This window comes from Podarcis raffonei, chromosome 11 (assembly GCF_027172205.1).
Source record: "Podarcis raffonei isolate rPodRaf1 chromosome 11, rPodRaf1.pri, whole genome shotgun sequence".
In the NCBI taxonomy this organism is placed as follows: Eukaryota; Metazoa; Chordata; class Lepidosauria; order Squamata; family Lacertidae; genus Podarcis; species Podarcis raffonei.
Window position 1 is genome coordinate 27,568,143 of NC_070612.1, and position 124,952 is coordinate 27,693,094.

General features: G+C 42.0%; 6 protein-coding genes across 9 annotated transcripts; all 6 read left to right on the forward strand.

Moving 5' to 3' along the window:
- Nucleotides 1-13,420: 13,420 nt before the first annotated feature.
- On the forward strand, nt 13,421-31,091 carry SLC30A5 (solute carrier family 30 member 5). Of its 2 annotated transcripts, none has more exons than XM_053407989.1 (16): nt 13,421-13,685; nt 15,823-15,945; nt 16,436-16,502; nt 18,739-18,824; nt 19,380-19,467; nt 19,869-19,956; nt 20,374-20,450; nt 21,461-21,631; nt 21,750-22,038; nt 22,888-23,096; nt 24,597-24,754; nt 26,241-26,370; nt 27,053-27,278; nt 27,553-27,779; nt 28,555-28,683; nt 30,203-31,091. In XM_053407989.1, exons 1-16 carry the CDS (start codon nt 13,609-13,611, stop codon nt 30,371-30,373), a joined length of 2,316 nt encoding a protein of 771 aa, XP_053263964.1. In that variant the 5' UTR covers nt 13,421-13,608; the 3' UTR covers nt 30,374-31,091. The 2 variants fall into 2 exon arrangements, with proteins under 2 accessions (XP_053263964.1, XP_053263965.1); XM_053407990.1 differs by lacking the exon at nt 13,421-13,685 and adding an exon at nt 14,254-14,487.
- A 2,800-nt stretch (nt 31,092-33,891) lies between these two features.
- Nucleotides 33,892-39,011, forward strand: CCNB1 (cyclin B1). 2 transcript variants are annotated; one of them, XM_053407829.1, is made up of 9 exons: nt 33,893-34,035; nt 34,560-34,712; nt 34,823-34,936; nt 36,207-36,389; nt 36,718-36,876; nt 37,280-37,516; nt 38,023-38,163; nt 38,501-38,611; nt 38,797-39,011. In XM_053407829.1, exons 1-9 carry the CDS (start codon nt 34,015-34,017, stop codon nt 38,899-38,901), a joined length of 1,224 nt encoding a protein of 407 aa, XP_053263804.1. In that variant the 5' UTR covers nt 33,893-34,014; the 3' UTR covers nt 38,902-39,011. The 2 variants fall into 2 exon arrangements, with proteins under 2 accessions (XP_053263806.1, XP_053263804.1); XM_053407831.1 differs by lacking the exon at nt 38,023-38,163 and having other exon boundaries at nt 33,892-34,035.
- Nucleotides 39,012-41,460: 2,449 nt separating this feature from the next.
- On the forward strand, nt 41,461-51,640 carry CENPH (centromere protein H). The gene is made up of 9 exons (XM_053407833.1): nt 41,461-41,609; nt 43,545-43,600; nt 43,871-43,919; nt 44,977-45,051; nt 45,764-45,820; nt 47,686-47,749; nt 48,699-48,750; nt 50,618-50,781; nt 51,136-51,640. Exons 1-9 carry the CDS (start codon nt 41,482-41,484, stop codon nt 51,226-51,228), a joined length of 738 nt encoding a protein of 245 aa, XP_053263808.1. The 5' UTR covers nt 41,461-41,481; the 3' UTR covers nt 51,229-51,640.
- Nucleotides 51,641-54,417: 2,777 nt separating this feature from the next.
- Nucleotides 54,418-60,622, forward strand: MRPS36 (mitochondrial ribosomal protein S36). The gene is made up of 4 exons (XM_053407834.1): nt 54,418-54,572; nt 56,602-56,665; nt 57,064-57,266; nt 60,090-60,622. Exons 1-4 carry the CDS (start codon nt 54,534-54,536, stop codon nt 60,105-60,107), a joined length of 324 nt encoding a protein of 107 aa, XP_053263809.1. The 5' UTR covers nt 54,418-54,533; the 3' UTR covers nt 60,108-60,622.
- Nucleotides 60,623-63,063: 2,441 nt separating this feature from the next.
- On the forward strand, nt 63,064-75,851 carry CDK7 (cyclin dependent kinase 7). Its single transcript, XM_053407832.1, has 12 exons — nt 63,064-63,241; nt 65,266-65,325; nt 65,955-65,988; nt 68,082-68,149; nt 68,875-68,943; nt 69,689-69,799; nt 70,305-70,423; nt 71,186-71,285; nt 71,538-71,624; nt 71,833-71,982; nt 74,261-74,408; nt 75,624-75,851. The coding sequence occupies exons 1-12, from the start codon at nt 63,065-63,067 to the stop codon at nt 75,647-75,649; spliced, it is 1,149 nt and encodes a 382-aa protein (XP_053263807.1). The 5' UTR covers nt 63,064; the 3' UTR covers nt 75,650-75,851.
- Nucleotides 75,852-77,123: 1,272 nt separating this feature from the next.
- On the forward strand, nt 77,124-114,328 carry SERINC5 (serine incorporator 5). Of its 2 annotated transcripts, none has more exons than XM_053407828.1 (12): nt 77,124-77,659; nt 90,844-91,011; nt 95,032-95,210; nt 97,059-97,141; nt 100,849-100,942; nt 101,901-102,112; nt 103,395-103,490; nt 104,744-104,870; nt 106,363-106,429; nt 109,208-109,247; nt 111,973-112,117; nt 112,921-114,328. In XM_053407828.1, exons 1-12 carry the CDS (start codon nt 77,633-77,635, stop codon nt 113,066-113,068), a joined length of 1,386 nt encoding a protein of 461 aa, XP_053263803.1. In that variant the 5' UTR covers nt 77,124-77,632; the 3' UTR covers nt 113,069-114,328. The 2 variants fall into 2 exon arrangements, with proteins under 2 accessions (XP_053263803.1, XP_053263802.1); XM_053407827.1 differs by having other exon boundaries at nt 77,125-77,659; nt 111,970-112,117; nt 112,921-114,327.
- Nucleotides 114,329-124,952: the final 10,624 nt, after the last annotated feature.

A 124,952-nucleotide genomic window follows, 5' to 3' on the forward strand; every position in this document is an offset into this window, starting at 1 on the left:
ACATTCTGAACTAAGAGTGCTAGAAGCTGTCGCCTAAATGTTCTCTTCTTTTTTAAAAGGGGAAAAAAACGTCCCTGTACTCCTGACTATGCAAACAAGACAGAAACAGTATTGTTAAGTTGTGGGTGAACATATCAGACGACACAGCGATTCTTCAAACAGCTCTTGTTTATTCACAGGCCAGAACAGAACTGAACTGAAGGGTTCAGCCAACCTGCTTATATAGAGCTCAACTACAAGGCAACAGTAACAACTTTCTGTAACTATCCAATCACTGAACGTCACTTTCAATTCCTTATTTGCATATGTGGACCTGAGTGAAAACTATCTACAGTATTCCCCTGCAGGCCCAGGGTGAGAACTTCAGTACATAACAAGTATGATCCCATGCCTGTTTCGCTGTGCCAGAATGCGGACAAAGCAAAACAAACACCAAGATGACATATGCCATAAATATTTTTAAAGGGGGGATCTTCATACGTTGTGGGACTCCAGCCCCTATCATCCCCAGCCAGTAGGGCTAGTCATCAAGGATGATAGGAACTGTGGTCCCAGAAGCATGCCTGCCATAGTGAATGAGTCAGATTCAAACTTTGTCATGGGTCTACTCTTAGCGTAGCTGTCTGGATCTAACCAAATATTTCATAACCTAAGCACCCAAAGGTTTATACAGTATAGCTAGATGCAGTCTAATCTTAGTTTTGCTAACCTTTGTGATCTGAAGCTCCTAAACATAACCGTTCACACCCTGTACTCTCTCCATATGGCCTCCTGTCATTGTAACCCTAATTAAGAATTCCTATTTATACAAATTTCTCATTATCCAAACGTTTCAAAAGTCCCTTAAGCACTTCAATAAATGAGATTGTAAAGTGTATAAATGTGCATTGGAAATCTACCTTATCTCTATAACACAGCCACTTACACTCTGAGCCATATCTCTCTGATCATTATGCCTATTTTCTTTCAAGCCTACAGTGTGACAAAATCCACATAATAAGACTAAGGTTATTTTGATGTCACATCGGGCTGTATTATTACAGACTTTTAAGTGATGTGGGCATGATTCACACATCTGTTTTTGAGATAGCGAAGTCTCCACGCAGCAATTTCTAACGCCTCATTTTCATGTGGGGAGCTAAAGCAAAATGCCTTTTCTTCTGAGGTGATATCTTTTGAAAAGTTCAGATGGGCCCTGTTTCACATGATCCACAGCTTCTTCACGCAGAGGGAAATCACAGTATTTTTCGCTCCATAAGACGCACCTGACCATAAGATGCACCTAGTTTTTAGAGGAGGAAAACAAGAAAAAAAATATTCTGAATGAAACACTGGATGTATGATTTTTGTGGTTCATGCTGTGGCCACAGACATGATATGTGATTTGATTGTGAGTTTGGGGTAGCCCAGTGCAAAAATCCTAATAATTCATGTGTATCTGTCCTTTGTAACCAGGTTTTTGCGCCATTGCGGTGCCATGAAACTATGGATGCATGATTTTTTTTGGTGCAGGCTGTAGCCATGGACATGCTGTGTGATCTGATGGAGAATTTGGGGTGACCCAATGCAAAAATCCTGAGGGTCCATGTGCTTTTACCTCCTCACTCCCAGGCAGCCTCCTTTATCTCTAGAGTCCCTTATCTCCCTCCCGATACCTTGCCGATCAGCTGCTCAGTGGCTTTATTTCAACACCCCTCTTTCTAAAAAAAAAAAAAAAAAAGCATGATCTGCTTTTTGCCCCTGGACAATTCGGCTCCAGGGACCACACATTCATTCCATAAGACTCACAGACATTTCCCCATACTTTTTAGGAGGAGAAAAGTGTGTCTTATGCAGCGAAAAATTGGGCAGGCCACCGGGTGGATCTTTGCACCCTGGCGCCGCATATGCTTAAGACAACCCTGTGAATGAGGTCAGTGGAAGGCAGTTCTCTCCTCCTGTTCTGCTTAGAGTGTCTCCTTCTTTCCTCTTTACAGACTGTAGTTTCAAGGATGGGACGGGGGCAATGACAAGGAGATCATCACCTCCACTTGAGTTGACTGTGTGCTATAAGATTGGTCTCCTCATACTGCAGGGTCTTCCATTTTACAGAGTGTACATTCAAGAAGGGAAGGGGAGGGAAAGTGCCCTGGTGCAGGAATTCCTTTCCTCTTCTTAGATGGCATTTTTGAGGGACGGGCAAAGACAGTGCATTCCTGTTTCATCACCCGATACGAAATGGGAAGGTTCCACCCCAACTCACCACCGCTCAAGCCTCCCTTTTTACATATATAATCATTTTTATTTGATTTTACAAATACAGAATTATAACAATCTAAATTACATATCCCTATTTAGAGATTTCTCCAGATCTCTGGACTTCCCACCTTCCCATCCATGGATCCTGTTGTCCACCTTCTCAACTGCATATTATTTCATAGTCCATATTTTATATCTTTCCACATTATCCATAATATTCACTACATTACAAGTGTTATTCAAATCCTGCTAAGGTTTTCATCTGCTTACAGTGGTCTCCTAGATAAATTAAAAAATTTTCCCATTCTTCATTGAAGTTTGGTTCTTCTTGGTTCCTGAGCCTTCCGGTCAGTTTTGTCATTTTGGCATAGTCCATCAGCTTGGTTTGCCATTCCTCTCTGGTAGGGACTTTGTCTTCTTTCCATCTCTTGGCTAATAGCATCCGCATTGTTGTTGTCACATACATGAAAAGTCTTTTCTGTTCCTTTGGAATGCCGGTACCTACAATTCCTAATAAAAGGCTTCTGTGTTTGTTTGTTTTTACAAAAGTTATTTTAAACATTTTTTTTTTTCAATTCACTATATGGTAAGTAGCAAAGGAGGAGTTTGCCTCTTCAAGAAAACTTTGTAGATTTCTTCCCAACACTGCTAATACTGAAATATATATCTTGTCATATACTAGCATGGCTTGCATGTTACTTTCAGCCATAGTTTAAAAAAAACTATGGATCAAAGTGAGAGTGAAAATGCAGGCACTTTGCTTCCTTCCCTATTCCTGCCACCCCACTTAGTATTATGTCCAAACCGGGGTTCGGACTTTATCCAGGGTTTGTTCTTGGTTTACTGTTCATGGTTTGTTTGGGGGAAAGACGCCACAAGCCCACTTCAGATGGGTTTAGTTTGTGGGGAGGAGCAGGGAGGGAGCAAAGTGCCCGTGATTTCAGCAACATACACCACCACATTCTTTGCTCATCTTTAAACCATAATTTAGTTTAACTATGGGTTAAAGCAGAGGTGGAAATCTTTTTGGCTCCACAAGCCATACCCTTATAAGGCTCACCCTCGTGGGTCAAATTTGACCCTGTCAGTAACATGACTTTACATGATGCCTTCTGGGAACAGGTGTGCACAAGTAACACAGGATTTAACCCACCCTCCTGCTCATCAGGTCATGTCAAAAGTGAAGTCAGCTGATAGGTAGGTAGCCATGGTTTCAGGAAAATGGTGTCTCTGGCCAACATGGACTGGCTAAGATTGGCCTGCAGGCCAGAGATTTCCCACTCCTGGGTTAAAATGATGTATGAATGAGGCCCCTGACCATCATGTCAAAACAGGCCTGTGTCCCCCAGCTAAGATTTCAATCTGAAACGTATTTATAAGTGAATAAGTTCTACTGAAACTAGCAGACAGACAGTCCCACGCCTTCAACTTCTCAGTCTCAGCAGAGAAATCAATGGAGGCCTATACTTTTGCAGCAAGGTTGTATGTATGGCCTTGGTTGTTTTCAGTGCAGCCACAACAAAGGAGAGAAGGGCATTTGTGTTTTCCTACCTTGGGAGGGAGAGAGAGAGAGAGAGAGAGAGAGAGAGAGAGAGAGAGAGTAAAGCAGAACATAACAGAATATAATAACAAATGCCCAGAGTAAAAGTAAAAGGGATATCCAGTTTCACCTTGGGAGTATTTTTGTAGCACTTTTTAACCATAGCGGCTACTAGAAGTTTAAAAAAACAAAACCAAAAAAGCCAGGAAAAAGTATTCCTTCTTAAAGACTGCCTGACAAAATAAAATCAAAACATCAAAGTCTGTGTAAAACAATGGCACCATATGGACACATGGAAAAAGCCTTTGGCTTAACAGCTGATTGGAAAATAGAAAATGCCATTAATTTTATACAACAGAGAGAGGACTTGCTTTGCATTGTGAATGCAGATACTGTACCAAGAATGGCAAAACTTGCAAGTAAACACCTCCCCCCTTGAGGAGGCAGTAGACTCTTGCATGAAGTAGTACAGGCCTTGCAATGACCCTGGTAGCATTTTTAAAAATATAAATAAATAAAAATAATCAAAAGTAGCATCCAATGAAAATATATTGTTAGCTCTAAATTGATTTGATTTATTATACAACAATGATGTTTTTCATTCAAATGAATCCCAAAGCGGCTAACAAACAATAAAAATACTTCAAAAGCAGCAAGCCTTCATTCAAGATGATGTTTGGTAACTGGTGAATCAGCGTTATTGGGCTGTTTAAATAAATTTACGGGTATGTTATTTTAATCCTCTAGCTCGAAGAAACAAAATACCCCACCTGAAAGTGAGTTGTTCCATGTAGGTAGACACAATGTCATAGACAGATAATCTGGTGTAGCCATGATAAACGTCCTAAGCGTTAGCATTAAAAAAAAAAGGCTAACCACTGTTTCAAAGGAGTACTGTATAAGATTAAGCACATTTAAGCAATTATCTGGGGAACTGTCTTGCTGGTCATGTTCTGTCTTGTTTTTTACTAGGTAGCACACACAAACGCTTCTGACATTTATGTGCTGTGGAACAGTGGTATTTCTGAGAATTATTTTTATTTTAAAAAAAAGACGCAGGAAGGCTTTCTTCCGGTAACTATTTTTGGTCAGGTAAAAAAACAACCACTAAAGTGATATGTATAGCCAAAGACTACTGCAATGGGTCTGGTTCCCGCCTTGCAGAAGAATTCTACCATTGAGGCTGTTTAACAGAAGGAGGGGCTGTTAATCTGATGATGCAAGTGAATTCAAGTCTGTTGCAACAATACAGAGCTTTAAAAAAACACCCCAGCTATATATCTGTACTATATTGTATATATGTATGCGTACCTATTTATATGTATACACATACAGGTATATACCTATTCTCTCTCCCACACACACATCTCTCTCTCTCTCTCACACACACACAGAGAGAGGGTCAAAGTAAAATAGACAAGGTAACGTAAAAGGAAGAAGTTTGCATGCCCCTGTTCAATGCACAAGTTTCAATGCACACACAAAGCATTCTTCACAGGGACAAATTAGGAGGAATGGGCACAATTCTGCCCTTTGTACAGAGCTGAGCCCTCAGTATATGCCACTGGACAGCAACATATAGATTAGATCACAGGATCCCCAAGATCCAGCACAACATGGATCTTGCTGTAAAGCTTCCCTCTCCACGTCACTCTTGCTTATTCTCCCCCCAGCTCACTCCAAAAAACCCCACCCGGGAGCCTCTCTGTAAACACAGTTCAAGCTACTGGACTGCCTGCATCTAAGCTGTAAGTGGAGAACTGCATGGGGGGGCACATGTGGCCCTCCATGCCTCACTCTCTGGCCCTTCGAATGTTCTGTAGGTGTCATGGGTTGGCTGGATGCAAAGGAGGGGTGGGAGGCACCAGCTGGGGAACCCCCAAGGGAAGAAGGCCCAGAGCCTGAGGATTAGTAGTGGGATAACAATGAGTAGCCAGAGGGAGAAGAGGGAGCAGACTGGGAGAAGGAAGAGGGAACAGGGTTTAGTGAGCAGGGAGAGTCTGTGGCAGACAGTAGTCCAGAAGCAGAGGCTGGAGAGGAGGGAGGCCAAGAGGCAGAGTAGAAACAGGCTGCTAAAGAAGCCGGGGGGGGTCTCTGCCTTCTGCTGAGACCAGCTCCCCTCCCTGCTGGTCTCCCAGAACCAGAAGCGGTAGAAGAGGGCAGAGCAAGGACAAGCATGGCGAGGAAGTCTCAGATTGCTTGGGAAGGAACCAGGGGAGGAAGAGACTTGGGCAACTATGAGGAGGTGAGGACCTTCAGGCCCTACAACCGCCTCATAGGGGCAAGATCTACTGGGATGATCTGGGCTCACTACGTCTGGCCTCCTGAGTCAACAGTGCTTCCTTGAAAATGTTAACTTCGCTGATGCCGTGTGATTTATTGCAGACCTGCTCCTGACTCCCACCCCTGTCAATAGGCCCATCCCCAGGGCACACCCTTCACCTGCCCTGCTCTGCATCCCCCTCAAGTGCTTTTGCCTGACTGAAGTGTGTCCTTGAGCTGTGACGGTGACTCATGTTTGCTTGGAGAGGGGTGTGTGTAAGAGAGAGAGAATATGTGTTTAGAAAAGTGCTTATTTATGTATTGTTTTGCTCACCTGGAATGTCGCCACCTGTCCAGACGTAAGAGACTGCTGTTGATCTGCCTCAGACCCTGTCCCACACAGGGGCATGTGGCCCTTGGAAGACCATCTATGAAGGAATGTGCAGCCCCAGGCTGAAAGGATTCCACACTCCTGTCCAGGCCCAAACCATCTGTGGTGAGGCTGGGAAGCACTTAATAATTAAATTAAAAAGCCAATTCCTTTTGTAGATATATGTCAGTTAATTCCAAGTCTCCATTAATCTGCTGACTAATGCACAAGGTGGTGGCATTTTATTTTTTTGTTTTAACATGCTATTCTCCCTTTCTCTCTCCACCCTTCCACCCCCAACAACATTTGCCAGCTCCGGAATTCCCTGCTTCTTGCCGGAGATCCTGTTACTCAATGGGGGTATTAAAGAGCTGAGCCCAGGCCCGTGGAATGCAGCCGTCTGCATGCTTCCCTGCCATAGTTTGCTCCACACTGTCATATTTTTGTATTTTGGAAACTGCACATGCAAATAGTGGCAGGAGGCAGCAGGACGAGGGGACCAAAAATACAAAGCAAAGCCTTAGCATATGTTAGGGCCTCTCGGGCTAAAACGTGCAAGCTTGGGGGGGCGGGGGGAGGCGGGAGAGGCAGACAGAGATCCACCCACCTTCCACATGCTCAGTAATTGTGTTACTCAGCTGTCTTTTCCTTGACTGCCCTTCCGGTTGCTATTGCTCAATAAACACAAGGCCATAAAGATAACGATATATGCTCCACCACAGATAAACAAAATCCTAAATGAATAAATTTGCTAGGCAGTTGACGATTTCATCAAACGCCCATCTATTAAAGCCGTCAAGAAATATAGTGAATAAAATTCAGAGCTGTTCCTTTAAGTGCTGCTTTATTCAGTTTGCTTTATGAAAGTTTGCTTTATGATATATTATCTTTGTTTATGTCTTTTTTTCTTTTCTTTTTTGCAAGGATCACCACTTCCTACTTTTGAAGTACTTCCTACTTTTTAGGGGGTTGGACTTGCTGTATGTGCAGGATTGCAGCCTCACTGAACTCAATGGGGCTACTTCTGAGTAGATGTGTATATACCAGTAATTGCAGCCAGGGCCACTTAGGTTCACATCACCACTTATTGTAAATCCAGTGTGCTCCCCCTGCTAGTTTTTGAGGCTGTATTCGGTGGGAGGGGGCAGAGAAATCAAACAAGTCAAACACCTTGGACATCCTAGCTCCCTCTGAGATGTGAAGAATACAGCTCAAATGTGGCTTGAAATGCAGCGGGGAGGGGGGGGGAATGACCTTGCTGCATTTTAAGGTGCTAATGTGGACATATTCTTAATACACTAGCCAAGCAACAAAACAGTGGTCTATTTCAGAAACAGACTTCCATGCACAAATTTAATTGATGCACATAACCTGGTGCAAAATATGTGCATCCACTGCCTGGATCTCCAAATCAAATACTGTATAATTTTTTTCATGGTGAATTGAGAGCCACATGCCTTGTTTCCAATGTATCTCAAGGAACTTATATCTCAAGGAACATCAGCCTGCAATGTGCAGACAGGGATGCTCCTCCCCATCTGTCATGTGAAGCATATGGAACTAAATGTGCGTACCTGTCTGCTATCTGAGGCCACCGCACATAGCTTTGAGCAGTGCATTATCAACCAAGCTGCACTTTACAGAAAATTCACTTTATGGATCAGGGCCATAAACCTCAGCTGTCCTGAGATAGCCACACTGTTGGTACATTATATTCTTGAGGAGGCTTTTAAGAGTTGTTACCTACCCCTCAAAGGTAAAACCCTTTAAGTACTATGCAAACAATGACTCTTGCGCTGCATACTTCAAGAGAGTGTGTTCCTGAGGTCAAGTTTTCAGAACTCTGTAACATGCACTCTGCTGTTTGGCAACATCTCCCCCTTCTGGATAGAAAAGGTGCACTGTCTGAATCCATCAGTGGATGGATAACACAATTGGGGAGGGGGAAAGCAGAAGATCTACAATCTCAAGAAGCAAAGGAGGTTCCCAGTGGTATCGTTCCCACAAAATGAGACTCCAAAGCTGAGCTTCGTGAGCTACCCGATCCTACAGTTCTCTGAGCCATTCATGTCTCAGAAGTGAGGGTTCCGTTTCCATGAATGGAAGGCCTCTGAACTCACAGGACGACAATGTGACCCTTTTGAAAGTGCATCTGGCATTTGCATGGGTGCATTTAAAAACGGACACGGTCAGCAAATGCAGACAGCAACGACACTCTCCCCACCACCACCCTCCCAACCTTTCCTTTGAAACCCAGAGTGATATATTATCAATTGTACAGCTCAAAGGATTTTTAATCCATGCTGTATGAGTCACTGGAAAAGCAACGTCCTAGCAACACAGTTTCTCCTCCTTTGATATCAATTATTACGGCACAAGCTCCTCCTTCTTCCCTGACCAGAGGGGTTTGTGTGGGCTAAGGAGGCACTGTGCCAAATTGTTCTTTTCCCAGTCGGGGCAACGTGGGCGAGTGTAAATTTAGGCTCTGTACTGATTATACAGCGCTGGAGGCCGCTGTAAACTTGCTTTTGCAGAAGTTTTTCTAATTCTTAAACTCTAGCTTTCTTAAGCATGTGAACCCAGTTCTGTGCCTTGGAACCCAACATGCCATTTGAAAGTTACTGCCTCAACCAATTTTGTCAATTAACAACATTATCCGATTCATGATTACTCAGAGGTTAGTCCCACTGATTTCAACAGGATTTACTCTGTAAATGTGCATAGGATTAGCCTTTAGTAGTGGGGGAAAGCACCCTTTTTTTTACTTAGAGTACAATCTTATGCATGTCTACTCAGTTGTAAATTTCACTGAGTTAATGAGACATTTTCCTCCCAGATAAACCTTGGGGAACTGCACTATAACATTGAACATTACAAAGCTCCATATTAGAAATTCTGAATATTAAGCAGTATAGAAATACCTCAAATAAATTAGTAAATAAATATTACAAAGCATTGACAGCATTCCGATAACAACCTAGCATTCATATAAGTGCTTTAGAGAGGACTCATAGTGTTTTGGGTATCTTCTCTCAATAAAGTACCATTTGGTAATTTATTCAAGCTGCAATCCTTTGTACACTTTTACTCAGGAAGTAACATCACTGAAATATTAGGATTTACTTCCATGTAAAATTGGGTAAGAGCAGGCTGAATATCGTCAGTTCCTGATTTTTTGAAGTGGAAATACCTACCTGAACATATTTCTGTTTTCTATACAGTGGTATCTCGGGTTACAGACGCTTCAGGTTACAGACACTTTAGGTTACAGACTCCGCTAACCCAGAAATAGTACCTCGGGTTAAGAACTTTGCTTCAGGATGAGAACAGAAATTGCGCAGTGGCATCATGACAGCAGCAGGAGGTCCCATTAGCTAAAGTGGTGCTTCAGGTTAAGAACAGTTTCAGGTTAAGAACGGACCTCCAGAATGAATTAAGTTCTTAACCCGAGGTACCACTGTACATGGATATGATTTTATGCCTATACCATGGATTACGGTATATCTGTTATGTACCGAAGTTCTCACCCTGGGCCAGCAGGGGGATACTGTACAGTAGATAGTTTTCACTCAGGTCCACATATGCAAATAGGAATTGAAAGTGACGTTCAGTGATCGGATAGTTACAGAAAGTTGTTACTGCTGCGGTGTAGTGGAGCTCTATATAAGCAGGTTGGCTGAACCCTTCAGTTCAGTTCTGTTCTGGCCTGTGAATAAACAAGAGCTGTCTGAAGAATCGCTGTGTTGTCTGATATGTTCACCTACAACTTAACAATATCATTATAAGACTGTCATGCAATTGAATAAAGTTTATTCAGTTAATCAAATCAACAGCACAATCCTATGCATGTCTACTCAGAAGTTCCTTTGTGCTCAGTAGGACCTATTCTCAGATAAATGTGCATAGCGAATAGCAGTTTAAATCTGCATAATTTAGCAAATGACTAAGACAATAATTTAGTAGCGAATTATTCCTTCTCTCTCTCTCTCTCTAAGATGTCACAATTGGTACTTTAATCACTTTGGGAGGACGCATCATACTCTCATATAATGCCTTTCAGGTGCTCTGTAGGTTTCAAGTTGCACCCTAGCCTAAGAACACACATAGGGCCCAACTTGTTATGTACTGAAGTTCTCACCCTGGGCCAGCAGGGGGATACTGTAGATAGTTATGCAAATAAAGGATCGAAAGTGACATTCAGTGATTGGATAGTTTTAGAAAATTGTTACAGTTACGTTGTACTGGAGCTCTATATAAGCAGGCTGACTGAACCCTTCAGTTCAGTTCTGTTCTGGCCTGTGAATAAACAAGAGCTGTTTGAAGAGTCACTGTGTCATCTGATATGTTCACCCACAACTTAACACAACTGAAACAGAATCCAGGGGACTGTAGTTTCTTAAAGGTACTAAAAGTTGCTAGGATACCCCTATTCCCCTCACAGAGCTATAATTCTCAGAGTGGTTTATCAATCAAGCCCTCCTCCTAGGGAATGCTGGGAATTGTTGCTTTATGAAGAGAATAGGAGTCTCCAAACTCTGAGCGCCCTTCTCAATCAACGTAATACAAATACATTAAGGGTTAATTAACCTGAATTAAATTATTTTGGGACAGTATGTCCTGATACTCAACTCTTGCCCCTGCCTTGACAGCCTTGACACCAGGTGTCAAATGGCCACCCTCTGCCCCAGAGGACGGGTGGCATGTCTACACGGCTGGGGTCACATGTGGCCAGCTCCAGTCTCGCCTTTCACAGTTGTTGGATTTCCTCAAGAAATTGTCTCTTGCTGGCACAGCCAACTCAAGCCGGACCTTCCAGTAACTTGGTGCACGAGGCAGGCAGGCAAAGATGAGCACCGTCCACGATGATCAGGCTCAACTAAGATCAGATCGGGGCAAGAGGGTGAAATCGAATGTAATTTCACACACAGAGCCTCCCAAGCCTGGATCGCAAGGTGTCAGATTATTCTCATTCCTTTAGTCTGGCAAGCCAAGGAAGACGAGGCTGGAGAGTAGGACTGCAGCGGGCTCCATGAGAAAATAAATCCTGTTGAATGCTGCATAAGTTCCAGGAAATCCTAGGTCACCTCCAGGCATTCAGGGCAGGATTCAGTTGCGCACCAGTAATATAGCTTTGTACAATTAAAGTAGATTAAAGTTGTTGCAAGAAATCCACTTTTTAAAGGGATTTTTTGCGTTTAGAAAAAGACTATTCCATATTACATTTTTTAAAAAATGTATCTAAACTATGAAATAAAGAGTAACAATAACAAAACAAATACAGGTCTGTTGCCATCTGTTCCACATGCAAATACAGTGGTACCTTGAGTTACATATGCTTCAGGTTACATACGCTTCAGGTATCCGCTAACCCAGAAATAGTGCTTCAGGTTAAGAACTTTGCTTCAGGATGAGAACAGAAATCGGGCTCTGGTGGCGCAACAGCAGCAGGAGGCCCCATTAGCTAAAGTGGTGCTTCAGGTTAAGAACAGTTTCAGGTTAAGTACGGACCTCCGGAACAAATTAAGTACTTAACCCGAGGTACCACTGTACATTCACCGGGAAGACAGAAACAAGGAATGGAAATAAAGATGGAATCACTCTGCAGAAATCTGCATGTAATATGGCTGGTGGTTTAGGACATAAATATGAGGAACTGGTAAACGTGAGAAATGGGAAACCCTACAAGGCTTGCTGATTTCCTATAGGCATCTGGTTGGCCATGGTGAGAACAGGATGCTGGACTAGATCGACCATTGGCCTGATCCAGCAGGCTCTTCTTGTGCTCTTATTTGTAAACAGGTTTAGCCTGCTGTTGGTTATTGTTGTTATTTTTAAGTTGATTTATTGCCCTAGGACAGGGATGAGGAACCTGCAGCCCTTCAGATGTTGCTGGACTGCAGCTCCCTTCCTCCCATCATGCTGGCTGGGGCTGATGGGAGTTTGGAGTCCAATCCCTCCCCAATCCCTGCACAAAAGGGAGCAAAGCTATTTAGTTCACTTGAAAGATACAAACCTAAAGATATGGTGTGTGCTTTAAACCCTCACAGAAAACAATGACAGTCTGGAGGCACCTAAAGTGATGAGGAAATGCACTAAAAAGTGGGGGGGGGGATAATAGGTTAATAAGAGGGTGTGTAACCACCGCACAAGGCAAACTAGGGTGAAATCGGGATAAATGTTCGTTGTCGAATCACCTCTCTGCTGACAAGTCTGAATGAATGCTGAGTATAGCCTGGGAATCACCTAAGGTTGCTTTGTGCAAGCGAATCAGGGTGCTCAGTAAATCAGGATGAATGCTCAATAAATGCAGTCTGGAGAAGCCTCAGGAGGCGGGTGCTCCATTGAACTCGTTGCTCTATTGAACTCATCAGGACTTACTTCTGAGTAAATGTGTGTCGTGTGCCCACATTTATTTGAGAATGAAGCCCGACTGAACATTGGGGAAGGGCAACAGCTCATGGAGAGGCGTTGCATGAAAAAGATCCCAGCAGGTGGATCAGATACCCCGGCGGCAAAGGGAAAGGCCGTTTCCTGACGCAGATCCTAGAAAGCCACAGCTGCCAGCCAGAGAAGATAAAATACTGGGCTAGACCGACAAAGAGCCTGGCCAGCATAACGCGGCTTCCGGGACTTCTATAAACTCGGTGGCAGTGGCGCGCTTACTTCCGAGTACAGGTATAGGGGAACCTCAAAGCCGCCAGGTGCTTTGCTGAACTACCAATCCCATCATGCCTGGCCGTGCTTGCTGGGGCTGATGGGAATTGTAGTTCAGCAACTACATCCGGCGGCCAAAGCTTCGACATACCTGTGCTAGAAAACCGGGCCGTTTGGAGAAACACCGCCGACTTTCGGCCGATAGGCGGCGCTGCACCGCACTCTTTAGAGACTCTATGAGCCCTGGTTGGGCGAATCCATTTGGGAGGGGAGGGGGAGAGTTGTCGTTAAAGGCATCGCGCGTTTCCTCATCCATTCCCCCCCCCCCAAGGACCCGGCGCTCTCCCGATCGGCAGTTCCGGCGTCAAGTGAGGACGTGGCTCTGCCGTTTACCAGCCTCTTCCTGTTCCGCTGCGGGCCCAGGCCTGCCCGCGGGCCTTGCCTGTTGGCGGAGCCGGCCCTCAGCCCGCGGAGGATGAGGCAGCCCCGCGCGGGGAGCGAAGGCGGCGGCGGCGGCTGAGGCGGTCTGGCCCGAGAGCCGGCGATGGAGGAGAAATGCGGCGGCGGCGAGGTCCTGCCCGGAGGCGGGCGGCTGGGGCCCGTGGATGTTCCCAGCGCCCGGTAACGGCCTGCGCCGGGGATGGAGCGGGCGGAGGGGCTCCCGCCTGAGGCAGGGCCTGGGGGGCTCGCGGGGGGGGCGCTTCTTGCCGCAGATCTGCGCCCCCAAACACACCCCGACGGGCGCGCCTAGGGGGCGCGGAGGGAGACGGCCAAGGGGCGGAGCATCCCGGCTTGAATCCCCGGCGCCTCCAGGTAGGGTCGAGAGGGCCCTCATCCTGGGCAGCCGCTGCCAGTCAGGGCAGACCATGCTGAGCTAAGATGGACCTCTCGGGAGCCGGGCATTGTCTTGAGCTATGCCTGGCCATCCAGATTAGGGATCATAGCTGTCAAGGTTTCCCTTTTTTTAAGGGAAATTCCCTTATTCCGAATAGGATTCCTCGCAAGAAAAGGGCAAAGTTGATCTCTATGTTAGGGATGCCAGGTTGAAGTAGCACAGGACTTCCTATAACGGGTCAGCAAGTTTTTTCAGCCGGGGGGCCAGACTATATTTTGAAGAGGGGAAAAATGAACGAATTCCTGTGCCCCACAAATAACCCAGAGATGCATTTTAAATAAAAGCACACATTCTACTCATGTAAAAACATGCTGAATCCTGGACTGTCCGTGGGCCGGTTTGAGAAGGTGATTGGGCTGCATCCGGCCCCTGCGCCTTAGGTTGCCTACCCCTGTCCTATACTGTTGAATAAGTGCTCAAGGGCTCCTATTGTTATCAGAAGGAGAACAGTCACTTTGACCCACTCAAACAATGAAGAATCTTGTGCTCTCTTTGAAGGCTTGCCAGCTTCTTAGGGCATAGGCTTTGGTGGGTTAGAGTCCACGCCATCCGATGTAGTGCCTAATGGTAAATTGGGTTCTGCAAGTTTGTGCCCAAAGAAACCTGTTGTGTCACGAGACTTGGTGTTTTTGCTGAAGGAAATGAACAAAGCTGCCCTTCTTTGGGATTTAAAACTTAGATAGTTACATGGAATTGGGGAAACTCGGGAGATATGGTTAGATTTTTCCTCCTGTGTCCAATATTTTGACATGTCAAGCTGCATCTCCCAGATTGCCTCTGTGGTAAAGATATAGGAGCCACACACGTCTCTTTTTTTGCATCTGGCTGGCTTAGTGACAGGTCCAAACCCAGAATGTGATCCTTTATCTAAACCTTGTGTTTAATAGGAAAAATCCCACATTGGACAGCTTCTGAGATTTTCCATTCTGTGTAGCTAGTTCTCCATTCTGTGCAACTCCCAGGAGCCATTTAACACATTGTCCAACTCCTACAAAGAAGTAACATGATTTCTGCAGGTAGATTGCAATATATAATTTTCCTGCTGGTATGTATATCGCACACAGCAGTATGTGCACAGCAAAGTGCATGTAGGTAGGATAGTCATCTGTGATGACTTGCAAGTGGGGATCATGTACAAGTTTGGTAGCTTGTGAAGCAGCATGAAAGCTTCACAATCTCTGGATCTAGCTTCCCTATATAGGTTTCATCTGTTTAGTTCAGTTGCACAGGTGGCTGTTGGATAACTAGGCTCACTTGTTTGCTAAGGTTATCTTTTAGTAGACCAACCATGTTAAGTAAGCAGTATTTTGAGTTGCATAGAAGCATGCTTCTGCTTGTTCCATTCACACATTCCCAGACCCAGAGTTCAAGTTCTATGGCGCATGCAATGACTGGCAGGCTGGTTGCAGTGCCTCCTATCACAGAAGTCATCTTGTTCTTTTAAATATTGGAGCACAGAAATCCATAGTGATACATGTATAGCGTTTTGTGCTTCAAGCATATAACTGCATACATTTTGACACATCAACACTACAGCATTTGATAAACAATGTTGAGCTGAAATTTGCCCCAGGTGGACATAATCTATCTATTTCATAGTATTCCAGTATAAGGATGCTTTGAAGAGTAAACAGACACATCCAGGCACCATAGTTTTGTTTTTGTTCAACCTTTTGTTTAGGCACAATTAGACAGTTATCTGCCAGGGGCAAGTGAACATTATGATCAAGAGTAAGTTGTGTTTATTGACATGATGCTCTAAATGTTTGCTTTTTAGAATAATATAAATTGATTATATTTAAATTTTCATATCTAAATGCTTGCCAATATCTCATAGAACTTTTCCCCTTTTTTTCTCCCCAGCCTGACTAAATATATTGTGTTACTGTGCTTAACTAAGTTTTTGAAGGCTTTAGGATTGTTTGAATCTTATGACCTCCTGAAAGTAGTTCACCTTGTACAGTTTATCTTCATAATGAAGCTTGGGTAAGTTGACTTTTGATTACAGCAACTTCTATTGAGATTAATTTTATATCTTTATTAATTTTATAACCTACTTTTTTACTAACCATAGATTTACAGTTGATAATTTATTATTATTTATTGAATTTATATACCGCCCTATATCCGGAGGTATGTAGGTTCAGATGGGATGCCTTGTAGTCACCAAAGCAAATCCCTCTTGTCCTCATTTATTTTCACAGCTAACTAGTTGGTGTTTATCTGCATCAATGTTTTCGCTGAACATAATCGGTATCAAACCACTGTTTAGAACCATGGTCAGAAGCATGTTTATAAGCTGATTTGGACCAAACTAGTGGCTAAGAGCTCATTTTCTGTTTTGTAGGATTAAGATTCCAAATGTACTGATACTTAAAATAAGTATTTTAAAACACATAGCCAGTGTTGGTTTGAACACCTGCCTTCTATAAACTGTAATTTCACTTGATTTAATGGAAATCTCAATTTTTCATAGGTCGGCATTTTTTATGATTTTATTTCAAAAACCATTTTCATCTGGAAAACCTGTCACCAGACATCAGGTGAGTATTATAGATGTGGTTTATATATGTAGCTTGTTCTTCGAAAATGTAAACTTTAAGAACTAAAACTACTTTTCTCCTCATGGGAAACTTCTTGCTGCCCTGGGGCCACGGCCACATGGAAATGAATTAAAGTTGTGCAAGTGCATTAGTGTTCATTTCAGTGGAGCTTGCGTAGTAGTTCCTCAATGGATTTGTTCCCTATTGAACTTTTGAAAGCTGCATCCTATGGGGGAACTTTGTACTTTTATCAGCTTAGGTTTAATCATATTGGCCATTATCATTTCTTGGTATGCACATGGGATAGTGGAGTAGTTCTGCTTATTAAGGTACATTTTGCCAATTTGAAGAAATTTCAGCAGTTCTACAGTGAGCTCATGTCCTTTGTCACTACAGTGGAACCTCTGTTGTCGAAAGTAATTCGTTCTGGAAGACCAACTTCCGAAATGTTCGACAACCAGGTGCAATTGCTGGTCAGCAAATTCATTTTAAAAATTGGAGAAACGCGCCTCAGAAGCCATTAGACTTCCAAGGCTCGTTAAAACGGAAGCATTCACTTCCGGGTTGTTGGCGTTCGGGTTCCAAATTGTTCATTGTTTGGCTTCCAAAGCGTTCAACAACCGAGGTTCCACTGTATCGGATTTAAAAGGCTCCCTATAGCTGTCTGCCCACCTGTCAAATTTGGCTTGTGACTATCCTAATAAAATGTAGCCCACAGAGCAAAAAAGGTTCCCTACCCTTGATATAGTACACAGAATTGTATTATTTGATACTTTATTTTGTGGGGAGTGGAAATACTTGTGCTATGTCAAAAAACTGCTGCTTCCCTGTGGCTGTATTAAATCAATCAAACTGTTCAGGAGATTTGCCATTATGGCTTTTATCTCGACAATGCTCTTGGGAAGCTAAGAAAATATAGTATTGGGGGGGGGGTCTGAACAGTATTTTAAAACTAAAGAATTACCAAGATTGTCAGTTTAAATTTAATTTGGAGACTAGTTCCCTGCATTTCGAATACTTAAAGTGCCTGTGGTTTGAATAATTACATGGACATTAGGTTATATGTGGAAATTTGAAGATCTAGATACCATAGAAGAAAGGGAATCAATTTGTCAAATCTTATTGCAGTAGCTAATGGTACCCATCTGCCATGTTACAGGCTGAAGTTGATATTGTCGTCATGAGTGCTGGGTTGCATAAAGCCCTACTTTTTTGTTTAGTTAAAGACTCCAAATAATAGCTCTCCAAGCAAGTGGCTTTTAGGACAAATTAACACACATCTTTGGGTTAAACAGTGTGAGGATTTTCCCATAGAAGCCTTAGTTGAGATTGCTAAAAAACTATGGATCTGCTCTACTCTGTGTTGAAAGCATCCCACTCAACTGCTTGTCATAGATTGACTAGGAATTTCTGAATGAACTAGATGGAAGACAATGCTTGATTCCTCCCATGTCAGCTCACTGCATTGCTATGCTGGATGTGAAGAGCAACACTTTACCTCCTTAACCACATGCATAGAAGCTAAGCAGCCTGCTTGGGAAGGAATGAAGCATTCAGTGCTCCTCTGACATCCCAGAGTCCATGTCTGCTAGTTGCACAGGAGATGAGTTTCCTCTTACATGCCCAGCATCAAGGAGATTGGTGGCAGCTGAGTGGACAGCCTGCTTTCTTTCTTTCTTTCTTTGCTAGGCATGCAGCAGGTAAATAAGCTCATCCAGCATAGAAATATGGTGTGGTGGCTGAGGGAAAGAGCCCCCAGTCTGCTGAGTTTCTGTGCTGGACATTCATGGGATGAAGCCCTTTCTTGTGCACCCAGCAAAGAAATCAAGTGGGTTGGCAGAGCAGGTGAGAAGTAGTCATTTCTAGCCTGCAGAATAGAGTTATAGTGGTACCTCAGGTTAAGTACTTAATTCATTCCGGAGGTCCGTTCTTAACCTGAAACTGTTCTTAACCTGAAGCACCACTTTAGCTAATGGAGCCTCCTGCTGCTGCCGCGCCACCGGAGCACGATTTCTGTTCTCATCCTGAAGCAAAGTTCTTAACCCGAGGTACTATTTCTAGGTTAGTCGCGTCTGTAACCTGAAGCGTATGTAACCTGAGGTACCACTGTATGGTAATGATGCTTAGGTTGTTAATTTGACCTCATTTGAATTGTATATCCCAAGTAAAATCAGCAATTGAAATGTTAACTGGTAATGGTTATTTTTAATGATTGGGATTATGTTTTCTCTTACAGTGGATCAAAATAGTTAAACATGCCATCGTTGGCTGTGTAATTTCCCTCTTGTGGTTTTTTGGCCTCACCCTATGTGGACCTTTAAGGTAAATATATTCTTGTCATGGCACTTACTGTAGATATCTAAAATGACAACTTGTTTATTCACATAAAGAAGGGGTACAGAACTGGATCAGGCTAGCAGTCCAGATCCTTACCTTTTCCACCCCCTGCAGACCACCCCACCTGTCACCTGACATTTTGATATCAGTAACCCATTTTCACCTCTGTGGATTGAAATTAACTTCTGCGGGCACAAGTCCTGACAATTGGGCCTCAACAATCAGCTGGCTGTCGTAGCTTCAAAGCACCTCTTCCCAAATGTAGAAATCATAGAAATTTCAGAATAATTAGGTTTCCATGGAGACCACAATGATGTTCTTGAGACTGGCCTTGTATGATGGTGGTTTGTATGATGCTTGGCAAGCCTATATTCAGATATTGTTGTAACCGTTTGGTTAGTAGGAATCCAGGAAGTCATTCAGATGATTATAGCAATAAGAAACCACACAAAGCTCACATAGCTTCATAGTGACTATGAAGTTAAAATTATTTCTATTTACTGTTTGTCATAAATGAGATTTGTATCTCTTGTTTTGCAGAACTCTGTTGCTTTTTGAGCACAGCGATATTGTTGTCATTTCACTGCTCAGCGTACTGTTCACAAGTTCAGGAGGAGGACCAGCAAAGGTTAGCCATTTATTTTGTGAAAATATCCCACATGTTTTGGAATATAAAAGAAGTGACCATAGCATTTGTCTAAAATTCATAAGAATATTTACCTAACTGTAATTTTAAAATACTCCTTCATGGAGTGTTTACAGTCTTGGTGGAAAAACCTTTTAAGACTATAATTAAGATTTATTATACCAGGAAGTATTCTAATGAAGGTCAAAGAAATTCAAAGCACAGTATATTGTATTCAGCTTATCAAGATAACCTACATCAAGGCAGATTTAATTCCCCCTGTTCCCTGCCTCCCCCCCAATCCAGAGGTATATTGAATTAAATTTTATTGAAAGTTCTTGGCATATTTCTGCTTTCCTGCTTTCCTGATCAGCTTTCCTATTGCTATTTTTTTTGTTTTTCAGACAAGAGGTGTGGCCTTTTTCATTATTGCTGTGATCTGTCTTTTGCTTTTTGATAATGATGACCTCATGGCTAAAATTGCAGAACATCGTATCCTTTCTGACCGTGTGTAAGGGATAAAATTATGGTCCCAACTACCCAATTTAATTTAGACACTGATTGCTGCTAATGAAAAAATACTTTCTGGCATAATTTTGTGACTGTACTGCAAAATACCAGTTTTCTCTTTAGTGCAGTTTAAATTCCTGTGTATTGTTTCTAACTCTTAAGGGAGTATTTTCAAGAGAAGTATCTTCTGTGAAATGTGTACCATTCAATTTAGGTCACATGAATTCTTAACCTCCTATGCTTCCCTTCCTATAGTTATTAAGCTTTGTTTAATTTATTCAAGGAAGCAATTCACAAAGATGGGAGTGCTTTTCATACTTGTCTGCTCATATCTGTCTATGACTGAAAGATAGGGGTAGGACTCCATTGCGGAATTTTCCTGACCTTTACTTTCTTTAGCGGAAGGACACCATGACAGTGCTCTGACACACTTACTTTACACAATCATCGCTTTCTTAGGAGTTGCCGATCATAAGGTAAATGCTGCTCATATGATGAACTGTTGAAAAAGTGCAAAAAGTACAGAATGTTAGGAGCCTGAATGGCTTGCTCATGGCAATAGTGCAGTTCTTAAATGTCTTCCAGTTCTGTTGCATTGCTTTGTTGATTCGCTGCAGCAGCAGTTTTCAGATACGTGCAACAGGTGTGCGTGTTTTATTTGTCGTTTAAAATGTCATTTTAGTAACGGCATTCTGATCTTACTTGAGAACAATAACCATTTAAAAATAAGTAAATAATTAAAATACACCATCAAGTTTGCAGTACGATAACATAACATACTGGTGTGATTGTAGCTGCTGCTAATGCTCAGCACTTCATAAGCTGCCTGTTCTTCATCCTCAGTCTTTCTCCATGCACAGTTTATTTCAATCAAAATTCTGTCCATTGATAAAAGGTTGTGGAGTTCCTAGAACCTTAGCATGCAGATATAAAGGCATCTTGCAATTCCCATTCCACTATTGAAATACTTACTGGGATCTAACCTTGGAGTCCATCTTGCACATTAAAATTGGTGCCCTAGAGTCAGAAAAAATAAATAGGAATGAGTTGCTGAATTTTGTTACTTTTAAACTTTTGCAGAACAATCTTGCTAATGTAGAGAAAATGAAACACAAGGTAGCAATCAAATAGGTCCTGTTATAGACAATCACACACATTTTTAATTTAGCTGTCTCCAGTTTGCAGTAATTAACTATGTTTGTTTATCATAATAGACTAGAATTTTTATTTAGGAAATATAAGCATGGATGCCATTGCAACAGTATAAGGATTAATTTTATTAACTATGTTCCAGTATTGGAAGCTGCCAGTAATGTATGTGCCTGTTGAGAGACTAAGAATCCCCCATGCATAGAATTTCTGTGAACCAAATAAGGTGGCAGGGGGGGGGAGTAATGTTTTCTGGGCCTGTCACAAATAGTATTTAAAATAGATTTACAATATTCGATTCTTAAGTATACTGATATTACTCTCCCTTCCTTTGCAGGGTGGAGTAATTTTGCTAGTGTTAGCATTATGCTGTAAAGTTGGTTTTCACACAGCTTCCCGAAAGCTCTCAGTAGATATTGGTGGAGCCAAACGCCTTCAAGCGCTGTCTCATCTTGTTTCAGTCCTCCTTTTGAGTCCCTGGGTGATTGTGTTATCTCTGACAACAGAGGTAAGTGGCCTAACCGCTGACAAATGGCTTTTTGGCAACTAAATTTATAACCACAACTACTGTGAATGCAAACTTGTTTTTGCTGCTGGTATTGAATGTTTGCATCTTTTTATTGCAGAGTAAAGTAGAATCCTGGTCTTCTCTCATCATGCCCTTCATCACAGTTATCTTTTTTGTCGTGGTTTTGGACTTCTATGTAGAATCTGTGTGTTCCATCAAGATAGAAGTCTCAAAGTGTGCTCGCTACGGATCCTTTCTCATTTTCATTAGCGCTCTACTTCTTGGCAACTTTTGGACACATCCAATAACAGACCAGCTTCGAGCTATCAACAGACCAACACATCAGGAAACCACAGAGCATGTTATTTCTGGAGGAGTGGTAGTCAGTACCATTTTCTTCATTTTGTGTACGTATTAGTAACTTCAGAAGAATGGTGGCATGTGCTTAGGACTGTTTCATACTTGGATAGAAAGAAATTCAACACGCCTTGTTAGCACAGAATGTGTGGTCTTAGCTTTCATTTGCATTATGATCTTAAGGGACAACTTATTTGATCCCTCACAATTGTAGTGATACATTGGGAAATTGTTCCTCTGTTTCTTCTATATAGTTTGTATGTAGACAGTTCTAAATTGATCATTGGCTTTTGCACTTGTACAAGTGTTTTAAAATTGAACTAGGTCTGTGGGTTGTCACTTCTCTCTTACTTAACTGCTTGTGGAAACATTGATCAGCTTCTAAAAGGTACAGCCTTTCCATGAAAGTTTAAGGTAATAACCCCTGGCTTTACTTCTAGAGTTAGCTTTTTGTCTGTATTCCCTGAGCCACCCCCTTTGGAAATTTCAGCTTTGGTTAATATGACCATAGGACTGAGGCTGCATCAAATCCAAATTAGGGGTCAGTTCATTTGGTCTTCACACCTGAGACTTTTCTCCCCCAACAAACAGGATGAATAAGCAATAGTTTTGCAAAAATTTCTGCATTAAACACGCAAAGTATCATGGACCTTGAATTCTCTTGCCACGTTCTGAGTGATTAGCGGGTACATAAAATGTTCCCGTTCTTGTTTGTAGTTAAAATGCTTATGGGTTGTATACAATGAAGTTATACTTGGGAGTAAGTCCCATTGAAATCAATGAACCAAAGTTAGTCATATTCATTCCAATGGGTCTTCCTTGAGTAGGACTAACATTGGGTACAACCCTGCGTTACAGGACTGTTACAAAACGTAAACAAACATATGCTTTCTCTTCAGCTGCCAATATTCTCTCCTCCCCAACACGAAGAGGACAGAAAGGCACTCTTATAGGTTATTCTCCTGAGGGAATACCTTTGTACAATTTTATGGGGGATGCCTTGCAACACAGCTCTCAGTCCTTACCTCGATTTATTAAAGAATCGCTGAAACAAATTCTTGAGGAGTCTGACTCAAGGCAGATCTTCTATTTTCTGTGCCTAAATCTGGTAAGTTGGTTGTTTTTTTAATCCCTTTGAGGAAATTATTTCTGGTTTTGGTGAAGTGGGGGCAAACTTAGGTTTTAAGACCAGATATGCAATGTCTAATGTAGAACGAAATGGAATGGACTCCCTTGGAAGGAGGTGGGCTCTCCTTCATTGGAAGTTTTTAAGCAGAGATTGTGTGGCCAACTGGCATGGATGCTTTAGTTCAGAGGTCGTCAAACTAAGGCTCATGGGCCAGATACGGCCGACCGGGCTCGTTAATCTGGCCTGCGAACCTTGCAGACCCTGCCGCCCACTCAGTCAGTCATCGCTCTAAACAGGCGCGGCGCAGAGGCCTTGCCATGCGGAGACTGACTTCTGTGGCACAGCTTCTGATTGGCTGCGGGAAGCTCCTGCAGCCAATCAGAAGCCACGGACACCTCTGGGCACCACCCCTTCCTTCCCGCTGAGGCGGCCAAGCGGGAGGAAGCAGCGGCAGCGCAGAGGCTGCCCAAGCCAACGGCATCTGGGTACTGCCCCTTCCTTCCTTTAAGGTGGCCAAGCGGGAAGAAGCGGCCAAGCAGGAAGGAAGCGGCAGTGGTGTGAAGGCTTCCGCCACCCAGGCCAGCGGCATGGGCTCTGTGCCCCACCAAGACAGCGGACACTGACGCTGCCGAAGACGAGGCAGCGTCGGCGGCTGTGGCATGAGTGACATGGGGGGGGCCTTTTGGGAGGGGGGTGCTTTTGGGAGGCGGTGGGTCCGGCCCCCCACAAGGTTTGAGGGACAGTGGACCGGCCCCCTCCTGAAAAAGTTTGCTGACTCCTGCTTTGGTTGATATTCCTTCATTTCAAGGGGAAGTGTGGAAGTGTCTGATTTCTGCATGCTTCCTTCTGCAAATGGCTGGCATCTTGACCCTGCCCTGGCTGTTCTCCAAGCCACTACTTTATCACTAGCCCTATTAAGGCATCTTTGTTCCCTTCGTAAACTTTTAATTTGTTGCATACACTATTACTTTCAGTAACGAAAGAAACTTCAATAGATCATTAACTGGAACAATAGCTCCATCGTGCTGATAACACCAAGGTCGTAGGTTTGAAACCCCACCCCCACATCGCCAAGGTGGGAAACTGCATATTCCTGCATTGCAGGGGGCTGGACTAGAACTAGATGATCCTCAGGGTCTCTTCCAGCACTACAGTTCTGCGATTCTACTATTTTCAAAATTCATTTCTAAGTTATTCCAAAATGTTGATAACATTCTTTCATACAAGGTAAAGGAAAATAAAGCATTTTCCCATATCCTTGTTTTAACAGAAGCAGACATTTTAAGACTGCAATTTTCTACCTCATATTGTTACACTGAGTAGTGTGTGATTTGATTTCCTCATTATATGTGAGCCCCTCTCCTCAGACTGGAGTTGCAAAAAGGGGAGTTTCAAAATATGTCAGGCACATGCTTTTTCAATGAGTAGTTTTATGTATCATTTTCATAATGAAATCTCTGTTATTCACTTTTGTTCTAGGCTTTTACTTTTGTGGAATTATTTTATGGTGTGTGGACCAACAGCCTAGGTTTAATCTCAGATGGATTTCACATGCTTTTTGACTGTTCAGCTTTAGTTATGGGTCTGTTTGCAGCACTGATGACTAGATGGAAAGCAACTCGCATATTCTCCTATGGGTATGTATGTTGAACTACTGTATTTTTTGCTCTATAGGACACACCAGACCATAAGAGGAGGAGAACGGGGGGGGGATTCTCCCCCTCTCTGCTCAGCGCCCCTTCAGCGAAGCGGCAGGAGAAACGGAGCCCCTTCCATTTCTCCTCCCGCTTCGCTGAAGGGGCGCTGCGCAGAGAGGGAAAACTGTGCAGCGCCTCTCCAGCAAAGCGAAGCCTGGAGAGCAAGAGGGATCGGTGTGCACCAACCCCTCTCGCTCTCCAGGCTTCAGACGGCTATCCACAAGCCTTCGGAGCACAGCGGGAACTCCTGCTGCACTCTGAAGGCTTGTGGCTAGCCGCCTGAAGCTCCAAGAGTGCAGCCTTTGAAACCTCCACAGAGCAACACTCCGTCTCGCCGTTCTTGCGTCGGGGACAGCCTTCGAAGCCTCCGCAGGGCAGCGGAGTGCCTTCACCCCACTGCCCTGCGGAGGCTTTGCGCAGCTAACCCCAAGCTAGAACAGTGAGACAGAGCGCTTCACAGTGCTCCGTCTCCCTGTTCTGGCTTTGGGCTTAGCCGCGCAGTCTTCATTCGCACACACATTTCCCCTTAATAGGACGCACCTATTTCCCCTTCATAGGACGCACACACATTTCCCCTTAATTTTTGGAGGGGAAAGAGTGCGTCCTATAGAGCGAAAAATACAGTAATCATAAAGACCTATTAATACTAGCTGAAATAGCACGAGATGTAGAAAGACTGTAGCTCCGTGACAGAGCAAGTGCTTTTTATGTAAAAGGTCCCAGGTTCAGTCGGTGACTTGCCCAGGTAGGGTTGGGAAAGGTGGTTGTCTGAAACCCTAGAAAAATGTTGCAGGTTAGTGTAGACAATTCTGAGCTACGTGGCTCAATGGACAGGCTTGGTATAAGATAGCTTCCAATATTAATGAAGGTTTGTGGGGGAATATGTTGGGGAAATGAGCTTTCCAGGTTAAACTACCCCAGTCACATATTAGAGTCTAATCAAACACTTCTCACAACAAGGCAATTATTTGGCTACTGTGGAATTGATTTTATATACTTTGTATTTATTTATTTTCCATTCCAAAGTTTTGAGGGGGAAATGTCAAATGGAGTAAACATAAAAATATTCCCGTTTAACCATCCCTTTTATCCCAGAAAATCAGAACTGCTTAGTATTACTTCCTGAAGAGTCTTGTCTCTCTTTCTCATACATATCTTTCTGAGAAACATAGCAGCCTGACAAAAAAATGTCACTTTCATGTTACACATTAGCAATTTGTGTAATAGAGTAAGCCTGGAAGTCAAGCAAAGTCATATACATCAGACTAATTGACTTCATTGGTTGAATAATCACGGGTTTTCTGGCAAAATAGTTCAGGGTTTAGCATAATTCAATTATTAGACTACTTTGGAATTGTTTTTATATGTCTTTTATTCTTTTTTTCCATTCCAAATGATTTTTTATTCCTCACTTTCTTAATTCCAGGTTTGGCCGTGTAGAAATTCTCTCTGGGTTTATTAATGGCCTTTTTCTCATGGTAATAGCTTTCTTTGTCTTCATCGAGTCTGTGGCCAGGCTAGTTGATCCTCCAGACATTGATACCAATATGCTGACTGTGAGTTTATAACCTTATTTTCTGTTAATACTTGATTTATTGCTGTTAAAAATTCTGATCTGTATGGTAGAAACAAAAAAAGTTTTAATCCCTCAAACATTGCTCTGGTGCACCGGCTCTGTTCATTTCACAGTTGTTTCCATAAGATTGCAATGCATACGAGAGGCAATAAATTATACTTGGCTAGAAATTCTTACCCTTAACAGTCATAACGCTTTTCCTCCAGGGCAAAGGCTATAGCCACTGTTTAGGAAGATGCTCTCATCTTCACTTTTCCTGCTAAAGTACAAATAGGTCCTTGTTTTCTGAAAAAGGTCTTAATATTGTACATGCTTGCAACTGTTCAGTTACATGGAGTCAGCACAGATGTAATGCTTCTGAACTGGGCCACATAATTCCACCCTCTTATTCCTATTTATTTATCTCTCTTCTCCCCCCCCCCCCCGGCTTCCCATCTCTCCCCCTAAGCCAGGGTAGAGAACCTGTGGTCCTCCAGATGTTGTTGTATTGTAACTCCCATCACCCCTGACCATTGGCAATGCTGGCTGGAGCTGATGGGAATTTGAATCCAGCATCTGGAAGGCCACCCCTGCTTTATACTGTATGTGTTTGTCGTCGTCCCCGCTTGGCACAGTTAAAAGGAGTAAACAGTTTAAAGATTCTCTGTCTCTCCCTCATGCAGCCTGTCTCTGTTGGAGGATTGATAGTAAACCTTGTTGGTATCTGTGCCTTTAGCCACGCCCACTCCCATGGGCCTTCTCGGGGAGGATGCCATGCACACGACCACAGCCATTCCCACCATGGACACGGCCATAGCCACAGCCATTCCCATAGTGACCATGGGCACAGTCATAATCACGGACACTCGCATGGGGCACTGGGAGGTGGCATGAATGCCAACATGAGAGGTAAGTGGGGGGCAGTAAGGTGGTTGGGTTTTGTTTTGTTTTGCAAATTTATGGGGGGAGGGGGACAGTACTAAAAGGGAAGTTGTAATAAGGTGGTTTGGTTTTTTAAGATTTCATAATAGAATGGTCAATTTAAAGGATCCAATACGATGATAGGAGTACTTTGGCATATCAAGCCATGTTGTGCTTTTCCAATGCGTGCTCACTGTTAATGTCTGTTTAACTGCCGAATTATGTATTAATGATCTGGGAAATTTTTGTTTGTTTGTTTCAGGAGTATTTCTGCATGTCTTGGCAGACACCCTTGGCAGTGTTGGTGTGATCATATCAACAATACTCATTCAGCAGTTTGGCTGGTTGATAGCCGATCCCCTTTGCTCCCTCTTTATTGCTACGTTGATTTTTCTCAGTGTGATCCCACTCATAAAAGATGCCTGTCAGGTACTCTTGTTGAGGCTGCCACTAGAGCATGAGAAAGATCTGCACATGGCTTTGGAAAAGGTTAGAATTTACTGCCCCTTGGGGGTTTTTTCTTCACATTCGCTCATGTGTCATGAAATTTAGAATTTCTGCAATGAGTACTTCTCATTGTCAACCACATAACATCCTTTTGGAAAGGGCCTTGTTTTTAGGTTTGTTCACTTTGAATTGGCAACCTTTGCAAAACTACAGAGTTCAGGTTACTTTCTCCCCCCCCCCCCAAAAAAGTACAGTTTATTCTACCATTTCTGTCCGAAGCTGCTACTCGGACTAAGAATCTTTGTGAAAAAATTATATTGCATTAAAGGGAAAAAAATAAACATTTAAAACAACTATATAAACAATCAATTTTAAATCCACATTCTGGGATTACTTGAATCCCCCGACTTCCCTCCACTCCTTCCCCTGGTTCCTTTGTATTATTTTCATTTATGCATGTCTATAAAATCTTTATCTCTAATTACCTCCAAGTTTTCACATTGTATATAACATTACAAGTGTTTTTTAAAATCCTGCTAATGTATTAACTTGCAGGCTAAGACTCTTCTAGGGCTTTCAGATGCACTGAGAATAGTGTGCAATTTAAAGAGTATATAATTTAAAGCATTACACTATCTTTGAAATAAGGCTTGCATTCACAAATATGCGCTGATACTTTAATACAATGATTCTTTATTATATAACTCTGTGATTTAGTGAAAACCAGGTACCGAGATAGCAGTAACATCAAACAGTCAAAAAAATACTATTACAAGTTCTGCATATGTATAGAAATGTTTTTTGGGTTTTTTTACAGATCCAGAAAATTGATGGTGTCATATCCTATAGGGATCCTCATTTTTGGTGTCATTCTGCTAATGTTGTGGCAGGCACTATACATGTGCAAGTAATGTCAGAAGTGATGGAGCAGAGAATTATACAGCAGGTAACTTCGTGTGTTCGCACTTCGCCTACCAAGGCCCACAGAACTAGTTCATTCTATCAGATTTCTCCACACAGTTGTGTATGTGGGCACTTGGCAGTGTAAACTAGATGGTATATTATAAGCTGACAGCCACCTCTGTAATAGTGACTGCTGGATACTACTCATGGTGCTTTGTAGATTTTTCTGCTCTTACACTTTCTGTGAGATTCCATATTCAGCTGGGCAGGTGTTTTGGCAAACTGGGGCCTCATTTCTTCACCATCTCTGCAGCATGTTCCAGCAGCAAAGGTGTGAAGTGGTGCTTTTCCACCCGCTTCTGGTTGTTTATTAATTTAAACAGTTTGTACACCTCTTAAAGCAACAGTTTCTGCATTGTTTGCAGTAAGGTTACAGAAATAAAATCAGATGTCAAAGAGATAAACAACTACCTGACATTTAGAAGACATCTGAAGGCAGCCCTGTTCAGGGAAGTTTTTAATGTGTGACATTTTAATGTATTTTTAATCTTTGTTGGAAGCCGCCCAGAGTGGCTGGGGAAACCCAGCCAGATGGGCGGGGTACAAATAAAAATTATTATCATTATTATTATTATGCTTGCTGAATTTTGGGTTTTGTTGTTGTTGTTTTTTTAAAAAAGCATATTCACCAAGTGCCTGAACATCCAACAGGGTGGAGGCACCTCAGCTGGGAGTTCTGCACAATACTGAATGCATAGCTCCTGGTGGATGCACTCCATGTGTCTAAGCAATGGGGGACCGTTAACAGTGACTGCCCTGAGGACCTCAGTGCTTGGGCTGGTGTGCCAACTACAGCCATTTTTGGACATGGGTCACTTGGCCATGGAGATTCTTGCATTCATGACTCCAAGACATAGCGCGATATGCACTGTGTGTCTGGAAGCCCCAGCTACCGCAAAATGCAGCAACTAACTATTGGTGGGAAAATCTTACTGCATCCTTGTCTTTGCCAGGCTGTATTAGTCTCTGGGGCGGACACTTTTTTAGAAGCATCGCAACACATGCATATTTTGAATGGCCTGGGATTTCAATAAATGGTGGGGAAATTTAAAACAAACTTCAGTTTTTGTTCTGTATACTTCAGAAGAAGTTGCAGTAAGAGCACACCAAGCCTCCAAGACAGACAAACTATAAATAGACCCATGTCTGGGGTGGAATAGTGTGTTCTAGTCCTCATCCCTGCGTCTTCTATGCTTATCATTGCATAACTGCAAAAGATACTTTCCATCATAGTTTGTAGACCTGGTCCTGCACCATGCTCTCTCCAGTATCCATTTTTTCTCTTTTGTTGTGCTTGGAAAGAATAGATTCTAGGTAGTCATTTGATCTCAATAGGACTCGCATGCAATCTTATTGGTTCATGCAACTCTTTGTGGAGGATAGGATGTAAATCTCAAATGCAAAGTGATACCACTTCTCCTTTGTGCAGCAAGATTGTCTTGCTTAGAGCTCCAAAGAAACATTTGCTGAAGGTGTGATGCTCGTATTTTTATTCTGTTCAGGTTTCAGCAATTCTTAAGGATGCTGGAGTTAATAATTTAACTGTCCAAGTGGAAAAAGAAGCCTATTTTCAGCATATGTCTGGCCTCAGTACAGGATTTCAAGATGTCCTTGCGATGACAAAACAAATGGAATCCATGAAATACTACAAAGATGGCACTTACATCATGTAACCGGAAGCTGAATCTGTAGGGTTCACTGTCTGTATTTCATCAGGTGAATTTGCACATAAATGTACAGAAACAAATGCCGTATATATTTGGATTTTTAGAAAATGTTACATACCTTTAAAAATAAGATCAAGGGATTTAAGAAGAGGTGGGATAAGTAGAACATATGCTGTATATGTGGAAATACTGGCAATGTAAAAATACTGTTATTTGGTGTCTATTAAAGAAATTTTGCTATGTGATTGTGGATGAGCACAACTATATTGCACATTTCCCCACAAAAGGAATATCAAGCATTTCTCTACCATCTCAAGGCTAAAGAAAATATTTTTAGGTTGCAACAGAAATAGCCAGACTCCAAAAAATGGCATCTTCAGAATTATTTTGCTGCTGTATGTGTATGTGTATCTACACATTTTAAAATGAGTTTTTCAAAGTTCATTAGATACAAATGAATATGTACAATTTTATATTCCAGTTCTGTATATAATCCTATTTTCTAAGCACAGCTTTGTTAAATAAGGAAAAATAGATTCTACCAATTAAAAATTGTCACTGAGCTGAGCTAATTTTTTAAAGAAGAAAAGTTATTTTAACAATTAGTCAGGGGTATAAAATACATTCTTTGTTCTTGCACTCCTATGTTTCTGTTCAGTGGGAAAGTTGAATAACTAATTGGAAATTTGAACCACTATGTAAAATAAACATTTTATAATTTTTATATATTTCTAGTGACATATTATTGATTACACCTCAAAACTTGATTTATAGGATAGAAAGATGTCCCAGTGATGGGACAATTTAGTTCTGTACTACACTGCTGTGAGTTTCTTCTTAACTGGCCTAGTCTGTAGTTAATTATTTATTGTAAACATGGAGATTGTTCCTGCTTTGTGTCTCCTCTCTAACCAGCAGGAGTAACAAACCACAATCTCTGGCATAGCAATTTAAAAAGCACATGTCCCAATACCAACCATTGGTAGACCATGCTTCTCGTATCCCAGCAGTGTAAGAACTGTCAATTTATTCCTACTCTCTACTCCTGTTCATTAACAATTACTGATAGTTACAGAAAAAATGGGGTTGACTTTTACAGGGATTCAGTGTTCCCTAAAACCGTTATCAGTCAGAGAGGTAGAATCCAGTGAAAGCAAGGAAACCCTTTATTTTCTGTTGCAACAGAGTCCCTCCCCCCCCCCCCCCCGCAAGGAGATGAGGACCAAAGTCTGTAAGCCCCTTTAAAGACTTTCGAAATTGCCCTACCTAGGCAGTCTGGCCATTCTTTTGAGACGCTTTAGTTTTTTGATCCAGGTCCCAGGCATACCCTATTCATATACAAAATATGCCCTCAAGACAGAATATGTAGGATTTGTAAGTGAAAAGAACTTCTCCAAGATAATTCCTTCTGCAGACAAAATCTTTGGGGTCATTAAGAGTCAAGGTGACTTCAGGATTGTTCTCCTGTACTATTTCAGACATGTGGCTTGAATGTGTGTTTACCATGTGCATTTATGAACATTTATTCTATATTTGAGACACTAGAATTTTTATAACAATTCCATAAGAGTATCTCTCTTTACATTCCGAGACTGCTAAACATACACAGGAGACTCTAAATTCATGAGATTGATTGTCACCCCTTATAGTCTGCTGTGTTTCTTTTGCCAAAATTTGTGCTTTTTTATTTCCATTTGGACAAGACTTCCATTTTCTGAAGGAAGCCGCCTTCTAGTAGCTTCCTAGACTTGGCTTGTTTACCACACTGGCATCCTCTTGGCCTTGATCTATGTTGTATATTCTGACTAAATTTATATTATTGTGGTTTTGAAACCCCCAAGTATTCAGGAGAAATTTGGCACTATTGACTTTTATCAGTCTTTTGGGCAAGCTTCCTCTTTGGAAGTGAAATGTGGAACCGTTGGACTTTTTGGGTAATTGCCCACTTCTGTACATGTAGAATTCGATAGTACTGTGCTTGCTGTTCTCAGTTCTTTCAACATCACACCAAATACCAGGAACACCACTTAAAATTACATTCAGTGTTGCTGACCCTCCCCTCACTTCCATGAGCAAACTATTCTAGGGCCTGGTCATTTTGGATATCTACAAAGTTTACCTCTTTGTGATAGGATCACACTTATTTGGTACATGTGAGGGTAACCATTTTCCATCATCACCAGCACACAAGAGTACTCACCCCTCCTGTGCTTTCCACCAGTTAGTATCCAGAAACATACTGACCATGAAGGCAGTAACAATTTTTAAAAATCGGTAGGGGAGAAACCCTAAAACGGGACAGGGACTGAGCATGCTCAGTGGCTATGACATGCTGACTGAGTTCCTTGGAGGAAGTTACATAAATGTAACCAGGACTCTATAATACAGCTGTCGCCCCAAATACTTTATACAGTGGTACCTCGGGTTAAGAACTTAATTCGTTCTGGAGGTCTGTTCTTAACCTGAAACTGTTCTTAACCTGAAGCACCACTTTAGCTAATGGGGCCTCCTGCTGCCGCTGCGCCGCCAGAGCACGATTTCTGTTCTCATCCTGAAGCAAAGTTCTTAACCCAAGGTACTATTTCTGGGTTAGTGGAGTCTGTAACCTGAAGCGTCTGTAACCTGAAGCATCTGTAACCCGAGGTACCACTGTAATAACTTGAGACTGTTCAGTTTTGGGGAGGAAGTAAAATTGTTAACAGCATTTATATACCACTTTTAAGTGTTTGATGCACTACAGATGCAGTAGATTGATGTAATTCTTACAATAATTCTGCAATGTAGGTTACTGTCCCCATATTGCAGTGTTAGGGTAGGGGCTGAGGCAAAGATGCTAATGCTTGTTTAGGGCTACCCACTGAATTCATGGCACAGGTGAGCCAGAGACCTCAGCCTATCCTCGTTTTTCCTCTACACTTGCCTAGTCCTAAGGGATTTATTCCTTATCCTTTTCAACGCTTGTATGACAAAGATTCAATCAGCGTGCATTTCCCAGCATAGGGTAGGAAAAACCTGCGGCTGTTGCATTCCTTCCTATGCGACGCTATTAAAATTACAAGTGGGTCTGGAAAGCCGTTGTTAGTCCAAAACATTCTTGTGCAATGCGCTCGGCTTTACCCAACTTATTTTTGTAAAAATATATATATGGACCAATGGGAGTTCAAAATCCGGCGCACGTAAGCAAGCGGAAGAGGTCGCACAACTCAGAAACACAGTCCCATAAGGAGAACGATAATAGTTTGGATTGATTTCTTGATAGCCGGGAGGTGCTTTTCTAGATGAGGAGCAAACGGCTCCGCCTATTTATTCCCCCTCGTCTACCAGCTGAGCTCCCAAACTGAAAGCGAGCCATCCTTTCCACGTGACCTTCCGCACCTTCTCGCCCTCTTTTCGAACGCCCGGAGAAGTCAGCCTACTTGTAGCCGTGGAAACGCATTCAGGGTGTAACGCCGCACGGCCAATGGGAAGCGGCGGACGCCGAGAGAGGCAGCCAATGAGCGCAGCCTGGTGCGAGTTTTAAACTTGCGGCGGTAGGTGGGGCGGCCGTCGGACTCGTGCGCAGCAGCAATCGGCCGCTGGGAGTTTGCTGGGAGCAGAGGCGACTGGTTCGGATTAACATCTCGTGTTGCGCGGACCGAGTCTGGATCATGGCTTTGCGGGTCACCCGGGTAGGAAAGGGGCTTTTGAAGGGGGAATTTTTTTTTTCAGCCTTCTGCTGCGCCCTCTTTTTTTGCAGGAGGTGGCAAACTTAAGCTGCTGCAGTCCTATGCAGGCGTATAAATGGGGCTTACTCCCGAGGAAACGTGCACATGCTTCTGTTTCACAGGAAGTAAGGGGCGGTGGTGCTAGTAACTGCTAATTGCCATTTGAAAAAGGGAATTATACTGCTGTGTCGAGTTTTTTCTGCTTACCAGAATTAGTGAATCGGTTCCCAGACCCATTTTTGGGGGGTGGGGGTTGGGCGTTGCCCTGGCTTGTTGAGTTTTACCAGTTGTGAATTGGCTAAGGCTTCTGCTTAATTAGTACTGTGTCTCATCAAAATTGATAGGAGGAGGGCTTTAAGGTAGGGAAGCTTGTAAGGTTCAGACCTCTTATTCCTTCCCATCCTAGCTTTATCATAAAGCTGTGCAAATGCTTCCTTGTGTTTGTGAAACAGAGAGGTACTTAAACGGGGTCTTCCTCCTTCCTGCAGAACACAAAGATCAATGCAGAGAACAAAATCAAGGCTGTAATGGCAACCAAGCGGGGAGGCGATGGTGCCAGACCTGGCTTGAGGCCTAGGACTGCCTTGGGGGACATTGGCAACAAGGCATGTGAAGTAAAAGCCAAGGCTGTAATGAAAAAGGTAAGTGTCTCCTTCCCTCCCCCCCACCTTCCAAGTAGAGCTTAACATTGGGAACTATCAGGGCTACTGCAATGATTCCTCCCTCTACCCACTTCTATTCCCTCGCCCAGGAAATACTGAAACCTGCCGTTTTGGAGAAAGTTACAACTCAAAAAGTCACAAGACCTACCGAACAGCCAAATGAATCTGTGAAGGAAGAAAAACCCATCCTTGAACCCGTTAAGGTATCAAATGACTTGCAAATGATAGCCCTAGCTTTATGGTTGGGTGGGGCATGGGGGTGAAGGATTATGAATAACATTTTTGCTATATATGTTGTACATATATGCTATATAAGTATGTGTTGTCTCTTGATATTGAAACAGCTATTTTTGAGCATTCATTAGCTACCCTTAGCAATAATTGGCAGTCTGCATAGTGAGGCTTGGGTTTTAGCCCCTGGGTGGGCTACATTGTCAAACTTAAGTTGTCTGAACAATGTACCTTAATGGCAAACAACTTTCTTCCAGGGCTTGCAAAGTGTTCAGTGGTCTCCAAACACCACTGGGTATTTCCTGCTGCCAGATTAATACTGATTTTCTCTTTAAGAAATCAACTCTGTGAATACAGTATTGTGGGTCCCCCCCCCCCAGATGCAGAAACTTGAGACAAACCATGTCCATTACAATGGGCTTTTGAATCTTTAACTGCAATCCCTTTGGTTGCAAGTCCAATACTCAATCCAGTATCTGACTTAAGGTGGATATTTGAATCCTTAGCACTTGCTTCTGATCTCTCGCACTACTACTACTGTTCTTTCCCACCCCTTTTGGGCTATAGCTTAGTTCTTCCTGCAGCCTGGGTATGGACCACTGGATCCCTTTATGCTTCTATGCCCATTGGCATCATGATTACACCTGGGTCAGTAACACACAAGTAGCTCTGCATCCCATGCAATGCTCTTATACAAAATATTGATCAGGAGTCTGAATATTCATCAGGAGTCTAGCATTTCCCTTCTGGTCAGCATTCGTGGGCCATATGGGCAGAGCAACAAATGAGAAATTTACCTTTGCACCATAGCGTGGCTTACACACACACCCATCCCCAGAAAACAGGCAAAATAGTTCTAGGACACATTCCAGCCAGACAAAAACACTTGAGCAAATCAGGGCCTTTAAGACATGTGATCTGGGGAAATTCTAAAGACCAATAGGCCACATTTGGCCTCTAGGCCTGAGATTCCCCTAACCCTGACATGGATGCAGCAGAGACCTGCAGTTGACTTGTAACTGGGCTATTATACAGAGACCACATATACCTTTTGCCTACCAATCTATAGAGAGTGGTCAGAAGACTCATGATGCAGCCATCTTGCTGAAGCTAAACAGCTCTGAGTCCTGTCAGTGCCTGAATTAGGAGCCCAGTTGCAGTCCCATGTATGTTGCCATGAGTTCCACAATCCAAGGAGATATGTAGCTCAGATATTAATAAGTGAAAACTTCTCTTCAACAGTTGGAGTCTCCATCCCCCAGCCCAATGGAGACTTCTGGTTGTGCACCAGCAGAGGAAATACTGTGCCAGGCCTTTTCAGATGTTCTGCTTGAAGTGAAAGACATTGATACAGATGATGCTTCAGATCCAAACCTTTGCAGCGAATATGTGAAGGATATCTACAACTACCTGAGAGATCTTGAGGTTGGTTCAAGTAGCTAAGGCAAGCCTGATGCATGCCTCTGGAAACTGAGGTTTCTTCCAAATCTAAGTTAACTAGGAAATGTCACTACTTAAGTTTGTGCACAGCAGGTGCCCCCCCTAAATGAAAGCAGCAGCTAGGAGTCTTGCTCTTTGCGTGCCCTTGCTGTGCTCGCAAAATATCAATGGAATCCAAACTCAGTTTATAAAATTGGGGGCAAGGAACTTGCTAGTTCAAAAGCAATGAATGGTGGCGACACGTCAGCTTCAGCTGCAACTCTTTTCGTTTGTGCGGGTAAACATGATTTGACATCTGTTGTTTTCTTCACAGGCTCAGCAGTCAGTGAGACCAAACTACTTGGCAGGCCAGGAAATTACTGGGAACATGCGGGCAGTCCTAATTGACTGGCTTGTGCAGGTCCAGATGAAATTCAAACTCCTGCAAGAGACTATGTACATGACTGTTGCCATTATTGATCGCTTTATGCAGGTAAGAGCAGCATGGCAACACTTTTCTTTTTTGGCCTGTTTGCAGCTGTCTTTCCTTAAGAATCTGCAGGGACACAGAAGGCAGAGGGGCTTAGCTGCATTGTATGGAGGCAATACATGGTATCGCAATGTTTCCCACGCCCATGTATGAATTTGATCATACATGGAACAATGCACTTTCCTTTTAAATTGAAAGCTTCATGCTTGGTAAACACACATACTACACAGCTCTCCCAGGGTAGCTAGACTGGAGGTGGCTTATCGGCCCAGGAAGTTGACCATTGAACTTGCAGTGGAACAAGTGCATAAATATTCCTTGCTGAAGAGTGTGTCCGCTTTGGGAGTAAGTGGTCTTCCCCAATATTGTTATTAGCCAGTTTGGCTAACAGTTGTTTCTATTGCAGAACAACAAAGTTCATAAGAGGATGCTTCAACTGGTTGGTGTAACAGCCATGTTCGTTGCCAGCAAATATGAAGAAATGTACCCTCCAGAAATCGGCGACTTTGCCTTTGTGACAGATAACACCTACACCAACGTGCAGATTAGGCAAATGGAGATGAAGATCCTGAGATCACTGGACTTCAATCTTGGTCGTCCTCTTCCACTGCATTTCCTACGGAGGGCATCAAAAATTGGAGAGGTAATGCTGTTTAAGGGTCACAGTATTACACTCCTGAGTCAAATGTGTGTGTAGGAAGATCAAACTTCGAATCCTAAAATGTCTCCTTTTGGCGTGAGGAGTTGTATTCAGTATCCTACCAGTAGGCCAGTCTTTTCCAACCTGGTTCCTTCCAAGTGGGTGAGTCCCATTGGCTGCAGCCAGCATGACTGTTGGGAGTTGGGCCAAAACAACTGAAAGACACAAACTTGGGGAAAGCAGAAATGGCTATCACTACTTTTATGAGCATTTGTGGTTCAAAATGGAGCCTGGCAAATTTGAAATTGGCCATGGAGTTGGATTGTTTTGTCCTGGAAAAGCTGTAAAAAGCTCAACATCTTGCTTTGTCTTAACTGTGTGTAGCTGCAAAGGCACAACCTTTTGATTAAGTTCTTCAGATAGGCAGAAATGTCATGCAAGGCAGAGTCTTCCTTGTTGATATTCAGGGTTCATTGGTGATAAACACTATCTTACCCTAACTATTCCAGGCCGATGTACAGCAACACACACTTGCAAAATACCTGATGGAGCTCTCACTGGTGGATTATGACATGGCACACTACCCTCCCTCTCAAATTGCTGCTGCGGCCTTTTGCCTATCTACTAAAATACTTGAAGAGGGAGAATGGGTAAGTAACTGAGCCCAGACATAGCCTGAAATTTGTAAGGTAAAAGACTACGCTTTTCACCTCCACTAAATACCAAAAATGACTTGGGGTATTTGTTTCACACATTCCCATGTGTGAGCTAGAATTGCTAGAGCAGAGTGGCTTGAAGAATAAGCTGTGACCCTGGGAGATCTGCCTCAAAATTTGCCTCTGCTACAAAGCCTCTAGGTAGCCTTAAGCACACCATTATGTGTGCCACTAGATCAAGTGCAAAGGAGGTTCATGCATTCTGAGCTCTTCCATGACCTTCAAGTGTTACTCAGAAGGATTTCTAACGCTTAACTTCTTGCTCTCTTAGACAACAGCTCTACAACACTACATGCAATATACCGAGACTGATCTTATTCCTGTTATGCAGCATATGGCAAAGAATGTGATGTTGGTAAACAGAGGCAATGCAAAGCATCTGGTAAGCAAAAACTATACCACTGTGCGTCTGGTTACATGTAAATCCTAACTTGCTACTAAACGAGGTTTATAGCTAAGTCAGTGTGATTAAGCACAGGTGTGCTTTGGTTATGTTAATATGTAGTGATATGGTTGGCTCTACAATGGTGTAAAAATTATGTTAACTATTGATCAATCTCTCCGCAGACTGTCAAGAACAAATATGCCACCAGCAAGCATGCCAAGATCAGCACCCTTCCAGCACTGAACTCTGCAGTCATAAAGGATCTGGCTAAACCATTCTCGAAATAAACCTAATTTAACTGTTGGACAAAGTTGACACCGTGTGTTGCTACTTAAGTGTGTGTATATTATAAATATAGTGGTTATAAAAGTTTTAATAAACTTCTTTTTTACTTTAACCTCCTTGTCATGGTCTAATTGAAATTCCTGAATTGCAGATTAGCTAGTGAGCTGTTGATTCACAAAGGCAGCCTATAATTTTAAATAAGCTATAAATCTTTGGCTTCTCAGTATGAAGATGGTTGTATGTTCTTTAGCACAATGCAGCATACATGAGCAAACTACTAAAAAACCAGCTGATTGGCAAACCATTATAAAAGTATGCTTTAGGGAAACCAATTTGGCTAGACTTTTAGGTTACCTCTTTGTCTGCTTTGTCTAAGAGCAACTTCTAATAGCCAATAACTCTTCCTGTTCTTTTAAAGTCTATTTTATTGCTGTCCTTTAACCACTCTTGTTAGGATGGCCAAGCTGCTGTTTGACACAAGTGGAAATCAAATGTAATCACAGGTACATGGAACATAAAATGAGCCATGACTACTTGAGGTATAGATCAGTCTCAGATACCTGGAATGTAAGGCCTTCCTTCCCTCCTATTAGTGTAGTTTTTAAACTTCAGTATTTGTTGCAGCAGCAATTCTGAAGGAATAACAGAACACACTTTTAAATTAACATTGTTTTAGCTAATGCAAAAAAAAGGGAAATTATAGCTGTCAGCTCAGGCCTTACAAATTGGGTTTTCTGGAGAGGACAGGTGAGATATACCCTAGTTTTTATTATTTGAATTTATAATAAATTGCTTGGGGTGTTTCATACTGTAGCTTCCAGAGTCTGGTGAAAGTTTAATAAAAACAACTCAATTGGGGAAGGTTAGCCTGAAGCTAGTCAACTTTAGTAGGTTTCTGTCACTTTAAAAGTAGCAAGCCATGCTGAAAAGGATGAGAAATGGCTGCCTATCTGAATTGGTGCAATCATTTTGAGTGACTTCAATTTATCTGAGCCAGGTGCAACATGTGTGCTATTCCTGTAGCTGGGTGTGGTGGGAGGAAAAATATTCTGATGTTCACAGCAACTCAACCATGCTAGTAAGGATTCATGGTCACAAATTTGCAAAGTCTTGGGAAGAGCACTACTGCAATTACACTGCTTGATTGGAAATATTTCCAGTTCAATCAGGCAAAAGGGAGGGTATGGCACACAGGAATTTGTTTAAAAGCAAGATAGCTGCAGCTGTTGTTAAAGCCAACCAATGTAATGACTGCAATGAACATGGTCACCTATGATATAGGTCAGTCTTGGCAGATGCTATTGTATAGTGAGCTCTAGTAAGCCCATTATGCTTATGTTTAAATCCTACTAAGTAACTGGCTGTTTCTCATGAGGTGGCTAAAGTATTGGAGCCTCAGCTTCAGGATCTGTCCTTCCACTCAGGGCTGATTTCCTTCAGAATGGATAGGTTTGATCTTCTTGCAGTCCATGGGACTCTCAAGAGTCTCCTCCAGCACCCTAATTCAAAAGCATCAATTCTCCAGCAATCACCCTACCCTTATGTATAGGTCAACGCTTGGCAAATCCATACCATGATCAACTCCTGTCCGGAAACCAACGTCCCCACTGTGGAAGGACGTGTGGATCCAGAATTGGCCTCCACAGTCACTTAAGGACTCATTGTTAAAACCGTGTATATGGAAGACAATCTTACTCAGCTAGGAGTGATCGCCAAAGAATATAGAGGTCTGGTGACTTCTGCTTCACTGTATCTGAAGTGTGCATGCACACGAAAGCTTATACAGTGGTACCTCGGGTTAAGTACTTAATTCATTCCGGAGGTTCGTTCTTAACCTGAAACTGTTCTTAACCTGAAGCACCACTTTAGCTAATGGGGCCTCCTGCTGCCGCCGCTGCACGATTTCAGTTCTCATCCTGAAGCAAAGTTCTTAACCTGAGGTACTATTTATGGGTTACAGGAGTCTGTAACCTGAAGCGTATAACCCGAGGTACCACTGTACCCAGAACAAACTTAGTTGGTCCATAAGGTGCTACTGGACAATTTTTTATTTTTTCATCCTAACACTGCAAGCCTAAATTCACCGGTTCCGCCAAATCAAAGGTGTAAATGTGTTCAGGATTGCAGCCTAAAGCCCCGCCCCTTGTTTTAGTTGGTTTATAACCGACCGCCCTCCTTTACCCATTTTTCTTTGTTTTATTATGTGTGTCTGCGCGAGAGAGGACCTAACGTTGTAGTAGTAATAGTAGTAATAGTAATTAATAAAATGATGGCCCCCGAAAAAAACTTCCCCCTCCTGCGGGGTCCAAAGGCGGCTCCGCGTACTTGACGCCCCGCCCCCTTGAAGAGGCGCTTTCTTCGGCACGCCCATCGCAGCTGGGAGGCGTGGCCCACCAGGCCGGAAGGTAGAGCGTCTTCGGATTTCGTTCGGAGCTGGGAGTGGGGCTTATCTCAGGCTGGAGCAATCGATCGCCGCGCTCCCTCGGGACCGTGACGTAAGGCTGAGGCGGCGGGCCTTTTGAAACAGAGGGGAGGGAGTTGCGCGAGGGAAGCGGGCCTGGCTGGGCGCTGCTGCTGCCGGGATGGAAACCAGGGAGGGCGCGGCGGCGGCGGCTCCTCTCGACGTCTTCGTTGAAGAGACAGCAGAAGAAGCCCGACGGCTCGTGGGCGAGGAGGGGCAGGAGAAGCTGGACCTGGTGTCGCTTTTAAGGTCAGGCCCTCTCTGGGTATTGGTGTCGGGCGGAGTCTCAACAGAGAAACACTCACACTCCCCCTCATAGGAGCCCACGCCCTTCGCTCCCCCATAAAATATTTGAAGGGGTCGCCCCCCCAAAAAGTTGATGGGCATTGCCATTCAAATAGTGAACGTGCGCCACGTCGTGTGAATGATTATGCCTCCCCTCAAAAAAATATTGTATTCATGCTTACCTCTGCAAACACCCACGCACAAACACGCCCCCCCTCCAAACTGTCGCATTTGCTGTTTCCAGTCACGGTAGATTTGAATTTCTATGCCACCTCTATATTATTATTTAGAAAGACCAAGGAAATGCATTGGGAGCATGTAATTGTGCATATTTACTTATTTATTGGGACACTGGTGGCGCTGTGGGTTAAACCACAGAGCCTAGGACTTGCCCATCAGAAGGTTGGTGGTTCGAATTCCTGCGACGGGGCGAGCTCCAGTTACTCGGTCCCTGCTCCTGCCAACCTAGCAGTTCGAAAGCACGTCAAAGTGCAAGTAGATAAATAGGTACCGCTCCGGCGGGAAGGTAAACGGCATTTCCGTGCGCTGCTCTGGTTCGCCAGAAGCAGCTTAGTCATGCTGGCCACATGACCCGGAAGCTGTACGCCGGCTCCCTCGGCCAATAAAGCAAGATGAGCACCGCAACCCCAGAGTCGGTCACAACTGGACCTAATGGTCAGGGGTCCCTTTACCTTTACCTAGTTATTTATTAAAGTGCCCAGGTCTGTGCAATGGGTCTGTGCATCTAGCTGTTAACCAGAAGGTTAGTGGTTTGAGCCCACCCGGGGATGGCTGTGGGCAGGATTCCTGCATTGCAGGGGGTTGGACTAGATGACCCTCGGGATCCAGCCCAACTTTATGATTCTGTGGCTTTTGTTTGTTGCTTCCCAAAGAAAAAAAGCCCTGAAGCGATTTAATGGTGAAAACATGCATAAAAAACAACTTCGGGTCCAATACAAAACAAAAATCTACCCTTAAGAGGCTCGTGGGGAAAGGAAAGTCTTCAAATGACTATAGAGGCAGCATCTGATACACAGTGGGAGGGAGTTCCAAAGAGTAGGTGCTGCCACTCTAAAGCCCCAACTTCTACATTGCATGGAGCAGGTCTCCTGAGGATATGTTATCTGTAAGAAACCCTCTCCTTCAGAGTGCAGTCATAGGCTGGGCATAAAGGGATAAGATTATATTTTAGGGATTATGGTTCTGGGCTGTACTGGGCTTTGTCCAGCTGTATTGACATTACAGCTAGTTGAGCCATAGTGTTTTGCATTAGCTGCAGCTTCCAGACCAACCTCAATGGCACCCACACACCCTTGCATTATAAGTTATGAGTTTCAAGTGGTAGACTATGCTTGAGCACCCCTTAAAATTCCTGGATCTAGCATGGATTCAATTGCTGGAATATCCAGGCCAGCCTGGTAATGGCCTGCTAATTATGATTCATTAAGAGAACAAAGGGAATGGCTCTGTGCCAGAAGCCAAATGGGTGGGCCTCCCTCCCTGATTAATTAGGTAAAAGTAAAAGGCCATAGTTGAAAATTCAGTTATGTGAATGAGAAGTTGGGAGAGAGGCTGCAGGCTGCAAAGGCAGAGAGTGTCATGGCTGATTTCTTCTGGAATCCAAGGTTGTGGTAATGGGAGAAGCAAGACCCTTTCGGGATGTTAATTTTTTATTATTGTTAAATATGTATACTGCCCTTCATCCGAAGATTGGGTCTTTCTAAAGACATACCCAGCTCCTCCTTAAGAATACTGATCAGAATGCTACTATCTTTGATTTCATTATCAGATAAAAGGTGGATGCTATTAATTCATATGTGAACAAGATAAATTTTTTGTAAACTACTACCAGATCCACTCTCTTGATTTTTTTCTGTTAATTTGTTTTTTACTTTGTAGAGTAAGAGAACAAATAAAGCAACAACTTTTGGAATATAATGCAACAGTTAATGCAAGTAAGTGTGTGACTAGCATTGTGAAAAATAAAAACTTCCTTATGTTTATATATTGCTAAATAAAAAATACAGTACAAACATGTAAAGTTATTTGATAAGCCCTTGTTTAGAAAGTAAATACCAGGATGAAGTCTCTTGAGGACTTTATTTCTCTTTGTGATGTATAATCCTATGAAATGGTGTTTTGAAACTATTGGCATGTTCCTCTTGGGGGGGGGGGCGGGAAGTGTTTTTCAGTTACTTCTAACATATTCATCTTTTATGTGACAGATGAAGAAATCATTACGGATCAAGTTATTGATGAAAAGGCCGTTGTGAGGTATGTCATCATAACTTATTAATGAATATGCTACTATGATGTTTCCATGGTTCCCCCCCCCCCCACGTACAGTTCAAACAAGCAAAAACTTACTTTTGTGCTCTATGCAAAAGGCAAAGGGCTAATGGCAATGTTATGTCTGTAAGGAGGAAATGGGCATGAAGCATTAACTTGTATCTCTTTACATGTTCATTTCTATTTGCAGAATTATCTGTGATTTAACAAAATAACTGAAAATGCTGTAGTATTTATAAACTATCAGGCTTGTGTTTAAAAGTGTCTAAAATATCTTTATGCTTGTTCTGAGTTTAAATGGCAAGCTTTATCCTTAACAAACATAGTTGAAAGTAAACTGTACTTATTTTAGTGGGATGTATCTCCAAGGGGATGTGTGTGAAAGCAAGGGAAATGGGATAAGCGGCTTGATGTCGTTTTGTTCATTGTGCTCAGACCATGTTAAAAAAATAAACTGGAAGTTTTGTGGCCAGTTTAAATTATGTAAATGGTTGTCTGCATATTTTGTATGTTTGCCCCTTGTAATCAAGAAGAGCAGCAAGCTGTCCATGGTCTTAATACTCCACTGCCTGTCTGGGGAATTCTTCTCAGTCCCTTCCCCTGTATTGTCCACACACCAACCTTGTTTCATAGCCTTGGGGTCTGGAAACTGGATTAATTTCTCAGTGAAAGTTGAAATCTGTATGCTGAACGCTGCATCCAATAACAAGTTACATGGTCTCAGAAAGCTTTCCCACCCAATAATGCTGGCAACACGGATGTTACATTAAATGCGGAGGAGGATATCATTATATGAATAATTTTAGCATTACATATCTACTTGCTGTTCTACATCTCCAAGTTCCCAATGCAACTTGCAGAAAGAGTAAGGACCAATATCTGAGCAGAGAAATATTGCTTTTCAAACATCAATAACTAGGAAAATGTGTTAAAAACTTCTCCAGTTAGAAAAGTTTGATAGAAGAATCACCTTCTAAGAAATATACGTTTCATATCACCTGATCCTTGGTTTCTGTTTACCTGAGTTTTCTTTTGCTCTTAGTACAATAGAAGACTTGGAAGGGGAATTGGAAGAAGTGAAGCTATCACACAGACACAAAACTTTGGCATTACAAAGGTAAAGATTCAATCTTTCTGAAAAGTTGAAGTATAACATATGACATGAATGAAGAACTAATGTAGATTGGAGGAACTGAAAATATACTGTGTCTGTTACCACAGGGATGGCTTGTTTGGTCAGATTCTTACCACATGAAAGTTAAAAACACCAAGCCACAATCCAGCAAATGTTATGTGGAACTAAGATCCACTGAAATTAATGTGCTTCCAACTCAGTGCTTGATTGTGCAGCAAAGTTACATATGTGAAATTACTTAATAGTAATTTTTATGCTTTACAAAATTGAGCATTAGACAACTTTTTATTCTGCAGCTGCCTTCTATTGAACTTCATATATGTCTGCTTCTTTTTAAAAAATGGTTTAATGGTTTAGTGAATATATAAATAAAACCTATGACATTTAGCACATGAAACAGCTTAACCACTAATTGAAATAAAATATATTATTGGAATTTCCTCAGAAATACAAACACAAGCTTCTTTACTATACAAAGTTTAATATACTTCTTGATCTTTGAAATACTCTGATGTGATCTGTAATGTTTAGCCAGTAGGTTATGGTGCATCACTTGTTCATGGAAATGTGTAGATGAGAGCAGGAAAAAAAATCTTAGAATCCAGTTCTTATTTCTTCCGTGAATGTCCTAGACATACTGTTATGCATTTCCTCAGAACACATCTTACTTTTCTTCTTCTTTTTAACTGTATAGGTTGCAAGTAAATGATGCACTTAGAGCCAAGCTGAAGAACAATGATGACAACTCAAAGTAAGGGGATTTGAAAGCCCAAGGAGTTCTTTAAACTGAATTATTTAACTGACAGGAGTATTTGTAGCTTGTTTAATGACTGTGGAATTGATATGCAAATACTGCTTCTGTGGATAATAGAATATTTCAGAAAGGCACTCTGCTTAGACAACTGATATTCCTAAATGAAATTTCTAGTCCCTTATAGCTGGTTTAAATCAGCTGTTGCAATGCCCTATTTTAGTCCGTTGTAAAATTCTCATACTGTGGTTCCATTTAACTACAACTGGGATACAGTTTAAAACTAGAATCAGGTTAAAATTATCTGTGATCTCAGAAAACCTGTTCCTTAGAATTGTGCTGTTGCTGATTTTTGTAGAAGGCAGCTGCTGCTTTTGTTTTTGGTTGGTTGGTTGTTTGGGAGCGTCCACTTAGAGTAAGCGCCTATATCATTTACCTCCCCGTAACATGTTTTGGCAGTTTCTCACAGGGAAGTCATAACAGTGAAAGTAACTCCCCTAGGAAGAAAACAGCTGAAGAGGGGAAAACATGGACAATAAAAAAGTGGGCGGTCTAGCATGCTGTTGTCCCCACCCTGGTTTTTAAATGGCTCCAGTCCCTTTGCTTCATAGGAACTTGACCAAATCTGCATTACAACACACAGGTGCTGGTGCCATAACATGTACTTTTGAGACTTTTTCTCTAAATACTGCTTTTTTGTTGTTTTTCACTGCTTGCAACTTGCTGCAGCTGCAGATGAATATCTTGATGCCCAGGTGTATTGCATGCTTAGCTGGCATAATACACACATAGAAGTACTAGTAAAAGCCAAAGACAGATCTCTTGATATATGAATATCTGGCCATTAGAAATACCCCCATCACCTGGCTTTTAGACCTGATCTGGTGCAGGCAGTTTTCAACTCTTTTTGTTAGAGAAAAATGGATTGAAGTCAAACTGCCTTCACTTAAATTGAGTCTGTGAATAGATTTAAACCAAGGGTGGGGAATCTGTGGCCCTCCAGATGATGTTAGACTACGTTTTTGTTTGTTTGTTTACTTATCAATCAGTTTCTACACCACTCAACATAAAGATATCTAGGCACCGAAGCAAGAAACTCAATATGATACAATATAACATAAAATACAGAATAAAACTGTATGTTATGTTCAGTAAAACATACAAGGCTGGGTCATATTGCAGGGGAAATGTGTCGATAAAGTCTTAACCAAGAGTCCAAAATATATTTTCCATCATCCCTGACTATCGGCCATCCCAGTTGATGGGAACTGGCCATCACCTGGAAGACTCAGAGTTCCGCAGCCCTGGTGTAAACTAAGGACCAAATGAAATGCTACACACAAAATGCACAACAAAAATACCAGCCACTTTGGGATGGGATGATTTGGAGAGAAATAGCAGTATGGAGGCTGCTTAATCTTTGGCCACTGCTTTCTGCTGCAACTCCCCCTGTGGGAAACACATTTGAAACTCTGTAGGGAAAAGAACAATGTGGGAAGGAGGGGATTTACAGCAGAAAACCACAGCCAGGGAAAGAATTAAGCAGCTTAATCCAACACAGCATATTCACTCCAAATCACCCCTCCCAAAGAGAAAGGGCTGTAGTTTGGTGGTAGAGCTTTGCATGCTTTGCTGGGAATGTCCCCTATCTGAAACCCTGAAGAGCCACTGCCAGTCAGTGTAAACAGTACTGAGCTAGGTGGACCAGTGGTCTTCCTTGACATAAGACAACTTTATATGTCCCTGTATATGCTTTTGTTAGAAGAAAAGGGCATCAGGCTTCTGTTTAAGTGTATTTGCATATAAGTTTGATTTGATTGTATGGGCCTCAGGGTCATGCTGATTTCTGTTTATGCTTTCATTAGGTTGATCGGGGAGACTATAAAACACATTATGATGCTTAGTACTGCGGTAATTAAATTAAAGCAGGCAAGTATCCTTTCTGTTAAAACATTAAGGCTCATTTTCTAGAAAAGATATATTTGCAACCCATGGTAGATAGAAGTGTAGCTGTACTTTAAAAAGTTACTGTGTTTACATACTACCCTTTCTCCTAAAAATAAGTACTAAAGTTAATATTCACAGTTACAGTATTACTTTGGGGTGTCAGGGGGGTAGTGGGGGGAGACACATTGTGCTCTTTTCAGGGTAGCTTGTCCACCTTTGGTCCCCACCCTACACCTGTGGCTCCTAAAAGTTGTCAGCATGCAACAGTAGCCACACCCCGGGAATGGCTTTGACTGGCCAGCTAAACCAGGTGAGGGGAGCCAATGGGTCTTAAACCCTCAGTGAATAAGGGACTTCCGAATATGTGAAGACAGGTTCTGGCGAGTTGAGTGGATGAGACCAATAGTGGGTCCAATGTTCAAGAAGTTGGTTTCTGCACAGGCTGTATAGAGAAGTGAGGGGCAGAGGGGACTTATCTGGGAAGGTAGTCCATGTAGGAGGAGGAAAACTGATCCCAAATCTCTACTGCCTTGTGGGACATCTTCAGGAGACGAAAATCCTAAGGAGTAAACCCTGCACAAATCTGGAATGGAGTCCTTAAGGTGGTTGGATGGCATCTTGTACACCACCTTCTGGCAACTCCTGTAGCCAAGTTGGTGCCAAATATATTTATCTGCTTTCCTTTGGACCACAGCAGCGAGGCCAAGAGGGGGCGGTCTTGTCATCTGGGCATCCCAGGACCTCCATACGCAATGCTCAGGCTTATGCCCCAGGGAGGTCACTTTGGTGCTGCTAACTCAGTGTTTTGACTTCACCTCTGGAAGAGCACTCCATTGTCTCTCAAGGTAGACTGATGCCAACAAGTATTACTCTGACAACCAGGGTAGATATTTTTTACAAAATATATTAATGAACTGCTTTTTTAATATAGCAGTCACGTGAACTGGAAGAAAAATTGAATGAAGTTAAGCAGAGAAGACAATGTAAGTTTTTTAACCGTAGTGAAATATCGGTTTCCCTTTTGTATCTTATAAAGGTGGTGTGCCATGAAAATGAGTGTGTGTTGGAAACATCATTCCACCCAATGATGGATGTGCACATTATAAATTCTCATGGATAGTCAGTCTGGTGGTTAGTGCAAAAGGGGTGTGGTAAGGAAGGTGCCCCAAGAACAGTATAAAGGCCACATCACAGTACCATTGTGTGCAATTACACAGGTGCTAAGGTTTCTTTCTGTGGGCATTCAAGAACAATAACAGAGATAGGTAAGCATCCCCACAAAGCTTTCCGTTAGCTACTCCAATTCTGGTTTTACTGGATGATTACTGCCGCTTGCTTTACTCATACAGTGGTACCTCAGGATGCAAACGGGATCCGTTCCAGAGCCCTGTTCACATCCTGAAGCAAACGCAACCCACGACTGCGCGTCTGGGTGGGTGGGTCACGATTTGCGGCTTCCGCACATTCGTGTGATGTCATTTTGAGAATATGCGTGAGTGGCAAAACCTGGAAGTAACGCGCTCTGTTACTTCCGGGTTGCCACGGAACGCAACCCGAAAAGGCTTAACCTGAAGCGACTTTAACCCGAGGTATGACTGTATTTAAATGATCCTATTTAGAAAAGAACCTTAAGCCATATTACGGCCTTAATGCAGGTCCATGCAAAGCTTGTCTGAAGCCCAGGGCGTGAGACAGGCCAACGCCTAATCTGACCTGACGCTACACACTAGTATGCAGTAACTCAGGTCCAGATTTTACTATCAAAGCCTTGCAGTGCATATGGACAGGCATGAGTGTTTCACCCAATAAGTCCCCGGTCTGTCACAGGGCGTTCTTGGCATGACAGCATGTCTGGAGGGCCCCTTGGCTAGCTTAGCCCTCCAATGCCCAGGGCAAGTGGGCCTGGCTGCCCCCACTCACACAGATCTGCCTTAATGTGTACACACTCTCTTCCAAAACTAAGTTTTTGTAGAATCAGCAGAGCTTGTTTTTATTTGCACACTTAATATATACTTCTGCATACACGGGGAATCCCCTTAGTATGTAGAAACCAGTACCTTGATTTTTCATCGGTCCAGTTTGCTTCTAAACAGCCAGGCACTCCCCACTCAAAGTTTGCAATTACTATATAAGATCACTTACCTTTGATTTTTGTTCACTACTCCGTGCTGACTTGCTACTTTTTACAAGCAGTGTTGAAATGCATTACTTGCATTGTAGTAGCTTCTTTAAGTGTATTGTAGCTCTTTATTGGTTGTATTAATACTATGCATGCCCATAAATCTGCTCTGGAAGGTCCCCCAACCCTGTGCAGCAGCTTTTGAGGGTGCTCAGATGGCTGCAGGAGGGGGAAAAAAGGAAAGGGAATTGAAGTTGTGTCAGATGGAAGTCTGTCCTGCTCACAAAACAGCAGCATTGGATAAAACTCTACATGTGTTTAGAGTTCTAACAGTTTAAGCTTGGTGTGTGGAATGGAGGCATAGAGTCATACCTTGGATCTTGAATGGAATCCGTTCCGGAAGTCCGTTTGGCTTCCAAAATGTTCGAAAACCAGATCACGGCTTCTGATTGGCTGCAGGAAGCTCCTGCAGCCAATCAGAATCCCCAGAAGCCCTGTCGGATGTTCAGGTTCCAAAAGAACGTTCGCAAACCAGAACAATCACTTCCGGGTTTGCAGTGTTTGGGAGCCAAAACTTATGAGTTCCAGGGTGTTCGACAACCAAGGTACAACTGTATTTCTTTATTTTAAAACTGTGTCATAAATCGCTCACTACAAAGCTTCTTCTTGCACTAGGGTTTGGGAAATGATCAAGTTCATAGTTTCATATTTTTCTCCTCATAATTCAATAGCACTAAAGCAAGCTATGGATTGCAAACTGGCAGATATACATAATATGAAAATGAAACAAAAAGAGGAACTGGACAATATGGAAGTGAGTGAAATGTTGAAGAAGGCCCGTAGAAATCTGCAAAAGGAAATTGAGATGACGACATCGATTCAAAACATCTTCCAGGTAAAACTGCCTCTGAGAAGGACAGATTATTTCATTTTGATCTGTACTAAATATAAATTGAGCCAATTTACATCCTACTAGCAAGAATGACTTTACTAATAAGAAAGCTGCTTTTACTGGGGAATTTTGTGATATATTGACAGTTTAATATATTAAACTTTAAAATTTCTGTGCATAGATGGAGAATGACCGAACGTATAACTTGCACAGTGCATGACCACTTTCTTTTATCAGCCCACTTCCCCCCCCTTTTTTTTTTAGTATTGACATCCTGAAGAGAGTTCCGTTTGCTATTGGGAGCATGAAGTATCTGAAGTATTTCTTTAAAAGCTAAACAAACTGATTTTGTTTCAGAATCTCATTATTGGAAGTGAGGTCAATTGGGCAGAAGATCCAGCTTTGAAGGAAATTGTTCTGCAACTGGAGAAAAATGTGGCTAGAATGTGAAGAAGAAGCAGAGCAGTACATTTTCTATGGTTTGCTGATTCAGAGGAGAAGCAGTAGTCTGTCAAGCTATTGTGACAAAGAGGTGTGTTTTCATAATCATAACTGCAGTGGCGCTTAATTATATTGATGCACAGATGGACTTGAAAACTTCCTGCTGTAAAATATGTTGCCTAACTTAATGACTAGATTTGTTTGCTCTACCTTGGAAGAACCATTCCAGTTTTATGGAAGGAGTTATTAACGGAGAGTATTGTAACTGCAACATTCTTCCCATCGCCTCCTCAATTTCCAGAGAAATTATTGGCTGTTGCCTTGGAATGAAGACAGAGCAACAGGTTTGCCTTTTAAATCTTATTTCCTGCTGGGAAGGCAGGAATGCCTTTCCTTACATTTTGACTTTCTTTACCACCTATAACTGTGTGCCAGTGGAAAGCAGCCTAGCATTTTGAGGGATCATTTTTGTTATATTCAATGGATTTCCAAAGCTATCTCACTACAATGGTATGTTATGCATATTTAGTAAACTGTTCTGCATTTAAATAGTTGGCTGCTGCTATTATTGCAGTGCCATCAGTATACATGTAACATTGTGCATTTAAGTGTTTCATTAAAAAGTTAGATGCCTGACTCCAAGGAACTTAAAATCTAAAATAATGAGGAACATAATGAAGGGAAGGACAGGGGTGGAGAAATTTTACTGTAACATGACCATAGGTTAGAATTCTTGTATTGTTTATACATGTTATGCCATAGTAATGGCTGCATTTGCAGTGAAATAAAATAGCTTTATGTGTTATCCTATATAGTTTGGAGGGTTCAAACCTCTTACAAGCTTTAGGACTCATGGTAATAAGATGTGGCCCTCTTGTGGAAGGATGGTTATTGGTTTGCTTTGCTTTTATTGTGTATTTTGCATCTTCATTTTGTATTTTTATGTTGTGAACCGTTCTGTGGTCTTCAGATGAAGGCTGGTATATAAATCAAATAAATAACTTTTGTATATCAGGAATGGTTCTACGAAGGGAGGTAAATTGGTGGTGATTGGCCAGGAACAAGATCTTGGAGTCATGTTGATCCACTATGTAGCAGTTGCAAAAAATGTAAATTCCATGCTAGGGATCATTAGGAAAGAATTAAAAATAAAGCTGCTGATAGCATAATACCATTATACAAACCTATATTGCAACTGGATTCCTACTGTCCGTAGTTCTGGTTGCCTTACTTCAAAAATGATATTGTTGAGTTGGAAAGCGTTCCAAAAAGTGAAAAGCAAAATGATCAAGGAAATGGAACAATTCTCCTATAAGGAAAGGCTTCAGCATTTGGAGGTGTTTTTTAATTTAGCTAAGAGGTGACGTGATATAAACGTGTGTGATAATGCCATGGAGAAAGTGGATCAAGGCAAATTCTTCTTCCTCATAACATTTGACTTGTAGCTATCCTATGGAGCTAAATGTTGGGAGATTCAGAACAGACAGAAGAAAATACTTCTTCACACAGCACATATTTAAAACCATGGAATTTGCTCCCACAAGAGGTAGCGATGACCACCAAGCCAGATGGTTTAAAGGAGAATTTAGACCAGGGGTCAGCAACCTTTTTCAGCCGTGGGCTGGTCCACTGTCCCTCAGACCATGTGGTGGGCCAGACTATATTTTTTGGGGGGCGGGGATGAACGAATTCCTATGCCCCACAAATAACCCAGAGATGCATTTTAAATAAAAGCAAACATTCTACTCATGTAAAAACACACTGATTCCCGAACCGTCCGCGGGCCGGATTCAGAAGGCAATTGGGCCGCATCCAGCCCATGGGCCTTAGGCTTCCTACCCCTGATTTAGGCAAACCTTGGAGGATAAAGCCTACTGAAGGCTACCAACCATAATGGCTATGCTCTCTCTCTCCCCCCCCTCCCCCCCTCCTCTGTGGAAGCTATAGTACAGAATGGGAGAGAGCAGTTCTGCTTGCGGACTTGCCGTAGGTATTTTTATAAGAATTTAAGGTCTCAAATATGTAAATTAAATGCACAAGACAAACACATACATAAATACATAACCCACATGTCTGAAACAGTACAGGAAGGCGGTCCTGAAACCATTTTGACTCTCCCAAACTGACCAAGGAGGGAGGAAATGTCTCTGTGCCCATCAATCCTGCCTTAAGGGCACATTTAAGGTGTGGATAGGGTGAGCCTGTGAGCTGGATTCAGGAATTAAGTAGTTATAATAAAAGAGTGGCCAAAACCCAGATAATGCAACCAGGTAACCTGCCAGACAGGAGATAAACAACACACTCAGGATTCTGTTTTAGACCGCCCCCTGTGATGTATGTATGAGGCATTGGGGAAGGTGGTCCTGGGATACACCCCTTCTGTGATGCATGTATGATGTTTCTGGGGGGTGGTCTGGAGTTTGAGGGTGGGCAATTTAAAAGGTCTATATAAGGGTGGGCACACCTTTGTCCTGGGTTCCTCCTCCCTCCGGCATGTGGTGAGTGAGGACCCTGTTGCAATAGTTTAATAAAGATGAGGCTTACTAGCTGCTTTGCTTCTCAGTATTCTCTGGTTGCTCTTGTTATTTTCTCCTACGATAGAGAACCTACAAAAGGACTCTGTATGGGCTCTTGGGTACCCCATAAGGGAAAAGGAGCAGGTTTTTTTCTCTCATAACAGTATCTAGTTGGCCACTATGGGACCAGGATGCTAACTCGAGGTGGTTCCCAACGGAAGTAAATCCAGCAGGCCATTGCTATTGGTTTCTTGATAGCTTTAGGGCACCCCCACCATCCATAAGACCAGGCTTCAACCATGGCCCTCCAGATGTTTTTTTGGCCTACAACTCTCATGATCCCTAGCTAGCAGGACCAGTGGTCAGGGATGATGGGAATTGTAGTTTCAAATAGCTGAAGGGCCGAGTTTGAGGAAGCCTGCATAAGAGCAATCCTTTCTAGAGAATAGCTTGCTTTGCACTAATGAAATCAATTGAAATGCAAAACAAAACACACTCTCCCTGTCCCAGTAGGAACTTTTTACTTATTTTTTTCCCTCGGCTGTTAAGGACAAAATGAGACAAAGCGAGTGTCAGGGGCCCGCCTAGGCTTGTCCGCTTGAACTCTGAGCAGTTCAGTAACGCGGCGTGTGACGCCCGGCCTCTCTTCTTTCTCCGGGCCCGCTCCGTGCGCTGAGCGTCGCCGTCAAGGCCCCTCCCGTGGGCGGCGCTTCGCTAGGCCGCCGCCCGCTCCTGGAAGCCCCGGCCCCCGTCGGCGCGCACTTTCCCCTGCCTGGGCCGGGCAGGCGGGCGGTCACCATGGGCAGCAAGATGGCGGCCGCCAGTAGGGTCGTTCAGGTAAGTCCTTTAAGGCGCTTCTGCCGCAGGATACCCCGCGGGCGGACCGGCTTGGCGCAGGGCCGGGCCTCGCACCTCTGGGCCAGGCTTCGGCGTCCGGCGGCGGGGAAGAGGGTCTCTCGCCCCGTAGGACTAGTGGAGGCCGGTGCCCTTGGGCGGGCAGGGGGAGAAAGCGCAGGAGGGAAGGGGTCGAGGGGGGATGAGCTGCCTGCCGACCTCGGGAGAGGAAGTCGAGAAAGCGGCTTGGCTGGGGCCTCGCCACCTTGGCGGCTTCGGAGGGAAGAGGCAGAGGTTTGTTGGGCAGCATTTCCCGGTCGCTTCGCCTGTCCTCCGCCTTTGCCCCCGAGGGTCCCAACTCAAAGCAACAGGGTAGCAATGCTGTCCTACGGTGCACCATCATCGGCACCATCATCTTCCTCATCGCCTCGGGATTAGATCCTTCTGTACTCTGCAATTTAACTCCGGATTAAGTCTCTCGTCTCAGCCCTCGTGTCAATGACAAGCTTGTCAACTGTAAAGAAGAGTTGAGTGAAATATCAGCGTTTGCAGTTCCCCTGGCAAAAGAGGGAGAGGCACTTAAAAAATATATATATGAAAATAAACTGTTGGACTGGACATGTTGACGAGCAGCTTGACCCCGTTTTTGCTCACAGGCAATGCCTTAAAAGATTTCTGGCTGGTTTGGTGACTTGGAGAGAAGTGGCTCAGTCCCTTTTTTTAGTGCTTGGCACAGTGAGCGGAATGGTGATAATAGCCAAAATAACTGGCAGCTTCCTGTTCTTTAGCAGTAAGGTGGCTAGAGCACCTTACTTAAATATTTGTACATCTTAAGTTTAGGGTGGAAAAGCAAAAGGTGTATAGGGAAAGGCATTGTTTGGGGTGTGAAATAACTTTTTCTTCCTCTTTCATAATATTGGAACTCAGGTCATCCCATGGAATTGATCTTTGGCAGTAGAACTGGAATAGCCATATATATATATGTATATATGTATATAAAACTAATGTGCACAAAGCATTCATTAACTTAGGGAATTCACTGCCACAAGTTGTGCCAGACAAGACTTGATGAAAAATGTGTCATTATTAGCCACTTATTTTATGCTTTAAATGAAAATAATGCCAGGAGTAGGAGGAGGTGCTTTTCATCAGTACTGCAGCTTGTATTGAAGTTAGATTTAAGCCTTTCCATAACTACAGTTCCAACAAAAATCCCATTTTCATACTTGCCATCGTTGCTAATAATTCTTTTAGTGCCACTTCTAGTTTGGCTCTTAGATGGCTTTAAAAGGGAATTCGAAAAAGGTAGTTTTTCTATCATATTTCTGTCATGCAGGCTTCCCTTATTCCAGCACACTTTACTCTTGCAGAACATAACAAATGATCTACATTTCAGACATCACAGCAGCTATAGACTGCCACTTGTGAGCAACATTCTGTGAGGATAGCAAGTGATATACTTCCTGACCACCCCTTAGGTAAACAGTAAACAGAACAAAAAAAGCCTTTCTTCTCTGCAATAGAAATAATAATGGATAAAGAAACACTTCTGGAGAAATCTATGCAATTAATTCAAGTATGACCACTGGACCTTGTACTTAGTGCTTGTTAACTATCCATGCAGATAAACCTGCTGCCTCGTGTAGTGCAATAGTCCACCAGCTATGTTTCATTTGTCTTTGGATAGCATTAGATTGTGAATGAATAAGTGGGTAGTGTTTCTAGAGTTTACATGATAGGTTTTGTTCTTCAACTGCTCCAACATTTCAAATGTAAAAGTTGAACTCTTTAAATGTCTTTGTATTTTGCTCCCAAGCAAGCCAGTTTACATTGTATCCCATTCTACTCAGAAGCCATTGCTGTTGCCAATGTTCTGTTCCAAAAGCAGTTGGGTTGGGCTCCCCACTAAAATGCCATTTAGCAACAGTGCTTGGTGGATTACACCTTTTCTTTGCAAGAAAATGTGAAAATGTATATTGAATTGCTGTCCTAGTTATCTTACATTGCCTTCCATTTACCTGTTTTACTCTAGGTAGTGAAGCCACATACACCCTTAATTAAGTTTCCAGACAGAAGAAGTACTCCCAAACCTACAAGTAAGTATCTCTTTTATCTCCTTTAACAAATGCTTGTTAATTTTATCTAGTAATGTTTAGAAAAAGTTTGCCATAATACCATCCCATCCCAGGCTTGTGTATTTATAAGTATGTTTTATTGGATTCCATGTGACCTACTTCCATGTAAGAGTGCATAGGATCACAGCCTTAGTCACCACATTTCTTTTGCTTAGACTGGAAATTGGTGTTAACTGACATTTGCTGTTTCTTTGAACATACCATTACAAAATTCCCCTTTTCACTTAAAAAAAGTTATTTTTGTTGTTTTTTTCTGCAACAGAATAACATGGCTATTACTCTGAATGCTTCATGATCTAGGGTTTCCTGAATATTTTTGCTAAAGTAAATGGTTTAGAACCTGTCTCTTGTTCCTTCAGTACAGGAGCCTCTACAATCAAGAGTGCCTCTGCCTCATGGTTCAGCCTCACAACTCTCCGCAGGAGGTGGGCCATCACCATCTACAAATATTTCATTCTCCAGTAGAATTCAAGGCACACCTGACACTTCAGAATTAGTAAAAACGTTACCTCAAAAATATAGAAGGAAACCCATGTCGGTGGAAGAGATGGAGTATATCCAAGTAAGGTCCCAGAGATTTCCTATATAATTTATTCTTTGCATTTGTTTTACTGAAATATCTATTATGTTGCCTTTCTTTTATAAATTGGACACAAGGTGGCCATTAAATGAAATAGTTTAAACAGTTCCAAAATAAAAGCCTAGGGCAGTCAATGGGAATGTCTGCAATCTAGTGCTGTGTTGATAAAACAGTAACCAGCATTGAAACAGTTCCAACAGCCTCATAGCCGAACAATAAAATAAGCATTAGGTGAAAAACCAAACTGCCAAAACCTGGATAATAAGACAGCCTAGTGCCTAGAAAAAATAAGGTCGCCAGGTGTATCTTTCTTGGGATGAAGTTCCACAGGTGGGGTGCAACTGCAGAAAGGGACCCCTCTCTCCTAACCTTTTCTAAACTTCACCAATTGGGGCACCCAGAGAAAGTTTCTGATGATAAAAACACAAAAACTTTGCTGGGTCAGACTAGAGTCCTATGGATAGTCCACAAGAAGGACCTGTTGCCAATAGCTCTTTTTCATTATTGTTTTTCAGCAACTGGTATTCACAGGCCTGGTGCGTCTGTTCCTGTAGATACTGTATATCACAATTATCATAATCATTACATTCTATTATTTGTACCCTGCCCATCTGACTGGGTTGCCCCAGCCACTCTGGGCAGCTTCCAACATATATAAAAACATGTTTTAATGTTTTCTGTGTTGTAGCTATGACGATCAGTTCCCAGGCCAGTTGATATGGAAGTGGGTGAAACATTGTGGAAGCCTGCTCTTAGACAGCCTGGCTTTAAATGTTAAAAACAGCAGTTTGCACTGTTCCCAGGAACAGCCTGAAAGCCACTGTTGATCTTTAGAGCAGGTGTATGCTTGCATGAGAAGCCATGATCTGCAACCTAGCTGCTGCGTTCTGAACCAGTTTAAATTTTCAGAGGCAGCTCCATATATAATGTGTTATGATAATCAGCCCTTTGAGTTACTAAAGCATGGACGGCTTGTGTAGGAGAGTGAGTAACTGGCATAAAGGTACTTAGTGCTATGAAAACAATCTCAGTATGCAGTATCCCTAGCTTCTACATCTAATATCCCTGTAGGAGTGCAACAACCCCATACAGTACAAGATGGCATCTTCAACGTCAGATATCTTATCTTTAGTCAGCTCCAGTTTATTAGTGCCCACCCATCACATTACTGCAGGTGTGGAGAACCTTTTTATTATTATTTATATTTATTAAATTTCCAAATTGTACATTTCAAAATAAACATTTAATACAATACCATATATCAATTGACATACCTTCTTCTCCTTCCATGGTTCATTTTACTTATCACTCATTTCTGCATATTTTACTATAACCATTTTAGTCTATTCTCCAATTTACATCATTCAATTAACGGTATTAATCACACTGTTGAGTTTATCTTAATGCTGCCACCATTTTCAGTTGTACACAGTTATTTTCTAAAGAATTAGCAAAAAAATTCCACTCCTCTCTAAATAAAATTTCTTCTTGCTCTTGTAATCCGTAAGTTAAACCTGAAGATTCTATCATCTTAAGTTGCCAATCTTCCTTACTAGGGACCTGCCTCACTTTCTATCTTTGGGCTAACAAAACTCAAGCCGCCGTTGTTGCATACATTAATAGATTTCTCGGATATCTGGGAACGTCAGTTCAAACTATTCCTAACAAAAATGCTTCAGGTCTTTTTGGGAAAGTTGTTTTAAACATTCTTTTCAACTCATTGAAAATCATTTCCCAATATTCCTTAACCTTGTTACACATCCACTACATATGAAAAAAGGTGCCTTCAATTTATTTACATTTCCAGCACATATCTGATTCTGCTTTATACATCTTGGCCAACCTACTCAGAGTTAAATACCATCTATGAATCATTTTCATATAATTCTCTTTCAGTGTATAACATGCAGAGAACTGGAAATCATTCTTCCAGAGTTTCTCCCAGAGGTTTAAATCTATGTTATGCCCTATATCCATTGCCTAGTGTGTCATAGAAGCTTTAACTAGCTCATTGTTTGTTTCCCATTCTAGCAATGTTATACATTTTAGACAATAATCTATCCTAATTCCATAGTAATTCTCGTTCAAACTGTGTGTTTTGGTCCAAAATCCATTATTTAGTCTGTTTTAAACAAATCATATAATTGATGGTACTGTAACCAATTCATAACTTGGCTCCTTACTTCTTCCATTGGTTTCAACCTGGGTTCACTACCTGTGCAGGTGTGGAGAACCTTTATCCTTCCAGATGTCACTGAACTACAACTCTCATGAATCCCAGAAAGAATAGCACATCACCCAGAATGATGAAGTTGTAATTCAGCAATGTCTGGAAAGCCAAGTGTTCCCACCACCTATCTTAAAATGGCTGTTTGGAACATCAGCTGCTTTGCTTGGACAAAAAGGAGAAATAGCATAGGGTGTCATCCACATTTTGATGACACTGTACTCCAAATCCCACATGACCTTCCTAGATTACATGAAATAGTTTCATGTTCAAGATTGCAGTGTTTGGGGGAGGACACTTAGTGCACAACTGTGGGTTGAGCCCAGGGGACTCAAATTTATATTGCTTTGAGAAATACAGAAATACAGGCAGGCAGTTAATTTACTGGACCCGTAAATAGTAAGCACACTACAGAAAAGTCCAAATGGCAACAGAAAAATTATGTGTGGCTTGCTGTTATTCTGTATATCCCTATGAAGTTAGACATCAGTCACTTTATCCAAGTGCAAATGGATATCAGTGCAAGAACTGATTTTTCTTTCTGTTGAAAGATAAATAACCAATATTTTTTCTTACAGCGTGGAGGTCCAGAATAACGAACAAGACTCCGGTTAGCTACTGGTGTACAACAAACTCTTATATTCACAACAAAGGCCTTCCTCACTCTCTGAATGTTATAAAAGTCTAAAAGCAAATAGCTTTGTTAAAGGTATTTCACGAGGGATGAGAAGGTAAATACGTCTTCAGAAAGTGGCGGTGTCCTAGAACAGAAGACCATTCTGTTTTGAGTAATTGTGACTCCACTTTATACAACTCTACAATTAAAATTTTATTTTATTTGTTCTACTTAGCAATAATGGTTTTGTTATCTCCTTTGTAGCTGTTGTCGATACACTAAGGAAGAACAGCAAAATCTTGTGGTGTTTTCACTGTTCATGTAATGCCTGTCTGGCATGAAGGAAAGCAATATTTGTTTCTTCTCTCCAACAGCATCAATCATGTCCTTTGGGAGAGTTTTTTTAAAGGGTGGGGGAGGTAAGAGACAGTATCAAGACAGAACTTGCAGGTGTTAGTGGATGAATTGTATTTATTAAACATCAGTTACATATTATTGCAAACTTATCTGCCTGCTCTTTTGGAAAGAAATACAGGCCTCCATTCTTGACAATTCCACTCTCACTCAGCCTGCTTGTCGATGAAATGTAGTCCAAATGTAGTTATGCTAATGACTAGAGGTTTTTCTTTTGAAATCTCAAAAGAATAAGAAATTAAAATGTTTGCACCATCTACTCATCAATCAAGTTTAGTATTGATACTATCCTTTGGTCTCAAAATGGACTTTGTTCCTGTCATCCTCATCAGTTGTGATGTGAAATGAGGATCTTCTGAAGGCTCAGGTGCCCATTTATTTTAATGAAATGAGGCATCTATCAGTACACATAGTAGTAGCCAGAGATACCCTCCCAACAGCAGTGTCACTGTTGCTTATCTATAGTAAGGTCAGGCCTACCCAGTTATATGGCTGGGAGCACTACAATCAATCTGACACTCCTGCTGCACCCATGTCGTCCTGACCTTGCTCCTGCTCATCTTTGTGCTTTAGAAACATATTATAAGTTCAAGCTACTAACATCAGTTAGAGTTGAGGCCTGGAACTTTTTTCCCCTATCTTCCAACCACTCCCAAGTTTGCAAGGATCACTGGAAATGGTTTCTGAGTGGGGGGAGAGGGGCAGGGATTGATAAAGTTGTGTTCTTAAGTGAGAATTCTATAAGTGGAAAGTGTTGGAAGTATAGGGAGATCCAGTTATGTATAAATTTCATTGTAAAGAGGTTTCCCATCTATTGCATACAGCTTCCAGAGATTGAATCTGGAAATTTTTTAAAATGCAAAACATATGTACTACCACTGAGCACTTCTTAAAAATAAATGCATGAATGAAATCTGCCAAGGAAGGCAATAAACATGTCATGCAAATAAAATGCTGGTCGCATCCACATTGTAGCAGGATATCTGCTTCCCTTTTGATTCCCTGGTCATCATGAAATGACATTTCCATTTGAAACAAAATGGGTTCTGCTCCAACCTACATCAAATTGTGGAATCTTCTAAATGTGATGGGTTGATTACAAATAAAGCTGCAACTGTTAATTTTGAAGTGCTTATTTTGCTCTTTAGTTTATCTACAAAGTGGCCTTAAATAAAAAGCCGCAGGGTATAAATCCTGAAAATAAACAGAGTAATAAATGCATCTTTTGTTTGGAAAGTCCAAACAACAACAAAACAATCAGGATGTGCATGCCTACTTATTTTTTTGGAATTTGCTTCTGAGTAAATAAACTTGTATCACATTGTGCTGCATTTATATTTTCTCAGACTCATTTGTGTGCAAACAAACATGCATTTATTATGTTACCGTTACTGCTGTAGTCAGGTGCAGTGGCTGCCTTGGCACTTGGGAACTTGAAAAGAGGGAGCTGCTTGAGCAAAGTGGTTGAGGTTCACTGGAGTTTGCTCACTCCCCTATAGTTTTCACTAAACTATGTGTATATACTTGCCAACTTATGATTGCAATTTATATATGATCCAGTGCAGTGGATTGCGGTCCATGAAAGCTGATGCCATATTAAATACTCATTTTCAAGCAGGGATGAGAACCTGTGCCTCTCCAGGTGTTGAGTTCAACTTCAGCTGCCACCAGACTTGGTCAGCATGGCCAATGGGAGTAACAATATCTTGTGGGCTACAGGTTCTCCACCTCTGTTTAAAGTGCCACAACACTTGTTTTTGTTGCAAGACTAACACTGCTTAACAACAAGCTTCCCCACCACTCTCTTTTGGGATGGCAGTGACAGCAAGATGTGTAAGGGCAGCAGAGGGCTCTCACAGAAGCAATGAGATGAGTTAACAGGGTCCCCCCCCCCAACTTTTCACATTACTTGTTACGATAAAACAGCGCACACCTACCACTTCTGAGGGCATCAGGCTAGCTCACCAAGTCAAAGGGCTGGCAATATGATATGCACAGTTGTACATCCAACTGATAAGGTCTGACTGCTGATGCAACTGCTGCTTCTCTCTGCCCAATGGTAGCACTGGCCCTGCTTCAATCTGAAGGGTGCTTTTGACTAGCAAACCCCCCACCTCCCAGCAATATTAACAATGGAATACATTTCTGGCCTGTCACCAGCTGGTCATCCCCAGTGCGCCTCCCCACCCCAGGGGCACACTTACAATATGGGGATACTGGAGTTCACTGGCAAGGTGCTTTTAAGCGTGTTACCTTTCTTTAGGCGGGCGAGGGACGAACAAACCTGCAGCTTCCCAATAATCAGTTATGTCGAAACCCCGAATTTCTCCTCTTTTTTTAATGGACAGCCCTCACTAGCACTCCTGGGTGGGCGGGGAAGTTGCGACCCGAGAAGAAAACCACGGGTTTTTCTATCCTCGTAACAGCTCTATAAGGGATTTTGCTTGCTCGTCTATCCTTTCCTATCTCTGTGTTGAGAGGCTGTTGTCACGACCGGCGGAAACCTCGGGGGGGGGGTGGCGCATGCGTAGAACGCGGTGGGAAGGCCGGTGGTATACGGGAGAGGGGGAGGAGCCGGAGTCGCGCTGGTTTCCTGGAGGCGTCGTAAACTTGACGGTTTTTAAATCGCGCTTGGTCGGGATGGACGCCCGCGCGCGTGCGAAGCGCTACGAGAAGTTGGCCTTCCTGGGCGAGGGGCAGGTAAGCCGGACTCGGCTGAGGGGAGGGTTAACGGCCGGCAGCAGCAGCTTCCGTAAGGCTCCGGTGGAGGCGAAGGAGAGGCACCGCCTGAGGGAGTTTTCAGGGTTAGCCAGGGCGGGAGCTGCGGACGCCCCTCGTTGCTCCCTCCGAATAACGGCGTCGCCTTCAATGCCACCCAGTTAAGCCGTCGGCTGCGCACAGTTCACCTTTTTTTGAGATCGACGACACGCGAACTCTCGCTCTTTGATAATAATAAAATAAGATTTCCACCCCAACCCCACTTGTCCTTCGCCATAAAGGCCCCAGAGGACAGTGATGCGGTTAAAAATAAAGTGAAGCCGATGTTTAACGCAGCGCCCAAAATACAGTTTAAATAGGAAAATAAAGGTCTCCGCTATCAAAGGCCAGGTTAAAAGGTGCAGTTTCAGCATAAAATGAAAGCTGCATTAAGCACCTCTGCAGAGTCACAGAGAAGCCCCTCTCCAGGGCTGCAAAAAAGCTTGAGGGCAGAGAAACTATGAAAAGCCGCCCCCTCTCCCTCCTAATACATACTTAAAGTTGCAAGTCTTAACTCCACTTACCTGGGAATAAGCCCCGTTTAATTTAAGAGGGGTTACATGGCTGGGGTAGTGCCATAGGTGTATTTGTGTTATAGGTTGTAGAAAGCATCTGGAGATGGGCAATAGGCATTTTTTTTCAGAGACTTGAAGGTTGTTTGCTCATTCCAGTTTCCCAGGTTTGTATTTCAGAAACCTAAAGCACCTGCTTGACTGGAGACAGCACTCATTCGAAAGAAAAATATCTGTTCCACGAGAAGCCTCTGTCAAAGCATTTTCAATGTGGAGTCAATGGCTTAGCACCTAGAAATATTGGCTGTTCACAAAAAATAAATGAATGGGTAGTTGACTGGCTGCTCCCAAAATTGACTTTGATCTGTCCTTTGATGTCATGAAGGCTCAGGGCAGCAGCAGAATGACCAGTTAAAAAGAACCTGCTAGATATGTTTGTGTAAGCAGTTTGTTGCTTTGATCAAGTCTACTTACAGCCAGACCTTTTTCTCATCCAGCTTTGGACAGAGAAAAGTGTTTTCCTAGCCACCCAATTGCTATCCAATGGTCAAACCTGACTTACAATGGAGAATAAATTTTTGAGGGGCAAGGTTTGTACCTTTTCATACTTTAGCCAGAAAATAGCATATGTCTGCTGTATCACTGATATCTCTGTTTAAGGCTATTGCTTGACCATCTGGTTAGTAAACTTTTCCAAAATGGAGTTTGAAGGTTGGTGACTAGAGAAACAGTGGGCAGTTGCGAAGTAACCAACAAGGAAGTAGGAGGTCTGCATTTTGCAGCTAGCTGGAGTGAGAAGGTAATGATGGGGAGAGAGACTCAAAAGTAGTGTCTGACTTTTTGGGGGGGATGCTGATGTTACAGGCTGCTGGAGCTGGCTGTCTAGGTCCTGCCTGCTGCTCTATATACAAAATTATATTTGAAATTAAATTGGGAAATCAAACCCTGTAGTGCAGCCACTTAATAGGGATATAAGAGTGTAATGCTTTCCTGCTTCGTAGAAAGCCTTCCAGTATAGGACATGTTCATTATGTGGGTAGATTGTCATATGTGACATTATTACATGTGGAATTCTCACATTTATGTACTTTGAGGTTTATACTGATGTTTGAAACAGCTTTGCTGGGGGTTGGACCAGATGACCCTTGTGGTCCTTCCAAATCTAGGATTCTGTAATTATGCTGTATTTCTGGAAATTTATCAATTAATTTCCCTTAGTTGCTAGTACTGACCAGCTGAGAGTGACATTAGAGGGAAGGCATAGCATTTCATGAGTTAAAGGTGTTCAACATTGTTCAACATTTTTACTGTTTTTATTGTGATCATTTGTATTTATTATAGCATGCCTCAAGATATTTTATAGAAAAGAAGACTAAACACTTTCTAAACAAAAAGCAAGGCTGCCACTATATAATTAGAAAACTGATTTTTAAGATGTGCTCTTTTTCTCTTTAGTTTGCTACAGTTTATAAAGCAAGAGACAAGAATACAAATCAAATTGTTGCTATTAAAAAGGTGAGTTAGCTTTCTTAACCTGACAGCATACCTAAACCATGATTTGTGCTGACCATAGCTTGGAATCCTAGCCACACTGACAATTTTTTATTTATTTATTAAGCCACTCATAAATTGTTCATTGATATATTCAATGGCATTAACCAGGGCTGGTCTGCCCATGAGGCTGACTGAGGCAGTTACCACAGGCAGTGGAATCCTAAGCAGTAATGTCCCTGCAGGTGTTTCGCTTACCCCTGCTGCTACTGGAGAAACAAGAAGGTGCAGCAGCAGCTTCCAGTGAAATCTCACAAAATTATTGTGAGCTCTTGTCACTACTGCTTCTCTTCACCACTCCAGGTGGTGGTGGGCAGCCTGCCTACTGCCACTGGAGAAGTAAGGAGAAACAGCTTCAGCTTCTGGGTTCTGACCATGTTTTATGTAATTGTGCAGAGCTTTAGCAACCTAGAGCAAGTAAAAGCTGCAGTCTAAGCACACTTAAATAAACCTCTCAGAAATTACTTCCAAGTAAAAATACATAGACTGAGCTGTCAGTCAGTTTAGATACTTATAGAACAACAGACTGTGGCCTTTGACCTGCCTTTGGTAATGAGAAATATTGTCTTAATTAAACCATTTTCTTATTTTAGATCAAACTTGGGCATAGATCAGAAGCTAAAGATGGTAAGTTTTTGAAATACACATATATAAATGAACTATTTTGCATATGCTAGAATATTGCTACCATGCTGGTAAATGACTTGCTGTTCTTTTCAATTTTGAGTGGAAGCGATAACAAATAAGATCCATGTAATTCTTTGTTTTGAAGTAGACCAGTGGCATAATATCCATACTCCACTGGTCCTTTGGTGATTTAGATAGAAAACATTCACATTTTCCCCCTTTAGTGTTCTTGTTTTATTTTTATCCGTGGACATAATTTTAAGCAGTGACTTGATTTTTCTAGAAAATTTTGAATTGAAAAAAATTCTGATATCCTAGTGAGTGATCTAATTTAACATGCTTATTTTACCTGTAGTTAGTCAACAGAGCTAAAGAAAAAAGAAGAAAAACTGCCAAGCTTGCCTAATACTACATTTGTAATTGGCATCTGTTCATTGTTTCTAATGAACTTATGAAGTGGAATTTTTTCAACGTAAAATTAAAGCCCTGGAAATTTTCCTGTTCCGTATCACTGATTTCAAGTAGAATCTACTTCTTTATGTGAATTATGCATTCCATCAGTTAAGCAAGCTTATATTCAGTTTAATTTATTATTTATATTCTGTTCTTTTATTAAAATAACAACTAAAGTTTTTTACAATTAAAATATTTAGTTTTTTGTTTAATTTACAGTTTATCCTTCCTCCCAAGAGAGCCCAGTATAGTAAAACAGTACATCATTACAAGAACAGAGTAACCTCAATATAAAATATCATTTGTAAAAACTTTTAGATACCAGTGCTAAGATTTCATGTAGGGCATCTTGGAAACATGTTACTGTTTAAAAGCTAGCCTATTTTTTTAAGTGCTTACAGTCATTTGATAAACAAGAAGAGAATGGCAATGCCAAGAGACAGTTCCACATTCACAGACTACTGCTGAAAAGGCCCTTTCTCTTATTCACATCCACCTGATTTCATGTATGGATGGAGCAGAAAGTGTGGCTTCCAGGAGTTATCTCAGAGGCTGGACAGTTCCACATGTGAGCAGGCGGGTCCTAAAATAACCTGGTACCAAGCTGTTTAGAACTTTGATGGTGATTACCAGCACTTTAAATTGAGCCTGTAAGTAAATGTTGAAATGAAATAAGATTGGAACATGACTACAATATTCACATGGCAGACAGTAGTCTAGCAGCAGCATTCTACACTAGTCCAAGTGTCTAGACATTGTTTAAAGGCAGCCCCATGTAGAGAACATTGAAGTAGTCCTGCCTAGTAGTAAGTAGGGCATCGATAACAGAAGCTTAGTTCCATCTTTTCAGATGGAAATCAACTGCTTCTAGCAAGGCAGTCCTCTTCATTCCTACCACCTGCATATCCAATGAAATCAAGGGACCAAGGCATACCCCAACCCACACATTGGAAAACAATCTGTTTCGACATACTAAACTGTTAGAGCATACTAAGTCGTTTGGGTGATGCTGGGCGACATAGTGAAGAACAGTGACTAAAATACCTTGGACCTGATCCAATGTAAGTTCTTGCTTAGCTATTGTTGAAGCAAGAAAGATGTGAATTAGCCTCTCCTTTTGCCCATGCCATTGCTTTCCTCCCTAGTATCGAAACACTGACATTTGAGGGAAAGTTTTATGACATCTGAAAAAGTACCTCAATCTTGTTTTAACTACAACAAACTGAGCATCTTCTTCATTCAGGATGTGAGGGAATGGGAATTACATTGATCCGAAATACTTGCATTGCCTAGAATATTTGAAGCTGTGTTCTGGAGCTTGAATCTTATCAGAAATATTCACCAATTTGAAATAAAATAGTAGCAGCCTCTTGTCCACAAAATGTTATGCTTAGTCTTCATGAACATTATTCCCAGGGTACAGAGACCTGCTCACCTGAGCCTAGGTGACGTCAGGATTTAAATCTCTAACCTCATGGGCATAAAACTAGCAGGTACGTGGCATAAATAATTGTGGCAAAAGTACCAATCCCTGTTCCCTCTCACCCAAGATTACTTTGAGCCACTAGTACCACCAAATTCATACACTGCTGAGGGTGTACAGTTCTATTGTTATCGTCATGATTCTTATTTCAATTCAGGTATAAACAGAACAGCCCTTAGAGAAATAAAGCTACTGCAGGAGCTTAGCCATCCAAATATTATAGGGGTAAGTACAAAGTGCTGTTTAAAGGGAATATTTCTGTATTAACAATATTTAAATACTATCCAATAACAAAGTCCTCTGGTTGGTTTATAATAACAATGAAACAAAGCAATAACTAATAAAAGTGAAGCAGAGAATAAAATCAGTATAACAAACTCTCAGCAACACCCAGATATGATAAATACATAGATGAGAGTTTAAAGGGCCTTGGAAAAGAAGTGTTTAAATTTGAGGCCCTCTTTATACCTGAGACCCAGGTCAGATTCCCCTTCGAACTTCCCTCTGATTGGCCATGCCTAAAAGTGAAGACTTATAAACTATCCTTTTTCCAGGCATTAGGCGTTTCTGTTGCTATGCAAGGCAACATAAAAATGTGCCAGATTCAAGAAGTACTGAAAACTGGCTGCAAGGGAAGAATCAGGAGTACACTTCTGATTTTTCTTCCTTTTCAGGATTGGGTTGAAGTTTCAAGACATGGCTTGAACTTTGCTGAGCATGGTATCATAGGACTTCAGGCCTGGGAAAGATGGGTGTGGTTTGCCCCAAAACAGCCTGGCAGGCCTAGTTAAGGAAATTAAAAGGGTGGTGAGACTCAGTCACTCTGCATTGCCTGGAGTGCTGTAAACCTGCCAGGGCACATTAGAGAGGATACCTTGACCAGTGTGTGTGCACACATTGGATTAAGGACATACTATCACATCAATAATTTGAGTGTATTTCTCTTCCAGCTTCTTGATGCATTTGGACACAAATCTAACATTAGTCTAGTATTTGATTTTATGGAAACTGATCTAGAGGTAAGATTGCCATTAACTGGCTACTGACTTAATTTTGTGGCCGATGATCAAGCTTTTGCTTTGTTTATATATTGAAACCAAAAGTCCTGGGGGGAAGTTATAAGAGTTGGAGAAGAGACATGGAGGAAGGGGGTGGTAGAAGAGAACAACAGAGAAGGCAGAACAGTATGCCTCTTCTTTGCATCTATTTTTAGACTGTAAGCCCCTTGGGGTTGGGATCATCTCTCATTCTTTCCAAAGAGTTGTGCAGATAGGTGGCGCTGTATCAGTACTTTTTAACATAAGCAGAATAACAGGTTTTATGCATAAATAACTCATATGGTAGGTTTAGTAATACAGACTTCATTTGAAGGGAAATAATTGTAATTGCTTAGGATGCCACCCACTTAAAGGAATTCTCATTACTAGTGAGAAAACATAAGAATATTAGATACAAAGTTCACAGAGAATTTGGACAATTTGGTCAGAGTTCAGAACAGGAAGTTGCTATAATCAATACTTTATATAGATCTAGCAATGTAGATAGTGAAAATACTGAAAGTGAGGGCATTACCAATCACATTATGATAATCAATTCTATAGCATTTCTGGGTCAGAGAGAGTGATTTATCTAAGGCTTGCTAGTTGATGTTTTGTTATTGGGGACATTGTGTACCCCAACAGATACATCTGTGTAATTTTTCTGGTGTGTTTTTTTTAAGCATTAAGCTTCTGCAATTTGTAAAATGCAATATATATTTTACAGGTTATAATAAAGGATACTAGTCTTGTGTTGACACCTTCTCACATCAAAGCGTACATGCTGATGACACTTCAAGGTTTAGAATATTTACATGAACACTGGATCCTTCATAGGGTAAGGAACTCTAGGAACAAAAAGAACAGCCTTTAAGTCAATGAGAAATGGCTCCCATTAAGGTGTTTGAGATGGAAATGTGATTCTCCATGTAAATTATCTCAGTCTTAACAACAACAACAAAATGTTTCTTGGTCCCTTTTGATTTATTTTTTTTAATGCCCCAAAATCTGAGGTTTCAAACTGGTATATAAAAAAAGACAGAATAAGTAGTTGGGCTTTTAGCTTTTAATAGGTATCGGCAATTTGCGTGCAACATTTTTAAAAAAATGAATCCAACTTCCAAAGCCTTCTGATTCTCAGAGGCACAAATGGATATAAATGGCACAGTCTCATTTCCCATAGTCTGATCAGCCATTGTAGTTTCTATCTAGTGCCTCAGTTCTATGCAATCCTATTGTCACTGCTTTCAGAAGCATATTTCTGGTTAAGGTGAACCTCTGATCACAAAGCAAAATATTTAAGTATTCTCAGCGATGGCATATTCATGTGTTTCCCCTTTAAGGATCTTAAACCAAATAACCTGTTGCTAGATGAAAATGGAGTTTTGAAATTGGCTGACTTTGGTTTGGCAAAATCTTTTGGAAGTCCTAACAGAGTTTACACACACCAAGTAGTAACAAGGTAAGAGAAAGATCCCTCAAGGAACACATCTGGCCTCTTGGTATGACAACTTCATCTGCTTGCCCAATCACTATGTGTACATGAAGATAGGAACTTGAACAAGACAGCCAGTGTGTTGCAGAGTTTAGAGTATCAGGTGAGGATTGGAAGACCCTGGTTCAAAAACCACACTCTGTGTCATGAAGCTCAGTTATTCTAGGCCAGGGGTCAGCAAATATTTTCAGCAGTCCCTCAGACCTTGTGGGGAGCCGGACTATATTTTGGAGGGGGGGAAATGAACGAATGCCTATGCCCCACAAATAACCCGGAGATGCATTTCTACACATTCTACTTATGTAAAAAAACCGCTGATTCCTGGACCGTCTGCGGGCCAGATTTAGAATGCGATTGGGCCAGATCCGGCCCCCAGGCCTTAGTTTGCCTACCCATGTTTAGGCCAGTATGATAGGTTAGGTAATCCTACCTAACCTATCTCACAGGTGTGTTGTGAGGATAAAGTGGGGAGGGCCATGTACACCCCCTTCAAATATTAATTGCATCCACTTTTGAATGCCAATAAATTGTGGAGTTGTAACTTAAACAGCTATTTTGTCACCTTTGTTGGAGGAAAAAAAAGATTAGATTTGCACCATTTTCTTACAGAAAGAACAAGATAAGATGTAAATCTTTAGGCACAAAATAGGATAGTGTTTGTACTGAAGGTACTATGCACAGCTCATAAATGGAGGAGGGAAATGCAGCTTGTCTTAATTTGTTTTTCAGGTGGTATCGAGCTCCTGAGCTACTGTTTGGTGCTAGAATGTATGGTGTAGGTGTGGATATGTGGGCAGTGGGCTGCATATTGGCTGAATTGCTTCTAAGGGTAAGCTCTCGGTACAGCTGTCAAATGAAATTTTATTCTGCTCTTGTGCAAATGGTTTATCTTCTGGCACTTGTACATGTGGGAGGAGTGCTGGAAATGCAATCTTTGTTCTGGGAACCCTCGTGTTTGCTTTAAACTGAGCCAATGCCATTTGCTTACCAGAAAAGTTCAAAGATTTTAGGGCTGAATTTCTTTTTTGTAGGAGTTCAGAACAAACCAATCTTGAAAGCCACTGTATTCATCTTTCTATAGGTTCCATTTTTGCCAGGAGACTCTGACCTGGATCAGCTCACAAAGATATTTGAAACCTTGGGTACTCCAACAGAGGAGCAGTGGCCTGTAAGTTTTTGAGTTGACAACCTTGTAACAAAAGCTGGCAGGGAGAATTGATGGAAACTTGATTGTTTTGACTTGCTTGCTTGTTTGACTAGCTTTATACTTAATGTGTGTTTACAGGTGAGAGGACCATTAATGACTTTTAACTATTCATTATGTGGTTGCTGACTTCTCTGTGCTATATTTCTTTCTCCCCCCTCCGCCTCAATAGGGTATGACCAATCTTCCAGATTATGTGACTTTTAAAAGTTTCCCTGGAATGCCACTTCATCACATCTTCAGTGCTGCTGGTGACGATTTGCTAGAACTTCTGCAAGGCTTATTTACATTTAATCCTTCTACTAGGGTCACAGCTACTCAGGTATTTAAATTGAAATTTCCACCCATCAGCTTAAAACTGTTTCTGTCAGTATTTAGTAAAAATAAGTTCTGCACAAGTCTCAAGCAGAATTGCTTTATGTAATGGAGTGTATAGTTCTTCCAGAGGCACCTCCACAGATTTTTATTGTGATATTTTAGCAGTGAGTTCCTAAACAGGTTTGGATCTAGACAACCATTTCAGCTCTGTTTCTGATGTCAACTGATCTTTCAATTTGTGTTCTGATACCTGCTTCATGAAGTAGAAAAATGGATCACATCATTTGAGATGAAAAATACACCTGTCAGAGGACTGCTCTGAAAGTCTGAATTCAGACTGGGATGCTCACCAAATAGCTTTACCCAGTTTCAGGGAGAAGAGAAGAGCCACCCTTGGCATTTGACCAGTGTCACCAATCCCATTTCTCTTGTAACAGACTAACCAAAGCAACTGAACAGTAAAAAGAGGAAGAGAGAGTGAGCTGGGCCTGAATATTTTGGTTGGGGGCAAGAAGCAGCAGCCTGTTTGACCTGTCAATATTTAGTGGCCAATAAGTATTTCCTTTTTTAAAAAAACTTCTTTTTATTAAAGATTTTCTTGGGTTACAAAAGTATATACAGCGTTTCTGCTTTCAGTTCATAAAGTTCTTTCTACTGGTCATTTCTATTCAATGCGAGACGCTAATGTAGTAGTATAAAGTTGGAGGAGAAGAGAGGTGGAGGAAAGTTGTTCCCTATGCCTCAGACAGCAAGCAAAAAAGGAGGAACAGGGTGCCAAGCCAGCAACTTCACCACTTGTGAACCTGAGGCCCACAATGAGAACCAATATGTTAGTTGGCCCAGAGTGTCTGTGGCAGAATGCACATCTTCCACAGCAGTCTTATCATTCTTGTTGTCGGAACCTATTCAAGTTTACTTCATAGTAAATTAAGTGGGACTTAATTCCAAGTATATAGTTTTGCAACTTGGGGAGGCATGTATTTTGAGCTCTTTCTTGCTTTTTAAAAACTCTTACTGAAACAAAGGGCTGAAGCAGCCCTCTTTCCTGAGCCACGGATTGAAAGCTGCATATGAGAAATGTGTTTCCAATTGCTTGTACCTTTTTATTATTTGAACCTGTAATTATTCATTGTGGATGTTCCTTCTGGTCTTAATTTCCCTGGTTACTTAATTGCAAGTGTTTCTTGGTACAGACCAGTGATGTGGAAACTTGTTCAGTACTACAAGCCACATCAAAAAGCAAAGTCAGACTTTTTAGTTGTGCATAATTACCATAACTTGGCTATAATTTGAAGGCAAAGCACAGCAAAGCAAAAGATGGTGATCCTATTACATTTATGTTACAGTCTACTGCATATCCCATAAAGTTAATCCTTGAATATTTTTTGCTGCAGTTCAAAAGCTATTTGCAAACACAAATATTAATTGGGAAACCATGGGAAGAGAGGGAAGTAGCTGGATGAGATGTCAGGACTGCAGAATTTTTATTCAGAATGTGCATGCAATCCATATGTTCTAGTGCTATACAATTTGCTTCATCCAAAAGGAGTTTATTTAAGCATTAACTACACTATAAAAATGTGTGCTTGCCTGGATGCAATACACAGAATTATTTGAGCACAAATATAGGTGACCAGAAAACTTGTTCCAGTCAGATACAAACCATGCAAATATTGATTATATTATAGGAGAAAGTTCACAACTGAAAAACATTAAGCCCAGGGCTATGTGTACTCCACTCTGGGGTAGGGAAATTGAGAAATTGCACATGCAATCTAAATTATGTGCCAAAAAACTAAATTATACAACTTGAGCCATTTTGCATTTGCTATTTTGCATAATTCTAGTTTGAGAGAGAGGTCAGTGAATTTCTGCTTTCAACCACTGTATATCTTATTCAGCATCCCTCTGACTTTCAGCATGTATTGCTTTCAAAAATAATCAGAATGATAGTATATGCACAGCCCTGGCTGTGCCCACATTTAAGAAAAAGTGACCTTTGTAAGAACACAACACACACATGCACACAGAATCTTGCAGGGGGAAACCTGCACAGAACTGGTATTGTGAGGAACTATAGGCAGCCTCAGTGACCATAGACGCTATCCATCACCACCACCACTGCCACCCCTCACGCTCTTTTCCCCCCACCACACAAAATATTACTAATTAGCCAAGAAAGCTACATATTATAAACTTAAGTACAGATCTTATAGAAATAGTGTCATTTCTAAATACAGTAGTGTCATTTTTTATTGTTATCTCATTCTGTTCTCTTGAAGGCACTAAAACAGAAGTATTTTAGCAGTCGGCCAGCACCAACACCTGGAAGCCAGTTACCAAGACCCAATTGCCCTGCAGAAGTCTTGAAAGAGCAACAAAACCCAGCTCCAAATTTGAAAAGGAAAAGACTGGATGGAATAGATCAAGGTAACAACATTTTAAAATAGTTTCTTCCAATGTCAAGTGTAGAATTTAAACACTTATCATATGTCCAGATATGATTTCTCACTATATCCTTTCCTTTGCCTGCTAAAAACATTTTTAGTCATGCCTACCCAGAAAAACTGGTGTGAATTTTTAAAGTATTTTAATTTATTGTATGTTGTAAAGTATTGGTCCCCCCACCCGATTTTATGATTCTATCTTTTGTGTACTACTTTGAGGTTTTTTACAGTCAAGTGATGTATAAAATTTATATTTATTTATTTATTTCACAATGTAACATTTAATTTGCTAGCCTGGGCCTAGAAACACTGGCCTAGAACATCAGTGTGCATACCCTAGCTGACTTAAGCCATTCTAACCAAAGGGTTGCAACGTTGTAGGGTTGCTCACACCAACTTTTGCACTTAATATTGCAATAATATTTCGGGGGATGGGAGTGTGGCTAGCTAATTATTATGAGATCAGGAGCGTTTCTCAGTCTTGCATTCTTTCACTTGATTTTGATACAGATTTCCTTTATTTTTTATTTTTTCCCTTTGAAACTAACTATGGTTTAATGTTAGTACGCATGTAACACTAAGAACTGTTGGTTCCCCCAAGGGAGAGAATGTGTTTATGATATGCCAAGCATGATTTAGAAGATCAGGTGTTCTTACATCTGCTTGAGATGCAACAATTGTTCTGCCTTTGTAAGCAGGGAAGTCTAGGCTTGGCAAATCCTTGTGCAGTGCACCTAACATGGGCAGGTGTCTAAGTGGAGGACGTCAGCTATGCTATTTTCAAATGAGACTTTTTGATGAATGATGCTTCAAGAACCTGGCAAAAGCCCAAAGATTCCTCCTTATTCTGTTCCAGTCCCAAAACCTATAACCTTTGCTGGCAGATGGTTACAGAACTGAGAAGAGCAGAGAAGTATCATGGACAGGAAGCAGACACAGTAGGGCCACTGGAGACACAGCTAGCTTGATTTTGTACTTGCTGAAGCAGTATTCTTTCTCTACCCACCCACAGTTGAAATGGAAATGGACAGTAGAGTTTGTTCTCCATATGCTAGCCCACATTTTGACACTAATTAAACCTATGTAATTGTGATATAAGTTTGAAATAGGTTAGGCACAAGCAATCTTACTATTGCTGTAAGACATAAGAAAAAGAAAGACAAACTGATGTGCATTAAACTTACCTCTCTCTTCCCAGGGTTACCAAAAAAATTGGTGTTTTGACTACTGTGGAAACAGGGATATTGAATATTTCTGCTGCTATGAAGTCTGAAAAGATCAAATAATGTGAAAACTCAAAAGTCACAATATGGATTAAAGCGTAATTTGTAAATGTAAACATGTAAAATGTGTGTAGTGTTAAACTCTAAAAACCATGTATTTTTATTGCTTTGCTTTTTTTAAAAATAAAAAAGTTAAAGACTCATTGGTTAATAATATATAATAGGTGGGATATGGGAACTTGGCATATGGTACTGATGAATGAGACCTTGTGCTAGAAATGCCCCGGGGGCTGGAATCCCAGATGCAGAGATTGGAAGTCTCGGTATGGATGAATCTTTGTTTCCCCAGTATCTGCTCTAGACAAAAAACAACAACCAAAATGTGTAGGAATCTCATTCCCATTACATATGCCAGTGCAGTTGTGGAAAATAAGGTGATTTCGTAGAAGAAAGGGCTTCATTGAGTGTCAGTATTACCAGAGATGGCTGTGAATAAAAATCATATTCTACAGTGGAGAAAGTTAGGTGTATCTGTACCTTGCTTCAGCCTAGACTGGTATGGTGGATTTAGGGCAAGGCCCTAATTCCACATTTATGAGAGTAGGTTCTACCTAACAGGGATATTGGTACCAAGCGCCCTGGTAAGCCATGAATGAAAATAAGCCCTGAATTCCTGCTTGTTAGCTTTCTTGATACATCTGGTCGGCCACTGTGAGACAGGATGCTGGACTAGATGAATTTGAAACAAAGCTGCTCTTGTGTGAGTAAATCCTAAAACATGTATTTTGTGATAATATGGGATGCCTGAATGATTTTTTCACTGAACCCCCCAGCCAAGCAGACCAAGGCCTCTTTAACCCTGTTATCTTTTCTACTGCCACAAAGATTTAGCATGGGCGTGACTAGTTTATATCTAGAGATCCCAGCGCGGGAGCAATATCTTAATTGCTGCAGTGGTGCCCAAAGTTGCTGCTTCCAGCATCAGTGTCCCTCTGGTTCGCAGTATAGGAATAATTGCGACAAGCTGTGGGGATGGGACAAATTTGTGTGTAAGGGCGGTAGCTCTTCCACCTCATCTCCAGAGCAATCTGCCTCTGACCAGAGGCAGTGGGAGACTATTGCTTTCACGCCCTGTTTATGGGCTTCCCAGGGAATCTGGTTGATCCCTGTGGGAAAGAGGACAGTAGACTAGAATAAGAGACTTCTGGTCCAGCAGAGAACTGCCCTGATGGCTAGTCTTAGAAGGAAACGTATCGTGTGAATCAGATCGCGTGAGAATCAAATCGGAAGCGACTTCCATGCCAACGGCGGAAGGGTGGGTGCAGGTAACGCAACACCTGAAGAAGCCGCAGTAGCTCTCCCCGGGAGAGGCGGTCACTCCTTCCGAGACGGCACCAGCCTCGGAGGAGGCGCCTCGCCAACCGGTGCCCGCAGGCCGGTAGCTCCGCCCTCTCCTTCGGGAACCTCAATCCCAGGTGCCCTCGCGCTGCGTTTCACTTCGGAGCGTGAGAACGAGGACAGGTGGTCTCCGCCGCGCGCCTACTACATTCCAGGCTGCTTCCTCTTTTCTCCCGTCTCCTAAGCGGGGCGGGCCGTTCCTAACCTCCCGCACCGGAAAGCCATTTATCTCCTTCCAAGCAAAAAACTGACGACAGCGGAAGCTTCCAGCGCGCTCCGAGCTGGGCTCGGGCAACTTACCCAGCAGCGCAGAAGCCGAGCTCGCCAGTCTCTCCCGTGTTTGTGTCATGCGTCGGGGCGAGCGCGCCGCGCGCCTCAGGCCCGGCCATCTGCTCTAGGGGGCGCGTGTGCGCTCTCTGCGCGCCTCGGCAACCGAGGGCTGGGCGGCTGAGGAAGCCTTCAGCTGCGTCTCGGCTGCTGCCCGGGCGCGAGGCCGCTTGCCTGAGCCAGTGAGCGAGCGGGCAGGTGCGGACGGAGAGGGCATTTGCGCGCGGCCAGCCCGGGGCTCGCCGTCTGAGGGGCGACCATGTCCGCGCGCTGTTGTGCGGGTCAGGTAAGGAGGTTTTGTTTTTGAGGCGGGGGGGGGGGCGCGGAAATAATACATTCCCTTCTGTGAGGAGAAGGAGCGAGACGAGGAAGCCCCTCCATTTGGAGGCCACCCTTCTCCCCTTCCCAGGCGGATACGGTCGGAAGCCCCACCCTGGCTGCGTGGCAGGGTCCTTTGGGACTGCGCCAGCGCCTGCTTGGCGGCCGCGCTCGCTTTCGTCTTCCCTGGCCAGGATTGCGATTCCTAAGACTCCTCAGCCTGCCTGTGCCCAGGGCGGATCTGCCCGTGCCAAGTGCTCGGCTTCTGAGTTTAGCTGCTGGGGAACTGGGTCTGCAGAAAGGACTTTCCCTTGTCGATCCGAACAGGCAACGCAGAGGGTTTGCGGTGCTGCTCGTGGGTGCCAACTCGGGGCCAAACGGACGGTGGTGGCAGACCCATTGGCCTGCATTCAGACGCTGCATCAACAGTCAGTCTTGTGGCACATTGAAGATGGACAAATGCATCATGACAGACGCTTCCCTGCTCTCGAGCCCAGTTGGTCAGATGTCTAGAGTGAAATCTTGGCAGGGGTATATGCAGCGTTTAGTTTCTGATGGATTGGTTAGTTCATGTGCCGCTTCGATTTAAGATCAGAAACGATTAAAAGGAGCTTACCAATAAACGCAAACCCACTCCTTAGATGGTGTGCAGATTGCTGTCCTTTTTCTCTTACAATGGCTTACAGTATATGTTTGGTTCAAAGGTAATACCCACCATTGAAAGCTGGGATTTCTCAAGGGATATGTTTTTGTTACTGCATTAGATTTTATGCACAAAGTGTTATGTAGCACTTTTAAAGTCTAAGAAGTACTGTATAGCAGATCAAGACACTCCCTCATTCTTTTTGAGCAGTGCCAGTTTACAAAAATAGGCAGAGTAGGTACTGGGTTATGGGGTCCCACACCTTTTGGGGGCACTGCAACAAAAGATCACAACTGATTTATTAAAATTGTTGGTTGGTAAAATAAAAGATGTATTAGGAGATAATTTGTGAGGCCCCTCCCCCAATATTTCGACTGCCTAGGGGCCTCCACAGGGTTTAATCCAACATTGTTTCTGAGTACAGTTGAGAAATTTTAGTTCCTGAAATCTGGATAGTTCATTTAGTTTGTGGGTTGACGCTACGGGGACATTTGGAAAGGGGAGGCTAGCATTCAATTGCCACCGTATCCTAGAGTGGAAGAACAAATCAGAATTTCTCTGAGGAAACCGATACTGCTAATGAATTGTATGCTTTGGCCACAGAAAGCATTTGTCAGTTGTGTTAATCACTCATTACTAATGTCATACAGCCCCACCCTAAATGTATTTGTTTGGGAGCAATTCCTGTTAAGTTCAAAGGAATCCTCTTCCTAATTAGATTATGATAGCCATTCCCAATACATTTCCCAATATTTTGTTTAATTATGCAACAACTTTTCAAACATTGGGCTGTGGTTGTAAAATATTGACAAAAGAGCTACAGCTGCTAATTAGTGGGGAGAAAACATTGTTTCATTCCAGAGTGGCAATGTTTTTGTTCCCTGAACTTGCCATGCCAAGTACTGTAAGTCTAACATATACTTTAAGCATAACTCCAAAAGGGCCTTTGAATCCACCCTTTTGCTTTTTGTGTATGAATGTCGCTATTGCAGGACAGAAGCACACTGAATGTGTCTTCTCTAGCTACTGTAGAAGTTACAGATTGCAAGCACCAGTTAAAATCTTATCACATGCCACATGTGGCAGTTCCAGTTCACCATATGTGGAATGCTATCCTAGGTGATGTATCTATTTCTCTCATTATTGGCTTTCAGAAGAAATTTCAAAACATTACTTTTTACCCAGGCTGAAAGATGCTGCTCCTAGGAAGCCTGAAACCATTAGGTGAGAGAATGTGATTGATACCTTTTAACACATTCTAAAAACAATCTTTTTGCACACTGGGCTACTTTGGGAGGAAGGGCAAAATATAAACTGAATCAACAGCAACATCACCGACATATTTCTTATATTCTGAATAAGCATGTGTTGCACATCTGTAAAGTCATTTGCAGTAGAAGGTGAATATCATTGTGTTTCAGCAATCCACAAATTCAGTAGCTTGGTCACTAGGGCAATTCCAGGCAAACTGATTCATTCCACCACAAATGTAAAGCCATGTGTAGGCAGTTGATGCAGAGATGACTACTTCAGAATGTAGGTAAACTATATCTTGTGGCAGGATGCAGTAGTTGTGGCATGTTTTGTGAAGCAGAAGGGTTTCTCCTTTCTTTTCTGTACCTTTCCTAACCTGTGAGTATGGCATGGATGAGCAGGGAAATGGTGGAAGGTGCTGATAACAAGCAGAAAATAAGAGACTGAGTATCCGAGGAGCAAAATAATAAAACTGGATAAGCATGTTCCCCTGCAGGTACTGTTGGATTACATCTCTCACTTGCCAATGCTAACTTGGGTTGATAGAAGCTGGAGTCTAACAACATATTGTGGGCTTCGTGTTGGATTATCCATGCAGCAAAGGTTTAGCAGGCCAGCCCACTTCATCAGGGGCACTTAAATGTCCTCCTCACTCATCTGTAACCAAATGGCCCTACAAAAGTGATGCATGCATGTACTTGGCTGCTTTGGAAGGGGGAGTGAGAAATCTCTGCTTCACTTGCTACCAGAAAGAGGGGAAAACATGGCTGTCAAGTTTTTATTAACCAAACATTGTGGACCTCTCCTCAGTTTATCCACACTGGTACAAGAGCTACAAGGTATATAGCCTAGAATATTGACATTTTATTCAAGGAAAACTGCTGGAGATTGATAGAACAGAAACAATTTTAAAAAAAATTTCCGCAGAAGCATTCTAGTTCCTACACATTCTTAAAAACACCAAAAAAGAATTAAAGTTTGGACAGTGTGTTTTGGAAATGTTTGGCAGAAACAGGATTTTAGGTGTTCCATTATGACTTAATTAGTTTTAGGTCATTCCAGTTCTTCCTATCCCTAAGAGTGTATAATATCCCAAGAATTTTTTTTCTGGGATGAGTCATTGTCATGCACATCTTTTGTTCCTCAAATAACAAATATTTGCCTTCACTATGCTGTGAGCTCTGACAGCGAATCTTAATAGCATGAACAGGGTCGGCTCTGAGTTTTAGAAACCAGTCATCCTTAAATTTCATAGGAGTACTGTGGTTAATCCTGGAGTGTTTTTTATATTAGTCATGGAAATGTTACTTTGGGGGTGGTGCATAGGAAACAGCTGCTTGAATTACATTGAGTAGCTGTCTCTATGCAGCATGCTATACATGTTCCATAACTCATCATGTGGATTAAATAAACGCCTTTGCACTATTTATTTCATCAAAAAATATTTTATTCCATAACATAACATTTATATACCACTTGATTATAACCCCCCCTCAAAGAAAAACACAGTTTGCTATTTGTTTTCATGATAATTCAGTTGGTAGAACATAAGACTTTTAATCTCAGAGTCGTGTATTCAATCAAGCACCACATTCAGTGAAAAATTCTTGCAGGGGGTTGAACTGAATGACCCTCATGGTCCCTTCCAACTCTACAATTCTATATGATTATATGACTCTAGACATTGTTTACAGCCACTACGTATCTAAGTTTTCTGTACAGCAGTTGTGGCTAAATTGTGATGTCCAGATGTTGCTGTACTACAAATCCCATCATCCCTGATCCTTGGCTGTGCTTCGTGGGCTGACAGGAGTTTGAGTCCACCAATGTCTGGAGGACCCTAGGTAAGCTACTTCTCCTGTACAATATATTGATTCCTTGCTAGGCAGCCAGAGCCCTGTGGTTTTGATATGCACAGCAATACAAACTGGAACTATCCTTGCACAAGGCAAAATTAGTTACTGCAAGTTATCTAATATTAATGAACTTGGCTATATCTTTGGCCATTGGTACCTAACCTCAAAATAGTTGCCCGTCTAGTTTTAGACTCTGCAGCTGCTTCAAAGCACATGCCTCCCCAGCTGTCTTCTGAAGACACAAAGCAACTCAGACCTAATTGCAATGATTTCTAACTTCTCTTTTTGTGGGTACTCAGCCATCATATAGGTTATATCCTGGCCCATTGCTAGTCCTGCACGGTTATGATTTGCTTTTGCTTACATAAAAACATCTGCCCCGTTTCACAGGAAACAGGATTTTACATGTGGTTTTTCTGTAGCATTCTCTTGAGACTGAAAAGTTGACCTCTGTTTTAAATAAAGCTGCTGCAGTGGAAAACGTTAGTTATAATTGTTTCTTTTCAGAACACATTGTATATAAATGAAATGCTGACAGCCTTTCACTATGATGCTAAGACAAGGTTGTTGGTGAGACTGTGCTTCATCTTGTCAGATCTCCTAATATTACATTTAGCAATGTTTACATTTCATTCTGATTTATATAGCTTTAAAGAGTAAACTTTAAAAGGCCTGTCAGATTTCTGGGTCCTCTTCTTCTGTCATAGCTACTCTGTTTGTAGAAATAATGCTTTATGATAAAATATAACAAGGAAAATAGACAAGGGTAGACATATTAGTCTCTTCCAGCAAACCCAACGGTCTTGTGGCCCCTTAAAGACCAACACATATGGCACAAGCATTTGATGAAGTAGATTCTAGTCCAGGCTTCCTCAGACTCGGCCCTCCAGATATTTTTGGCCTACAACTCCCATGATCCCTAGCTAGCAGGACCAGTGGTCAGGGATGATGGGAACTGCGGTCTCAAAACATCTGAAGGGCCGAGTTTGAGAAAGCCTGAAAGCTACCGGTACGTGATAATAAATGTGTTGCTGTTTAATAGGGTCCCACAGTGGGTCATAACAATATAAAATACAGCATTAAAAACATATCAAAACAAATTACAGTCACGCCTAAAGCGAGTCCTAAACATATATATATATCACAAGTGTCAAAGACCCAGATAAAAAGGTGTGTCTTCAGCAAACAACAAAACTGTAGAATGAAGGTACCAGGTGCACAACTAGTCTTCAAGGTTCTTTAAAAAACCAACAACATTGGTTCTGTGTTTATACTACACAAAGACACACAGTCTACTAGTACTTAAATTTTGAAGACGCATTAGTGTGTCATAGATGTCCTGTGGTTTTAAAGGCCATCTGTGCTATCAGCAGCAAGGAAAGTTCCCCTTTCCTTGCAAGCAGTTTTTCAGGGGTTTCCTGAATCTTGTAATTCTTCTAATGGTTTACACTCCCTAAAATTACTGCATCTTCCTCTGAGGCCCGAGGATGAGCATTTTAAAGTGTGGATAGGGGAACCTTTTGGACTCCACAGGCCAGATCCTTAGCTGGATCTGCCTTGTGGGCCAGATGTGAGAGGTGGGCAGAGCCTTCCATTGTTAGTCGCCTAGCATCACCATTATGTCAGTTGCAAAGTGTTGCTAAAACAGGGTTTCCTTCCCCCCTTCATTTTAACAGGCATGTAAATCCCTTCCTGAATCAGGAAGAGGTTTGCATAGAATCTTGCCAAACGGAGCAGGATTGATTCACCAGTCATGTGCATTGAGTGCAGACTTTAACCCCCACCCTCCTACACATCAGATGATGTCATTAGTGGCCATGGTTTGGGGGAAATGGTTTTGCAGGCCAATTTGGATCCCTTGGTGGGGCAAGACTGACCTGCAGCTTAAAGGTTCCCCACTTCTGTTTTAAAATATTAGTACTGTACAGAAGGACGCGGGTGGCGCTGTGGGTTAAACCACAGAGCCTAGGACTTGCCCATCAGAAGGTTGGCGGTTCGAATCCCCGTGATGGGGTGAGCTCCCGTTGCTCGGTCCCTGCTCCTGCCAACCTAGCAGTTCAAAAGCACGTCAAAGTGCAAGTAGATAAATAGGTACCGCTCCGGTGGGAAGGTAAACGGCGTTTCCTTGCGCTGCTCTGGTTCGCCAGAAGCGGCTTAGTCTTGCTGGCCACATGACCCGGAAGCTGTACGCCAGCTCCCTCGGCCAATAAAGCGAGATGAGCGCCGCAACCCCAGAGTCGGCCACAACTGGACCTAATGGTCAGGGGTCCCTTTACTTACTGTACAGAAAAGCCTGCAGCATAGCCTAAACTATTAATAAAAATAATCTAGAAGATGTAGTTATCTTATCTCTGTTCATTATAGTTTAAAAGTTTAGGGCTTGCTGCTCTGTGAAGAGCAAAATGGGTTCTTAAGTGGTGCAGCTTTTATGTCTGTCATAAAAGGTTTGTATTTGAAATACCTTTGCTTATCTTTACACTCACTAAACCTTAGGAAAGGGTAAACTTCACCCAGGAAAAATAGTATCAAATAAATTAGAATATCGAACACAAGCAACAGGAACAGAATTTAATAAACACAATTAATTGAAATTACATTACGTGCCTCTCCCTAGTGTCCATCATCACCATTAAAAGTTGCAGGGAACAGGGTTTCAACCAATTCCACGTTAAACGTTGACTGTGCTTTTATAGGAACTTGGCTGTAAAATTGATTCTGGAACATAATCTATTTTAGGAATGGTTTTCTGAGTTGTGATATAAGACAGGGAATGGTCAGGCCTTGTCCTAGGTATTGCATATTCAGTGCCTGGGGTGGAACAAAAACCAGTGAGTGAAAACTACAAAAGACTTCATCACTTCAAACTGAGAGCAGGTCAGTCCATTCAAATATGGACAAATAAGATTATCTTTAGTCTAAAGTTACATTACTAAATCTAGCTGGCAATTGATACATTCCAACTACCTGTGTTAAGGATATTATTTCGTAAGATAAACCCCTTCAGAGATTAAACTACATCTCTGAAATACAGCAGTTACTAAGGGGAGGTATTGCACGGATAAATGTTTGAATTGTATGCAAATGTAGTCTTAGTATTTAAAAAAATACTCCGTATGCTGTTGGGACAGGATTTAGCCAGCTACAGTTATAACTAGAATTCCTATGATCTCCTAAAACTATTGACCCAAAGGCCACAAAAATCCCCCTAAAACTTATTTTAAAATCTGGCATTGTCGGGATAAAGGAGATAAATGCTCTGCTGTTGTTCCCCTGGGAACACTTCACAGCTGTGACTGGACCAGCCAATCAATACTACCCCAGCAAGCACTCCAGTAAAAAGCATTGTCTGATACTGTGGAGTGTTAGCCTTTGCTTACAGAATTGTACTAAGGCAGCAAATGCAAGCAAGTCAGTGGGACTTGCAAGCAAATCTGTTTAGGATCAGTGTGCCAGTTTTTACTGTTACTGTTTAGCTGTCTGCTTTTCTTCAACTTTTATGAAACAAATACTAAAAAGAAACCGAGAGAGCAAAGAGGGGCGGGGGGAATCTTAATCCTTCAATTGAGATGTTTTTACATTTAAATCCTTATGTGAACATAAACCAGCTATTTTAACTGTATGCTTAAAAAGTGCACGCCAGTAACTTACTTGAAGTTCTTTCATGTTTCTGTATTTAATACAGTAAGCCTGCAATTTACACACATTAAACTTGTGCGCATTCCACTTTATGTGCTTGGCAAAAATAGAAATAGAAGGGGGGGAAAGGGGGGAAGGCATCTGGGGGGGGGGGGAGGCTTTAGCAATCCCACTCACTGTAGCACCCAGTGTGTTTTGACTATACACTATCCCAGAAACATAACCCCTATGTATGTTGTAGACTTACTGTACATTTCTTAGAGAATTTGTTGCTGCTATTGCATTTGTATCCACCCTTTCTCCATGGAGTTCAGATAGATTTCTTCAGATGTGAGCAGAAAGCCAGTAATATAGTGGTAGAGTGTCAGAATAGGACTCGGGAGACTAGAGTTCAAATCCCCACTCAGCCATGCAGCTCACTAGGTGACTATGGGCCAGTCACCACCTCTCAACCTAACCTACCTCACAGGGTTGCTGTGAGAATAATATGGAAACGCATGTAAGCCACCTTGAGCATCTTGGAGGAAAAGTTGGGATATAAATGCAACAGCTATCTTTTTTTTCCCCTCCTGGAATTCCTCGGTTAGTAAGCCTGACTTTAAAGCTAAAATGCATTGCTTTCTTCTTTAATGGCTTCCAGTTGTAATCAACTTACCTTACAACTCCTTTCTTCTTTGCATAAATATTCTATATACCATAGTATTCTCTTTCCTTACACTTTCCCTCTTACTCCTGCAGTCTTCATATGATGAGAAGCAAGCCAGAAGGTTCATTTTGGGTGGAACAGGGTTAAAAAAAGCTTGTTGGAAGATACTAGCAAAGCATCTTATATTTTGCCCTTACCTTAGCATTATTCTAATAAACTTAGGGAAGTTGGTTCTCATCAGAAAAATAATGGATGCAGCACATAAATATAACTTGAAAGTACTGTATCTGGGCAAATGTAACTGGTTCAACTAGTTATTAAATGCTTGGAAGTAGTAGGGCAACTTCCTTTACATCTTAAGGAGGGGACAGCCTTCTCTCACTCTAGATTGCCAGATGTGAGAAATGTTGTTTACTTTATAGCTTTCCCTGCTTGTATGCAGATGATTATTTTTATTCTTATTTTTGCAACCTTATGGACCTGATAGCACCACCTGAAAAATGAAGGGCTCATAGACTTTGTTAATAGCTTGCTGCCACATTTGTATACTCTTTTGGTATTTGATTGGTGGAAATATTTCTTTTTTATCTTTCCATGTATTTATGACATGTAACCAATTTTTTTTTGTAAGGACAATAGTGTGACATGTGCTGCAGCTTTAGTCAACTTTTATTTTTATTATTTAAAAAAAGCAGGTTGGGTTAATAGACCTGCCTGCAAGATTGCAATTTAATAAACCAAGGAATGAAGGGAATTTCAGTGCCATTTACCAGAAAGCCCCTTTTTTTCTATTAGCATATACAGTTATTCTCTGAGATGACGGTCAGTTCTTAAGTAGGTGAGAGATGAATTCAACTTCAGCAAACACAGAAATACCAACCTGTTGAAATTGTTGATAAGAAGGCTTAAGGCAAAATTCCAGTTGCTGTGTTCACTGAGAAAATAAATGAAACCACTGGGTGTGACTTCTTCTACTGCAAAGGTTGTTTTTTTTTTTTTGTAATGTGTTTCTTTATACTCCTCAGGAGAGCTCAACACCAAAAAGCCGAATAGAATAAAGCTGTTTCTTGCTATTAAAAAAAAGTACCTAAGCCAAATCAGAATACGGTACTGTCCTTCTGAGAATGTTAATTGCTTCTATTGGTCTATAAGAGGGAAAGAAGGGGGGGGGGACTTCCCAAGTCCACTGCTGGGTAATACTTTTATTAAAGGTAAAGGTAAAGGTACCCCTGCCCGTTAGGGCCAGTCTTGTCAGACTCTAGGGTTGTGCGCTCATCTCACTCTATAGGCCGGGAGCCAGCGCTGTCCGCAGACACTTCCGGGTCACGTGGCCAGCGTGACAAAGCTGCATCTGGCGAGCCAGCGCAGCACACGGGACGCCTTTTACCTTCCCGCTGGTAAGCGGTCCCTATTTATCTACTTGCACCCGGAGGTGCTTTCGAACTGCTAGGTTGGCAGGCGCTGGGACCCAACGACGGGAGCGCACCCCGCCGCGGGGATTCGAACCGCCGACCATGCGATCGGCAAGTCCTAGGCGCTGAGGTTTTACCCACAGCGCCACCCGCGTCCCATAATACTTTTATTAGGAACAACCCAAAAGGCACAGCAATGTGGCAAACTGCTCGGTTCTCCAAAATTCTTCAACAGGACAGATGGTATACAAAGCAGGGGATGTCAGACCACCAATAGCAGTTTGAAGAACCTCCATAGTGCAGGATTATGGTTTGACTGTAATCTGCTCCACAGGCCCAGATGTGGATCTGGGCAGATGGTTTACAGAGGCCCAAAGGACCTAGCTGCAGGGATTCCAAAGGAGGATGAATGAAGTGCCAGTGATCCGTTCTAAAGCTTCACTTATAATGCAATGCAGAGATCCTCTTTGTTATGACTTGGGACAGACTCCAAAAACAGCAAGCGCAGAGCCAGCCCCTTCCCATGAGGCTGGATGAGGTGGCTGCTTCAGGCGGCAGTCTCCAAGGAGCGTCACCCCAGATCTGTGAACCAGCTTTGCCGCTGGTCTCCCTAGCCTCTAGGGACAGAGAGCAACCAGCAGCAAAGCTCTGTGGAGCTTCTCCCCTCCTGCCAAGTTGGTGAGAGGGGGAAGCATTCCACCATCCAGCTTTGCCATCAGGCAAGGAGATGATTCCCCACTCCTGGCAGTGTGGCATGGTTTTGCACTGGCTTCTCTTGAAGGGAGTAGCCAATGAAAAGCCCTGCTGCCAAGGGAGAGGGCTTGGGGATTCAGAAAGGATCTACCTGCCTGATTGGGGAGACTCCTTGTGGAGTTTGCACTATCATCAATTGGGGGGGGGGGTAGCAGAGGGCTGTTTCACTGCAGCTGCCAAAGCGCCTCAGGCCCCCCATGACCAAGTGCATCATGACTGTCCATATCCGGGCAAGCATTACATGCGTTACTTACACAGAAACATCATATGTACGGTAGTCTGCCAGCTATAGTCTAGTAGTTAATCACACCTGCCTTTGTGGTCTGTTCCCAACTCCCTCCCATCCCTCCCTCAGATGAGGGAATAGGTGGCAGGCATCCATGTTGCACGGGTAGCTCGCAACTCCCTAGGCCAAGCTCTCAAAGCAAGTAGATCTTGCAGCATGGACCAATTAGCACCAGGTTATCTTGACTACCAAATGCTGTTTACAGGCCTTCTGGGACCGTTTCACTGCCTGGCTTTGCACATACTGATAAGCTATTATTGCATGTTGAACTCAATAGGAGCATGATATGCTAAAGTAAGGTCTGGGATGGTGTAGTAAAGCTTTGCCAAACCAATGTGGTGGCACATCTTTACATGAGAGCCACCATGTTGAACATGGATGGGAAGGTTGTGGCTCTTGAGATCTTGCTGAACTCACAATTTTTAGCAGCCTCAACCAGCATGGCCAAAGGTCAACAAAATCCGGTGGACCATGGGTTTCCTACCCCTTATGCAGAACAATTTAAAGTGACAGTCGTGATACCTAAACCAGTCTTCTTCTGGCATAGTTCATTTACCAGGCCAACAAAGTTTTTGTGTGGTAATGGCAAAGGCACACTCTTCTTCCTTTGAGAATATAGATAGTGCCACATGTGACATAGGTCCTCTGTCTGAGTGCCCAGTTTACATTGTCTCCTACCTTTTTTGATGACACCCATTTGCCACCCACATGGAGAGGGCCAATGAACATATGACAAAGGACACAGCTCTGTATAGAAAGTGCAAGGCATAATATATTCTTATATTAACTTTTAATGTTCGGATGTGTTTGTCTAGAATGATGACCAAGCGACATCCCTCATATTTTGTATTTGCCTATCATACCTTATTCAGTGCCAGAATTTATATAGTATGCCAACTAGCACTGAATTTTCTTATGTCCCATGCTTGTTTGGTTTGGTGTGTTTTTTTCCCATATTAAGTGAAACAGAGCTCTTTTGTTAAGATGATCTAACTCTTCACCATTCAGTCTGTCACAAAAGCTTCACAGTGTGTAGTAAATTAATAATGGTTCAGTAAGGCTATTCAGTCGATTCTTGCGTGTTTTTGGATGGCATGAAGTAAGGGCAAGCCTCTAGGTTCCTGTTTACTCAGTGGAAACAAATAGAATTGGTGGGAGTTTTTGTCTGAGTAAAAAAATAGGGAAAAGCTTTACTCTTAAGCCTGGAAGGGTCTGAGTTGTAAGGCTTGGCTTTCAACATTGTCAGAAGTAATTGGTATTAAATACTGTACATGGATTGTGTTTTGCTTGTGATATGCCTTTCTACAACATAATCATTTTTTCTTATACAAATAATTCTATCTGTAAAATATTTGGAATGTATTTGATCAGATGCCCCTGTCAAAATTTTGCTGCCACCACCACACATTTTTTAAGGTCAGTGGTGCATTTTGAATTTTTGAGCCGGTGACGTGGATAACATCCCATTTGGTCACTTAGAATCATAGAATCGTAGAGTTGGAAGGGACTAAGATGGTCATCTAGTCCAACCCCCTGCAATGCTGAAATCTTTTGCTCAAGGTGGGGCTTGAACCCACGATCCTGAGATTAGGAGTCTCATGCTCTGCTGACTGAGCTGTCTACTTCTTGCTCCCTTTTCTTGGGTTTCTCACACATACAGAGGCAGAAAGAGAAAGTGCCTGCATGGACACACTTTGCTTTTTTGATGTATGTGGTTCAAAGCTGGATCAAGTAGAACTAAACAGAGCCCTGAAAAGCACATAAAGCTGAAAGAGGAAGTGAGAAAGAGTGTCACTCTTTCAACTTCTTTCAGTTCACTTGCTTTTCAGGAGAAAAGTTAACCACCATCGCCATCCCATGACCAAGGGGGCTAACCACCTTCACTACCTCATGACCAAGCAGGGCAATAATAATACCACGATTGGAAGGTTTATTCATTTATTTAGCTAAACTTTCATAAATTATATCAAGGCAGCTGTCAGTTTTTAAAAAGTACAACAATAGTATATAAAGACCCATAAAACATCAGTAGATACTGGTTGGTTAAAAAGCAACATATTGTGGAGGCTTATCTAAACAGTACAGTTTTCAGAAGACATCTGAAAGAAGGCAGGGATGATTCCTGCCCAACGACAGATAACCTGCCACACTAAAGGCTCCATCCCTAGTGAAAATGAAGGTTAACCAAACCACCAGAAGTGCCCCACCAGAGAAGCTCTATGTGATCAAGGTGGAGTATAAGGGATCAAATGGTCGTTCAGATACTTTGAATCCATGTTGTGTGTGGGACCTCAAGGCCACCCTTGCTGCTATGGGCACCAAATCGGTGACATCGTAATGCATAGATTGGCTTATGTGTTTAGAACATGGAGGTGCCAGTTACACCTTTCCCTGTGGGGAAAAAAGTGGATAAACAAAGAGGATAGGAAAACCTTGTTTCCATCTCTAATCAAGTGGGGTGGAGGGGAGAGTTTCAAAGTCTAGTTGCACTAGCAATTAGGTTTTCTCTCCCATTCCACCATATGCAGTATTGGAATCTTTCATAGCTTTTGGTGCATCTATTAAAAACATCTCTCTGGATTATAGTAAATGATCAATGAGCTGTGTTCGCTGATGTAAAAATTATAACAATGTTAACCTTTTTTATTATTATTGATTTCCTCTAGTTGGCCTGCTGTTGTGGCACTGCTCCGTGTTCACTCTGCTGCAAATGCTGCCCAAAGATAAAGCAATCCACTAGCACCCGCTTTATGTATGCACTGTACTTCATCTTGGTGACTCTCATCTGTTGCATCATGATGTCGGAGACGGTAGCAAAAGAAATGAAAGCACATGTAAGTAACTGGGTTTTTTAAGGAAGGAGAGGGCAGGTGCTGATATCGGTTGTTAAATGGAATGAAGATGACTGTGTCATTTCCAGTAAAAAGCACGTGTTAAACTTGACTCTTGACAGAGGTTTGGGTGGAGAAACTATCATTTGCATGATCTATGTTCCAAATTAGCATTAAAATGTTTAGTGTGTTTTTATTTGTTTTTTAAATCCCACTACTGTCCTAAGAATGTTAAAGGCTCGTTGTCTGTTGATTTCATCCTGTGTTTTGCTTTGAAAACTGAGAAGTAGGAAGAGCCAGGAGGAGTAGGAAGGGACAGTACAAAGGGTAATTGTTTGTATGAAGGCAAAAGATTACGGCTCTCTGAAACTTGAGTGTTTGGCAGATTTAAAAGAGAGAACACAAGTGACTCAAGCAGGTCCTTTGTTGGAACTCTTAGCCTCTTTCTCGTGCTCTAATGCTCTGCAGCAACGTGTAGAAAACTCAAGGGCCTCTCAAGTTTATTGTGTAGTAGAACAGATCCAGAAGCAATAATTGCTCTTCTGCAGAGAGGAATACTGAATTCTGGTTTTCTCACTCCTTTTTCCATCTCCATCCTGATTTTAATGCAACTGCTGTTCCCATTCATTCAGTTGGAAAATGATTGCATTATTAGATTGCCTGCCAGTTACAGACAGCTCTGACACATGCACCCTGCATATGAAGGATTGACATAACCATGGGGGTGAATCTCTAGTCTGCAGACAATACAGTTCATACAAATACCAGCACTGCAGTTTTCCTCATGCTTGTCTGAAAGGAAGGCTCACAGATAAACATTTGATTACAATTCAGGCATCGTTGCAAGAAGCATGGCAGATGTCAGTGAGGTAGGGATGGGGAGAGAGAAGCCTGAAAACTCTGCAGAGGTATTTTCTTTTGATGTTTGCTGCCTGTACAGTGGTACCTTGGGTTACAGACGCTTTGGGTTACAGACGCTTCGGGCTACAAACTCCGCTAACCAGGAAGTGTTGCTCCAGGTTAAGAACTTTGCCCCAGGATAAGAACGGAAATTGCGCGCCAGCGGCACATCGGCAGCAGGAGGCCCCATTAGCAAAAGCGCACCTCAGGTTAAGAACCGTTTCAGGTTAAGAACGGACTTCTGGAACAAATTAAGTTCTTAACCCAAGGTACCACTGTAGAAGAAACAAATACTGTACTGCTGCCATTGTTCTATACAGAGCTGGGACAAAAGTGACCTGATTGCATAAGCAACCCTATTTGCAGGTGTGTTTGCGAAGCAGAGAGAACAAGAAGGACACCACAGAATCTGCCTTTCAGTTTCAGTGGCATTGCCACTTGATCAGGATTGGGGGGCTGGCCTTCAGCAGGGAGTTATGAGTAGTTGTGACAGCTCCCTTTTGACTCTTCACGCCTCCTTCTGACTTGATTTTGTTTGCTTAGTTTTCTGCAGTCTCCAGACTTGGCTAACCTCTAGTGTGGGGTCTTGATCTAGCCACCATAAGCAATTTTTTTCTGCCCCCTTCCCACAAAAGAACCCACTATTCATGGCAAAAAATTATTAAGAAAAATAAAAGCAGACACAGCGCTGAATTCAGTGGAGCTCAGCATCCCGATGGGGATATAAGTTGCTCTCTCCCCAGTCATATTGATCATATGATCAGAGAGAAGGCAATAATTACCCCTCTTTAGCTGTTCTTCACAGATTAGGAGAGTCTCTCTCTCCCCCCCCCACCTCCTGCTCTTCTGTGGGAAGAGAAGGAGAGGTATTTCGGCCCAGGAGGGTTGACCCAGGATTTGTGCAGTCCTTGGATCAAAAAAAGTTGGCCACCCCTAGCATAAGCAGTTCTTCTTAGTGTTCATCACTACATATTGGTACGGAAAACACCAGGCTAGGGCAGCTACAGTATTCTGGTCTGATTTTTATAAATGAAAGTGTTTGCTGTTTCAAGACTGATGTTCTGGAAAATGTTTATTAAATGTTTCCAGACCTTAACAAAACAGTGTGGAGTAACATGCTTCCTCAGCAGTTTAGCAAAGGACTGATAATGTTGGCCAAGTTTGTAGAGACTTCATTCTTTAGTTGCCAAACTGCCTTCTTTTTATAGACTTCCATCCTCAGTTTTGTAATTGCTTTAATTCACCCCTCAGTGGAAGTGGCCTTAGACTTTCATCAGTCAAAGCAGTCATTTGATGGTGATACATGATTTATAGGTTTTCTGCCCTTTATGTTTTCTAGACAAAGCCCAGAGTCCAAATTTTGTGGTTTTGCTAGCCCTACAACTGAGTGGAGATTTGAACCTGGCACTCTCTAGCCCTGGTTAGACACTCAAAGGTCTCATCCACACTTAGCTTTTGCCCCTTGCTTTATAGGCAGAGGTCCATGCTTTACTGGTCTGTGTCCAATAGCTCTGCCCTTCCCTGCTCCGGCCGCCATTTCCCCCCCAAAAAACCTGCTCTTTAACTCTGAATCAGAACAAATGGCAATTTGGTTTTTCTGTGCATTTCCATTTGCTCTGATTCAGCAGTAAAGAGTGGTATTTCATGGGGAAAGTGTTTGGGCATAAAGAAAGTGCACTCCGACAGGGAATGACAAAGTGTGGACCTGTGTCTAGAAATGTGGCACAAAAGCAAGTCTGGATGAGCCTACATATTACACCACTGTAATTCTGAATTCGGAGCTTATTTTATGGCTCTTTGGATCATGGACAAGGTTTGGAGCTATTAGCATAAGCAAATGGAAGTATTTCCTATATCTCAGAATAATTATATTATGTTCCTACCAGGCATAGTCTACATCTTGCATATTTTCCCTTATCCAGAGACCGTTTAATTTAAAATATTTTTCTATACGTTGTTTTCTTCCAACTCTGCAAGCTGGGTTTAGCCTTGGAAGAGGTTCTTGGAGAGTTGGCTCTGTTCATAAGAGGCAAAAGGGAGTGTTAATGGTGTTCTGTTCAGCTGTGATAAAAAGTTCAGTTAGTCCACACACATGAGGATATAGAGAGGCCTTTATTTTATTGTAAATGCTTGTATTTGTATATCAGTGCTTCTATTTTCAGGCTGCCTTGGTTGTGAAGGGGTGGGAACCAGTCTTCATAGGGGACACAGCTGAAGTATAGAGCTTCAGATCAGAAGCTTGCTTTGTAAGATGTGTTTTCTGAGCACAACTCCACATTCGTGTGGTGAGCTTGAGACCAGAATGCGTAGCTGGCTGTTCTTTTTCCATGAGCGAAAGCACGGCCACAAAAGCAAATATTGAGTAAACGAGAGCAGGAATTTTCCCCACCTTTCTGGTATTTTATTTCTGTAACAGCTTTGTAACCAATAAGCATTTCATTCTGTTGGGAGTTGTTGGGGTTTTTTTGGGTGGGGATACTTTTTCTGTTGTAAAATAATTTTTAAAAATATTTTATTCTTACTACTGTATATTGTTGTGAGCTCTCTTGGTATTATCAATGAAAGGCGATACAGAAATGTTTCAAACAAGTTAACTAAACAACACTAAATTACAAGTGAGCAGCCTGTGACCCTCCAAATGCCACTGAATTCCATCAGCCTAAACCAGCATGAAGAATGGTGAGAGATGACAGGAGCTGAATCTAGCAATATCTGAAAGGTCACAAGTTTCCTACCTGGATTTGTTCAGGATCATCCATGTAGCACTAAAATATGGTTTAGTGTTACAAGTGATCATGGTCAATCTTTCTGGCATGTTGTTAATGAATACCTTTTTTGGAAAATACAATTATTCCACAAAAGAACATGTAACTTAATTTCTAAATAAAGAATTGGCATATCTCAACATTTCTCTCCCAAAACATCTTATAGCACTGCTATAATGCACAGATTGGAGTTTTGTTTGAAATTCTGATCCTCTGGCAAATGTCTGAAGGTAAATTTAAGCAGAATTCTGGGTTGGCAACTCCGGTCGCATCGCCTAATGAACTGAAAGTCTCTTGAACTGGGTGTCGTTGTTTTCATACCACGTATATCTAAATTTGTTTTACTGTTCTGTTTCAGATTCCCTTTTATGGCACGCTATGCCAACATATTCAGGCAGGTGATTCATGTGAGAAGCTGGTGGGGTACTCTGCAGTTTATCGAGTGAGCTTTGGAATGGCCTGCTTCTTCTTCATCTTCTTCTTACTCACCATCAAAATCAACAATAGCAAAAGTTGCCGTGCATACATGCACAATGGGTAAGCCAAGTGTCTTTGTTTTGCACTAATTTAAACACTCACTATTCTAAGCTGCTGGATTTCTTCACAATCTAAATATGTAGTGCTTAGTGCTTTTTTACCATCCCTGTTTATTATTATTATTTTATTTATTAAACTTATTAATTGCTTGTCACTCAAAGCTCTCCAAGCAACTTAGATGCAATATATTAATACCATAGGGAGAAAGGGGAGTGGGAATAATATAATACTATAATATTTCATATAACATAACATCCATGGGGAAATAAATATACCAGCGATATGCTACTATATATATGGCTTAATGATATGCAGTTAATAAGCAAAGAAAGAATCTTACCCACTAATTTAGATGATGATGATTATTATTATTATTATATTAATACCCCACCCATCTGGCTGGGTTTTCCCAACCACTCTGGGTGACTCCTAACAGAATATTAAAAACACAATAAAACATCAAACTTCCCTAAACAAGGCTGCCTTCAGATGTCTTCTAAAAGTCAGATAGTTGTTTCTTTCCTTGACATCTGATGGGAGGGCACTCCACAGGGTGGGCGCCACTACTGAGAAGGCCCTCTGCCTGGTTCCCTGCAACCTCAATTCTCACAGTGAGGGAACCTCCAGAAGGCCCTCGGAGCTGGACCTCAGGGTCTGGGCTGAATGGGCTAATCTCAACCTCCCCCTAGTCCAAAAATCATTCACATCAAGCCAACATTTCCCCCCATTTAACCTCCCCACCCAGAAGTCTGGTGTCAAGGCCAGCTATTACAAGTCAGGGGTGGGTGGGTCCAGTATCCTCCCTGGATGGCCCCGTGTCTCCTCTTCCTTCAGGGGGAGCAGAGAAAAGCAGGAAGATAGTTACAAATGTTTTATGAGCTTTGCACTTTACCCAGCTACCGCTCCTCTCCTGCTGAAAGCTCTTTGCGGCTTTGCCATTTTTTAAAGAAACCCTGAGCATATTCATAGCACTGAATAAACAATACTAGCAGAAATTCCTTTTCCAGTGCTATATATACCCACCTCTCCTCCTCCTATGTTTGCATGGATTTCTTTGCTGACTTCTTGTCATTTTCATTAGATCACACACACACCATTCTTAAAGCATTAAAAAAAACCCTAAACGTATTTAAAGTGCACACAAGGTGGATAGTCAAGTCTGAATGAGTCACAGGATGGATAGTCAAGTCTGAATGAGTGTGTTCATAGTGATGAGGACTCTTTCCTTGTTTTATTTTGCTATCCTGTGCAATTGTGTGCCACCTTTTACAGTGCAATAGCTGTGGTGTCTTTTGGTTTGTTTGTGCTTATTTCAGATCCTATGGTACATTGCAAAAAATAGCAGCCACACAGTTAATAGGGAATATACTGTTTTTACTGTCTCTTTCTAAACCCCATCTTGATGGAACTCATATACGTTCTCTCTTCAGACACAGCCGCAATGGCTATGTTCCATCTTCCACTGTCAGACTAATATGTCTCTGAATACCAGTTGCTGGGAAGCACAAGTTGGTAGAGTGTTCTTGCACTCAAGTCCTGCTATGGGGCTTCCCATAGTTGGCTGGCCACTGTGAGAACAGGATGCTGGACCAGTGAGCCATTGGCCTGATCCAGTAGGGCTCTTTTTAAATCCTTTGAACTGGGGAGCGTAGCAGAAGAAACACAAGAACAAGTGAGAAACCAGCCGATTTCTTTTTCATTTCCTTGTATTTATAAGGAGAGGTGATATTGCTTAAGTTACCTCCGCCCCTCTTCATACAGGTTAATAAACAATGAACCTAGAATGGGTTATCTGATTTTCACAGCTTAAGTAAATTAAATTCTCTGTGTTTGTTTTTTCCTCTTCAGATTTTGGTTCATTAAACTTCTAGTCTTGGCCGCCATGTGCTCAGGAGCCTTTTTCATTCCCGACCAGGATACCTTTCTTAAAGGTACTAACTTTAAAAGAATGGCGTGTGTTTTCTCTTCATCTATTACAAGGATGGTGAACCTGTGGCCTTCTTGATGTTACTGGACTCCAGCTTCCAGGACCTCCAGCAAGCATGGCCAGTGTTTCAGGATGGTGATGGTTGGAGTCTAGGGAGCTTCTTCTAGGAGGCACTGGTCCTCTATCTCTGATCCACTGAGTATCAATTGATAGCAGATAACCAGAGATGCTAAGGACACGGGTGGCACTGTGGGTTAAACTACAGAGCCTAGGGCTTGCTGATCAGAAGGTCAGTGGTTCGAATCCCCGCAACGGGGTGAGCTCCCGTTGCTTGGTCCCTGCTCCTGCCAACCTAGCAGTTCGAAAGCACATCAAAGTGCAAGCAGATAAATAGGTACCACTCCGGTGGGAAGGTAAACGGCGTTTCCGTGCGCTGCTCTGGTTCTCCAGAAGCGGCTTAGTCATGCTGGCCACTTGACCCAGAAGCTGTACGCCGGCTCCCTCGGCCAATAAAGCGAGATGAACGGCGCAACCCCAGAGTCGTCCGCAACTGGACCTAATGGTCAGGGGTCCCTTTACCTTTAACCAGAGATGCTAAATTAGTTATGGATGACATCTGTCACAGTCCTTTTGAGGGAGAGTGAGAAACAGCTGAAGCATGGTGCTGTGTTTTCTCACCTGCTCGACTTTTGGAAGAGATAAGCAGGAGCAGAGTGACAGGAATAGGGACTGGATGTCCACGCTGCAGATGCAAGACAGACAAGGAGAGTGTTTGTGTGAAATGTAAGAGTCTGGACAGGAGCATATGAAGTTAGGCTCATGCACTATTATACCACTTTAACAGTCATGGCTCCCCCTGTCCTAGGATTCTTTGGAGGAAAGCAATGACTGTTAAAGTGGTACCAGAGTCCATTAAATGTATGATGTGGCTGTGACCAGAATTCCTTTCAAGGTGGTGCCTGAGAAACAGGCCTGCAAGCCTACCAGCAACTTGTGCAAAAATAAAAAAGCCAAACTCTAAAAGGCCTAACTATACAATAATTCATTAACCACATCTGCATCTTTTAAAATGATATATGGCAGCAGGAGTGGGGAGAAAACCTGATTCACGCTAGAACCCAGTGGAGGAGAATTTGTCTAATGTATTTTAATGTATATTTAATATTTTGTTGAAAGTCACCCAGAGTGGCTGGGGAAACCCAGCCAGATGTGTGGGGTATAAATAACAAATTATTATTATTATTATTATTATTATTATTATTATTATTATTATTATTGACTCTCCCGCACCAAAATAAAGCAGCAGTTTGTCACAGTAGGGAAGCTGCAATTGATGCCGATAACATCTTTCAGGGCAGTTGAGTTGGAACTTTGAATTGTGAGTGCAGCAAAGAGGGATAAGGTTAGCCTCCCTCTAACCCCAGCCATGCTTCCCATAACTCCCTTGAAACTGCAAGTGCAAACTGCATGTTTAACATAGCAAATAAGTTTTGCTTATCCCTCCTCCTTCAGAAAAATACCATGTTGAGCACTTGAAGCTGCAGGATACTCCTTCTCTCCTTAACTTAAAGTGCCATACATCGGGGCTACACAAATACAGCATTTATCCACTTCATTCATAATGTGTGGGTGGTTGTTTATTATAAGAGGCAGAAAACCTTTCATCACTTTATTGCTGTTTGAAAATATGGTTGATCCCCCCCCCCCCCAACGTGTTAGGTGCATATTTTCAAGCAGCAAAACTCCCAATGAATGCAGGAGCAATGACTCACTATGGAATGTGAAAGACCTTGTTGGTATGTCAAGCCTGATATGATTAGCTCAGTCTAAGCATATTAGTACAGCTGGACTGCATCGCTTGCAGTAGTCAGTGATTTGTTCTGTTCTTCATGTGGAACAATTAAACCAAACTGCATTTGATCTTGTGCTGCTAAAAGTCAGCAGCAATTTCAGTTAAAGTCTCCCACAATTTCATTAGTTTCCAAATTGACAATGTCTAGTAGTGCAAAATTAGATTTCTTGCAGAGCTTTCATTTCATTATTGTAAGATCCTGTCTATGAACAGCAGTTCTTATCAATTAAGATTATTTGTTGTTTGTCAGAAATGCTGGCAGATGGCAATCTCCAAATCCTCTAGGTCTAGGAGGAGAATAATGCATGATGTAGAATATCCCAAGGCTTTAGAGATAAGAAGGTGCTTTTATTAACTAGTTTAGGCTGTAAGCACTCACACATGCAATTGCAGGATGTCTAATTAATTGTCCATAAAATGAGACACTTTTTGAAAAATCAAGACATGAAGAAGGACAACTTTGAAGTCTGCAGCTCCATTCCCATTCACTTCCTTGCTTTTTCAGTCCACTAACTGGAGAGAAACCAGTCATGTTGGCGGAGCACATGTTACCAGGCCTTGTAATGAAGCTTAGCTGCACTGAGCATTCTCAATGGAGTAACACACAGCCCTGTCTTGCAGCCACTTTTGCATGCTTTTGTATGTGCCTATAATTTAATTGGCTCTTTGATTTGAATACTTTTTAAAATGTGAGGACCTAAGCTGCATTGCTGAGATTTTGTGCGTGGTTTGCACAGAAAACAGTTGCTGATTAGATTGTCCCCACATATAATTTATATATTGAACAAAATGTTAATGTTGGTTTGCACTTCTCTTTCATTAAAAATATGCTGTGCGTGGTTTTGGAGGGCTAAGGAACAGTGTGAATACAATTATGAATCTGCCCTTTTGGTGGGAATACAGTAAACGCATCTAAATTTGAATCTGGGGGTAAACATCTGGTTTCAACCACAAACTGCTGTTTGGGGTTGTCTTATAAAGGCCCTTTGGGGCTCTTATGCTCCACTTTCTTTCGGTTCTAAGTATAGAAAGTCTAAATAAAGGTTCTTAAGTATACAGTTTTGTATGTGCTACCCAATATAGTTTTAATTCTGGGTAGCTCTGCAAGAGAAATATTTTGCTGTTGAGTTGCCTTATTTTGAGTAATATTTATATCCTCTATTGTGCTTATATGTCTTTTAAATAAAACTTTTTAAATGTAATATTTATTAAAGATTAAATGTAATATTTATTTATTTTAAAAGCATTTCCAAATAACTTAATCTCTAAATGGTATACAAAGATCCAACATAAAAACAGTTGTAACATAAAAAAATAAAAATAAAACAGTACTTGTTTCCTACTTTGTTACATTGTTTTTAAATGGAAGCATTGTAATCTCAGTTTTGAGAATTACGGTAGTTGCAAAATGTTTTAAAATCCTCAGAATTTTAGATCTGATGCTGCTTTATCCAACCAAACGATGCACATGCTGCTCTTCATGAAGTAGTGATTGCAGTCATATTGCAGTGTTAAAAATGCAAAATGGTCTGGAACATGGATCGGGGAGCCTGGGACTGTCTGGTGCTGCTGGACTCCAACTCCCATAATCTCTTGCAATTGGTCATGCTGCCTGAAACGAGTAGGAGCTGGAGTCCAGCAACATCAGACCACAGTTTTCCCATTCTTAGGCTAGTTGACAGAATCTTGGACCATCAGAAATCTGCCAGATACAATTTTGGAGTGCACTTTTTGTGAACCACTTTCTTTCGGATTTTTGCCATGAATTCATTGCTTTTAAAAAAAGAACCTGTATAGTGAATAAAATAATTCATTTATCTGAGTCAAAACTGACAATGCAACTCTTTACTGTCCTACAGCATGGCGTTATGTAGGTGCTGCAGGAGGGTTCCTCTTTATCCTCATTCAACTCATCCTGCTTGTAGAATTTGCCCACAAATGGAATAAGAACTGGTATGTATCTTGCACATGCATGCATTTGTCTGAGTTTTTATGTTGCCTTGAATAGCAACTGTGATCAAATTTAGCATTTGTATCAGGCATTCTCATATTATATCTTTTAGAGTGCTTCTTTCTTATCCATGCTGCTTCCTTTATTCCTGACTTTGGGGTTTGGGTTTTTTTTGGTCTTTCACTTACTATTTATTACAAGCTGCTTCTTTGAGTGACTATCACAGTTTTTATCGCTGCAGAAAACTTTCACATGCATGGTGCAACAGTGCCTTCATTAGTCTTTTTCATTCCACAAACGTTAGAAATGCATGAACTTCGGAAGAGAAAGAAATGTAAACCTCTTGAGATTTCTGCATGATACTCAAATGCTGGGGGGGGCAGTATTTGCCTCTCTGAGGAGTCCTCAGCCCTTGTACGTTCTGACAATTGGTTGCTTCGTTGATGTGCACATTGGGTGTGTTGGTCCTGCGGGTGAGTGATTTTCACCTCCCCTACAAAAAAAGCTCAACAACTCTGGGCAATTTCCCCCCATTTTCTCAATTTGGAGTCCCCAAAAAAGAGGGGGCATCTTATATGGTAGTTTTTATGCTTCCTGATAGATCCTGTTCTGTTTCATTCTGCTAGACCCAAATTCATTTTCATGGAACCAAGCACTGACTTTTCTAGCCTTGAAGGTTCATCCTATAGCTGGTCACAATTTACTGTATTATAATCCCTCCAGACATGCATAGACCATATCAGTTTGTGAATCCTGTATGCAGTAGGCCATGCTCACTTCAAATAATTAAGGCATGGCTTGTTCTTCTTTAGAAATGTCCATTGTATTAAACAATATAAATACAGCAAATTTTCCCCATAATGAACTATCCTCATGAGCATACCTCTTGACAGTGAATCCATAGAATTCATTTGCTTTCCCTTCAGCTAAATACATGCTGCCCTTTTCTTTCCCCAACAGGACATCTGGCACAAGGCACAATAAGCTCTGGTATGGCTCCTTAGCTCTCGTGACTCTCATTTTGTACTCCGTCGCTGTTGGAGCTCTGATTGTGATGGCTGTCTTTTACACACGTGCCGATGGCTGCAATTTTAACAAGATCCTGCTTGGAGTCAATGGCGGCTTGTGCTTGCTTATTTCAATGATAGCCATCTCGCCCTGTGTCCAAAACCGTAAGCAAGCTCTTTTGGTCTGGTATTACTGTAACTGGAACTACTGTTGATTTCCTTGGCCGTAACTGAACCTCAATAGTAGAATTATGCCTGCGTTTTGGGACTTGTCTGTTTGTCACTGTCTCTGACCCAGCAGCTGAATTTCTGTTGTGTAAAATAATCTGCCAGCGCCCACTGTCAATTCTGACAGCCCATTTGTATAAGCCTGCTGTATAGCCCCATCAGGTCACAGCACTGCTGTGGCTTACCTGCATGCATCAATTTGTCGTATGTATTGAGAGGAAGGACTGTAGCTTAGTTGCAGAGCACATCCTTGGCATGCAGAGGATCCCTAGATTCCTGGCATCTCCAGTTAAAAAAGGATCGGATAGCAGATGCTGTTACATGCATATTTCTGAGAACCACTGCCATGCTGGACTAGAGGAATGAATAGGCAGCCTTCTAGAGGAATCTCTTTATTATTACTACTACTAATGGGTTGGAGCCAGACTAACAGCAGAATCCAAACCCAAGATCCACCAGGATGTGCAAGCTTAGAGTAGGCAGATCTTGGAGTGATGGAGTAACACTCTCAACCCAGCTGAACTGGAGCTAATCTGACTCAGCTGGCAGAATCTACACTGGTGTAAAATCCCCATAAAAGTTCATTCTTGGGGTGAGCCAAGGAGAGACTTAAGCCAACCTCTGTCAGCAGAACTTAGAGCACCAAAAAGGTTGGTGTAAATCAAACTCAGTTTTAAAGGTTTGTTTTCCTTTTACCAGACTTAGGCTGCCTCAGCTCTGCTTCTGAACAAAATTTGGAATAGGGATAATTTACGCCATCTTAATTTAAGCCAGGATAAATTTTGCCAGCTTCCTGTCCTTAGAATTACTTATAATAGACTCATTGAAATCAGTGAGACTTAAGTTAGTGATAGTTTCACAGAGGTTTTAAGTTCAATGCTCCTCTTGGCCATTTATGTCTTCTAAGACTTGCTTATCCACTTGAGTCTTTAATATCAACCCTTTGGTGAGAGAAAACATTCAGAGATGTAAATGAGTTAGGGTAACTCTGAATCCCCCTTTTGACAGACCAGCTATGAGAGCAAATTGTAACGTGACTTTTACTTGCCACTTTTGGAAAAATCTAATTCTAAAAATAAAATAAAAAGCGCAGTAGGAATTAGTGGGTTAGATCCAAAGCTTTTGTTAAAAAAGAAAAGATACATTTCCATTCTCTAAAAGCTTTTCAAAAATGTATTAAAACAATTATTATTAATAATATTCCTTTTTTTAACTTTAGGTCAGCCACATTCTGGCTTGCTGCAATCAGGCATTATCAGCTGCTATGTCATGTATCTCACCTTTTCATCTCTTTCAAGCAAACCACCAGAAACTAGTAAGTTTAGTTTGGATCGGGAATTATATGTGCATTTACACCAATGGCAATAATAAAGGTCTTTGCTTCACTTATTAGTATACTGTTGTAGTATTCATATCAGGACATGAATCTATCCTATATAGTTCAGGCTATGCAAGCCTTAGGGACGCAGGTGGCGCTGTGGGTTAAACCACAGAGCCTAGAACTTGCCGATCAGAAGGTTGGTTGTTTGAATCCCTGCAACAGGGTGAACTCCCATTGCTCGGTCCCTGCTCCTGCCAACCTAGCAGTTCAAAAAGCACATCAAAGTGCAAGTAGATAAATAGGTACCACTCCAGCAGGAAGGTAAACGGTGTTTCCATGCGCTGCTCTGGTTCGCCAGAAGCAGCTTCATCATGTTAGCCACATGACCCGGAAGCCGTACGCCGGCTCCCTCGGCCAATAAAGCGAGATGAGCGCCGCAACCCCACAGTCAGCCATGACTGGACCTAATGGTCAGGGGTCCCTTTACCTTTATGCCAGCCTTGCCTAGCCTGGTCCACTATAACTCTCATCATCTCTGATAATTGGCCCTGTTGGATGAAGCTGAAGGAAACTGTAGGCTTAACTATCTGGAAGGCACCAGGCTGGGGAAGATTAATATATATATATATTAGCTTCAGCTGACACATAGAAGGTAGAGTTTTCTTCTGTTTTATTTCCAGCAATTACAAAAAATATATGAAATACTTTAATGTTTTGTTTGGAAAATGTTATATGATTACTATAGGGGGGTTTATTTTTAGAATATGATGTGTCACTAACTGAAAAAAATGAGAAAGTATGTTTTGGGGGTGTAGAGCAGGGATGGGAAACCTATGACCTTCTAGGTGTTGTTGGACTCCAACTGCCATCAGCCCCAATCAGCATGGCCATTGGTTAGGGATGATGGGAATTGTAGTCCAGCAACATCTGGAACGCTGCAGTTTCCCACCCATGGTGCAGAGTGTAATAGCTGGTTATTGGGGTGAGTGGGGGTAAGTGATGCTTTTCAGACCTTGCCATTTAGTCGTAATGGCATGAATAAAAGTGAAGAATGAATGAATGAATGAATGAAGCAAACTGTAAAATAGAAAAGAACAACAGCAAGTTTAGCCTTTTCAGTAGTATACTGTGTTTCATTATGGATCATATAGATTTTATTAATTTAAAAATACAGTATTAGGATGTATCAAATCATATAACTGAAACATAAAATGAGCCATGCTAATTGTGAATATTTTTTTTTTAAGTCCTAGATGAGAATCAGAAGAACATCACGATCTGTGTACCTGAATTTAGCCAGGGGCTACAAACGGATGAAAACTTGGTGACTGGACTGGGTACTGCCATCCTGTTCTGCTGCATTTTATATTCTTGGTATGTCTTGAGTTGCAGTTGTAATGAAGTATTCAAGTAACTGAATAGAATTAGAAAACTTGCATCAGTCTACTTTATTTGGCCCTACAATCGGCAGGAGATGTCTTACTGATGGTGCTGTCACTGGGTGCTGCCCAGTTTGTGCTGACCCATAGCAGGGCCTTCCTGGTGATGGTTCCCCATTTGTTGAATATCCCCCTTCCCCACTGTGAAATGCATCTTTCCATTGTGGTTAACATTAAAACATTCCTGTTCACCCAGGCATCTGATAGTTGATTGTTCCTGGCAATCTTAACTGGTTTTAAATACTTTTAAATGTTCTTAATGGTTTTAGTTGTTTTTATCTAATTGTCTTGTTTTGCTTTGTTGTTTCCTATCACAAGTTTCTCTGGGAAGGATTGAGGGGCAGAAATTTAACTAATAAACACTTCTGAGGGAGGTAGCAGTTATTATTTGGCACCATTTCAACATACAGTTTGATGTCTGCTAAATGTAAATTGGAGTGTGTAAATTATGAAGCTACTATATAAGCGAACAGGGCAGGGACTCCCCATCTATATGCTTGGTTCAGTACAGAGGTACCATCCTAAAGAGATGATGATACAATCTTTGTAGTTTAATTAGAGTCCATTGATGCCATATTATTGCTGGTATTCTAATAGAAATTATGGTACTAGAGTCAAAATGTTTACACAGTGCATAGAGATCCATCATACCAGTATTATGTAATCTTCCTAATAGTGTTTCTCTAGTACAACATGTACATTTTTTCCTTGCCTTGATGTAAGAAGGCATTTACATACTGTTTCTCTCAAAGAACATGAATGAGTGAAATAGGCTCTAAAGTAGTACAAAACCTGTAAAACTGAAGTTTCCTCCCACTAGAGTGGTCTTTACAAAATCTGAATGGTATGTCCTTTTGGTGTGTAGTATGTTGATTTTGAAGAAACACTAAACTGGTAAAATATCTGTCCCCTTCATCTCGAAACCTCTAGTGGAAGATTGATTAAACCTAAGTTAGAGTATGTCTGCCGTGCTCATTCATATACAGATACAGGTTTTTACTGGGGCTGTGCACCAGATTCAGCTGGTCCAAACCAAATTAGACCAATTTTGGGGTATCTGGTTTTGGGTTGGACCACCTGGAGCAATGCAGAGCTATCAGGAGGTGAAGCATTGGGTGCAAAGACTGCAGAGGTCTGTTTTGCCAGTGTGTTCCTTGTTTTCTCTAATGTCTGGCAAACTATTAGGAAACACCATTTCTGCAGAGGTTTCTGGTTGCAGCAGGAGTCTATCTTCCCCAAAGGGTCAACTTCTATTAAACAATCCTTTTGGAGCTATTTGGCCTCCTCTGTTCCACTGAATTCATTTGGGACTGGTGCCTTCCAGAAATTATTCAACCTATTGTTAGAAAAGATGTCTCTTCAGCAAGGCTGCTTCTAAGAATGACGCATTCCCACTGATTAATTTCTGCTTTCCTGTTTGTGTCTAGCTTGACCTCAACAACGCGTGCAAGCTCTGAAGCCCTGAGAGGAATATATGCCACACCGGAAACTGAAGTGAGTTAACATTTTTCTTTGTTCTGCAGTATGTCTCTTTCTGCCAAGTCCATGCACTCTCTCATGGAAAGTTCCATATGCTCCACACACACACATTTGCAGTTTCCTCATTAGCATTTACAAGATACTAGGTACAAGCATAACACATTCTTGTTCTGTGCAAAAACTCAGGGCTGTTTCAATATTATTGTAGAACACGATCGAATGTTGGCATTGTGGTGGTCACATTGAAGAAACTGCAAACTATACCTGTCTTTGCTCTGCAAGATGTTTTTAAGCTTTGGTACTTGAGCTTTCTCCTCATAAATCACTGATATCAAGCTCTTGTTATCTTTTAAGAACTGTAGCCCCCACAAATACAACCTGCTCCCCAAGTTCTCTCATGTGGCTAAAAGCTCCCAGGTTTATTTGCCTGGATCTCGCTGAAAAAGTCTCACTTGCTCAAACTTACTGTTCTTACCTTTAGAGCTGCTACCTTGGTGGTGTGATATCCCTCCCACTAAAGAAAAATCTTCTGCATAGCCAAACTTCCACATTACAGTGGTAACACATGTATGCAAATGTCAGTCATGTGGTTTGACCAGATTTTGTGTTTAGTTCTTATGCCAGTGTATAAGCAGTTGTGTAAGTTTCTAGGAGTTTCTGGTACTTAGCTGAAAATATGTTCAGGCAGTGCTGATCTCCAGTTGGAGACAGGAACCTGAATTCAACTGGTTATGCACAGGCTTAAGGAGAGTCATCTACACACAAAATTGCATATTTGCTTTGTTGTAATTGCACCTTCTTTTTAAAAAGTTTGTTGTGCAATTCAAACAACTGAGGCTCATCTGGCAAATAAACATACCTTCAGAAAGTATAAACAATGAGAGGGGGGAATCCTGTGTGCTTCAAAGTATGGGAGCTGCCTAGTCCTTGCTCCCCCATACACACACAGAAGTGTGGTAGGGGGAGTGAGTGAAAATTGTTTTATAGCACGATCTGTCTACAGAAACTTGATTCATTACATAGTTCATAGGATTTATGCACTAGTTCATTTTTAATGTGTGGCATGTTTCACTGGAACCACCTGTGGAGCAGCAATTAATGTATTTTTTAAAAGGGAATAATCTGAAGTGACAAAACTGGTCCAGTGTTCATTGTGGCGATGTCAATTCTATACAGTAGCTGGTCCACAATGTCACATTATAGCATAGTTTTTAACACAAGTAGTGTGCTGGTGCACATTGCTCAAATGTTCCGAGTTACTCCTCCCCTACTAACCCTTTCCTGCACTGGGCAGGCTGGTTACATGTGAACTAGCACTTAGGGTTTGTTTCCCTCAAACAAGCCATGATTGGAAAGCCGAGGTTCGCTTTAAAATAAACTGTGGTTTAATGTGACTTGTGAACCAGTTCAGCATGCCAGATGTTCCCAGTGTAGATCAAATATGTTTGGAGTGACCAACATCCTCTGATCCTTATTAAACATGTAGTGCAAAAATCTCAGGTTTGTTGTGCTAATAGAAGTTCTGAAAGCATTTAAAGTTAGAATAGTTTCAGATGGCAGCCAAAGTACAGTACTTCAAAGAAATGACAGCTCCTTGTGTGGGGCTTTGGCAGAAATGTAGCTGGCTTAGTTCTTGCCATCGCTATGCTGCCAGTTTTGTTCTAGCTAGTTCGTTTGGCCTAGCAGCAGCCTGAAACGTTGGCCATGTGATTTAGCCCGCCTGTCACTTGCAAGCAGCACTGTCAGGGAGTGCTCTTAAGTGTGTTGATTCTCCTTTTGCTGAGTGAGAGACAACACAGATGGATTCTGTCTGGGACGAGAGTCCAAGCTGCATGAGAGAGCTCTGAACCGCTGTACTAAAGTGGAGCATAATAGAATTACTTTTAGATCATTTGCTCTTAAAGAATGCTACAAGAACCATTGCATAGTAACATAAAGAAAAGGGTAGCAGCAGGCAGCTTATTGTGCGCTTCATTCTTCCCCATGACAGAAGGGCTTTTGTCTCCTGATTAGAAATGTAAACATAATTCTTCAGCTGCATCTGTTTAATAGGAAGCCTTTCTTGCATCTAAACTATAGACTGTTACCCACATTATGGAGAGCTCTTGGCATGCATGGCAACATTGCTAATTGGATCTCTCAAGAATTTGCAAGGCTTGAATGTCTGGTAAATCTAACCATATATGTTGCCGTCTTAGGCAACTGGAAGGCAAAAACAAGAGCAATTATCAAAAGTGTTTTAAATTTAAAACTCTAACGGTTATGGAAGCAATGCACAGAACTGAATTCCTACCTCAATAGCATTCAATGAAAGTATTTTGCCTGTGTCTGTGTCAGACTTAAGCATTCAACCATGTGGTCAAAGGAAAATATTTTTTTTATGTAGGTTAATGGCAAATAAAGCAACATTCCTGTGCTGCCTGGAAAAATAATAATTTGTTTAAAATATCACAATGTGGTGCTTTTTGCATTTTTAAAGAATTGTGTTTCTCAGTGTACCTCTTTTGCCCAATCTCAGGAGAAATTCAAAATACTCACTTTTTAACTATTTCATTATACTGTTTTGCTTTCAAAAATCTGTGCATTTACCATAACATTTGTATGTGTAATTTTTTTTCTATATGAATTCTTGGTTTCCTGCCATCATCATTACTGAAGTCTTGCTAAATAGTCTAAGTAGTCTAAATTTTTGTTGTTGTTGTTTTGATTGAAAGCTCCTCATATTTCTGCATTTTTAATTGTTTCTGTCCTGGTAAATGCAGCCTTCTCTTGTTTTCTGTATTTATGGTATAGGTGGCTCGCTGCTGTTTCTGCTGTACTCCTGCTGAAGATGGTAGGAATTCATTCTTTCATGCAACTCTACTTCCATAGTGATACATACAGTAGTACCTCGGGTTAAGTACTTAATTTGTTCTGGAGGTCCTGTTCTTAACCTGAGGTACCACTTTAGCTAATGGGGCCTCCCGCTGCCACCACATGATTTCTGTTCTCATCCTGAAGCAAAGTTCTTAACCTGAGGTACTATTTCTGGGTTAGTGGAGTCTGTAACCTGAAGCATATGTAACCTGAAGTGTATGTAACCCAAGGTACCACTGTACTACCTTGAAAAGGGGAGTGGGCTGCTTGTGTTTGTAGACCACTTCTTACCTTTTTGTGTAGTTTGGGGTTTTTTTTACATTGGAATGGACATTTCTCCCTAACTAGCGCATGCTTTCTCTTGTGAGGTGAGGGATGCAAGAATAGATAGGAAAGCTGTGGGGGCAGGGCATCCATTTCTCTGCCCCTCTTTGATGCATAGAGGCAGTTCAGTAAGAGGTAGTCAAAGTGTTTTCCCTGATGCACTCTGAGAACTTTCTGCACTTAGTAAATGGCAACAGCCAAACGATCCTTGGAATAGGAAGAGAGAAGTTGTGTGCGATTTTCCCAGTAAACCCAAGAATGCCGGCGCTACAAATAGCTGTGTGACATGTTATGCTCAGAGTTAAAGGCTGTATACTCCAGATGTTGGCATAGGGCAACACTGTAAGAAACCTTAAATGCATGTAAAACACTTGTAAAGCCAAAGACACATAGATATTATGGAACACTTTCTATCGAAACGCATTCCATCTTCTCAAAGTGTAGGTTATTTTTGTTTTACTTTTTAGATTTCACTGTGGTGTGTGGGGAAAGTAGATATGTATAACTACAGGGAAGAGAGTCGTGCAACTTAAAATAACAGTTACAAGCACAGGGATGTTAATTACAGGCACTGCTTTTCAAAGAGAGAGAACATCTGTGGATGGAAAATGGCATAGTTCTTTTCTTGCTTATGTTTTGGTGTGGTGCATATAGTAAGAGATTCAACTCCTGTTTTGACTTGTTTCAAACCATACTCATTCTAGCATAGCTTGCTCTGCTCCCAAATAGTTCTATCTCCCAGTGATTCATGCTGGAGAGTGGGAAAAGGACGAGTACATTACAGCTGCCCCATCCAGTTTGGTTGCAAACGTCACTTTTTTTGTTCCGCAATACTCATAGTGCGCAAGCTCTCCTGAATGGGGAACTATATATAGCGTGTGATTGTGTAAAGATGCATGACAGCTGCAGTAATTTAATTGTTTGGGAAATTCCCAACCTTGCCTTTCTGAGGAGCATGTAAGTTTGTAAGAAAAGGTTGCTTTTGTGGGCTGTGACTCATAGCTTTTGAGAGTCCCCGATAGGCACTCAAGTAGCAACAAGCCCCTCTTCCTACAGCTCCAGGCAGTGGTTTCCAGAAGTCCAGATACTAGAGTACAAAATGTGTGAAGAGCATCATTTTCCAAAGAGATTGCACTTGAATAAGTTGCAGGTTTTGCTGGCGGGGTAGGGCTTTACTCATATTGGGCCACAGATCAGAAATATTTTTTCTGGCAAAAACTGTATTTCATACATATTCTATTCATTAACTGTGCTGTTTGCATGCATTCTCTTCTCTGAAATCTGTTCTCGAGTACGAACAGTAACTTACGATGCTGTGTTGAATCTGGGAAGATGAAATGAGTACCAGGCACTGGGAGCTCTTGTCACCATAAATTGACAAATAAATGCTTCAAGCAGAGAAAGGCAATAGCTCAGTGATAGAGCAAAGCATTTGCATGCAAAAGTTCCCAGGTTCAGTTATTGTAGCCCCCCAATCAGACTGGCAAAGGCTTCCCCATTCTAGTGGAAGCCTCCCTTGGATCCTAGATCCCTCTGTTTACAACTGCAGGTCTCCGTTATTCTCAGAATATGACATTACCTCAAAATCATTTGATCTCCAGCCTGACAGCAGTGTGCCTGCCTAGCCTTCACATCAAGCTATAGACTTGGTTCTCTTTTATTTTTGCTCCCCCACACCTTATGTCTCCTCCTCAGCCTGGGTTGTGTTTACTTCACCTGTCCAGAAGTTTGAAGTTCCTACATTCCACCTTCAGTAGGGAGCTTTTACCTCCATGAGAAGCGCATGTCACACAACTGCAAGTTGCTTTGGAAAATCCACTAATGAGAGTTTTACCATTAGCTGAATGACACTGTTGGATACAAGCCAATGTAATCTTCAGTTACATTGTACAACAATGATTATTGTAGAAGACAAAGCAGACAAAATATAACAGTTACTCTCAGACAGGAAAACTGAGTCAACAGTAATAAACTCACACCTATGAGTTCATTTGAACCCAAAGCCCTGCCATAATAGAAAGTTCTTTAGTTTTATATCTTTTCATATCAGGAAGGAGCCAAACAAACATCCTCAGTCAGAACATTTCTTAAATTAAAATGCAACTTTTTCCCTTGGTTATGTTCAGTATCTTGATTCTTCTTGGCCCAGAATAACAAGGCCAGTGTCTTCCTTAGCAAAGTCCATTTTAAATAGAAGTAATTTCCCAAAGACTATAATAAGTGCTTATGGAACGCTTGTGCTTTTGTATGACCTGAAAGATGAGTGCTCTTCCTAAAATGGCATTCTGCTTGTTTTTCAAAGTAAATGAGTAGTGTTGAAGATTTAGGCCTGAACCAAATCTTAACATTTTTCTTATATGTGTTTGGTTTCACAGCAGATGTTGAAGAGCCTGTTGGCAGAAAGAGTGGCCAGAGAGTAATTTATGATGAAAAGAAAGGGACTGTATACAGCTATGCTTATTTCCACTTTGTGTTCTTCCTGGCTTCTCTCTATGTGATGATGACGGTCACCCACTGGTTTCAGTAAGTCACATTCTTGGAGTAAAGGGTTATAGCACTGAGTGGGTATGCTACCATAGTGGCTTGGTGCTAGACAGGATATTCCTGGCTAAATCTCAGCTTACCCACAAACCTACTTTGTCTTAGTCTCACCCCTCTGATTCCCTGCTGTATGGGGCTAATAATACTGGCCTGTCTTACAAGGCTGTTGTGAAGATTAATATGTAATTGAGTAATATAAATGCAGCACCATTGTTTTGTGTTATGTGTATTTCATATCCTGTCCTTGGTGAAGTTAGCTTGTCTTGATTTGGATGGTGATAAACTTAGCTTACATTTGAACATGTCAAAGCACTGCAACACGTGAATGAAACTGTTGAACTTCTAACAAAAATATACAACTTATTAACATCAGTTTCATTTCCAGAAGACTGAAGATTAGCCAATGTGATACAGATTAAAAAATTATTAAGGAGCAGGAAATAAGTAAATTGCATGACCCAGCAGTCTAATTTCTGGCCCTGTTAAATTGGTTAAATTATTAAGCATGAGTAAGAGTGCAGTCCAAGAACCTTTTCCTGAAGTAAGCCCCATTGAATTCAGAACATTTCTGAGTAAATACCCATAGGGTTGCACTGTAGCTAGAATGAGTAAACAAAGAATAATGAAATGAACCTTGCAGAAGATGAAATTCTTTATTGAAATTGCACCTCACTTTTCTCAGCGTGGCTTCTGCAAAACAAAGTCCTGCCTTATCAGCCTTTTATAATAACAACAAATGGCTTAGCCAACTCATTTACACCCATCTCTTTTTTTTATCTTTCTAGTTATGAAAGTGCTGCAATTGAAAAATTCTTTGCTGGAACCTGGTCAATATTCTGGATTAAGATGGCCTCCTGTTGGGTGTGTGTCCTCCTCTACGTTTGGACTCTTCTGGCTCCTTTCTGCTGCCCAACTAGAGAATTCTCGGTGTGAAGCTGTTTATGGTACAAGTCCATCAGCTTAGGGAATGGCAAAACAAATCTGAGTACTAGCTATCCTAACCTTGATGTTTAGGATACTACATTAACTCTTATGAAATCACACATGTAGAGTCTGGTTTTGAAAAGTTATTTACATTACGTGAATTAAGAGAGCCTGGAGAACAAGTTTAGTTCAAAGTGGCACCTCAGTCTGGAAGTCAAAAGTGCTGGATTCTCTTAAGCCTAATTGGTGATAAGACTGATGCTGACATGTTACAGTCCTCGCAGACATTGATCCCCACTTTTTTTGTTGACAAAGAAACCAAACCCGTAGATTACAAAATTACAAAATGGAACTTAAAACTTCACTGGGATGAAGATGTTGTCAGGGGTGGGAACGACATCAGCTTGAGGGGTTTTTTTTCTCTATTAGATGCTCTTAGTAAATTATTGGAAATGTAGATTGTGGGTGAAAAGGATTTGTGGGTATAGAAATATTTATTTATGCTATAAAATGAAAGGCATCTTTATGAATCACTGGGTGACATGATGTAGAATATGAAAACCTGAATGGGATGCAAGACACTGTAAAGGTTGGTGCAATTGAAAGTTGTTATGAGTCACTCTGGGAGTGAATGCATCTAATGAAATATTCAGAACAGAAGCAGTGAGCAACAAAATACAAATCTGCCTATAGCTAGCCTAGTAAGTCTGGAGAATTTCCCTTTTTTTGCAGGGGTTGTTAAGAGTCTACAATGTGTAAACCTATTTAAAACTGTGATCTAATACAGTTTAAAAAATCAGGTAAATACTTATATTGTAAAGTAGCCGTACCCTGAAAAATAATTGGGAATGTTCAGAATTTGTTTACAGCAGTTTCTTTTTAAAAATAATAATAATCCATCACTTTTTTGATCCCAGATTTCATCCCTAAATACATTTTGATGTGATTATTTTATATCAATTATGGATAGAGGATTACAAGGAGACAAAGCAAATTTAACTCATTGTAATATCAGCGGTCTAACTTCTATTTCCCATGCATACCAAAGTCCGCTTAGTGAGTCTTTCTTTACTAGGATCAGAACTAACTTTTTGCAAGCCCTTATATGTGAGTGGAGTAATGTTGCAAGATAAAACTATTGGGTCATAACTATTTAGTGCACAAAGCCTGCAATCCTATACACACCTGGAAGTAAGAGCCATATAATAAAATAGGACTAGATTCTGAGTAACCATGCCTCAAATTGTGCTGTGTACTATTTTAATCATGAACGAAAGGCATGATTCGTTTTAATGTTAATGCATGCCAATGTCTCCGATGAAAATTAATGGCAGTAATTTAAGTAGTAACATTCTGCTAACTGTGAAGCTAGCTGTGGTATCTCAACTGCCATGTTCCAGTAAGTTGTTTTGTTTAAAAAAGCAAATCAATGTAGTTTAATTGTTAAAACAAAAGGTGCATGAGTAGTGGTTGTGTGGCCCACCTAGGAAATGCTCTAATGCTTTGGCTGTTGTATTAACTGCAACAGCGGCTTTTGCTTAATATTTCCTGATAATTGGAGATGGCAGCCATCTGTCATTGACAGAGGAGTGCTGCTTTTCAGAGTAATGAAGACTCCTTAAACTTCAATTCCAAGGTTTGAACCAACAGATATGGTCACTTTTCCTGCTTTATCTTGCTTAATTAGGTAGTGTCAGCGCTGCCCAAGGTCCCAGCTCACACAAGACCAACGCTGCTTCTTGCTCAAGTTTAAAAGTCTTTATTGAAGTTCAGTCTCATTTCCAGACGCGCAGCGCGCAACGCTACATCTATCCATCAGACCGTAGAAGTCCCATCTGAATCTCCTCCCCCCTGACACCAGCTTAAGATTCTAGCCTTACTCCACCTCTTCCTCTGTTCCTTCTTTCTCTGGGTCCTTCTGCTAGTCGGAGTCTCAGCCCTCCGAGATTCTTCTGACGCTGATTCTCCCGACTCCTCCCCCCCTCTCTTTCGGGCTTTAGGACCTGGCTCCCAATCCGGGTTTTCTGCTGTCCCGCGCTCCTCCACATTTGAACTTGGCGCGCGCGCGCAGCCTCCCACTTTCCTTCTGACCGTTACACTTGTGTCACTGCTCCCCCTTTCGGGGAGGCTAGCTGGACCTGGCCTTCCCTCCGTCTCCCCACTCCCCGATGGAGGAGAAGCTGGTCCTGACTCACGTGACTCTTCCCCCCCACTGTGCTCTGGCGGGGGAACTGGCCCTACTCCTCCGCTACTCCTTTGGGACTCCCCTCTGGTTCCTTGTTTATGGATCGTCCCTCCTGGGATTCGCCTCGCCCTTACCATAGGCGCCCCCTCCTGGGAATCTTCTGATTCGCTGGACAAGCTCATGGAATCTCTCGGTCCACTGTCATATTCCCCTACGCTCCCCTCTGATTCCTCTCCTCCGCTCTCTATTTGCTCTCTCCCCTGCTCTTCTGCTCCTGAGCCTCTGACAGGTAGTTACTTATTTTTCCCCCCTACTAGTTTATGCAGGGCTTAGTGAATTCTATAGGGCTGGTTGGCATGCATATACAGAGGAGCTGCATGTTACCAGGGCTTTGTTGATTGAGCATTCTGAAGCAGAAAGCATCAGCAAAATCCTAAAGCAGCTTAATAGGAGAAATTGATCCAATCGGGGGAAGCTCAGTTTTCACCAGATCTTTGAGGCACCTGGTTTTACTGTAATGAATTCAGCCTCTGTGTTTACAGCTAGGGTGGCTTACTTGTTGGACTCTACCTCCCATGGGACCAGCTGGCCTGGCCCACAGGCAGGGATGATTGGAGTTATGGTCTTGCAGGATCTGGAGGGCCAAAGGGTAGCAACCCTTGGTTTAAAGAGAGTGATAACCTGCTTTGGAACACCAGTCTCCATGTTTCCTCAGATTACTTGAGAATGTGTTTTTCTCTAATCAAACAGAACAGCATTTGCTTTATCGAGCAAGCCTTTTCTAATTGATGCTACTTTAATTAAGTTCTGGATATTGGACCACTGTGAACCCCTAGATGTCATCAGTCTCTTTATATTAAATATTCTTGAAAAATTTATGGGGCTTCCATTCTCTCAAACCTTTGAGAGTGGTACACACAATGGAAGAGTTTTAAGGCTTATTAGACAGCATAGTGTCTTGCCTTTTGAGTGTGCTGAAAAAGGCAGCTGGGATAAGCTCAGGAAGAGGAAATGGTGCTACTGTTTAAAAGTGACCTTTATCATCTCCAGGACTTGCTAGAATAATTCCTTGGAGACTTCACTAGCCTCTGTATTCTGATGTTTGGAGAGAGAGAGAAATGAACCCTTTAATGAAACAATAGCAAAGACAGATGTAAACTGCAAATGGCAAAGAGATGTAAAATGCTGGTGCTCAAATATGACCCTGAGAAAGGGAACTCCAGGGACCATTTAAAAATGTACTGAATTTCTTACACTACTGACGCCTTTCCTTACTTAATGTGTCTTTGTACTTTATAATCTGAAGAACAGCACTCAAAATAAGAATGCTTCATGCATAAAGATGAGTCTAAAGGAGACACAATTATGTCCAATTGTTTACAACCCTTTTATTGTGCGATAACAGAGTTGGCATGTTGGGTTATTTGTTTTTCCACGTGGCTTTTAAAGGCCTTAAATCCACTGACCTTACTAATAACCATGACTAACAATGCAGCTCACACTATCCAGCATCTATTTGTGCTACTAAGTGCTTTATCACGAAATTATAACTGAGAAAAAATGTTATATATATACCGTATATCTCCTGGATTCTCTTAAATCCTATTCAGTTGACTTTTCCTGTAAAATCAGTGTGCTGAACTCTCATAATTCACAAGTCATTTAAACAAGATTTGCAAAAACTACATTGTCAAATTTGAAATCTTTCTAGCATTGAACTGTTTAGTTTGGGCTACAGCAGCACTCAGACCACCTGCTTTTGCCAAAGAATTCTCCTACAGAAATTAAGAATATTGTGAAAAGGTAGAGGAAAATCCATTAAATGTCCACAATAAACCTTATGCTTTATTTTGCTGTGAAATAAACTATTAAATGTTTCTTGGCAGTGTTTGAAAGCAAAGAAAGTGTGGGGCACAATCTGTTGGGAAGATCTCTTGTACAAGCTGTTGACGTGAATGGCAGCTGTGCAGGAGCTCAGATTCCAGTTTGTACCCATTCATTTCAATAAGGCTTCCATACAAAACTTCCTGGTAGAGTTGTAACCAAGCAGCCCATGCTCTCTCCAAATGTACCACCAACTTTTAATATCCTAACTCTCTAAGTGTTCCTTTTATATATTTTTATCTGCAATGTTTTTTCATGTCAGTTTTAAGGAATGAATTAAGAATAAAACATACCGTAATTCATAATGGGTTTTTTAAATATTTTCAATTTTTAAAGTTTTTTTTTATACAATATTGTTCTTTTTTCAATTTCGGGGAGGAGGGAGTTGAGAATTGTAGATCAAAGAGTTTACCGTTTGAGTCATGTAACTTGTAGCAGTTTTTGTGGGTTTTTTAGTTGTTTGAGAGAAATCTTAAGTGTAAAACAAGCATTGCATATGGTTTTTAAAGCATTTTGTTGGGTTTTCTAGGAATATTGAAAAAGTATTATAGATGTAATTGTTTAACTGGCCAATAAAGTATCCTTTGTTTAAAATGGCAATGGAGTTTTTTCCCCCTTTTAACGTCTCCTCCAGACTGTATGTATTTTATGGGACTCATCCTGGAAATTTAGGCTTGAGCAAATGAAGTAGCTGAGAATGCTCTTACCCTGGCATAACAAACCCCCACCCATCTTCCCTCCCTCCACCCCTTCTTTTTTCCCCCCTCCCCCTAATGTCTCAACAAATGAAACGGATTTGTAAAAATGTTACATGGAAAAAATATGAGAGACATTACACTTAAAACAAGAAAATCTTTAATAATAATAATAATAAACCCTGACTTTTTGCAGGTTGGAATGTCCTGATACCTAGAAATCCATTTTGGACCATTTTTATCAGTTAGTTTAAAGCTGCTATACCATTTCAGCTTTCATTAAGTGGTCAATGAATTTATTTATTACATTTCTATACTGCCCTTCATCTGAAGTTCACAAAGCAGTTTATAACATAAGCGTAGAAAAACATAATAACAAAACCAATAAGTTGCCCCAAATGGTACTGATGGTGCCCCGAAGACCTTGGCTCACTGAGAATGTCCCTCACTCATTAACCATTGTTCCTTGTTCAGTCCAATATCTAGGTGCTGTGTTTCATCAAATATTTCTTCCAGGTGTGTATCACCACATTGATGCTGTCTCTTAGGGGACTTACAGGGTGAGTGGATGGGGAACAAGATTCCAAAGCCTGCTCTTGGATACGTTCAAAATTAAATAGCAATGGTTGTGCTAGCAGGAGAAGCTAGTGCAACAAGGCCGTTCCCTGCTACCCCCCTCCCCCATCTGCCTCCTCAGTTGGCTCTGGAAGGTCAGGAAGATCCTCAGAACAGCACTGAGTGGGTGGGAGGAGAAACGCTTGCTGCCTAAATGATTATATTCGTGTGCTGTTAAATTCCATTCCAAATACATAACACTGCATTCCCAGAGCAACCAGTCAGCCTCACACTGGCAAAAAGAATAATGCTGAAACCCAGGTTGAGACAATATGTTGATTCTATACTGTGCCAATTTTTTTTAAAATCCCCATGATTAGATGCCTCGTTTTTCAAAAGCGTATATAATACATTTATTTTTTCCTATGTTCCCTGTGCTCCTTGGATAGCGTTGTTGTTTAGTCGTTTAGTCGTGTCCGACTCTTCATGACCCCATGGACCAGAGCACGCCAGGCACTCCTGTCTTCCACTGCCTCCCGCAGTTTGGTCAGGCTCTTATTTGTAGCTTCGAGAACACTGTCCAACCATCTCGTCCTCCGTCGTCCCCTTCTCCTTGTGCCCTCAATCTTTCCCAACATCAGGGTCTTTTCCAGGAGTCTTCTCTTCTCATGAGGTGGCCAAAGTATTGGAGCCTCAGCTTCACAATCTGTCCTTCCAGTGAGCACTCAGGGCTGATTTCCTTAAGAATGGATAGGTTTGATCTTCTTGCAGTCCATGGGACTCTCAAGAGTCTTGTCCAGCACCATAATTCAAAAGCATCAATTCTTCGGCGATCAGCCTTTATGGTCCAGTTCTCACTTCCATACATCACTACTGGGAAAACCATCGCTTTAACTATACGGACCTTTCTTGGCAAGGTGATCTCTCTGCTTTTTAAGATGTACAGCTATATGCTCTTAAATTAGATACTTAGCTTTCTGACTCTCTTTATGGTAGTAAATGATGGATGACCTATAATTTATGCATATTTTAAAAAATATATATGAGCGAGTTAATGTCAGCGAGGTACAATTTGGGATGGATTAAATGTTGTAACTACATACCTGCACCTCTGCTCATAAGGATGGGGGGGGATCTTATGGCCTTCTAGATGTAGCATGGCTGGTAGATGAAATTGTTGTCCTTCAGAGATAATTAATTACAGGTTTCCCATCCCTGTTTCAGCTGTTGTGGGGAATTCTATGGATGGGGAAACACTGCCACCCTGCACTCCTTAGGGAAATGTAATAATACACACCCACCCACCAAAAGGCAATATTCTTTTAAGAGTAGACCCATTGAAAATAATGGACATGGCTAAGTTAGCTCCATGGATTTCAGTAGGTCTACAGTTATTCCACCAGGCTGCAGAGCAGAGGGAGAGAAAATGGAGGGCTCTACTCAAGAGGTCTGTTGCCTTTGGCCCTCCTACAGCCCAGCAACAGCCATTCCCCCAGGCTACCCATTCAGCTGCCACCCCACCTGGTTGCTATCAGAGATGTAACTTTAAGGTGGAGTTTCCACACATCCAAGATTTCAAAGGCGGAAGTGACGTTCAGAAGGCGGTGGTTCGGCCTGGATCTTCAGCAAGTAAACCAAGAAATCACATCATTTTGGCACAACAACTTTGGGGCTCTCCTTAAAAAAACCTCAACAATTTCAGTGGTTTCCTCAACAAGCACAACTCTACTTTAAGTACAGGAGTCTTTTGGCTGAAAAGGGTGGGGAGCAAAAGTGCTTTCTTCACATAATTATTTATTTAAAGTCCTGTAGTAAAAAGGAAAGCAGGATTTTTTTAAAAAAATTGATAAAGCGTTTTAAAAAATCTTCAGAAGTATACCAAATTTATGATAAAAAATATGTATTCAGCTATACATGCTGAATCTCAAAGCAGAGATTGCCACCTAGTGGACAACTAAACCACATATGCTCAGAAATCCATCCCCTTCAAATCGTTGGAGAGTATAAGAGATATTACAATAAACAGCAGATGAGGTGGTTAATTAACCATAGCTCAATAGTATAGATTTGCATGAAAAAAGTTCCCTGTGACATCCCTGGCATTCCTGCCCCAAGCAGGACAGGAAGAGATTCTTCACTGAAGCCCCTCTGAGACAGAGGTTTTTTCCAGCGTGTGCCGGTGCGGCGCTGCGGGTCGTGAACGTGCCTCCCGCACGGATCACATTCACAACCCGAGGTTCCACTGTACTAATTTGTTAATTTGACAGACACAGGCTGTGTACATGCTTCTGTTTGCTCTGCATCCAGTGAACTCTCACTGCTAGTTTGAGAAGCACTGTACACACATTAGTCACAATCCATACCTATTCAGTTGTTTCTTAAGAAATACTGCTTTTTGATGCACTTCCCCGCCCCCCAGCCAGCTTCATTCAAAACTGAGGAAAAAGAATGACCGCATTGTTTAAGCCAGTGATGTGTACACTGCCTTAAAACTACAAGCCTTTAGGGCAGGGGAGGACTTAACAAAGGCAGTTTTAACTGCCTCATCCCAACATCCTGCTGGCCTCTCACAGGCAGGGTGAAAAAATGGAGGGCTCTGCTTTCCTCCATCTGTTTCCGGCCTAAAATAATAACACTATTTCCCACCCACCTATAATAATAATAATAATAATAATAATAATAATAATAATAATAATAATAATTTATTATTTATACCCCACCCATCTGGCTGGGCCTCCCCAGCCACTCTGGGCGGCTTCCATAAAAACCAAAAATACAGTAAAATATCACACGTTAAAAACTTCCCTGAACAGGGCTGCCTTAAGATGTCTTCTGAATGTCAGGTAGTTATTTATCGCTTTGACATCTGATGGGAGGGCGTTCCACAGGGCGGGCGCCACTACCGAGAAGGCCCTCTGCCTGGTTCCCTGTAGCTTCGCTTCTTGCAGTGAGGGAACCGCCAGAAGGCCCTCGGCGCTGGACCTCAGCGTCCGGGCAGAATGATGGGGGTGGAGACGCTCCTTCAGGTATACTGGACCGAGGCCGTTTAGGGCTTTAAAGGTCAGCACCAACACTTTGAATCCTCATTGAAGAGGATCAGTGGCACTCAAAAGCATGTGTATGTTTTATTCTAGTTTGGGGCAGAGGGAGTGCTGGAGGTAAGGTAGGCTTGGGATCCCGACTGCTTCCTGGAACACTCCCCAGCATGCCCCCATTTGGATGTCGTAAGTAGGTTGGCCGGTGATTCAGAGGAACTGGTCTTGTTATTGTGGTTGTTATGTACTGAGTTGAATAGGATCCAAAAGGCAGCAGTCTGATTGGTCCTAGAACAATAGGATTCAGAATGCAGCAGTTTGATTGGTCCACAAGAGCCACCCAATCCAGCTCCAGGTGGAAGGGAATCCGCAACCTGATTGGTCTACAGGAGATTCCTGGAATTAGCCAATCACGTGGGGCCCATCGTGTAAATAATGTATATAAGGCAGACATTCTGGGGGAACTTCCATTCCTCCTCACCACTATGAGCTGAATAAAGAGCATGAAATCCACTCTGAGTATATTTCAGTGATGGAGGTTGGCTCCAACATTAGGTAGTTCTCTTTGACATCGGAGCTCTGTCTCCGACGCAAGAGGTCATTTAATATATCCTATGGCCAGTGCTATTTTTCTAGAGAAAGAGGTGTCGGAACTCATCATGAGTGCCTCCCTTGTACTCTTATAATAGTAATGGCGCACACCTGAGAAGTGTCAGAACTGAGTTTCGGTTCTGCTGAATGCCAATGGCCACTCACTACCCTCCAGCATTCCACATAAAAATGGAGACATTCTATTAAGGTGATGATTTCTGCCCTTTTACACTAGGGCAGTCGCTCATGTGCAGTAGCCTCCATGTGCAAAACTTAAAACCACATCACAGGAAACACTAGTTTTTAACCATTTGTTATGGCAAAAATGCATCAGGAAGTCTTTACAAGCCACAAATAAGGTATGAATTTGCCCACAGTGGTTAGCAACCTAAAATAAACAAGCATCATGTTTTCCATTTAAAGTACTGGCTGCTGCTTTTACAAACAACTGAATGTGATACTACCCTGGAGAGTTTTTAAAAAAAGGTTTTTAGAGAATCAGACTTTCAAACATGTGCTACTTACGCTACATGGTCATTGTAAGTAAATTGTTATACCTAGCAAGCAAAATAACAATATAATAGATATTTGTTCTATATATTCTTGTGCTCTCTTCTGTTCTATTTATTGGACATACTTAAATGATGTATTTTTTTAAAAAAAACTAGTTTCTCGTTATTTTAGCCAGGCTTGTTTTTAAGCTAATGGGTAATATTCAGCTAAATTCTACCCAGAGTAGAATCACGGAAATTAGTATACCTACCTGAATCATGTTTCTTCATTTTAGGTGATCTACTCTTTTAATGGATCTACTCATACTGCTGCCGGGCTTACTTCTGGATAGACATGCATAAAAAGGTAAAGGGACCCCTGACCATTAGGTCCAGTCGTGACCGACTCTGGGGTTGCAGCGCTCATCTCGCTTTATTGGCTGAGGGAGCCGGCATACAGCTTCCGGGTCATGTGGCCAGCATGACTAAGCCGCTTCTGGTGAACCAGAGCAGCGCACGGAAACGCTGTTTACCTTCCCGCCAAAGCGGTACCTATTTATCTACTTGCACTTTGACGTGCTTTCGAACTGCTAGGTTGGCAGGAGCAGGGACCGAGCAACGGGAGCTCACCCCATCGTGGGGATTCGAACTGCCGACCTTCTGATCAACAAGTCCTAGGCTCTGTGGTTTAACCCACAGCACCACCCGCGTCCCAGAGACATGCATAGGATAGCACTAAATTTCACAAGTCAATTTCCCCCCTGTAATCAGACACTTCCGCAGCCAAAGGGGAGCATCTGCCCATGGCTATTTGAGCCACGAGAAGATGATGACCAGTGAAAGACTCCACTATGCTGTATAGTGAAGTGGAAGTTGAACAAGTAAATATCTTTTCAAGCTGCGGTGCAAAGCTTGTAGCTGTCCAGGGCATATGCAAATCATCCTGCGCAGATACCCTTGTGGGTCTTAGGCCTTTCCTCCCTCAGTACATGGCTATCAAAAGTCTGCACTTAGCAGCTGTTTCAGCACTCAGCAAGCTGGCTGACTTCATGTGAAAATAATGTTTGCTCCAGTTCATGCCTTTGAAGCCAATGGGGGCCAGATGACTCTCAGCATGGAAGCAAGGTTTAGGTAAAAGGTAATGGGGTTTAGGCAGCAGCCACAAGACAAACCCAATTACTAGCAGAATTGCTTGCCTGATATGTTGCTCACCCAATAGTGCAAAAACCTCAAGTACATTTAAGTGGTACATCGGAATTGCATCAGCCAACAATTTTGCTCCAGCTTGCTCCTTCTCCCAAGCAGCTGACAGGTGGGATTTTAGTTTCTTTAAAGGTCTGCAGCCCTAGCTGTTGAATCTGGCTGGGTAATCGTGATCAGAGCAGCAGTTTGTACGTATAGCTACTTTATCCAGTATCTGGGGCAAGCCTAAGACAATTTGCTGTGAGACAGAGCAGCACATGGTGCTTCTTACCTACAACGTCTGAGATAAGGAACACAGTACCCGAGGTCAGTTCAATAATTTGGGAGCCTGAGGCTGAAAATACCACAAATACAGTGGTACCTTGGGTCTTAATTCGTTCTGGAGGTCCGTTCTTAACCTGAGGTACCACTTTAGCTAATGGGGCCTGCTGCTGCCGCCGTGCCATTTCTGTTCTCATCCTGAGGTAAAGTTCTTAACCTGAGGTACTATTTCTGGGTTAGTTGAGTCTGTAACCTGAAGCATCTGTAAACTGATGTGTCTGTAACCCAAGGTACCACTGTACCTTTCTCTCTCTCTCTCCCTAGCAGGAAAAAGAAATCCAAAAACCGTAAACTAAAATAGCAATTGACTACCCTTTTCATGAGAGCCATCATCAGATACCTGAAGCAGCCGTTTAATTCCTGTCTACTGGTAGAGTTAGCCCTGCAAGCAGGGGATATGGACCCTGGCTTCTGGTTGCTTGTGTGGATAAGGCAGCACTGAGGTCGCCGCAAAGGAAGACATGGGGTAAAAAGGACAGGCCTGTTCAGGCATTATGTAATATAGAACATGAGCAGGGAATGCTTCAAGAGTGCATGAGAGCTCCACACCCACCATTGCCATGTGTATCAGCCCCTGCATACTCCACGCCTTATTAGGGCCTTGCCTTATCAGGGTTCCTGATCCTATAGAGGTCTCTAAGCACATTCAGTGAAATGCACTTAGAAGCTGGCCTTGGTAAGTGGGGGCTGGTGAATGCAGGAATGTTGAGGGCAGGGCTGACCTGTAGGCCCCCAACACCCCCTGCACATGCTTACATTTCCTGTTCGGACAGAACACCAAAATAGGGCTTGCCTGTTACGTACACAGCCTTGACTCCATGTTGTTTTAAATGAGAAGCTACTGTGGCAGAGGGAAATTTGGAATGGAGAAAGGAGTGGGGGAGGGAAGAGGCCCTTAACCCTTTCTTGCCTCCTGTCCCCCTTGGTTTCAAC

Excerpts from the sequence above, each read along its gene's own strand:
- MRPS36 (XM_053407834.1), top strand. The coding sequence starts at position 54,534 with ATGGGCAGCAAGATGGCGGCCGCCAGTAGGGTCGTTCAG. Across the intron at positions 54,573-56,601 it reads CCGCCAGTAGGGTCGTTCAG|GTAGTGAAGCCACATACACC; the intron begins GTAAGTCCTTTA and ends GTTTTACTCTAG. Across the intron at positions 56,666-57,063 it reads AAGTACTCCCAAACCTACAA|TACAGGAGCCTCTACAATCA; the intron begins GTAAGTATCTCT and ends TTGTTCCTTCAG.
- SERINC5 (XM_053407827.1), top strand. The coding sequence starts at position 77,633 with ATGTCCGCGCGCTGTTGTGCGGGTCAG. Across the intron at positions 100,943-101,900 it reads CACAAATGGAATAAGAACTG|GACATCTGGCACAAGGCACA; the intron begins GTATGTATCTTG and ends TTTCCCCAACAG. Across the intron at positions 103,491-104,743 it reads AAGCAAACCACCAGAAACTA|TCCTAGATGAGAATCAGAAG; the intron begins GTAAGTTTAGTT and ends TTTTTTTTTAAG.
- SLC30A5 (XM_053407989.1), top strand. The coding sequence starts at position 13,609 with ATGGAGGAGAAATGCGGCGGCGGCGAGGTCCTGCCCGGAGGCGGGCGG. Across the intron at positions 16,503-18,738 it reads AACCTGTCACCAGACATCAG|TGGATCAAAATAGTTAAACA; the intron begins GTGAGTATTATA and ends TTTCTCTTACAG. Across the intron at positions 27,780-28,554 it reads TGCACATGGCTTTGGAAAAG|ATCCAGAAAATTGATGGTGT; the intron begins GTTAGAATTTAC and ends GTTTTTTTACAG.
- CDK7 (XM_053407832.1), top strand. The coding sequence starts at position 63,065 with ATGCGTAGAACGCGGTGGGAAGGCCGGTGGTATACGGGAGAGGGGGAG. Across the intron at positions 65,989-68,081 it reads TAGATCAGAAGCTAAAGATG|GTATAAACAGAACAGCCCTT; the intron begins GTAAGTTTTTGA and ends ATTTCAATTCAG. Across the intron at positions 71,983-74,260 it reads CTAGGGTCACAGCTACTCAG|GCACTAAAACAGAAGTATTT; the intron begins GTATTTAAATTG and ends GTTCTCTTGAAG.
- CENPH (XM_053407833.1), top strand. The coding sequence starts at position 41,482 with ATGGAAACCAGGGAGGGCGCGGCGGCGGCGGCTCCTCTCGACGTCTTC. Across the intron at positions 41,610-43,544 it reads GACCTGGTGTCGCTTTTAAG|AGTAAGAGAACAAATAAAGC; the intron begins GTCAGGCCCTCT and ends TTTACTTTGTAG. Across the intron at positions 45,052-45,763 it reads AAAACTTTGGCATTACAAAG|GTTGCAAGTAAATGATGCAC; the intron begins GTAAAGATTCAA and ends TTAACTGTATAG.
- CCNB1 (XM_053407829.1), top strand. The coding sequence starts at position 34,015 with ATGGCTTTGCGGGTCACCCGG. Across the intron at positions 36,390-36,717 it reads ACTACCTGAGAGATCTTGAG|GCTCAGCAGTCAGTGAGACC; the intron begins GTTGGTTCAAGT and ends TTTTCTTCACAG. Across the intron at positions 38,612-38,796 it reads GAGGCAATGCAAAGCATCTG|ACTGTCAAGAACAAATATGC; the intron begins GTAAGCAAAAAC and ends ATCTCTCCGCAG.